Source organism: Palaemon carinicauda, chromosome 2, assembly GCF_036898095.1.
Source record: "Palaemon carinicauda isolate YSFRI2023 chromosome 2, ASM3689809v2, whole genome shotgun sequence".
Taxonomy (NCBI): domain Eukaryota; kingdom Metazoa; phylum Arthropoda; class Malacostraca; order Decapoda; family Palaemonidae; genus Palaemon; species Palaemon carinicauda.
The window spans coordinates 149,717,112-149,861,290 of record NC_090726.1 but is presented as its reverse complement, the minus strand read 5'-3'; the positions used below and the strand labels follow the sequence as shown (position 1 = coordinate 149,861,290).

The 144,179-nt window shown below is 41.6% G+C and overlaps 1 protein-coding gene across 2 annotated transcripts; it reads left to right on the top strand.

Moving 5' to 3' along the window:
- The first annotated feature begins 39,992 nt into the window (after positions 1-39,992).
- On the top strand, positions 39,993-122,407 carry ppl (pumpless). 2 transcript variants are annotated; one of them, XM_068359146.1, is made up of 5 exons: positions 39,993-40,161; positions 65,126-65,205; positions 95,533-95,596; positions 112,144-112,275; positions 113,605-113,667. In XM_068359146.1, the coding sequence occupies exons 1-5, from the start codon at positions 40,032-40,034 to the stop codon at positions 113,661-113,663; spliced, it is 465 nt and encodes a 154-aa protein (XP_068215247.1). In that variant the 5' UTR covers positions 39,993-40,031; the 3' UTR covers positions 113,664-113,667. The 2 variants fall into 2 exon arrangements, with proteins under 2 accessions (XP_068215247.1, XP_068215237.1); XM_068359136.1 differs by lacking the exon at positions 113,605-113,667 and adding an exon at positions 120,478-122,407 and having other exon boundaries at positions 39,995-40,161.
- Positions 122,408-144,179: the final 21,772 nt, after the last annotated feature.

The window sequence follows — 144,179 nt, the reverse complement described above, 5'->3', positions numbered from 1 at the left end:
CTTCCCCACCCCTTGCATTAGAAGTTCTTTGACATCTTTTTAGCTTCCCCACCCCTTGCATTAGAAGTTCTTTGACCTCTTTTTAGCTTCCCCACCCCTTGCATTAGAAGTTCTTTGACATCTTTTTAGCTTCCCCACCCCTTGCATTAGAAGTTCTTTGACCTCTTTTTGGCTGCCAAACCCCTTGCATTAGAAGTTCTTTGGCCTCTTTTTAGCTTCCACACCCCTTGCATTAGAAGTTCTTTGACCTCTTTTTGGCTCCCACACCCTTTGCATTAGAAGTTCTTTGACCTCTTTTTAGCTTCCCCACCCCTTGCATTAGAAGTTCTTTGGCCTCTTTTTAGCTTCCCCACCCCTTGCATTAGAAGTTTTTTGGCCTCTTTTTAGCTTCCACACCCCTTGCATTAGAAGTTCTTTGACCTGTTTTTAGCTTCCCCACCCCTTGCATTAGAAGTTCTTTGACCTCTTTTCAGCTTCCCCACCCCTTGCATTAGAAGTTCTTTGACCTCTTTTTAGCTTCCCCACCCCTTGCATTAGAAGTTCTTTGACCTCTTTTAAGCTTCCCCATCCCTTGCATTAGAGGTTCTTTGGCCTCTTTTTAGCTTCCACACCCCTTGCATTAGAAGTTCTTTGGCCTCTTTTTGGCTCCCACCCCTTGCATTAGAAGTTCTTTGGCCTCTTTTTAGCTTCCCCACCCATTGCATTAGAAGTTCTTTGGCCTCTTTTTAGCTTCCACACCCCTTGCATTAGAAGTTCTTTGGCCTCTTTTTAGCTTCCACACCCCTTGCATTAGAAGTTCTTTGGCCTCTTTTTAGCTTCCCCACCCCTTGCATTAGAAGTTCTTTGACCTCTTTTTAGCTTCCCTACCCCTTGCATTAGAAGTTCTTTGGCCTCTTTTTAGCTTCCACAACCCTTGCATTAGAAGTTCTTTGACCTCTTTTTGGCTCCCACACCCCTTGCATTAGAAGTTCTTTGGCCTCTTTTTAGCTTCCCCACCCCTTGCATTAGAAGTTCTTTGACCTCTTTTTGTCTCCCACACCCCTTGCATTAGAAGTTCTTTGACCTCTTTTTAGCTTCCCAACCCCTTGCATTAGAAGTTCTTTGGCCTCTTTTTAGCTTCCCCACCCCTTGCATTAGAAGTTCTTTGGCCTCTTTTTAGCTTCCACACCCCTTGCATTAGAAGTTCTTTGACCTCTTTTTAGCTTCCCCACCCCTTGCATTAGAAGTTCTTTGACCTCTTTTTAGCTTCCCCACCCCTTGCATTAGAAGTTCTTTGACCTCTTTTTAGCTTCCACACCCCTTGCATTAGAAGTCTTTGACCTCTTTTTAGCTTCCCCACCCCTTGCATTGAAGTTCTTTGACCTCTTTTTAGCTTTCCCACCCCTTGCATTAGAAGTTCTTTGACCTCTTTTTAGCTTCCACACCCCTTGCATTAGAAGTTCTTTGACCTCTTTTTAGCCCCCCACCCCTTGCATTAGAAGTTCTTTGACCTCTTTTTAGCTTCCCCACCCCTTGCATTAGAAGTTCTTTGGCCTCTTTTTAGCTTCCCCACCCCTTGCATTAGAAGTTCTTTGACCTCTTTTTGCTCCCACACCCTTGCATTAGAAGTTCTTTGACCTCTTTTTAGCTTCCCCACCCCTTGCATTAGAAGTTCTTTGACCTCTTTTTAGCTCCCACACCCCTTGCATTAGAAGTTCTTTGGCCTCTTTTTAGCTTCCACACCCCTTGCATTAGAAGTTCTTTGACCTCTTTTTGGCTCCCACACACCCTTGCATTAGAAGTTCTTTGGCCTCTTTTTAGCTTCCCCACCCCTTGCATTAGAAGTTTTTGACCTCTTTTTGCTCCCACACCCCTTGCATTAGAAGTTCTTTGACCTCTTTTTAGCTTCCACACCCCTTGCATTAGAAGTTCTTTGACCTCTTTTTAGCTCCCACACCCCTTGCATTAGAAGTTCTTTGGCCTCTTTTTAGATTCCACACCCCTTGCATTAGAAGTTCTTTGACCTCTTTTTGGCTCCCACACCCCTTGCATTAGAAGTTCTTTGGCCTCTTTTTAGCTTCCACACCCCTTGCATTAGAAGTTCTTTGACCTCTTTTTGGCTCCCACACCCCTTGCATTAGAAGTTCTTTGGCCTCTTTTTAGCTTCCACACCCCTTGCATTAGAAGTTCTTTGACCTCTTTTTGGCTCCCACACCCTTGCATTAGAAGTTCTTTGGCCTCTTTTTAGCTTCCACACACCTTGCATTAGAAGTTCTTTGACCTCTTTTTAGCTCCCCCGCCCCTTGCATTAGAAGTTCTTTGGCCTCTTTTTAGCTTCCCCACCCTTGCATTAGAAGTTCTTTGACCTCTTTTTAGCTCCCACCCCCTTGCATTAGAAGTTCTTTGACCTCTTTTTAGCTTCCACACCCCTTGCATTAGAAGTTCTTTGACCTCTTTTTAGCTCCCCCACCCCTTGCATTAGAAGTTCTTTGACCTCTTTTTAGCTTCCCCACCCCTTGCATTAGAAGTTCTTTGACCTCTTTTTAGCTCCCCACCCCTTGCATTAGAAGTTCTTTGACCTCTTTTTAGCTCCCCACCCCTTGCATTTGAAGTTCTTTGACCTCTTTTTAGCTCCCACACCCCTTGCATTAGAAGTTCTTTGACCTCTTTTTAGCTCCTACACCCCTTGCATTAGAAGTTCTTTGACCTCTTTTTAGCTCCCCACCCCTTGCATTAGAAGTTTTTTACCTCTTTTTAGCTCCCCCACCCCTTGCATTAAAAGTTCTTTGACCTCTTTTTAGCTCCTACACCCCTTGCATTAGAAGTTCTTTGACCTCTTTTTAGCTCCCACACCCCTTGCATTAGAAGTTCTTTGACATCTTTTTAGCTTCCCCACCCCTTGCATTAGAAGTTCTTTGACATCTTTTTAGCTTCCCCACCCCTTGCATTAGAAGTTCTTTGACATCTTTTTAGCTTCCCCACCCCTTGCATTAGAAGTTCTTTGACATCTTTTTAGCTTCCCCACCCCTTGCATTAGAAGTTCTTTGACCTCTTTTTAGCTTCCCCACCCCTTGCATTAGAAGTTCTTTGACCTCTTTTTAGCTCCCCCACCCCTTGCATTAGAAGTTCTTTGACCTCTTTTTAGCTTCCCCACCCCTTGCATTAGAAGTTCTTTGACCTCTTTTTAGCTTCCCCACCTCTTGCATTAGAAGTTCTTTGACCTCTTTTTAGCTTCCCCACCTCTTGCTTTAGAAGTTCTTTGACTTCTTTTTAGCTTCCCCCCCCCTTGCATTAGAAGTTCTTTGACCTCTTTTTAGCTCCCCCACCCCTTGCATTAGAAGTTCTTTGACCTCTTTTTAGCTCTCCACCCCTTGCATTAGAAGTTCTTTGACCTCTTTTTAGCTTCCCCACCTCTTGCATTAGAAGTTCTTTGACCTCTTTTTAGCTCCCCCACCCCTTGCATTAGAAGTTCTTTGGTCTCTTTTTAGGTTCCCCTCCTCTTGCATTAGAAGTTCTTTGACCTCTTTTTAGCTTCCCCACCCCTTGCATTAGAAGTTCTTTTACCTCTTTTTAGCTCCCCCACCCCTTGCATTAGAAGTTCTTTGACCTCTTTTTATCTCCTACACCCCTTGCATTAGAAGTTCTTTGGCCTCTTTTTAGCTTCCCCACCCCCTGCATTAGAAGTTTTTTTTACCTCTTTTTAGCTCCTACACCCCTTGCATTAGAAGTTCATTGACCTCTTTTTAGCTCCCCCACCCCTTGCATTAGAAGTTCTTTGACCTCTTTTTAGCTCCCCCACCCCTTGCATTAGAAGTTCTTTGACCTCTTTTTAGCTCTTACACCCCTTGCATTAGAAGTTCTTTGGCCTCTTTTTAGCTTCCCCACCCCTTGCATTAGAAGTTTTTTTTTACCTCTTTTTAGCTCCTACACCACTTGTATTAGAAGTTCTTTGACCTCTTTTTAGCTCCTACACCCCTTGCATTAGAAGTTCTTTGGCCTCTTTTTAGCTTCCCCACCCCTTGCATTAGAAGTTTTTTTTACCTCTTTTTAGCTCCTACACCCCTTGCATTAGAAGTTCTTTGACCTCTTTTTAGCTCCCCCACCCCTTGCATTAGAAGTTCTTTGACCTCTTTTTGGCTCCCACACCCCTTGCATTAGAAGTTCTTTGACCTCTTTTTAGCTCCTACACCCCTTGCATTAGAAGTTCTTTGGCCTCTTTTTAGCTTCCCCACCCCTTGCATTAGAAGTTCTTTGACCTCTTTTTAGCTCCTACACCTCTTGCATTAGAAGTTCTTTGACCTCTTTTTAGCTCCCCCACCCCTTGCATTAGAAGTTCTTTGACCTCTTTTTGGCTCCCACACCCCTTGCATTAGAAGTTCTTTGACCTCTTTTTAGCCCCCACACCCCTTGCATTAGAAGTTCTTTGACCTCTTTTTAGATCCTACACCCCTTGCATTAGAAGTTCTTTGACCTCTTTTTAGCTCCCCCACCCCTTGCATTAGAAGTTCTTTGACTTCTTTTTAGCTCCCACACCCCTTGCATTAGAAGTTCTTTGACCTCTTTTTAGCTCCCCCACCTCTTGCATTAGAAGTTTTTTTACCTCTTTTTAGCTCCCATACCCCTTGCAATAGAAGTTCTTTGACCTCTTTTTAGCTCTTACACCCCTTGCATTAGAAGTTCTTTGACCTCTTTTTAGCTCCCACACCTCTAGCATTAGAAGTTCTTTGACTTCTTTTTAGCTCCCACACCTCTAGCATTAGAAGTTCTTTGACCTCTTTTTAGCTCCCACACCTCTAGCATTAGAAGTTCTTTGACTTCTTTTTAGCTCCCACACCTCTAGCATTAGAAGTTGTTTGACCTCTTTTTAGCTCCCACACCTCTAGCATTAGAAGTTCTTTGACCTCTTTTTAGCTTCCACACCTCTAGCATTAGAAGTTCTTTGACCTCTTTTCAGCTCCCTTACCTCAAGCATTAGAAGTTCTTTGACCTCGCTTTATAGCTCCCACACCTCTAACATTAGAAGTTGTTTGACCTCTCTCTTTAGCTCCCACACTTCTAGCATTAGAAGTTCTTTTACATATATTTCTTGGTTCCATACTTTTAGCATTAGAGGGTCTTCAATGTATATTTTGAGGTGCCTTACTTCTAGCATTAGAGGCTCTATATTTTTAGGTGTCTTACCTCTGGCATTAGAGGCTCCTCTTTGCTGTTCTCTCCTGTCTTCTAGTTTTCAAGATCTTCTTTCATTAGATTATCTGTTTCTTTCGAGATTTCATTGTCTCTTTTCCTTAGTTCGTCAGTGTCCTTCTAGATTTCAAAAGAGACTTCAGTGCCGCGAGTCCTCACTTCGTCAGAATCCTCAGGGAAATCGAAGGCATTTTTTCTTTACCTATCTGGGCAATGAGTAAAGAGATGAATACTATCGATTTCTCCGCATACACTATCATGCCAAAGTAAATGACGAGCAACATTATATATTTACCAATGTCGTCTGGATATGTCCTTACTTCAATGGCAAATTTTGGGACAATCCTGTTGAAGAACTACACGTCACTCACCGTTCAGTTGAACCATTCTGCCTCCATCCTCATTCCCCGCAATCCGTTTTTGCACCGATACAAAGCCTCGTACTTTTTCCAAGAGTCTCCTTCGACAAGACATCGTCGCAAAAGCCCAAGCAAAGGATCCTTCAAGGCGCATACATTATGATCTTCAAAGCTCAGCTGCCAACGGAAGATCCCGTGTCTTTCTATAGGTCGGGCGATATAAAACGAACGATCGGCAACTTCGGCAGCAACCAAAACCATCTGTAGTTGATGGTGTTCCGAAGACGTAACACATAATTCTTACCGGCAGCTTCCTATTTCGCCAAAACGCGATCTCTGTGAGTTAAGTGAAATCCTTCTCCCAGTCATCGACTCATTTCCTCTCACTCCTATTGACGCGCAATTCCTTGGTTAGATTTCGCCAGCTACATACAGATCATGTGAGGTGTTGCAGGCTACGTTTGAAAAAATGAAGATCAGGTTTTCAGAAGTCATTTGAAGCTCGTTGAGGAGTTGTTCAGGACTGCTCCTGGAAATTTCAGTTCTGGATTCATTCAGAAATCCATGTTAAGTATACGGCTATGTCCTTTGAAGACTTTTGGAAATTCGGGAAAGTTTTCTTCCGAAACCGTTCTGAGATTCCGTTCTGGAGGCATTCACAATTCCATGCTAAGTCTATGGCTATTTTTTCTGAAGCCATTTGGATATCCGGGAAAGTTTTCTTCCGATGCCGTTCTGAGATTCCGTTCTGGACTCATTCAGAATTCCATGCTAAGTGTATGGCTATTTCTTCTGAAGCCATTTGGAAATCCGAGAAGATTTTCTTCCGAATTCTTTTAGGACTCGCGAAAAATTCCATTCTTGTTTCACAACAACAACAACAACAACAACAACAACAACAACAACAACAACAACAACAACAACAATAATAATAATGATAATGAAATAATAATAATAATAATAATAATAATAATAATAATAATAATAATAATAATAATAATAATAATAATAATAAACTACGTGATCTGATTAAACGTTCAACTTTGCAGTTTGAAGGAAACTTTAAGATACCCGGACGAAGGGCGAAGGGTAATTGAGGTTTAAAGCAAACTGAATTGAAATAGTTGATTTCAGCTAAATTATTTCAGGTTTGGGATTTAGAACAATCTATTTCTGGTACGAATCGATACACACACACACACACACACACACACACACACACACACATATATATATATATATATATATATATAATTTATATATGTGTATATACATGCATGTATATAAGTTTTTGCAGTATATGAATATTCTGTGTATATATGTATATTTATACGATGTATATATATACATATATATACACAGACATATATATACATACATATACATATATATAATATATACATACATATACATATATATATATATATATATATATATATATATATATATATATATACATACATACATATATATATATATATATATATGTATATATATATAACTATATTTATATATTATATGAATACAGTATATTTGCATGTACTGTACACACACACATATATACACACATACATACATACATACATACATACATACATACTGTTTGTACATACATGCATCCCTAAATACAGCAGCCTTCGTATTCTCCTAACTGTTTATACATGCAAAAGCAAATGTAAAATGCATATCACCAAGTTACGGCTTAACCTTGATATTTCATCGAGATTCCAGGTGTGGACAAGATATCTGTCCGCAAGCCACTGTACATTTTGTTCTTCAAAACGGAATAACATCTTGAAATCACGATCAAGTGTAGGTAAACGGGGCATGTATTGTTTAACATGCCTCACATCCACAAAATCTGCCATCGTGCTGAGAATCGGACAGAACAACCTTTCTCTTCGAACTGCAGTCTGCTACTGACCAGACTCAGCTTTTTCGAAGCATATGGTCTTTATATGAAGTAAAGGGTCTTCTTTATGTATAACCATTTACTTTTATGTGATTATAAGGATATGCTTTTGCTCTAAAAGTAGAAGCTTTTGCTTGAAATGTTTATGAATACAAGTAGAAGGATTTCCTTCATATTTTGCAAGTATAAGCATATCCTTTTCTTTATGAATACCGCTCACTAACGAAGTAGGGTAAAAGTTACGGTCGCCAATATTTCACAGAAATACGGCTGAGAACAGTATATTTTTACTAAGAATTTCCGATCAAAATTACGGTTTTTTTTTAACATTGTAGAATATAATTGTCTGTATGCTGTCTGGCTTTCTAACAATGCTTCGATTCTTTCTGAATGATTATAGCAAGTTCTTGAAGAGTTACACATCCTATCACTTTTGACATAAAGGTTAGATTTGGAAGAGGTCTAATTGAATTTAAGTCCTAATAGGCAGAGCACCTTTCAGTACTAGTGCTACGATTGCCAGTTTTATTATCTATTTCCCTATTTCCTTTCCTCACTGGGCTATTCTTCCTTGTTGGAACCCTTGGGGTTATAGCATCCTGCTTTTCCAACTAGGGTTATAGCTTAAATAATAATAATAATAATAATAATAATAATAATAATAATAATAATAATAATAATAATAATGATAATAATAATAATAATAATAATAATAATAATAATAATAATGATGATGATAATAATAATAATGATAATAATAATAATAATAATAATAATAATAGGAAACTTACACCGGCTAATATTATTAATAGTTTAAAAGTTTGTTTGTGTTCTTTGCCCCTTAATAATCCTGCTGACTTCATCTTTTGTTATGTTACTAAATCTCGATAATCTTATTTTTGCATATGGTTCAGCACTGATTTTATTCAAAATCATCATAAAAGATAAAATCATATTGATTATTCAGTTTTTAAAGAATTAGAAAAAAAATGTATCAGCTAGTTCTTGGTTACTATACCCTTCTAAACCTTTTCTCATCTACATTTCCAATTAGACCATTTAGAAGACGATGTAATCTAGTCCTGTCTATTGCAGCCTCCCGGAGTTTTTTTTTTTTTTTTTTTTTTTCTTATAAAATTGAGTTTTATTCTTCCTTAACAAATGATTGTATATATATTATATTCCTTCCATGCATTTTAAGTTTTTAACCAACGCCATTTTCCTTTATTTTATTTTTTCTCTCTTCTTCTCTCGGATCTCTCAATTGAACCATGAAGGCATGGCCTTAACGATCATAGACTAGTCTTTTCTACCAATGGGCACATGCTACCGAATTCATTTTCTTTCCCTCGCTGTATTGGTTACAGATAGAAGGCACTCAACACAGACACGGTCTATTAGCCTAAAGTTTCCTTGGTCACAGCCCACAGGCAATATTGATATCATCATTTATTTTCTTAGTCACTTCATCATTAAACAAATAGCGAGAGAAATTTGATACATACCCGAAACTTATTTTCTTCATGACTCTACTTTTCAGTAAAATTAATCTAAAAGTGCGCTGGAAAAGTAGTACACTTCTCCTCCCCATTAATATCCGATACACTGTTATTCATTCCATCGATCAAAACTAAATCAAAAGTATGCCCAATCAGAATTGTTTCATAATCAACATTATCAACCAACTGATAATATGATCATGGCAGTTCACTAACGCCATTTGATGTGTCATCCATCTAAAGATGGGAATCTCTACAGATAACCAATTTCGTGGTTGTCCTGTCAATCAGCTGGATAAGCATAACAAATCCCTCATTAAAATATTTATATTTATTCTCGGAGGTTTGTAAACTTCTCCAAGAGATTTTATATCAATATTGTTGAGTAAGGGTTACTTCAATACATTCAAAACTTATTATCATATACTTCTTTTTACTATCTTGTGATACGAATAGACTGAGAGAACGAAAAGCTCCTATCCCATCGCACCTCCAACATGCCCTCACTCAGCTACCTTAGCCATATCAAAATCGCTAAGCCATGTTTCAGCTACCGATATCATATCTATCATAATCTCATTTGGTCTTCCAAAAGCTCTCCATACCATGAGTATCCTTCTTTTAATTTCGGCCTCATGTCCTAGGGAAGCACTTACTGTCTGTCCTAAGCATAGATATCCAAATATAGATGCTGTATGAACCGAGCCAGAACACGTATGGACAACCGCCATCTTACAACGGGAACTTATCAAAGTCGCTTGGTAGAAATCCAGTTCTCACCATTGTTTATTGTTAGTTTGCACCAGTTTTATGCTTCAAGACAACTAGTGATATATAAAAGATTAAACACATAAAAAAAAAACTCACACAAACTTTGTATATATATATATATTGTATATACTGTATATATATATATATATATATATATATATATATACTGTATATATACACACACATATATATATACATATATATATATCTATCAATCTATATATATAAACATATACATATACATATTCAAATATATATGCACACACACACACACACACACATATATATATATATATATATATATATATATATATATACAAATATATATGCATATATACGTATACATGTGTGACTGTGCATATATATATATATATATATATATATATATATATATATATATATATATATATATATATATATATATATATATATGTGTGTGTGTGTGTGTGTGTGTGTGTGTGTGTATGTAGTATGCTTATTTTACAGAGGGCAGAGAGAAAGATTGATGAAAAGCTGAGAGATGAACAAACTGGATTTCGAGAATTTAGAAGTTGTACTGATCAAATTTTCATTTTAAGACATGTTGATGGCATTTGTGAACTATGAAAAAGCCTTTGATAGTGTGCACCGGCCAATTTTGTGGAGAGTCCTGCATTATTATGGAGTTCCTCTTAGATAGGTAAATTTGATTATGTTCATGAATATAGTAAGTACAAAGTTAATGTTAGTGGAATCGTATCAAATGAGTTTCCAGTGAACAGTGGAGTACTCCAAGGGAATATGTTGTCACCTATGTTGTTTATCCTAGAAAAGTTGGAGATGGTGGAGAAGGATTGGACTGGATTGGTAATAGGAAATTAGCTGACCTAGAGTATGCTGATGATGCTGTCTTTATTAGCAAAACACCACAGGACTTGCAAAGCTTGCTTACCAGGATGCATGAAATATCAGAGGTTGGGCTGAAGATAAATAAAAGATAGACAGATATTATAAAAACAAAATATGCTATGAAAGATGAAATGTCATTAAAAGGAGAGATGATTGATGAAGTAGAATCATTTAGATTTTTAGGAACTATGATCTCTAGTAAAACGTCTTTCAGGTTCTTTGACCTCTATTTAGAGGTACTATACGTCTAGGATTAGAGGTTCTTTGACCTCTATTTAGATGTCCCATACGTGAAGCATTAGAGGTTCTCTGACCTCTATTAAGAGGTGTCATACTTCCAGCATTAGAGGTTCTTTGATCTCTATTTAGAGGTCCCATACGTCTAGCATTAGAGGTTCTCTGACCTCTATCATGAGGTGTCATACTTACAACATTAACGGTTCTCTGACCTCTATTTAGAGGTCCCATACCTCTAGCATTACAGGCTCTCTGACCTCTATTTAGAGGTCCCATAAGTCAAGCATTGGAGGTTCTTTGACCTCTATTTAGAGGTCCCATACGTCTAGCATTTGAGGATCTTTGGCCTCTATTTAGAGGTCCCTTACGTCTAGCATGAGAAGTTATTTGACCTCTATTTAGATGTTAGATACGTCTAGTATTATAGGTTATTTAACCTCTATTTAGAGGTCCCATACGTCTAGCATGAGAGGTTCCATACGTCTAGCATTAGAGGTTCTTTGACCTCTATTTAGAGGTCCCATACGTCTAGCATTAGAGGTTCTTTGGCCTCTATTTAGAGGTCCCATACATCCAGCATCAGAGGTTCTTTGACCTCTATTTAGATGTTAGATACGTCTAGCATTAGAGGTTCTTTGACCTCTATCTAGAGGTCCCATACGTCTAGCATGAGAGGTTCTTTGACCTCTATTTAGATGTTAGATATGTCTAGCATTAGAGGTTATTTGACCTCTATCTAGAGGTCCCATACGTCTAGCATGAGAGGTTCTTTGACCTCTATTTGGATGTTAGATATGTCTAGCATTAAAGGTTCTCTGACCTCTATTTAGAGGTTAGATACGTCTAGTATTAGAGGTATTTTGACCTCTATTTAGAGGTTAGATACCTCTAGCATTAGAGGTTCTTTGACCTCTATTTAGAGGTCACATACGTCTTGCATTGAAGGTTCTCTGACCTCTATTTAGAGGTTAGATACGTCTAGTATTAGAGGTATTTTGACCTCTATTTAGAGGTTAGATACGTCTAGCATTAGAGGTTCTTTGACCTCTATTTAGAGTTTAGATACGTCTAGCATTATAGGTTATTTGACCTCTATTTAGAGGTCCCATACGTCTAGCATTAAAGGTTATATAACCTCTATTTTGAGGTCCATACGTCTAGCACTAGAGGTTCTTTGACCTCTATTTAGAGGTCCCATACGTCTAGCATTAGAGGTTATTTAACCTCTATTTAGAAGTCCCATACGTCTGGAATTAGAGGTTCTCTGACCTCTATTTAGAGGTTAGATACGTCTACTATTAGAGGCTCTTTGGCCTCTATTTAGAGGTCTCATACGTATAGCATTAGAGGTTCTTTGACCTCTATTTGAGGTCCCATGCATCTAGCATGAGAGGTTCTCTAACCTCTATTTTGAGGTACCATACGTCTAGCATTAGATGTTCTTTGGCCTCTATTTAGAGGTCCCATACGTCTAGCATTAGAGGTTGTTAGACCTCTATTTAGAGCTCCCATACGTCTAGCATTAGAGGTTCTCTAACCTCTATTTAGAGGTACCATACGTCTAGCATTAGATGTTCTTTGGCCTCTATTCAGAGGTCCCATACGTCTAGCATTAGAGGTTATTGACCTCTATTTAGAGCTCCCATACGTCTAGCATTAGAGGCTCTCTGACCTCTATTTTGAGGTCCCATACGTCTAGCATTAGAGGTTCTTTGACCTCTATTTAGAGGACCCATATGTCTAGCATTAGAGGTTCTCTGACATCTATTTAGAGGTCCCATACGTCTAGCATTAGAGGTTCTTTGACCTCTATTTAGAGGTCCCATACCTCTAGTATTAGGGGTTATTTGACCTCTATTTAGAGATCCCATACATCTAGCATTAGAGGTTCTATAACCTCTATTTTGAGGTGTCATGCTTCCAGCATTAGATTTTAGTTGACCTCTATCTAGAGGTCCCATACGTCTAACATTAGAGGTTCTCTGACCTCTATTTAGAGGACCCACACGTCTAGCATTGGAGGTTCCTTGAACTCTACTTAGAGGTCCCATAGGTCTAGCATTATAGGTTCTCTGACCTCTATTTAGAGGACCCATACGTCTAGCATTAGAGGTTCTTTGAACTCTATTTAGAAGACCCATACGTCTAGCATTAGAGGTTCTCTGGCATCTATTTAGAGGACCCATACGTCTAGCATTAGAGGTTCTTTGAACTCTATTTAGAGGTCCCATAGGTCTAGCATTAGAAGTTCTTTGACCTTTATTTAAAGGTCCCATACGTCTAGCATTAGATGATCTTTGACCTCTATTTAAAGGTCACATACGTCTAGTTTAGAGGTATTTTGACCTCTATTTTGAGGTCCCATACGTCTATAATTAGAGGTTATTTGACCTATATTAGAGGTCCCATACGTGTAGCATTAGAGGTTCTCTGACCTCTTTTTGAGGTCCCATATATATAGCATTAGATGTTCTTTGACCTCTATTTTGAGGTTCTCTGACCTCTATTTTGAGGTCCCATATGTCTAGCATAGACATTCTTTGACCTATATTTAGAGGTCACATATGTCTAGCATTAGAGGTTCTTTGACCTCTATTTCGAGGTACCATATGTCTAGCATTATAGGTTCTCTGATCTCTATTTTGAGGTCCACTACGTCTAGCATTAGAGGTCATTTTACCTCTATTTAGAGGTCCCATAAGTTTAGCAATAGAGGTTCTTTAACCTCTATTTAAGGGCCCATATTGCTAGCATTAGAGGTTCTTTGACCTCTATTTAAAGGCCCCATACGTCTAGCATTAGAGGTTCTTTGACCTCTATTTTAAGGTCCCATACGTCTAGCATTAGAGGTTCTTTGACCTCTATTTAAAGGTCCCATACGTCTAGCATTAGAGGTTCTCTGACCTCTATTTAGAGGTCCCATACGTCTAACATTAGAGGTTCTTTGACCTCTATTTAGAGGTCCATACTTCTAGCATTAGAGGTTCTTTGACCTCTATTTAGAGGTCCCATACGTCTAGCATTAGATGTTCTTGACCTCTATTTAGAGGTTAGATACGTCTAGTGTTAGAGGTTCTCTGACCTCTTTATATAGAGGTCCCATACGTCTAGCATTAGAGGTTCTTTGACCTCTATTTAGAGGTCCCATACTTCTAGCATTAGAGGTTCTTTAACCTCTATTTAGAGGTCCCATACGTCTAGCATTAGAGGTTCTCTGACCTCTATTTTGATGTCCCATACGTTTAGCATTAGAGGTTCTTTGACCTCTATTTAGAGGACTCATATGTCTAGCATTAGAGGTTCTCTGACATCTATTTAGAGGTCCCATACGTCTAGCATTAGAGGTTCTTTGACCTCTATCTAAAGGTCCCATACCTCTAGTATTAGGGGTTATTTGACCTCTATTTAGATATCCCATACATCTAGCATTAGAAGTTCTATGACCTCTATTATGAGGTGTCATGCTTCCAGCATTAGCAGTTCTTTGATCTCTATCTAGAGGTCCCATACGTCTAACATTAGAGGTTCTTTGAACTCTATTTAGAGGTCCCATAGGTCTAGCATTATAGGTTCTCTGACCTCTATTTTGAGGTCCCATACGTCTAGCATTAGAAGTTCTCTGACCTCTATTTAGATGTTCCATATGTCTAACATTAAAGGTTCTCTGACCTCTATTTAGAGGTCCCAAACGTCTAGCAATAGAGGTTCTTTGACCTTTATTTAAAGGTCCCATACGTCTAGCATTAGAGGTTCTCTTGACCTCTATTCAAAGGTCACATATATCTAGCATTAGAGGTTCTTTGACCGCTATTTTGAGGTTCCATACGTCTATAATTAGAGGTTCTTTGACCTCTACTTAGAAGCCCCATACATCCAGCATTAGAGGTTCTCTGACCTCTTTTTGAGGTCCCATATACATAGCATTAGATGTTCTTTGACTTCTATTTTGAGGTTCCATAAGTTTAGCATCTGAGGTTCTCTGACCTTTATTTTGAGTCCCATATGTCTAGCATTAGAGGTTCTTTGACCTATATTTAGAGGTCCCATGTGTCTAGCATTAGAGGTTCTTTGACCTCTATTTATAGGTCCCATACGTCTAGCATTAGAGGTTCTTTGACCTCTATTTCGAGGTCCCATATGTATAGCATTATAGGTTCTCTGACCTCTATTTTGAGGTCCCATACGTCTAGCATTAGAGGTTCTTTGACCTCTATTTAGAGGTCCCATAAGTTTAGCATAATAGAGGTTTGTTGACCTCTATTTAAGGGCCCATATGTCTAGCATTAGAGGTTCTTTGGCCTCTATTTAAAGGTCCCACACGTCTAGCATTAGAGGTTCTTTGACCTCTATTTTGAGGTCCCATACGTCTAGCATTAGAGGTTCTTAGACCTCTATTTAAAGGTCCCATACGTCTAGCACTAGAGGTTCTCTGACCTCTATTTTGAGGTCCCATACGTCAAGCATTAGAGGTTATTTGACCTCTATTTAGAGGTCCCATACGTCTAGCATTAGAGGTTATTTGACCTCTATTAGAGCTCCCATACGTCTAGCATTAGAGGTTCTCTGACCTCTATTTTGATGTCCCATACGTTTAGCATTAGAGGTTCTTTGACCTCTATTTAGAGGACCCATATGTCTAGCATTAGAGGTTCTCTGACATCTATTTAGAGGTCCCATACGTCTAGCATTAGAGGTTCTTTGACCTCTATTAAAGGTCCCATACCTCTAGTATTAGGGGTTATTTGACCTCTATTTAGAAGATCCCATACGTCTAGCATTAGAAGTTCTATGACCTCTATTATGAGGTCCCATACGCTTCCAGCATTAGAGTTCTTTGATCTCTATTAGAGGTCCCATACGTCTAACATTAGAGGTTCTTTGAACTCTATTTAGAGGTCCCATAGGTCTAGCATTAGAGGTTCTCTGACCTCTATTTTGAGGTCCCATACGTCTAGCATTAGAAGTTCTCTGACCTCTATTTAGAGTCCCATATGTCTAACATTAGAAGGTTCTTGACCTCTATTTAGAGGTCCCAAACGTCTAGCATTAGAGGTTCTTTGACCTTTATTTAAAGGTCCCATACGTCTAGCATTAGAGGATCTTTGACCTCTATTCAAAGGTCCATATATCTAGCATTAGAGGTTATTTGACCGCTATTTTGAGGTCCCATACGTCTATAATTAGAGGTTATTTGACCTCTATTAGAGCCCCATACATCCAGCATTAGAGGTTCTCTGACCTCTATTTTGAGGTCCCATATACATAGCATTAGATGTTCTTTGACTTCTATTTTGAGGTTCCATATGTTTAGCATCTGAGGTTCTCTGACCTCTATTTTGAGGTCCCATATGTCTAGCATTAGACATTCTTTGACCTATATTTAGAGGTCCCATGTGTCTAGCATTAGAGGTTCTTTGACCTCTATTTAGAGGTCCCATACGTCTAGCATTAGAGTTCTTTGACCTCTATTTCGAGGTCCCATATGTCTAGCATTATAGGTTCTCTGACCTCTATTTTGAGGTCCCATATGTCTAGCATTAGAGGTTCTTTGACCTCTATTTAGAGGTCCCATAAGTTTAGCATTAGAGGTTTGTTGACCTCTATTTTAAGGGCCCATATGTCTAGCATTAGAGGTTCTTTGACCTCTATTTAAAGGTCCCACACGTCTAGCATTAGAGGTTCTTTGACCTCTATTTTGAGGTCCCATACGTCTAGCATTAGAGGTTCTTAGACCTCTATTTAAAGGTCCCATACGTCTAGCATTAGAGGTTCTTGACCTCTATTTTGAGGTCCCATACGTCAGCATTAGAGGTTCTTTGACCTCTATTTAGAGGTCCCATAAGTTTAGCATTAGAGGTTCTTTGACCTCTATTTAAGGGCCCATATGTTAGCATTAGAGTTCTTTGACCTCTATTTAGAGGTCCCATACGTCTAGCATTAGAGGTTCTTTGACCTCTATTTAAAGGTCCCATATGTCTAGCATTAGAGGTTCTCTGACCTCTATTTAGAGGTCTCATATGTCTAGTATAGAGGTTCTCTGACCTCTATTTAGAGGTCCATATTTTTGGCATTAGAGGTTCTTTGACCTCTATTTTGAGGTGTCCCATACTTCCAGCATTAGAGGTTCTTTGACCTCTATTCAGAGGTCCCACACGTTTAGCATTAGAGGTTCTTTGACCTCTATTATGAGGTCCCATACTTCCAGCATTAGAGGGTTCTTTGACCTCTATTTAGAGGTCCCATACGTGTAGCATTAGTGGTTTTTTACCTCTATTTAGAGGTCCCATACGTCTAGTATTAGAGGTTCTTTGACCTCTATTTTGAGGTCTGATAAGTGTAGCATTAGAGGTTCTTTTACCTCTATTTTGAGGTCCCATACGTCTAGCATTAGATGTTCTTTACCTCTATTTCGAGGTCCCATACGTCTAGCATTAGAGGTTCTTTAATATCTATTTAGAGGTCCCATACGTCTAGCATTAGAGGATTCTTTCACCTCTATTTAGAGGTCCCATGTCTAGCATTAGAGGTTCTTTGACCTCTATTTAGAGGTCCCATACGTTTAGCATTAGACGTTCTTTAACCTCTATTTACAAATCTCATACATTTAGCATTAGAGGTTTTTTTACCTCTATTTAAAGGTCCCATATGTCTAGCATTAGAGGTTATTCACCTCTATTCAGAGGTCCCATACATCTAGCATTAGAGGTTCTTTGACATCTATTTGTAGGTCATATATCTAGCATTAGAGGTTCTTTGACCTCTATTTAGAGGTCCCATATGTCTAGCATTAGAGGTTCTTGACCTCTATTTAGAGGTCCCATACTGTCTAGCATTAGAGGTTCTTTGACCTCTATTTAAAGGTCCCATACGTCTCTCGTTAGAGGTTCTTTGACCTCTATTTAGGTCCCATACGTCTAGCATTAGAGGTTCTTCGACCTCTATTTAGAGGTCCCATATGTGTGGCATTAGAGGTTCTTTGACCTCTATTTAGAGGTCCCATATGTCTAGCATTAGAAGTTATTTGACCTTCTATTAGAGGTCCAATACGTCTAGCATTAGAGGTTCTTTGACCTCTATTTTGAGGTCCCATATGACTAGCATTAGAGGTTTTTGACCTCTATTTACAAGTCCTATATGTCTAGCATTAGAGGTTCTTTGACCTCTATTTTAAGGTCCCATACGTCTAGCATTAGAGGTTCTTCGACCCTATTTAGAGGTACCATATGTCTAATATTAGAGGTTCTTTGACCTCTATTTAGAGGTCCCATACGTCTAGCATTAGAGGTTCTTCGACCTCTATTTTGTGGTCCCATACGTCTAGCATTAGAGGCTCTTTGACCTCTATTTAGAGGTCCCATACAACCAGCATCAGAGGTTCTTTGACCTCTATTTAGAGGTCCCATACGTCTAGCATTAGAGGTTCTTTGACCTCTATTTTGAGGTCCCATACGTCTAGCATTAGAGGTTCTTTGACCTCTATTTTGAGGTCCCATACGTCTAGTATTAGAGGTTTTTCGACCTCTATTTTAGAGGTCCCATACATCCAGCATCAGAGGTTCTTTGACCTCTATTTAGAGGTCCCTTACGTCTAGCATTAGAGGTTCATCGACTTCTATTAGAGGTCCAATACATCCAGCATCAGAGGTTCTTTGACCTCTATTTTGAGGTCCCATACGTCTAGCATTAGAGGTTCTTCGACCTCTATTTAGAGGTCCCATATGTCTAACATTAGAGGTTCTTTGACCTCTATTTAGAGGTCCCATATGTCTAGCATTAGAAGTTATTTGACCTCTATTTAGAGGTCCAATACGTCTAGCATTAGAGGTTCTTTGACCTCTATTTTGAGGTCCCATATGTCTAGGATTAGAGGTTCTTTGACCTCTATTTAGAGGTCCCATATGTCTAGCATTAGAGTTATTTGACCTCTATTTAGAGGTCCAATACGTCTAGCATTAGAGGTTCTTCGACCTCTATTTAGAGGTCCCATATGTCTAACATTAGAGGTTCTTTGACCTCTATTTAGAGGTCCCATATGTCTAGCATTAGAAGTTATTTGACCTCTATTTAGAGGTCCAATACGTCTAGCATTAGAGGTTCTTCGACCTCTATTTAGAGGTCCCATATGTCTAACATTAGAGGTTCTTTGACCTCTATTTAGAGGTCCCATATGTCTAGCATTAGAAGTTATTTGACCTCTATTTAGAGGTCCAATACGTCTAGCATTAGAGGTTCTTTGACCTCTATTTAGAGGTCCCATATGTCTAACATTAGAGGTTCTTTGACCTCTATTTAGAGGTCCCATATGTCTAGCATTAGAAGTTATTTGACCTCTATTTAGAGGTCCAATACGTCTAGCATTAGATGTTCTTTGACCTATATTTAGAGGTCTCATATGTCTAGCATCAGAGGTTTTCTGACCTCTATTTACAAGTCCTAATGTCTAGCATTTGAGGTTCTTTGACCTTTATTTAGAGGTCCCATACATCTAGCATTAGGGGTTCTTTGACCTCTATTTAGAGGTTCTATACGTCTAGCATTAGAGCTTCTTTGACCTCTATCTAGAGGTCCCATACGTCTAGGATTAGAGGTTCTTTGGCCTCTATTTATAGGTCCCATACGTCAAGCATTAGAGGTTCTCTGACCTCTCTTTTGAGGTGTCATAATTCTAGCATTAGAGATTCTTTGACCTCTGTATAGAGGTCCTATACATCTAGCATTAGAGGTTAGTTGACCTCTATTTAGAGGTCCCATACTTCTAGCATTAGAGGTTCTTTGACCTCTATTTAAAGGTCCCATACGTCTAGCATTAGAGGTTCTCTGACCTCTCTCACGAGGTGTCATAATTCTAGCATTAGAGATTCTTTGACCTCTGTATAGAGGTCCCATACATCTAGCATTAGAGGTTAGTTGACCTCTATTTAGAGATCCCATACATCTAGCATTAGAGGTGTTTTGACCTCTATTATAAGGTGTCATACTTCTAGCATTAGAGGTTCTTTGACCTCTATTTTGAGGTCCCATATGTCTAGCATTAAAGGTTTTCTGACCTCTATTATGAGGTGTCATACTTCTAGCATTACAGGTTCTCTTTCCTCCTTTTAGAGGTCCCATATGTCTAGCATTAGAAGTTATTTGACCTCTATTTAGAGGTCCAATACGTCTAGCATTAGAGGTTCTTTGACCTCTATTTAGAGGTCCCATATGTCTAACATTAGAGGTTCTTTGACCTCTATTTAGAGGTCCCATATGTCTAGCATTAGAAGTTATTTGACCTCTATTTAGAGGTCCAATACGTCTAGCATTAGATGTTCTTTGACCTATATTTAGAGGTCTCATATGTCTAGCATCAGAGGTTTTCTGACCTCTATTTACAAGTCCTAATGTCTAGCATTTGAGGTTCTTTGACCTTTATTTAGAGGTCCCATACATCTAGCATTAGGGGTTCTTTGACCTCTATTTAGAGGTTCTATACGTCTAGCATTAGAGCTTCTTTGACCTCTATCTAGAGGTCCCATACGTCTAGGATTAGAGGTTCTTTGGCCTCTATTTATAGGTCCCATACGTCAAGCATTAGAGGTTCTCTGACCTCTCTTTTGAGGTGTCATAATTCTAGCATTAGAGATTCTTTGACCTCTGTATAGAGGTCCTATACATCTAGCATTAGAGGTTAGTTGACCTCTATTTAGAGGTCCCATACTTCTAGCATTAGAGGTTCTTTGACCTCTATTTAAAGGTCCCATACGTCTAGCATTAGAGGTTCTCTGACCTCTCTCACGAGGTGTCATAATTCTAGCATTAGAGATTCTTTGACCTCTGTATAGAGGTCCCATACATCTAGCATTAGAGGTTAGTTGACCTCTATTTAGAGATCCCATACATCTAGCATTAGAGGTGTTTTGACCTCTATTATAAGGTGTCATACTTCTAGCATTAGAGGTTCTTTGACCTCTATTTTGAGGTCCCATATGTCTAGCATTAAAGGTTTTCTGACCTCTTTTAGGAGGTGTCATACTTCTAGCATTAGAGATTGTTAGGCCTCTATTTAGAGGTCCCATACGTCTAATATTAGAGGTTCTTTGGCCTCTATTTTGAGGTCCCATATGTCTAGCATTATAGGTTCTCTGACCTCTATTATGAGGTGTCATACTTCTAGCATTACAGGTTCTCTTTCCTCCTTTTAGAGGTCCCATATGTCTAGCATTAGATGTTCTTTGACCTCTATTATAAGGTGTCATACTTTTAGCATTATAGGTTGTTTGACCTCTATCTAGAGGTCCCATACGTGTAGCATTAGAGGTTCTTTGACCTCTGTTTAGAGGTCCCTTACGTCTAGCATTAGAGGTTCTGTGGCCTCTATTTTGAGGTCCCATATGTCTAGCATTAGAGGTTCTCTGACCTCTATTATGAGGTGTCATACTCCTAGTATTAGAGGTTCTCGGGCCTTCTTTTAGAGGTCCGATACGTCTAGCATTAGAGGTTCTTTGACCTCTATTTAGAGCTCCCATACGGGTAGCATTAGAGGTTCTTTTATCTCTATTTTGAGGTCCCATATGTCTAACATTAGAGGTTCTTTGACCTCTATTTTGAGGTCCCATACGTCTAGTATTAGAGGTTTTTCGACCTCTATTTTGAGGTCCCATATGTCTAACATTAGAGGTTGTTTGGCCTCTATTTAGAGGTCCCTTACGTCTAGCATTAGAGGTTCTCTGACATCTATTTTGTGGCCCAATATGTGTGGCATTAGAGGTTCTTTGACATCTATTTAGAGGTGTCATACTTCCAGCATTAGAGGTTCTTTGACCTCTATTTAGAGGTCCCATACGTCTAGCATTAGAAGTTCTTTGACATCTATTTTGAAGTGTCATACTTCCAGCATTAGAGGTTATTTGACCTCTATTTAGAGGTCCCATACGTCTATCATTAGAGGTTCTTTGACCTCTCCTTTGCGGTGTCATATTTCCAGCGTTAGAGGATCTTTGACCTCTATTTAGAGGTCACATACGTCTAACATTAGAGGTTATTTGACCTCTATTTGGAGGTATCATACTTCCAGCATTAGTGGTTCTTTGACCTCTATTTAGAGGTCCCATACGTCTAGCATTAGAGGATCCTTTGACCTTTATTATGAGGTGCCATACTTCCGGTATTAGAGGTTCCTTGACCTCTATTTCTAGGTGCATTATTCTAGCACTAGAGGTTCTTTACCTCTATTTTCAGGCCCCTTATTTCTAGCCCCAGTGGGTCTTTGACCTCTGTTGGAAGTACCTTACCTCTAGCATTAAAAGCCCTTTGACCTTTATTTTTAGGTGCTTTACTTCTAGCATTAGAGGCTCCTTGACCTCTATTTTATTTGACCTCTATTTTATTTGACCTCTATTTTGAGGTGGATTACCTCTATCACTAGAGGCTATTTGACCTTTTCGTTTAAAGGCTGTCGTGGTTTTTTGTATCTTCTGGTTTTTTCAGTTTGTCAGATTCCTTATGAGAAATCGGTAGCATTCATGTCTTCACCCATCGCCTTGTACACCACATACGCCCTTATACCAAAGTAAACGACGAGCAACGCAATATATGTATCAATTCCGTCAGGAAAGGTCCTTTCTTCAATGTTGTATTTTGGGATAATCTTGGTGAAGAACCACATGTCACTCACCTGTTGAACAATTGTCTCTCCGTTCTCATTTCCCACAATCTCTGCACCATTACAAAGCACAACTACATCTCCGATACGTTATATTAAATGCATAACTATGGTGGTTAAAAAGCAAAGGATCCTTCAAGGTGCATACAATATGATCTTCAAAGCTTGGCAACTTTGGCAGCAACCCCCAAAACTATTCTAGATGACGGTGTTCCGAAGAGTTTCCTGTTGATCCCGTGGTTGTATAATTCCCACAGTCAGCTCCTGTTCTGCCAGAACGCAAGCTCTGTGAGTAATGTGAAATCCTCTTGGTTAAATAACAACAACACAATGTTCACTGCGTAACCTTGCATAGCTTACATACAGATCAAGAGAGGTGTTGCAAGCTTCATTTGAAAAAAAGGAGATTAGGTCTTCTGAAGCCTTTTGGAGATGGGAATGGAGCCGTTCAGAACTGCACCGGGAAGATTCTGTTCTGGAGTCATTCAGACTTTCATGCTAAGTCACCAGCTATTTCTTCCGAAGCCACATGGACCTACGGGAAAGTTTTCTTCCGAAGACCTTCAGAAATTCTGTTCTGGAGTCATTCAGAACTCCATGGTAAGTGTATGGATATTTCTTCTGAAGCCATTTAGAGACCAGAGAAGAATTCTTCAATTGGCCTTAGTAACTCATCATTATCATCATCATCATCATCATCATTATAATAATAATAATAATAATAATAATAATAATAATAATAATAATAATAATAATAATAATAATAATAATAATAAATTACGTGACCTGATTTATGAATTTGAGTCAGATAGTTCTGAAGTCATTCAACGCTCGGCTGGGTCTGGCTCTGGTTCAGGGGTGAGGCATTGCAGTTGAAGTTTTCCTTCAACTGCAAAGCCGAGCGTTTATGACTTCAGAACTATCTGACTCAAATTCATGAATCAAATCACGTAATTTATTATTATTATTGTTATTATTATTGTTATTATTATTATTATTATTATTATTATTATTATTATTATTATTATTATTATTATTATTATTATTATTATTATAATGACGACGACGATGATGATGATGAAGATAATGATGAGTTACTAAGGCCGATTGGAACGAGAGAAGAAGATAATTTTTCGCAAGTTCTAAATGTCTTCGGAAGAATTCTTGCCTGATCTCCAAATGGCTGCAGAAGAAATAACCATACACTTAGCATGGAGTTCTGAATGACTCCAGAACAGAATCTCTCTGTACGTCTACGAAAGAAAATTTTCCCGGCTCTCCATATGGCTTCAGAAGAAAGCCTACAGCACACTCGGCGATCGAACTCGTGCGAAGGTTTGGAATTTAAAAATTCCATTTCAGGTAGGAATCGATATCAGACTCATTCGAAACAGAAGATGCTTCTCGGAAATCCATATTTCACCAGTACTTTTTCGGAAGAATTCCTTCAAAACTTTAATCAATAATGATGTATACTATGTGTATATGTTATATTGTTTCTATAAATGGTTTATTTATTCATTCATTCATATATATATATATATATATATATATATATATATATATATATATATATATGTGTGTGTGTGTGTGTGTGTGTGTATATATATATGTGTGTGTGTGTATATATATATATATATACATATATATATATATATATATATGTAAGCCACAAATACTTCTTAATTAATATCATTTTCGCTCTGCCTCGGAGTCATACACCCAAGAGGAAATTAATATTTTGGTAATAGCTTCTGGTCGGCATTGTTTCGACTGGTCTGAGTTGGAATCCTTAGCCGACCAGAGGTTAATATTATATAGTTAATGCTATTATATATATATATATATATATATATATATATATATATATATATATATATATATATTTATCCATATGTACAGTATATATGTGTATAAATATACGTATATATATATGTGTATATATAATATATATATATACAGGTATATATGTATATATATATATATATATATATATATTATCCATATGTATATATGTGTATAAATATACATATATATATATATACATATATATATATACATATATACATATATATATATATATATATATATATATATATATATATACAGATATATATATGTATATATATACACACACACACATATATATATATATATATATATATATATATATATATATATATATATATTTATATTCAACTAAGCTTTTAGAAGAAGAACACAGAGAAACGTTTCCAATTGAATGCAGAAATCGTTTTGCTGTCTCAGAAACTTTAAGCGACGAAGAACAGACAATTAATGAAGAATAGTGTAATATTAAGAACATATATCAGTCAGTTGGTGGTAAAGTCTTGGGACACGCAATTACAATGAGAAAGCCATGGATATCAAATGATACTTGGGATACTATAAAAAGGAGACAAAGACAGAAATTGATTGTTGAAGGTTTTCGAGGAAGTAATGAAAAGTACAAGGAAGAGCACGCTAAGTAATCTAGTATTGACAGTGAGGTCAAAAGAAAATCCAGGAATGATTGGAGAAAATATTTAGACAGTAAAGAAAATGGGGCTGACAAAGCTATGAATTCAGTAAGTGGCTATGTTGTAAGAATTGTTCATGGAATTATCAGTAAACTCTCGACTGGGGCAAAGAAGAAGAAGCATATACCCATCAAAAAGAGAGATGGTTCTGTTATAGCAACAAAAGATGAAGAAACACAACGTTAGATGGAACACTTTAGTGAGGTTATGAATAGGAGATATGAAGGGAATAATTTGATTGATATACCTGAAGCTGGTGAAGACCTTGATGTGCCCATGAATAAATTCAGTGTGTTTGAAGTAAAAAATATCCTAAAAAAAAGCCCCTGGCTACAAAAAACTGCAGAGATGATACTAGCCGAAAATGAAGTGACTCCCAGAATACTTATAAGATTATTTTGTAGAATGTGGTATGGAGAGGCAAAACTTGATGAATGGGAGTTAGGAGTGCTGGTGAAAATATAAAAAAAGGAAACCTGACTGACTGCAATAATTACAGAGGCATAACATATGCGTCAGTTGTTATGAAAATATATAGTATGCTTATTCTACAGAGACTGGAGAGAAAGATTGATGAAAAGCTGAGAGATGAATCAGCAGGATTTAGAAAAGGTAGAAGTTGCACTGACCAAATTTTCATCTGCTGTTGTACAGTAATGCGTAGAATATAGAAATCCCCTTTTAATGGCATTAGTTGACTATGAAAAAGTCTATGATAGTGTGCACCGGCCAATTTTGTGGAGAGTCCTGCGCTATTATGGAATTCCTCTTAAATATGTAAATTTGATTGTCTATTCATGAGCATATAAAATGCAAAGTTAATGTTAATGGAGTCTTATCAAATGAATTTCCAGTGAACAGCCGCTGTTCACTGATTGCTGCGGAGTACTCCAAGAGAATATGTTGTCACCTATGTTGTTTATTCCCCTCATGAATTTTGTAATGCGTAGAACAGTCAGAGATGGTGGAGAAGGATTGGACTGGATTAGTGATAGGAATTTAGCAGACCTAGAGTATGCTGATGATGCTCTCCTTATTAGCAGAATACCACAAGATTTAAAATGCTTGCTCACCAGAACGCATGAAATATTGCACGAGGTTGGGCTGAAGATAAATAGAAGAAAGACAGATTATGAGAACGGAGTATGCAATGGAAGATGAAATATCATTGCATTGGAAGGAGAAAAGATTAATGAAGTTGAATCATTTAATTATTTAGGAACTATGATCTCCAATATAAGGTCTTTAGAATTACAGTTTAGTGGAAGATTAAAAAAAAACAGACAATGGCTAGGTTAAGTAAAATTTGGAAATCAAATCGCCTAAAATTACATATAAAAATCAAACTATATATCAATTTAGTGAGATCGGTATTACTCTATGGACATTAAGTCATCGTTTGAAAATGAAACAATCTCCAATAGATTTAGTAGATTTGAGAACAAAGCCCTCAGAAGGATATTGGGAGTTAAATGGCAGGACAGGATTAGAAATGAAACTATAAGAGAGATTACTCGAGTGTCATATGTGGATGAGATCATGATGAGGGGTAGATGGAGATGGTTTGGGCATGCTCTTCGCACTCCCCAAGAGAGATTAGTTCAACAAACGTTCAGCTGGGCTCCACAAGGCCCTAGAAGAGTTGTAAGACCCAGGCCTACATGGCTGAGGACTTTGAAGCGTGAAGTAAGAGATGATGACTGGAGAAGTAATGAATTAAAAGCTCAAGATAGAGACGACTGGTGAAATCTAACCGAGGCCCTTTGCGTCAATAGGCGCAGGAGGAGATGATGATGATGATGATGTTTATATATATATATATATATATATATATATATATATATATATATATATATATATATATATATATATATATATATATATATATATATATATATACTCATCTTCATCAGCATCCGTTACTAGTCCACTGCGGAACTAAGGACTCAGAAATGTTCTTCCAATTGCGTCAGTTTATAGTTTTTCTTTGTCAGTCTACACATGCAAACTTTCTTAGTTGGTCCATTCATCGCCTTCTTTTCCTACCACTGCTTTGTTTGCAATCTCTAGGGACCCATCCTGTTATTCTCAATGTCCATCTGTTATCTGTCATTCTCATTATATGTCCTTTATATGAATAGATAATATTTTAGTGGTGTCCAAGAATTGAAGACAGCTTCAAATTCCAACACAGAAGTGTATTAAAGTTGATCAGGATGCCAAGAATAGAATTGATAAGAAATCAGACATTCCGCTGTTGAAAGCGTTAGAAGAATTCCTGGAATGTCCTTTGTCATCGCTCCCACTGGACTCGTAGCTGTCACACGTTCTCTGAACTAAACAAATTTAATCGTTAACAATAACAAATGATGTTGTCAGGTAGTAGGTTGGCCAAGGCACCAGCCACCTGTTGCGATACTACCACGAGAGAGTTATTGGGCCCTTTGACTGGCCAGATGGGATATTGGATCCCTCTATGGTTACGGCTTATTTTTTCTTTGCCTACATATACACCGAATAGTCTGGCCTATTCTTTACACATTCTCATATTTCCTCATACATCTGAAAACATTTAGATATACGAAAATTTCTTCTTCACTCAAGGGGTTAACTACTGCACTACAATTGTTCAGTGATTACTTTCCTCTTGATAAGGGTAGAGGAGACTTTTTAACTAAGAGAAGCAGCTCTTCTAGGAGAAAAACCCTCCAAAATCAAACCATTGTTCTCTAGTCTCGAGTAGTGCCATATCCTCTGTAACATGGTCTCCCACTGTCTAGGGTTAGAGTTATATTGCTTGAAAACTCGGCCACACTGTTTTATGTTTCCTTATTTCCTTTCTTCACTGGGTTATTTTCCCTGTTACAGCCCTTTGAGTTATAGCATGCTGCTTTTCCAACTAGGGTTGTAGCTTACCAAGTAATAATAATAATAATAATAATAACAATAATAATAATAATAATAATAATAATAATAATAATAATAATAATAATAACAGTGTGCCTATGTCCTCGTGATTCTTAACGCTTTGACTGGATTGGATTTGCGAGTTTGTGCTTTATAGACCAACGCTGGGGTTTGTGAGTCCATTCATCGGCCGTAACTGCTAAACTTTCGGTTTTTTCAGTTTTCTTGTAACGATTAAATTGCCTCTCATTGTTTATTTTTTCATACGAATTTAGACCAGAACCTCTTATAAAAATATGTTTTTTACTAAATAATATACGAGTTTTTATTTTCGTACACTCCTGTCCTGGTTTACTTCCTCTTATTTCTTTATTTCCTTTGGTCTTCTTTTCTATATTGGTAATAACAAGAAAATTATATAAGTTTGCACTTACATTTCTTTAGTATTTGAGTTATGAGTATCATTCACTGACACTTGCTTCCACTTTCTCTTTTCATGAGCTTCAGAAATACCATAATTGGTCGTGACTGAGGATTTTGAGCTTCGAATCACTTACAAACTCAACTCCGTAAGTTTTCTGAAAGTTAGCTTAGTCTGGGTACGATGTTTTGGTAACCTGTTTATCGTGATATTACCAGCCTACAGTGATTTCATGATCTGGTAAGTTCAAGTTTCTTTATCCTCTATTTTCTAAATATAGCCTCTCCAAATCATAAAATTCAGTTCATTACCTGGCTAACAAATAAAAATTAAAGGTAGGGTGAGTTTTGATTATTCATTATTCCTAAGGAAGTAAAAAGTAAGCGGGTATAGTGTTTGAAATTTAACAAGGAAATTTAGGTATAGTGTATTTTTGAGACATCTGTGGCCTATTAACGATTTATATATGAAAGATCTGTTTTAATGTTATTACTGTTCTTAGACTATGTTATTCTAATTGTTCATTACTTCTCTTGTAGTTTATTTGTTTCATTTCCTTACTGTACTATTTTTTTTCCTATTGGAGCCCCTGGGCTTATAGCATCCTGCTTTTCCAACTAGGGTTGTAGCTTAGCTAATAAAAGAAATAATAGTAATTTCAGAAAACATAAGTGGCAATCTCTGCAAGACAATAGCGCCAAAGTTTCCATAATTGGTTATGTGCTTAAAGCGTGTTTCCTGGATCAAGAAACCTTGCAAAGACTAAGCAGTCGATTTGTTTTCTTTCTCCTGTCAATTGCGTAGCTTAGAATTTGGAGGTGACTTGAGAAGAAGAATCTTTTTTCTTTTTCGGTTTGTTTGAAGGCGTAGGCACCAACAAGATTGAGACACTGAATCCAAAAATTATAATCTGAAATGTATATAGTGAAGATAACGCAGAGTTAAATACATCATTTAACATATATAGTTCCTTACTGTAATGTAAAAGAGATGATAAGGTGGATATTTCAGAGGCCAGCCTCTGGTTGGGCTTCTCATATTATGAAATACGTTCCAGAAAATCGAAAAGTTGTTCATGATTATAGTGATATAGTTATATTACAATGGGGAGCGTATGACTTATGCGACAGGTACCATGTGTTAACTTGCTTCTGCTCTCAAAGATGTGATCACATTGAAAAGGAATGGAGAGTTCAAGGAGCAGAGCAAAGTCTGGGGTATTGAGCTTGTCGCGACACTGGCAATTCATTTAAACATTAGTATTCAAGAGGTGGGGTACACAAAGTTGAATTTGTATTGAGCAATATATTTTCACAATAAATCATACACAGGTCTGAGCACTTTTAATTAAGTCTAAGAATTTCAATCTTGCAATGATTTTAAATAAAATATGTGCTCTTCATTTCATGGTAGCGATTTACAAATACAACTTGGGAGAAGAACGGTCAGGGGACGAAGACTTAACATTTACGTTAGTACAGTTTTCAAAGGCAATATAAAAGTCCAAGATTAAGTCTAAAAATGAGGGTTTTGGTTATGACGAGCAAAGGGGCAATAATTGTGACAACTTATCAGTTTGTTGCGTTAGGCCCGACTGATCCATGTCGGCATGTCCTGCGGGCATCGTAAGGCTTCACCGGCATTGTAGGGCGTGACCTCATGACGAAAGAAGAGAATGACCAATCATAGTCACCTTCGTCACAGTAATCCAGATACAACCGGTAGGCCTACGCCCTCCTGAGCCGTTGTTCCCTCAAGTCCCGCCTTTCGACTCCCCCACAAAATCTGCAAGATAAGGAGGGAGGCAGAAAACCATTCGTTGGCAGTTTGGCATGGAGACAACCTCTTCTCTAGTGGATGCTGATAAATCACCCCCCCCCCCCCAAGCTAGCCGGTGACCAGGGGTCATTCACATGACCACAAACAGAGATTCACCTTGAAACGGAAGAAAGTTCTTCGGATTTCGTCAAGTGTAGAATCTTTTATGACTAAAAACATAAGATATTAATCATAGGGTGAATTCGAGATGCTGCGAAACTTTGGGTATGGAATTAGAGAGAGTATAATAATACTGGTTATTGACACAACTGTTAATGTTTGAAATCATCAAAAACATAAAGCTGCGGTTAGAGTTTGGAAATAAGAAACCATAATAATATTACTCTGTGTGTTATAATAGCATAGAACTAGTATGCTAATGGGACTGATTATCTTGTGGCTACAAGGACTTTATATCAGAACCAGCATTCAAGGAGATAATTTCTTTTTATAACTCAAAAAGAATATTGGTATTCAGTGGACGTGCATGTATATACAAGAGAGGGCACCACAGGGCGCCGAACTTTTTTGTGTGAGGCTGCACCAGATATGCAGATCGCAAACTAAACAAATGTCGTCACATACAGCTGAATCTATAGACATTTTTGTATGATGTTCCCGAAAGCTTTGCTCATTACATTGTTATGCTCCACAAAATGGCCATGATACGGGTACCACGTAAATACACAAAGTCATTTTTTAACCTTTCAGATCAGTCCTTCAAGCATTCAGGTGGATATATTCTATGACCCCGTTTTAATTACTGATGCACTAACTAATCCCATTTTAAAAGACCGGTTTGCTGAACTGGTGAGATTAGACATGCCCAGTCAATAAGCAAAATTGGGAATGGCAAACACTAAGATACAGTCTAATACAAATTCATGTTCTTTATTTAATGAGATATAAAAAAAACAGTATTAATTGCTGTTTTTCCAGATTCCCACGAATGAAAATTACTGAATTAAGGATCTAAAATCTAAATTCTAAATGACTTTCATCTTCACGTACTCTTGAAATCTAAGGATCGAAATGCCTCATCTTCACTTACTCTTGAAATCTTGTATTCAGCGCCCGTAGAGTTTCGTGCGAGACTCTTCTTCTATTTAAAATTTATGTCCACACTGGATTATTAGCGATAATTCTTTTTTTTTTCTTTTTTTTTTTTTTGAAGATTGGCATTCGTCTGTAGATTAATTGACTGAAGTATATGTGGCAACTATTTCAAATAGGATGTGTGGGAAGCTTTATTCCATGTGGTCATATCACTCATGTTCTCAAAATCTTACACAGTAAACTTTGACATTGCCTTTGCGCTATCTACAGTCATATGATTAAATTTCTTGCCACTTGTATAATATATATATATATATATATATATATATATATATATATATATATATATATATGTGTGTGTGTGTATATATATATATATATATATATATATATATATATATATATATATATATATATGAGTGGAGATACCTTACCGTGGTAAAAGGATTTGTGTTTCGCTATGACCAACAAAGCTGTACTAGTGAAGGTTACCCATACAAGATTGGTTTGCTGTGAGCAACCAGACTAAAGTCTTCCACCATCACCAATCTGCAATGGTAAGTGTAGTGATGATATGGCCAAACCCCAGACATGAATAACGACATATCTGAGGCCTTTGTCCTGCAGTGGACTAGAAACGGCTGCATTCGTTGTATATATATATATATATATATATGTGTGTGTGTGTGTGTGTGTGTATATATATATATATATATGTGTGTGTGTGTGTGTGTGTGTGTGTGTGTGTGCGTTTATGTGTGTGTGTATAATCGTATGGTTTCCTATTTACACTTATCTTTGTTTGTGATGCCTATACGAAGTACAGACATATATAAGGTATGCATACGCTCACCATAATTCTGTTATTATAATTTGAAAAGGCAATAAGGAAATTTTTGGTTTTAGGTATTTGGCAAAAAGCCTATGGCCCTAGATCTTGCATTTGCTTTACTTGAAACGATCAAACACTGAACGTAAGTTGGCCATTACATAGTATTTTTGTTTATACTTATGATTCTTTATTTGACTCACCTTTTATTTTGGGAAGCTTCAGATGCTTTCACAGGGAGCTGCACTGCAACCGGGACAGCGTGTAGAGATATAAGTGAATCTGGTAGAGTGAACTCTTACATATTGTCAGAACATATGGTTTTATATGATGAAATATGTGTAATGTTTCATTTTTTCTTCTTGAATAGCTGTCAAATGAATGCAGGAAAGTCTGCTGGGAATTACAAGAGTAGACGTAGAGAATTAGTGCGCTGACCATTGTGATGTGATTTATTCCTTGTCAATAATAAATCCAGTATAATAAAGATTTTCTAGTTACGTGAAATACAGTCTCATTTTGTTATCTTTATATTTTTGTGTATGGTGTCATATTACCTGCTATGATTACCTACATATCCAGCTTAGTATTAGGTTCAATGGATTGATGTTTGTATGTATCAAGTAGTTTTATTTATTTAGATAGATATTAAGTTGTGTTTGAGTTTGAACAATACTTTCATCTTATGTGAGTCGTTGCTGTAATTTCTGTTGTATAAGATTAGTGCTAAGGTTAGTTAATCGATTAATATTGTATGCGAAACTGTGAGTTTATGCCATTGAATATTTATGTGATTGTATGTAGTGTGTAAATAGATAAATACAGCAGAAAACGAGATAAAAGCGTGAATTATTCTGGTTCCTAGAGCCCCTATGTCCCCCATATTCAGTTGTCTCTTGTGCTTCTGGGTAAGGGATCTTTCGTAAGGCTTGCTACATCTATCCTTCTAAAGTAACATCTCAAGCCTTGGGAGTAATGAAGGCTACCCATAATGTCGTTGACTGGTACTGTCTATGACTTGCCCATACCATCAAAGGAATTTGGAGTGAGAGATGGCTACGAGCATTGACAACCTCGGCAATTGAATACAAACTTCATTCCGTTTACCACCTTTGTCCAGTTACTTTAACAAGAATCCTCAAAATACGAGTAAGATATAGGATAAAAATAACATCTTTTTAAAAGGGTGATAAACCAATCGATGGGGAGAAATATAGAAAAAGGGTTGCCAAAGGACATTGCTTTTCTGGTCCCGCTTGTCTCGAAAAAGCATCTGCACTCCAAGACCAACGAACTTTGTTTGCAACGTAATTCATTCAAGTATTTGGAGAGTCGTGTCAAATCCACGCTATCATAACAATAGTCAAATAAGAATGTATAGTAATGTAATCTGAATAGCAGATGGCAGGTCTGTCATGAAGGTTTATAATCGAGTCTTATAACGTTGGAGGAGAAGGAAATGACAAACTTTTAGATTAAAGGTTACCAGAAGGTCTAGAAGGAACTACTTTAATATCTAGGAAGTGAGAGAAAGCGTACAAAATATGTTGAAATGTTAAAGAGTTGATATTGATATCTGCGCAGTAATTGCAAGGTTGGCGATTCCATCAATTAGAAGAAGAATATTCTAATGACTGTTTTTTTTTTTGGGGGGGGGGGGGGGGGCGCTGTTGACTCCCTATCCCGCAGAGGAAAGACTTATAAGTGAGAAAATATAATTGATAATTTTTATTATTGTTATGATTAACGGTTTTAAGCCTTTAGGAAAGCAAATTCCTGTTAATAACCTAATTTACTGAAGATCACAACTAATACAGTGATGCATTAATGTTAGGTTGGATCTGTAACACACTTTAGACAAATGAATTTCAGTCACTTGTAGAGAGAAGTAGTCACATTTTGAATAAGATTTTTTATTTTATTTTATTTCATAGGCAGATTTAGCGACAAAGAAACAGTCAGAAGAACGACAGAAGTATCGTCAAGAATTTTTGACTACTATTTTGAAGATGTTATTTTGGCTATTCATGAAATCAGGTAAAAATCAAATTAACCTTTGAGAGTACACCATAGAATCAATATACGTTATTTCTATTTACATTTTTAGGCTTTTTCCACTAAATGCTATAAATAATTAGTAAATGACAAGAGTTGGTGGCAACATTGAGAATACAAATTTTCACGGGTAGACTTCACTTTCCATTATGAAAGTAAGACCAAATAAGCGTTGTCTCGTCATCATATATTTTACCCCGTGCGTGAAGCATGAAAGGGGCATTACATGTAATGCCATTACATTTAGAATATTAAACTATGGGGTATTTTGTTAGGATATTTCTTTACTGTAATCTATGAATGTTGCAGTTTAGGCTACGCTGTTGAAAACTAAGGATGCATTTGTTAGAAGGTACATCACGGTACTTACTGCTTATGATGAGGTATCGTAACAAATAAATATGCGGTTCAAGCAAACTAATATATATAGTTATGATTATAGCAACATATTTTATAAAAAAGAATAGTCATTGAAAAAGTCGAACATTATTCGAAGGAAAGGTTTTAGATAATTACATCTTTATCTTGTTGGTGAAACATTAGAATTTTTTTCTGATAATTAAAGTAAAGAATTTTTATCATCTTCAATAAATGAATTAAAAGATGCATTTAGTGAAATTTGGAAGGCCATTTCCTTTTACATTTTAACAGTCTTCTATTTTTTTCTTGAAACATAATGTAAATAGCCATCGTGAATTTGCTAACAATTTACCTTTTATTGTTCCATATGCAAAATCTAACTTTACTAGCATAATTTCTCAACACTCTTCTGTACAAGTGAAGAGCCCATGGAGAAGAACAGACAATCGAATGGTACCAGGGTTTACTCATCAACTCTAATCATCTTGGAAGCTATCAGTCTTGAGTTGCTGCTATATACCCTGTGTCATATATGAATATAACATGTGCTTTCACAACAATCCTTCTTCTTCTTCCTATCTCTAAATGCCAGTTTTACTGAAACAATTACAGCAAACGGAATTGATGCCACTTTACAAGGTTATGTTTAAGGAAATAACCAAATATCCATCTATTATGATCAGAATCCATTATAATTTATGATATGTGTTGCTAGAATCCTTAGAACATACTGTCACTTGTTCAACACTAAAATTTTATAATGAAGGCTATCTCCGGGTTAACAGTATAGGCATAGTTTGCTTGGCCATACCATTAATAGTTTTGAAAAAAAAAATTTCTTGGTTTCGTCTGGACTCTAGGAGAGAGAGAGAGAGAGAGAGAGAGAGAGAGAGAGAGATCTACGCCTCGGTAAGGTCACTTATCTCTATGAGAGGGGGGCGAGTGGATAAAAGGCAAGTAATGCAACCTACAGTATAACAACCAGTTTGCGAGAGAGAGAGAGAGAGAGAGAGAGAGAGAGAGAGAGAGAGAGAATACCGGTTTCTTGATATTTTTACAGAAGGAATGTTGCTGAACTGGTACTAGTGGTTAAATGGTCGTCCGTAACTTTATTCTATTTTCTATTTAGAGTTCATGGAAGTACGCAGAAGGTCTCTCTCTCTCTCTCTCTCTCTCTCTCTCTCTCTCTCTCTATATATATATATATATATATATACTGAAGTTTGCTCTCTATGCTGCTTTTTCTGTCTCTTATTATTATCGCCATCATTATTCTTTCCATAGCTCTTTGAGTTGTAACTAACTTATGTTCTATGGCTTTAGTAAAACTCCAAGATTTTTTTATGCATAAGTTGTTAATACTAGTAGGACCACTTGAATAAATACCTTTCTTTTCAGAGAAAGTGTCATTTTACATTTCATAATCTCGTTTTGTTTAGCAAAAGCTCTCCATCCCATGCTTTTCATTTTAATTTAGGTCTCATGTCCTGGGGGAAACGCGTACCGTCTTGTAATGCTTGTAACTAAATTGAAGATACCTGCTGTAATTGACTGTTATCAAATAAATCTATGAAGAGAACTTAGCTTAAGCCTCAGACGACATCGTTGCCAAAATCGTGTACACGTAATCCAAGGTTTTTTTTTTTTTATAAGTGAATTTAAACTTTGTTAGTGAAAGAAAAACAAATGGTCAACGCAAAGCTCTATCGCAAAACTATCTTGATGAAAATAGTTCTAATCTATTTTTCAAGAGTGCAAAATGGCAAAGCGTAAAAGAATAGATTTCTTGGCCTAATTACCGATCTTCATACGACTACCAACTGAACATCCTAAGCTCAACACCGCTTCAAACACTTCGTTTAATATCATATTGTGTAAATTATCTATGATCATGAGTAGCGAGAGGTCGACACAAGCTTCTTATGTAACCGGCCCAGGATTGTGAGAAAGTTGCCAATTAGCTTGAATCGAATGTTGATAATGTGGAGAAATAAAAAGAGGATAAAGGAAAAAAAGAAAAACTGAAATACTTAAGATCTGAAAAAAATAATTACATAAGCAAATTAATGATAACCGTGTATGTCTGTGGAGTAAAATTTTACCGGCCTTGAAGATAAGTTTAGAGTATGCCATGGTACCGTTATCTTTGTTGGCTATATTATTGAAACAAGTGTCTAAAAATGTTTATCAGAGAGAGAGAGAGAGAGAGAGAGAGAGAGAGAGAGAGAGAGAGAGAGAGAGAGAGAGAGAGAGTCAAAACATTATGTGCTCATCACACGGTTATTGTTTTCATTAACCTTGAGGGAGATCCGAATAGATGATACCACAAATATGGAGCCCGTTTGGCCGTTATATAAACCTGAACAGTATTAGACAATTAGCTTAGGGCACTAAATTTTTTGAGATGGTCATAGTAATCTAAGGTCATACTAAATCACCGAACCCATCGTAAACTGCTGTAGCCTACGTGGGATTCCCTGGCATTTTAGGACTCAATAATAATGATAAATCTATGGACCGCGTAACAGCTGTTTTAGATTTCAAATATTTTAGTGTTTATTGTGTATCTTGTGCCTTTGTCGAAATAAGTTTTGTCTATAAAACCTGAAAAATGTAAGAATCTAAACTAATTTTTTAGACGTACTTTGTATTATATGAAACTAGAAGAGGGATGAACTTACCTTTTTTCATACCGACTATAGAAATAGCTACTTGACATATCACATCATTGCACCTCAAACATACATTATATATAAATAAATACACACACACACACACACACACACACACATATATATATATATATATATATATATATATATATATATATACACACACACACACACACACACACACACACATATATATATATATATATATATATATATATATATATATATATATATATATATATATATATATATATATATATATATTTATATACACACACACTAGTGTACGCAACCCGCCAAATTGACAGCCACATATCTGAATAGATATGCACACACGCAACCCCCCTCTCACCAGGGTATAGCTACTCCTCCTCCTTGCCCAAGAGACAGACAGACTAACGTGACCGGGAATATATATATATATATATATATATATATATATATATATATATATACAGGCCTATTATATATATATATATATATATATATATATACATATATCCAGATACTTGCTCTATTATATAGGAAGATATATCAAATGGTCTATCTGTGTTAGCTTGTTGAATGCAAGTAGGCTATCCCTGATTTAAGATCCAAAATATTACGTAGGAACCCTAAGGTTTTGACATTGACCCAATTAGTATCACCATAACATTTGACAGCATGGGAATATAAGTAGTAACAAAATCCATTTCAAAATGCATTTGTGTCATAGTCTAGGCTTCTTTTGAAAGGGAGATCGTTGAAGCGCTGCCTAATCATATTCAGAGTAGACATCGAAGTGTTTAAAATGATATTCGTGGTAGAAACTGCCAATAGCCTGTCTACCATGGTTCTTCAGAAACCTCGCATGTCATTCTGTCCAGTAGACCGACATAGTGGCTAATAAAAACGCATAGCCTCCGTTTGTACGTGGGATAACTTATTAGTACACACACACACACACACACACACACACACACACACACACACACACACACATATATATATATATATATATATATATATATATATATATATATATATATATATATATGTGTGTGTGTGTGTGTGTGTGTGTATAGGCCTATATAACCGTATCCTACGCCTTTTGACGCAAAGGGCCTCGGTTAGATTTCGCCAATCGTTTCTATCTTGAGTTTTTAATTCAATACCTCTCCACTCATCATCTCCCACTTCACGTTTCATGTTTCTCAGCCATGTAGGGCTTGGGCTTCCAACTCCTCTAGTGCCTTGTAGAACCCAGTTAAACACTTGGTGAACTAATCTCTCTTGGGGAGTACCAAGGGCATGCCCAAACCATATCCATCTACCCTTCACCATGATCTCATTCACATATAACACTCAAGTAATCTCTCTTATAGTTGCATTTATAATCCTGTCCTGCCACTTAACTCCCAATATTCTTCTGAGGGCTTTGTTCTCAAATCTGCTAAATCTGTTGGGGATTGTTTCATTGTCATACAACGACTTATGTCCTTACAGTAACGCAGATCGCACTAAACAGATATATAGTCTGATTTTTTTCATATGTAATTTCAGGCGATTAGATTGTCAAATCTTACTTAACCTAGCCATTGTCTGGTTTACTGTTTTTCAATCTTTCACTAAACTCCAATTCTAATGACCCTGTATTGAAGATCATAGTTCCTAAATACTTGAATGATTCTACCTCATTAATCCTCCTTCCAATGATATTTCATCTTTCATTGCATATCTATCTATCTATCTATCTATCTATCTATATATATATATATATATATATATATATATATATATATATATATATATATGTATATATATATATATATATATATACTAATGACTACGTGTGTGATATTTTGTCCCAGGTAGCGAACAAACTTCAGTTTTATGTTTGATTCTGTTACTATGCAAAGCGTGACCAACTAGCGAAATATCCACAGGGTACTGTTGTGGATAAGTAGACTTTATTAACTGAAATTTTAGTCAATGTGATTATGTGAATGCCATTATTGTCAAATAATCCATCAACTAAATGCCAAATAATTATTAGATACTTTTATTGTTGCGTTTTTCCCTGCAATCAAAATCTCTAGGAACGTTTTATTCCAAGTAGCGACGACTTTATTAATAGCAAGACCAAGCAGTTCACACAGTAGCATGGGGCGGCACCGGTTATGCCACAATTTAGTGCAGCGCAAAAGCTACTTCTATTGTTGCTGATAAAGAAAATGAATGATGACCCCGAATTTTACTTAAAGCTCTCAAGAAAAAGAAAAAAAACAACCAATAATGCATACACTGTCTAAAAACATGCAAATAATGTTCTACAATTAGTCCGTATACTTATTATGTAAGTAGTCAGCATCATGGCGAATTACAGCCTCTTACAGAATTAATCTTCCACGTCAGATGTCTTAGGCTTTATCAGCACAACTCAAAATATTTGCCATATTTGGGAAACAAAAGTATGCCCGGTCGAACTGCATGGTTCACAGTGGGTGATGAAATGGTATAACTTGAATTGAATAGTAATGAGTCTCATTGTGTGAAGTAGAATAGATCAACATTTATTCATGTGTATAGTATGTGGTTTATAACTGTCAAAAAGAAATATAATATTTAAACATATTTATATTCGATGTGAAATAAACACATTTAATGTCATTAAATTTTATGAATACAGACACCTGATATCGTCATATAATATCACAACTTTAATTCTCTGGTTTTGAGAGTTCACATAAGCTTCTCACATTATATTAGATTCCTTAATATAGAGATCGAATTTATCAGTATATATAATTTACCTCTAAAATTATTGAGAAACAATATATATTTTCGGAGCGAACATATTGGAATGCCCGATGTATCGACAACTTTCTTCATTTGTCGTCTACGTCTTCAGTTAGCTCAACATGGCCTTAACCCTGCGTTTGGTTTCTCGGTGTATTCGACCAAATTTCTGTCTTCAGAGACTACCCCAAATTACTCCATCCTGGCAAAATGTGGCCAGACACCTGAGCACGACAGAATGTGTCTTGGGAGGTAAGGTCAATATTCCATGAAGAAATTTATCGTATTTCACTACTTTTCTTCACTACGGTGATCAATCAGCTGATTGCTGTAGAGCTCATCGGCAAAGTTCACTTGTCGAAGTTTCCTGGATTCATTTTATATTTTGTTGTAATGACAGTTACTGGACTTTCAAGAAGCTAGTCCCTTATGGTCATAGGTAGTTGAAAATCTAATTGTAAAATGTAGTTCATGTTATTAAAAGGGTAATGCCAACTTTTATTGTTGCATTCCAAACTGGTGACTGAATGACTGCCCAACCTTCTGAATGCTACTAGGTAGCTTAGTAGATTTTAGACTAGAATAAAGCTTATCCATCTGTAGACTAGCTTATTGGTCTGTATACGAGTATGTCCGTCTGTAGATTAACCTGTATGTCTATAGACTAACCTAATTTCAACTTGAAAATATATACGGTAGTGTTATGGATTTACACCAACCACCAAAAGTTATGGATTTGCTCATTCAAACCTAATTATTCAGGTTTTATTATAGAACGGTCCAATATTAGTGAGGACATTGGAAATTATATAATTGAATAGATCTTTGTAAATACGCTATTTTGAATTCTATATACTACTGGTGGAAACCTCTGTTAATGAAGTCACACGTTTTAATAAAACAAATCCCGTTTTGCTCCTTTTGTCTACTAGGCATAGGCCAAAGGAGCCTCCTTCCACCCAGAAGTTCAGAAAAAGTGAAAGGTGGTACTTATGTCGAATAGTTACTTATTTGAACAGAATGAATGGCAAAACAATTTATATTCAAAATGTCTTTATTTGATTTCAATATTGGAATGTACAATATACTGTAATTATAGCTCTTATTTTATTTATCATGATGATAATGAAAAGTTAAGGTACAAACATGTGGTTGATATATTCAGTCTGATACTGGGGAAATGAAAGCTAAGTCTGTGTTTAAACAGAGGCTGGAATTACAACTCGCCCATATGTTAAGGTTTCAAGATTTTTGGTGATCAATCTATACTGAAGAAATTTTTTAATTCTTTCATTCTATCTTGTTTCGAGTATTGTTCTGTCTGGTCTTCAGCTGCTGATTCTCATCTTAATTTGTTGGACTGGAACTTGCGGTCTATTAAATTGCTTATTCCTGATCTAGATATTAATCTCTGGCACAGTCGTTAAATTGGTTCGTTATACATGTTGCATAAGATTTTTCATAATTCTGATCATCCATAACATTCAGGTCTTCAAGGACAGTTCCATCCTGTTCTTAATACTAGGTATGCGGTTGATTCTAATAGTCAAGCCTTTTCCATCATGAGGCTCAATATTACATGATATTCGAGAAGTTTTATTCTATCTGTGACCAAGTTGTGGAATGATCTTCCTAATCAGGTAGTTGAATCAGATCTCCAAAAGTTCGAAGTTGCAGCAAATGTTTTTATGTTGAACAGGCTGGCACAAGTTTTTTTATAGTTTATATATGAAATTTCTGTTTTGATGTTATACAGTTTTAAAATATTTTATTAATTGTTAATTATTTCTCATTTATTTATTTCCTTATTTCCTTTCCTCACTAGCCTATTTTTCACTGTCGGAGCACTTGGGCTTATAGCATCTTGCTTTTCCAAATAGAGTTGTAGCTTAGCTAATGATAATAATTGATAATGCTGAAATACTAGCCCACGAGGTTAGTGAGCATAGCGAAATATGTTCCGCTTGCCTGAACATAGGAGTTTTGATTGATTATCAATTATCTGGCATCCTGACATCTATGGTCATTGACGTTGAGAAGATAATGTTTAATCGTGAGGGAAGCATATTTTGGCAGAGCAAAAACCAATAAATCATGAGCTCAATAAAGTAAGGAGGCATCTGTAATATGACGAACGACTCCATTATAAAATGTGTTGAAAACTCACGTTTTCTGTGTGTCCGGAAGTTCAGGCAAATAAAAGCTCTTGTGCTTTGACTGTTTCAATACTATTCATTGATTTTGATTATAACTGTATATTTATTACGCTAACTTGCTTTTTATGATGATGACTAGCGGAAACAACAAAAGTTTTAAAAATGTCAATTTAGACATATACAGTAATTAGACTGGTACACGGTATATTTGAAGGTGTTTTGAATGTAATTGATGATGATACCTAGCACAAAGCCATAGCTTTTCAGTTATGATAATCGGCCCACCATAACTCAAAAACTGGATTTCCACTTGCAATTATTATCAAAATCACTCAAAATACATTAAAAAAGTATTGTTTTAAAGAAACCATTTACTGCACTCTTCTATGATTTTACAGTTAGGTAATTCTATACAATAGCTCTGCCACTAATAATTAGTGCTTTTTCTAAAGCTGACTTTTTGAGGAGGAGGAGGAACAGTTTTTTTACCGTATTTGTTAACCTTAGCAATCTTGGGGGGTCTTCAGTGGGAAACAGTGGTTTTTGGGTGGGGAATGAATGAAAGATCCATTTCAACATGAGAATAATGGCACATGTAGAATTAGCAGTAAACAAGACCACCAGTTAACTTAATCAAATGTCTACCTAACCTAACCTAGTAGCCGTATTTTTACCTTGCAGTGGGGACCCCCCTTTACACAGCCTTATTAAATATGACTGCCTAAAACCCTGTGTACTAACTTAGGTTGGAGGGTAAAGGTGAGCTGCACCTTTCCGACTCAATACCCTATCATTTATGGTTTTGAGAGAAATTCTTAATTCCTTTTCAACAAATTTATAACTAGATTTAACTCCAGTATAATTATACATAAGTAACAAATTAGATTCTATATCTAAATGAGATTTTTCAAACCAAGTTCCCTTAAAAATGGATACGTAAAAACTACACCTTTTTTTTCACTTTGTTGTTTTTCAATATAACATGGCTTCTGTCACACCAAAATGCTTTTTTTTATTTGTTAATATCAAGTCGACACTTAGAACCACAGGTAGGGCAAATAGTGTCACTTTCATTGTTAATAACACCGTAATCTTGGCAGTAGTTTTTTATTCTTTCGATGTTACCACTATAATGCAAAACAAAATCTTTATAATTTAGATAATAATTGAGACAAGAACTTGGGAGAAAATCCACAGAAATGGATGTCAGACTAAATGGTAAATGAGAAACCGCACCAGACGTTAAAGGTTCACACTCCTCCGTGGCTCTCAAAAGACTGAAAAATTAGCAGTGGAAATTATGTGAAAAGTGTCAAAGTGTTCAGTTTCCTAGTAAAACTGTCACTTGATTGGGTGTTCAAGTCACGTGATTCTAGTTTTGTTAAAATGCTAGTCCTAAATAAAGTGTGGGTAATCATCATTGGTTAAAAACTATGATGTTTGGGTGACGTCTTGCTACATAGAATACAGTCGATGATGTAATAATGTCAAAATCTATGTTTTTAACATGGAAACGAACAAACGAGAGCTCAGTCTGAAGAGGAATTTGAGAGATATGAAGTGGAGGGACCTAGTTTTTTCAGGTGGGTCGAATTTAATTTTGATTTTTAAACCACTTCTAGACCAGCACTGCTTAGATTTATATATCAAACAAAACATTGGACTTCCCTCTTTTTAATGAAAGTACTTAAATTTGACAAATTGCTGGTTGAGCTATTGTATAGAATTACCTTACAATTATTCATATTTGGTTAGGATTGGTGGTGTTGAGTAAATTAGGTGTCTGATGTCATAGCCTTTGCTTGTATAGAGGTGGAGGATGACAGCTACTGGTGGAAAGAAACTGCTTGGTGCAGGAGCGAATCTTGACAGTCTTTCCTCACCTTCTTGGTCATTCCTTCTACTTCCTCCATGGGGAAGCAATAGTCCCTTGATTGAAGCATTTCGTAAGTAAAGACTCCCGCCCCTTGTATTACGCCTCATAAGGCCCCAGTTGGTCCACTGCTTGGCTGCTTGATTAGTAAGAAATTCGATTCTCCGTACTACAGTCAGGACTACATCCCATATGGCTATCCTCTTCTCCGGGTTGTCCACGGTGTTAGCCAAGAAACCAACTGTTCCTGATGAGTGGTCCATCTAACTAGGAAGCTGCCTGAAGAGTTGTCATAGGTGTAGCTTCTGTCATCAAGGAGGAGACTGAGGCCATAGCCAGCCGACTTGGCAGGACTTCCGGGGTTGAGGTTGCTACCAGGGAAAGAAGGAAAGGAAATGCCCCTATGTGTCTGGTAGTATTTCCTCAGTTATTCCTTTTAAATCTTCGGAATCCTTGTCAAGCTCTGTCCCCTCTCTCGGAGACTGTACCCAGTGCTGTGAGAGAGGTCTTTATCATCATTTTCTTGTTCTCCCACCCTAAGGCTGCCCATTCATGAGTGATCTGATCGAGAAATTGGATCGTAGTGGGTGGAGCTTTGATATTGTATGGGTGATCAGATCTTCATAAACATATCATTTCAGTCTCGGCCGCAGAGCAGTTAACATCTATGTTGGAACCTCTCCATAATAAAGACCTTTATAGCATTGCTTGTTTACTTGTAGATATATGATTTAGGAAAGAGGAAGGAAATAAGAAGAGATGTTGTTCTAAACTATGGCTAGAGAAAAGGGCGGTTTTCTCACTTGAATTTACTGGAGAAGTTGAAATTGCACCCCTGTGATTGGTAAATTATCTGCTCATGGATATGGTCACATTATGAATTGCTAATTAGAGTAGTGCTTTATGTAAATAAACAAAACACATGCATGAGGATCGCCATAACACCCTATGAAAGCCTTTCTGCCACAATACGATATTTAGCAACATGACGATTATATCAAGATATCAAATTCCGTGTGGCAATATCTACTTAGCACTTAGGTCTAATTATTCCAGAAACCTGTTAAGCCATATGGACTTTGCTAAAAATAGAATTCCAGAAGGTAAACAACTAGGTTTTTATCTCTATTAATCACACATAATAGCAACATGCTCTCAAATGACATGGTATACATGTTTAAAGTAAAACTGCACTGTATTGTTTTAAGTCTGTATAAATTAATGATAGCTGTCGTCAATGCAAAAGGTGAATTTATCATGTGGGATTTTTGAACAAATGGAAGAATTTCTGATGGGGTATTATTGAAAACAAAAAATTTTAAACACAAGACTTACCCGGTGGTTATATAAATATAGCTTTCGTCTCTGACGTCCCGGCAGAAATTCAAAACTCGCGGCAATCGCAGATTGAGTAGCCAGGTGTAACACCAGCGCCCTCTGTCGCGAGGTACAGAACCATTCCATGATTCCTCAGATTTTTTCTGCCGGTTACGCCGGCAACATCGTTGGATATTCACTCGTTATTAACCTGAATTTTGGCAGTTATCTTGGTGATGTACTACTAATTTGGGTATTGGCATTCGCTTGTTTTGGTTTTGTTTGATATTTGATCGCTATGTTCATAGCTTAAAAGGTAGGATTAGAAGTTTTTTCAACCTACTGTAAAACTAACAAAAAACATGATGGCGGTAGGTAAACACTCTGCCTACTTTATGACGTCACAGTCATAGGACGTAAGCTACGTAGACTACTTAGTATGACATGCAATTTCTTTCTTTTTCTACAAAGAATGATAAGTGAATACTATCTTACAAACCAAAGTATTTAAGTTTTATAAGATAAAAGGAATATGTTATTTTAAGAAAATATTTGTCCTTTTAGTATGCTTTTTGTAGATAATCTAAAATCTATTTTCAAAGATTAAATAAATTGGCGTACAGTTTAATTTACGCTACGTAGTATTCATGACAACCGATATAGTCCCACAATTCTGTGTATCGTTTGCTTTTTCGATATTGGTATAAGATAAAAGGAATATGTTATTTTGAGAAAATATTTGTCCTTTTAGTATAATTTCTTTAGATAATTTATTTCAGAGATTAAATAAAACTAGCGCACAGTTAATTTTACGCTACGTAGTATTCATGACAATCGATATAGTCCCACAATTCTTTGTATCGTTTACTTTTTCGATACTGGGAATACTAATATTTATCGTATAATACATATAGATGTTCCAATTGTAAAGTGTGGCAAATCATCTTTTATTGGAAACCCTTAAGTAATAAATGTTGTTTACATATGTATGTACATTATTCCTATATCTGTTCATTTAATATTTTATATAAAATATTTTGTTACAATTTATATAGGATTCAGAAAAAACTTATTGCATTCTCATTCAAGCCCTTGACAGAATAGTAAGATCTCTCACAATGGACAGGAGTTTAAAAGTGTAAGTTTTCAGTGCTAAATTAGTGCAGTGAATTTATTCAGTACAGTGGAGGGTGCGTCTGCTCGGACCTGTCGTTATCCTATCCTCAGACCTCTTCCAAGCTCCCCAACCCTTGGGAGAAGGAATGTCGATCGGCGAAAGGAAACGAGAGGCATTAGCGCCCTAGCAGACGTCCCCTCGAGCGTTCCTGTTGACGCCTCCTAGAACGCTCGCCCTCGCCGTGGGTAAGGCGAGGTAAAAGTGTTATCTAACGCCGAGCGTCAGAGCTATGGACAGCAAGCTACTAACGCTGCTGTAAGAGTTTGACATGATTTTTGTAACTGAGTGCAACTTCTTTGTCTCTTTTGTTCGATGAGCGAACGGCTTAGTTCCGAGTGTCTGAATCGCGAGCGTCATTGTTCCGAAAGTCACGTGGCGCCGAGCGTTAAGCAGTTGCATGACGTCAAGCCTCCAGTGAGCATGGAAAACAGTTGGACTTGACGTCGAGTGTCGAGCAGTTAGACATGACGCCGAGCGTCAAACAGTTACGTGATGTCAAGCAGTTGGACGTGACGCCGCATGTCAAGCATAGCTCCGAGGGTCTAGATCGCGAGCGTCTAAATCGTGAACGGCATTGTTCCGAGAGTCACGTGACGCAGAGCGTCGCACAGTTGCATGGCGTCAAGAGTCCAGCAGTTGGACTTGACGTCGAGTGTCAGGCAGTTAGACGTGACGCCAAGCGTCGCACAGTTGCATGGCGTCAAGAGTCCAGCAGTTGGACTTGACTTCGAGTGTCAAGCATGACGCCGAGCATCAAGCAGTTACGTGACGTCGAGCGTCAAGCAGTTGGACGTGACACCGAGTGTCAAGCATAGTTCCCAGCGTCTATCGCGTCTAATCGCGGACGTCATTATTCCGAGAGTCACGTGGCACCGAGCGTCAAGCAGTTGCATGGCGTCTAGCTCCAGCAGTTGGACTTGACGTCGAGTGTCAGGCAGTTAGACGTGACGCCGAGCGTCGCACAGTTGCATGGCGTCAAGAGTCCAGCAGTTGGACTTGACTTCGAGTGTCAAGCATGACGCCGAGCATCAAGCAGTTACGTGACGTCGAGCGTCAAGCAGTTGGACGTGACACCGAGTGTCAAGCATAGTTCCCAGCGTCTATCGCGTCTAATCGCGAACGTCATTATTCCGAGAGTCACGTGGCACCGAGCGTCAAGCAGTTGCATGGCGTCTAGCTCCAGCAGTTGGACTTGACGTCGAGTGTCAGGCAGTTAGACGTGACGCCGAGCGTCGCACAGTTGCATGGCGTCAAGAGTCCAGCAGTTGGACTTGACTTCGAGTGTCAAGCATGACGCCGAGCATCAAGCAGTTAGACGTGACGTCGAGCATCGAGACTCGGACATCGTGGTTACACCAGTTGGGCCAAACGTCGAGATCGCGAACATCTTAGTTCCAATCGTAATGACCGTGAGGGTCTAGCGTTGGAACATTGTTACGCCAGGTGCTATATTAAAAGATACAGAAATAAATATTTACTGGAAAGATATTATTTTCTCAGACCAAGGCCCGCTTGAACTAACTCTTGGTGTCTGTTGGAGGACGAGAATTAAACCCCTAAAAGCTTGAGGCCAGTATTCAGGACCTTAAGGAGTTGACTCTTAGGAAACAAGACATCTCTACCTCGGTTAGAGACTTGTAGGAGGAAGGGATTGACGATCTTTTTTCCCCTCTTTATCTTTTAGAGGAAGTCTCTTAGGAGAGGTTCCTAAGATTCTTCTTTAGGAAACTCATGAGAGTTTTTCTGAAGAGTTTACGATTCATTTTGTGCCTGCTGCTCCTCGTCCCGCCCTCAGAGTTTTCGCTAAGGAAGGTGTCGAAGGAGTCTCTGTTTACTAAGATGGTGCTGTCTCGATCATCTAATAGAGCTTTGAGGATGATGGGAGACTGGATGCAATCCAAGTATTCCAGGATAACAAGGGTGGAGGTCTAGCCACATTAAGGTCGAGGACCTTATGGCAGCCCCACAGAGACTTTTACAGCCCCCTGGGTGGATCGCTGAGTCTCTCAAGGAATGCAGGTAAATGAGGCATAAAAACCTATGAAGCCAGTTTCCTTATCAGTTATGCCAGGATAGCAAGCGGGGAGGTCTAGCCACGTTAAGGTCTAGGACCTTGTGGCAGCCCCACAGAGACTTTTACAGCCTGAGTCTCTTAAGGAATGCAGGCAATGAGGCAGGATAACTTTGAATCAGTAGTCAAAATTGAGGTACGCACCACCCTTTTTTTTTCCTCTCTTCTCCCTCAAGAGTTGGTCAAAGACGCAGGTTTTGGTGTCTAAATCAGCAAGAAAGTTTCTGCATACTTTTTCTCGAAACCACACAGACAACGGTAGGAGCCAGACTTAACTACTTCTGGCGAGTCTGGGAGAGGAGAGGAGCAGATCTTTGGTCTGTGCTATTACTAAAGGATGGATGCGAAATCTTTTTCTCTAATGAAACCTCCTTTATTAGTTACTCCGATAGACCTCTGCCAAATACAGAGAGGAGCCAAAGGGACAGGCTATGCAACATCAAATGTCTCTCTTTTTGGAGGAGGCGGCTATTGTCCAGTCCTGAATGTAACTGCTCTCAACGCCTTCGTTCAGAAGTCAAAGTTCTCCATGGAGACATCAAAATCAGTCCTTACAGTAGTAGGAAAGGTCCACTGGATGGTCTCTTTAGACCTCCAGCATGCTTACTTCCACATCCTCATCCATCTGAACTTCAAGCAATTCCTGAAGGTTTGTGTATAGGACTAAGTTATCCAGTTTTGGGCTCTTTGTTTCGGCCTAAGCACCACCTTTCAAATAGGTGGTGCGTCTGCTAGGACCTGTTGTTCTTCTAACCATAGACCTCTTCCAAGCTCCCTAAACCCTGGGAGAAGGAATGTCGAACGTTCTAACCATAGACCTCTTCCAAGGAATGCCGACCATAGACCTCTTCCAAGCTCCCCAACTCCTGGGAGAAGTAATGTCGAACGACAAAAGGAAACGAGAGGCTTTAGCTCCCGAGCAGATGCCTCCTCGACCATACCTTTTGACGCTTCCCAGGACACTCGCTTTCATCACAGGATAGATGAGGTAAAAGTTTTTTCGTCATCTTCAGATGACGCAGCACCCAGACGAGGCTGGCGTCAATCTTCCAGTCCTCTGAAGAGGAAGGTGGACACGGTCAATCAGCGTCCTATCATGACACCACAAGCTTCTGGTTGTAGTCTTTTGAGCAATCCTGAGTGTTTTTTCATTTTACCAAAGAAAGCTCTTCTACCGAACCTCCTTTTAGGATGTCGGCAACTGTCATGAAACGTCCAACTCACCCAGTTGCAGGACTGCTGTCTGAGCCTGTCATGACCTCGGTTCATGCTCCTCCTCCACCGTCAGACGGGTTATCGTCCTCTGGACGCTCTGCATGTTCTTTAAACGGTGTAGAAAGAGAGCTTGTGGTAGACGTGACGTCTCCTGTACCACAACAGGTTGATCCTAATTTTAATAGGCTGCAAGATATGCAACAGAAACTCTCTCTTTGCTCATGCTGGTTTATCAATTAGAGAATAGCAGGCCTGGACCCTGAGCGTCGGGTAACTTCGCACCTGGACGCCAAGCGTCATAAGGCTACTAGTCGAGAGGTTCTTGTTAACGAACGTCTTTACAACTCCCCCGTTAAATGTCTTGTTTTAGCCACCTTAACCCATGGAGTCGAGCAGACAGACGTGACGTCGAACGTCCACCTAACGTGACGTCGAACGTCCACCTAACGTGACGTCGAGCGTCCTGCCGGACGTGACGTTGAGCGTCCAGCAAGACGTGACGTCGAGCATCTAACAGGACGCGACGTCAAGCTTCAAGCAGAATGCGACGTCGAGCGTCAAACAGCTTGTGACATGGACATGTACGCATTTCCACCGTTCAAATTCATTACAAAGTGATGCAAAAATTTGTGTCACATGAAAGGACGGATTGACTCTAGTGGCCCTCTTTTGGCCCTCAGAGAGTGGTTCACAGAGGTACTGGAATGGATGGTAGACACTCCCAGAAGTCTTTCATTAAGAGGAGATCTACTCAAACAACCCCACTTGGAAAGGTACCATCAAAATCTCCAAGCTCTACATCTAACTGTCTTCAGATTATCGAAAAACTCACAAGAACTTGAGGTTTTTTGAAGGAAGCAACTAGAGCTTTTGCAAGAGCAAGGAGGACTTCTACCATCAAGGTTTGCTAATCCAAGTATGAGGTTTTTAGAGAGTGGTGCAGAGTCAACTCTCTTTCCTCGTCCAGTACTTCTATAACTCAGATTGCTGACTTCCTGTTATATCTTCGAAGGAAGCGCAATTTTGTCATCCTCTACCATCAAAGGATACAAGAGTATGTTAGCAACCGTATTCATGGCACAAATACTTGGACCTTTCTAATGTTAAAGACCTACAAAAACTTCTCAAATCATTTGAAACATCAAAGCAACAGCTCCAGGATTCACCAGCTTGGAATCTGAATATTGTCCTGAAGTTCTTTATGAGTGACAGGTTTGAGCCTTTGCATTCATCTTCATTTAAGGACCTCACAATGAAGACACTTTTTTTTGGTCAGTCTGGCGACAGCTCAAAGAGTCCGTGGGATTCATGTTTTTAGCTAAAACATTGATTTTGTCAAGATAACAAAGCTATCTGCTCATTGCAGTTAGGCTTTCTCGTCAAGAATGAACGCCCTTCTCAACCTCGGCACAAGACTTTTGAGATTCCGAACCTTTCGGATGTGATTGGCGAGGAGTTGAAGAGAGTCCTGTGCACAGTAAGAACCCTGAAGTTCTATCTGGACTGTACGGAAGAGTTGCGAGGCAAGTCGGAAGTTCTTTGGTGTTAGGTCTAGAAGTCCTCGTGACAGATGTCGAAGAATGCACTTTAATTTTTCATCAGGCTCTTAATAAGAGAGGCTCATGCACATTGCAGTGAGGCAGACCTCAAGTTTTTAAAAAGCCAAATCGCATGAAGTTAGAGCTGTAACAACTTCGGTGGCCTTCAAGCAGAATAGATTGTTGCAAAGCATTAAGGACATAACCTTTTGGAGGAGTAAATCTGTGTTCGCTTCACATTATTTTAAAACTTGTCCAGACTCGTTATGAGGACTGCTTCACTCTGGGACCATTCGTAGCAGCGAGTGCAGTAGGGGGGAAGGATCCACCACTACGTTCCCATAATCCTAATACCCTTTTCTTCTCTTGAACTTTAGTATTTTTATGGTTGTTTGTGGAGATTGTGACAGTCTTCCACAATCATTGATTTTAGTCAGGTGGTCAATTTGTTCCTTGAGAGCTCCAGGAACAAGGGTATTGGAGGAGGTATTTACACCGGTTTGACAGCTCCTAGAGGTCTTCAGCCCCCTGGGTGGATCGCTGGATCTCATAAGGAAAGCGGACATAATGAAAGTATTCATTGAAGTCAGCATCCTTATCAGGTACGAACCCTTAAGGTTTATTAACTCTTAAGTGAAATTCCAACAATGTTGGCTGTCTCTGACCCTCCACCAAGGGTGTCAATCAGCTATACTGTATTTAAAATGATATTTTCATAAAATAAATTTTGGTTATATAAATTTGATTCCCTCCTCCTCCCCTCTAGAGAGACAGTCTATGGGCATGGAAAATCTGAGGAATCATGGAATGGTTCTGTACCTCGCGACAGAGGGCGCTGGTGTTACACCTGGCTACTCAATCTGCGATTTCCACGAGTTTTGAATTTCTGCCGGGACGTCAGAGACTGAAGCTATATTTATATAACCACCGGGTAAGTATGTTCAAAAATTTATTTTATTATGAAAATATCATTCTAGTGAAAAATTAGCCAAATAGTCTTCCAATAGCCTATGCTGCCCCTCCATCATCCTCGTCGGAACCTTTTACCTTTTTTGTTTCCAAGAGATGTTTTTCAATGAAAGATTACAAAACAGAACTTATGTTCAAAATCAGCTTAATAAATAGATAAGAGTTTTTAACTGTAGATTGCCCAGAGCTCAGAGATTAGTCGAGATTGCATTCGTATGATTGCTAGCAGTTTTTCGAATATTTTCTGCTCCAATTTGAAATTAGAAAAGGCCGTGTTGTTTGTGGCACAATTATATATGACGTCATGTTAAAATTCCTGGTAACAGTATTATCCATTATTATTACGTGATGGAAATATACACAACATTCAAGATGGAGAAAAGATTGAGAACTGTTTTACTATTTCATTGGTGATGGTGCAGTACACTGGAAATCAGAAATGGTTTGAAATATATTTTGTATCTGAACATTATGATTTTTTTTTTTTTATTAATATTAATTATCAAATATTTCATGATAACTTTTGTGTACTATTATATTTCACATTGCTATTGCCTTTAAACATTTGGTTCTGTTAATTAAAGTTAATGCTACAATGTATATTAATTTCCCTTACCTCATGCAACAGACACAGAAGGAAGGTGGTGGTGTTTCTGAATCCTTTATAAATGATAGATCATAATATCATAGAGGTGGGTCATACACCTCATCAGTTCCTGTACCAGATTTCTTAAGAGGCATCAACCCTTTTTAGTTCCTTTTGGAACACACTGGGCATATTGTAGAATTTAGAAGGCTTTTCTTCAAGTTTTTATTGGAACTTTGTAAGCCTTAATTCCTTGTCACAAGTCATTCTGAAGGATAGAAGATCATCAGATCTGTTTAGTAGTTCGTTACCAGGACCTAGAGGCCAGCGTTAATGACTTCTAGACCTGCTTCATCACTTCCCTGCGTGAAGTGATTAGCAGGGACCAGGATTACATGCCTTCCAATCCTGGGAGGATACTATGATGAAGGGAAGGAATAAGAGAAGTGATTGCAGAGCAGTTTCTTTCAAGCTATGTTGGACAATCAGAAGTGCTTTTCCAGTAAAAGAATAACCAATTTTACTATCAACATTTCATTTTTTTCTTAACTATACAAACCTGGGTTCTTAAATTACACTTCCTGCCTTAACCACCCTACCAGTTGTAGGTTTAAGTTTAAAGTGGAAGTTCTGTGACCTGCAGGTGGGTGGGCTTACCTGCCACCATCCAGCTAACTACTGACAGCTTGTTTAGTTTTAACAGCTGTATTCAGTTTTACTGAAACTACTGTACATATTAAATGACTCAGGTTTGTTTACTATAATTATAAAACAAAACAAATGACTTTAGAAATTTGATATCAAACCACTTGTTAAAATACTCTGGTTATCCAACCCATGCTGTATGACTTCCACATCTTGGGAACTGAGTTTTCTGAATTTTATTTAAAAACGTTTCGCTTTTCAGAGAGGTAGATTAGTAGATGGTTAAGTTTGATATCCCCACTTGTATTGCCACAGGGCAAGTCTTGTTAGTCTATCCTTCATTATGTCATGGAAATGCATTCTCCTCTGGAGTGATATAGGTCCTGTTTGGCATTTTCTTCTAAAAAAAGCATATCTCATAATTAAAAACTTGTTGGGGAACATAACACTCAACCTCTACGAGTTCTATAAACTTAGTAACAAAGTCCTTGGCAGCAACTTTGTTGATACTGGCTACCTCTTCATGCCTCACAACACTGTATGTCATTCCTTCTCTTAAAATGATCAAACCACCTACGGCTGGATTTATATACCACACACTGGCATTCCTGCAATTCTTTTAAGGTTTTCATGCAACTCCTTTTGCCTTTTCACAAATCATAGCCTCTGAATCACTATTACTGGCACACTGTTTCCCTCTTGTTCATGTCAACAGCAATTTTTTAATTTTCAGAAAATAATGTCCTTTTGTTCCGTAACCGAAATACAAACCACGCTATTTACTTTGGGTTTACCTTTTAGCGTAGCTGAAATGGCGAGCCATTAGAATTTAACGAGGGTGTATTACCCCCGCGCTAGTTAGCGGGGGGATAGGGGAGTGGTAGCTAGCTACCCCTCCCCCCCTCACACACCGGTGAAGCTCACTTTCACTTTTGGCTCGGACTGGGACAGACGTCTCTGTCTTTGTCCTCGCTTGGCAGCCATTGTTTGTTTTGTCTTTACTTAATCACTTACTTTTCTTTTACTCAATATATATGTAAAAATTTTTTCATGTTTGTATATATATTTGAGTATAGAAATCAGTAAGTTTCCTTTTCAGAGTTGTGTGTGTAGTGTACGATATCTCCGTGGAGCCCTCGGCAGTTTAGGCCACCACGGTGTAATTTTATGGGTTGCGATCGAGTTTGACTTCGGTCTTTCTCTCTCTCTCTCTTGAGGTCGCTCACCCTTTTACTACGTTACTACGCCTTTTGTATCTTCCTTCCCGTGTGGGGGGTTGCTACACCGTACGTTTTGTCTCAATTAGTTTATGAATCTAATTGTATTTGTTAATTTTTCAGCTTTGTAGAACGATTCCTTTCGGGGTTTTCGTTCTTTCTTTAGTGTTCATTCATTTTTAAATTACATAATTACATAGTTACATAATTATAATTGTTATAATATCTGTTTTGGTTACAGCTCTCCTTCCGTGAGTGTAAGTGGTTGTGAGGGCACGTGCCTGTTGTGTAATTCTTGTTTTCCTTTCCCTCGGGATTCCTCTTCGGAGCCTTCCCGGGGGAATGAATGTGTACTAATGATTTTTGTTTTATGTTTTTACAGTTACCGATCTAGTTCGTTTCTGTAATATGGCAACGGTGTGAGCTGTCTTGTTGAGGCCTGGGGATTCGGCTGTTGCTGCCTCCCCTTTGGATTTTCGTCAGGGCCGTGTCTCCCTCTACTGGAAGTACTCCCGTGACGATTGACAGCTCTCCAGTTCATTTTAGAATTCTCAGGAGGCTCGCCTCCTTGGGTGGGTAACTTTCCTTCCGAGGGAAGTTTTTCCTGTCCAGGCTTGAGTTTTTCCCCTTTTGGGGGTTCTTCTCTTGCCTTTTTTTCGTGCGACTATGCTCTTGGTGCTGAGCGGTCGCACCTGCAGTTTCGCTCAAGGGGCTGGGCAACTGCAGGAGCCCCTCTTCGGAGGATTGCTCCTTTTAGGTCACTGGCTGACCAGTCTCTTCTACGAAGTGTTTCTCTTTCGTTCGCGAGAGAGTACACTCATAGAGACTCCTCTTCGGAGGATTCTTCTGCTGCTGTTGCTGTTGGCCTCCTTCGCCGTAAGGCTCACCGTCCGCCTCGTCGTAAGGGCCTCCCATCTCCCTATAAGGGTGCTAAGAGGCGCCTTTTTGAATCTCCGTATGCAGCCTACAACTCCTTCTTGATCTTCCGCCCCTGGTGCAGATGGACAGCAGTCTGACCTCGTCTTCCGACGGGAAACGGTCTTCCCGACGGACAATGGTCTTCCGACGGACATCAGTCTCCCTGCGGACAGACAACGGTCTTCCGATGGACATCAGTCTCCCGACGGACAACGATCCCTTCGGGGCAAAGGGTTGCCTCCCACGGGGGTTCTTCCCTTGTGTGTCAGGGTTCCCCTGCGCGCCCTTCTGCTGTGTTCTCCTGCTCAGTGTTAGCGCACAGGCGCTCTCCTGCTCCTGCTCAGTGTTAGCGCACAGGCGCTTTCCTGCTCATCAGCGCTTTCCTGTTCGCTAGCGCTCTCCTGTTCGCCAGCGCTCTCCTGTTCGTCAGCGCTCTCATGATGATCATCTCTGCTGTTCCTGTTGGTTCCTGTTACGCGCCCTGTGCGCCCACGTTCGCCTTCGCGATCTAGAACTTCGGTTCAGGTCTGGGTCAAGGACTCATCTTCTACGCGCAGGCTTCCACGCGTTGCCTTCTGCTCGCCAGCGATCACCAGCTCGCCAGCGACCTTAGGCGCGTCAACGTTCACCTGCTCGTCAGCGATCTCCTACGCGTCAACGATCGCCATCGATCTGCCACGCGTGTCAGTTCCCCTGAACACCATCAGTAGCGATCTAGCGCTCGCCTGCTGTGGACCACGATCTCCGGTAGCTGAGTCTTGCCGTAGAACTTCCTCCTGCTCGCCAGCGCTCACCTTTACTTCTGTCCTTCTGTGCGCCAGCTTTCTTCAATCGCCAGCGCACATCTGCGCGCCCTTCTTTGCCACGCACCAATGGTTTTCTGACCGTCTAGGATCGCCTGATTAACAGCTTGCTTCAGCGCTCACCTTCCTGATGCACCTGCGCGCCTTCTGTTAGCGCGATGCGCGCTAACCATCACTAGTCTCTCTCGCGTTGGCAATCACCTACGCGCCCGCGCGATTCTTCACCTGCGCGCTAGCGTTTTTGTTAATGCACCACCGCTCGCCAACGCGCCATCGCTTGCCAACGCGCCTTCACTCTCCTACGGGCTATCGCTCGCCAGAACGCGCCATCGCCCGCCTACGCTCATGCGCGACCGCGCACATGCTCTCCAATGTTCGCCCGCGCGCGGACGGGCGGTGCCCCGTCGCGCGGACGGGCGGTGCCCCGTCGCGCGGACGGGCGGTGCCCCGTCGCGCGGACGGGCGGTGCCCCGTCGCGCGGACCGGCGGTGCCCCGTCGCGCGGACCGGCGGTGCCCCGTCGCGCGGACCGGCGGTGCCCCGTCGCTCGGACCGGCGGTGCCCCGTCGCGCGCAAACGTCGGGTTAATTCTTGCAGTATCCATTGCTCGCCTATGGGTTATCGCTCGCCGACCACCGGCTCTCGCCCTTCCTACCACGCTCGCCGACCACCGGCTCTCGCCCTTCCTACCACGCTCGCCGACCACCGGCTCTCGCCCTTCCTACCACGCTCGCCGACCACCGGCTCTCGCCCTTCCTACCACGCTCGCCCTCCTGCGCTCCTTCGCTCACCTTCGTTTGCGTTCCTGCGTGCCCGCGCATGGGGGCTTCCACGTTCGCCCACGCGCAAATCATTGATTTACCATCGCGCGAGCGCCAGGGCGATTACGACCGTGATTCCCATTGGGGTTTCGCAGCATGGCCAGCCTGGCGAGTCTTCTGGAGCGTATTTCTAGAACACGGCCTCACCCCGTAAACGCAGAGCATGGCACATGCAAGAATAAGAAGAATCTTCAGGGAGGTCTGAGCAACATTCTTCTTTCCAGAACCTGGGTTAGCCCTTCCCCGTCATTCCCTGGAAGGGTTTTTTGGCGGGGGGCTTTCCGTTCGAGATTTCTCCATCGGCCAAGGGGTGACTTTTTACCCCTTCCTCTTCTCCATCTCGTGAAAGAGGCTTATCAGGTCCTTTCCCTCCTGGGTTACGACCCGAGGTTTTGTTCAAGGAAGCTACAGGAAGGTAATGGGTACTTTCCTCCTCTCGGTCTCAAGCACCTTGGCGTTTCGTCGTCAAGTATCGAACTTGCGGGCAAGCTCGATGTTAGACCATCTGGACGCAATGACCGAGGGCTTCCTTTCGGGTGTCTCATCCGTGGATGTCGACAACCTCAGACAGCCTTCCATCCTTGAGAAGAGTTTGTTTGTGCCCAAGGACAGAGACATAGACAGCGGCTGTGCGGAGGAAGTCGACTTCCGTTTTCACTCCTCCAAGGCGCTTTCTTCCAGACCCTGCAGGGCTCCAGCGTCTCTTTCTTTCAGCCACGTCGGCCTAAGTTATCGGACCGGCTACGACAACTGAGACAAGGTGTCCAATTGCTGTTCCTTCCTGTCAGGAACAGATGGCACGGGAGGCTCTCCCGGGGGCGGCATAGTCCTAGAGGGAGCGGCAGAGTTCACGAACTCTAGGATTGGCACCCCCCCCATGCAGGTTTCACACTGGGAGGATGCCTAAGGTTACTCATCCGGATGGCAGCTTCCCGATGCCCATTCCTGCACGATCTCTGTGATCAGCCAAGGATATCGCGCCTGCCATCTCTGTCAGCGAATTCAGTGTCTCTGAACCTCTATGCCATAGGGTCGGCAAGAGTTTGCCCGTTTGGGCAAAATGATCCATGCCTTAGGAGAAGGTCCTCCATAGGATCGTCGACGGCTTCACCCCCGGCTTCTTCAGTCGATCCTTTCTTGTAAGGAAGTATCTGAGACGGGAGTTCCGTAGTCGACCTCTCAGCCCTGATCAAGTTTGTCGAACAAACTTCGTCCAGCGTGGAACAGCAGAATCAATCAGACTGGTAACGAGGCGACAGGACTCCTTAGGCCCTGGATCGGAAGGACGGGTACTTTCAGTTTCCATTCCATCCATCTTCCAGGAAGCTCGTGGAATTCAGCCTAGACTACAGGTATTCCTGCTTAAGATGCAGTGTGGCGATCCCGCCGTGGCATCGCAGGTTTTTTTCCCCAGAGAACTCTCCCTGCTTTCCTCATGGCCGCTCAGGTGCAGGCTTCCGCCTCCTTCGCCTTTTGGAGGTCTGGTCAACTCCGGTAGGCTCGGGTTCGACCTTCTTCAGCGTCGGGACAAGCTTCAGGATGCTTACCATGAGTGGGGGTTCATGGTATTTTGCTAGGAGCCTTCTCTTCTTCTGCCTCAATATCTGGAGTATCTAGCCATGATATTGAGTCTACGGCCTTACCACGTTGGAAACCCCGCTTCTCGTCCGTCCAGCGAGGTTAAGCAACGTCGGTTCTGGTCGGTTCTTGGATGGGTGACCGCCTGGGGACGCCAGATTCTGTTGCCACCGCCTCCGAGCCTTCCCTTCAGTTGACTGTGGCAAGGCTGAGGAGAGTCGCAGTACCTGTTCTCAGTCAAGCAGAGCTTTCAGCCCTACCTTGGAATGTTTCCTAGTTCTCTTTTCCTCATTGACCCGTCTATAGTTCCGAACGGTCGCCTCAGGATAAGTTCCATGTGGGGCGGCCCAAGTTCCGGTGGTTTCAAAGCAACGATTAACCGGACTTTCTGGCCCCTATGGGACCAGCGGAACGATTAGACCTGCAATGGGTGTTGACCTATGGAACCTCTTGATGGGAGTGGATATTCTTGTCCTTTCCCCACATTTTTTATGCTGTTCTCGGACTCGTCAAAGAAAAGGGGGGGGGGGGGCATGTTCCGGTCCAGGCGTATGGTCAGGACCTGAAGGATACCTCTCCATCATTCAAGAAGGCTTAGGGCCCGTAGTCTGGCCCCTCTACAGATCCTACAGCCCCTGCCGAGTCGCTCCGTGCGCGTCGACTTCATGGTTCTGGCGTGTTCTAACCAGCAGGGGACGCATTTTCACACCTTCGCATCTTGCAGTAGGGATACCGAGATGATTTGAGATACTCTCAATACCACCATCGGCTCTCTCATTCCGGGCAGAGGAATGTTCTCTCCGACTATCCGAGCAGAGCCTCGTAGAGAGAGTGTACCTGGGGGTCTTTGGCCTTGAGTAACCAGCAAGTCCTGGTCTGGGGGACCTGATCGCGACAGCTTGGAACCTCAAGCTTCCGCTGTTCTTCCCCCCAGTCTCAGACCCCGAGACTCTGGCAAGATGCATTCCAGTGATGGTGGGACAACATCGACGCCTGCGTCTTCCCTCCTTTGTTGTCTGTGGAGAATGGGTCTCAACAAGACCAGGTTGTCTGTCAACCTTTCAATGGCCCTGAGAGCTCCACTGGGACTATGCGCAGAACGGTTTCCGGACCCTCTGCTCCCCCTGACGGAACTCCCGGGAGAGCTTCTCCCACGGCACAGGCTACTCAAACAACCACACTGCAACATCTTTCACAAGCTCGGGCATCGCTTCGGCTTCATGCCTGGAGACACTACGCCTCCTCCTCAAGAGGAGACAACCCGCTACAGTCGCGGGATGGAGGTCGCGTCATCTGCGATAGTCATCCGCAGGGGTCTTCCAGGCGAAGTGGAGAGTCTTCGGTGGTTGTTGTCGTGGGAGATATACCTCTTCCCTTGAGGCCTCTTCTCCAGCAATAACGATCTTATTGCCTTTCGGCGGGATGAAACTCCTTTCCGCTCTCGGCAATGAAGCCTGTCGCTCAGCCTTTCCCTGACCTTCAGGCTTAAAGGAATAACTTTTTCCTTCCCGCTGGACCTTTCCTCGCTCATGCGAAGCTGCGAACGTCCCTGCCCTAGTCGGAGTGAGACCTCCAACTTGGAGCATGGCTCGGACTTTTTAGTCCCTTTAGAGATCTTCTCAAGACCCTTTACGTGAGGCCTCTGATCGTATTCCGTCTTGGGTCTCCTGCTCACTCTGGCCGTGGCCAGTGTGTAAGCAATCTTCTTGGTCTCGTACGACTCCGCCCTTTCTAAGGAATGGGGGAAGGCAACATTCAGGTTCGCTCCTGAGTTGTTGGCTAGACTCAGAATCTTGGGGTCCCGGCCCTTCGGTCCAATTCCTTCAAGATTTCGAGTCACCATTCTGTATCTGATGTCCCAAAACCTTCTCCTTCTTGCCAGTAAAGGAATCGAGAGGTTAGTTTTGGGAACAGCTGCAGTTTGTCCTCAGTTGCAGCCAGTTTAGGAGCACAAGAAGGACACGGGGGAGAGTCACCAGTATACCTCTTCAGCTCGGACTCAAGGACATTCATCTCAACCTGACTCCAGGCCCTCCCCCATCACGTCGCCCTACAGCACGATGTCGGATACATCGCAACGTCCCTCGCCTTCGAGTAATACTACTCTGTGATGCAGGTGCTACAAGCTGGAGTCTGGAAGCGTCTAATGACCTTCGCAACCCGCTTCCTGCAGGGCGTGACCCACAGGAGTTTCGATACGTTTTCTATCGCTCTGTGGTGGCTACACAACAGCTGGTCTAACCTCAGGCTCCTTTTTGGACAGGTAGCAGAAGGTTGAGGGCATTGTTATCAGGTTTTAGTCTGCATGAATGAAAGAAGTATGTCTGGCCCTTACTTCTTTCTTCATCATCCCCTCTACTGGGAAGCAGCATCCTGGTCTCTGCATAGCTGACCTCGAACCTCTGCAGGTAAACCATGCTTCCTTGTGTTCCGAGTATTGAGTCATTACTGTCGCGTCCCCCATACCCTGACGAGGTGGTATTGGGAACGTCCTAACCCAGAGTTCCTTCTGGAACTCCAGGTCAACTGCCTAGGACGGGTCACACTTCTTCCTTCCCACACACAAGCTTATGTAGGCCACACGGTTCCTTGCGGAGCAAGGAACTTGTGAGGTGCAGGGACTCCTTTTCTCGAGTGCGACTCACTCGGATTCTGAGTCCCCGGGTAAAGCCAAAGCCAGTATGGCTGGGGACTTTCCACCCTTCCTAAGGGGTAAGTCACCCAATGTAAATAGCGTGGTGTGTATTTCGGTTATGGAACAAATGACAAATTCGAAGATAATTTGTATTTTTCCTAACCATACAAACCTTAGCTATTTACACATATTTGCCTGCCAGCCATGTCCCCCAGGACAAGTCCTACCTCTAAGTGAAAGTGAGCTTCACCGGTGTGTGAGGGGGGGTAGGGGTAGCTCCTTCAGGTCATCCGTCGTAAGTTCCTCTTGGTGCTCCTGGATAAGCTCATTGATGTTGGCCTCATCAACTACCAGAGCCAAGGACTTCCTGAGTGTAACGATCTCGGCAACTTCAGATTGAGTATCAGGTTCAGGATCGTCAACATTTTCAGAATAGTCTTCAATTTGGTCTGCGTGGAAGCCCTCGAAATCTCGTGTGCAGAGATGGCATCAGGTTCCATGGGCTGGAGGAGAGGGGTGGTGTTTGGTAGAAGGTAGAGAATCTTGATGAAGGAATATTGTGCTGCAATATCTTTATGGAGGGAAGGAGGGTGAGCAGGGGCATTGTCCAGCACCAGCAGGCATTTCATAGGGAGGCGCTTCTCTTCCAAATACTTTTTCATAGTCGGGCCAAAACAAATATCGATCCACTCGATAAACAATTGCCTTGTTACCCAGGCTTTTCCATTAGCCCTCCACAACATGTTTAGATGTACCTTAGTGGCTTTGTGGGTCTTGAAGGCTCGAGGAGTATCTGAGTGATACACCAGCAGGGGTTTCACCTTGCAATCCCCTCTGGCATTTGCACAGAGTGGAAGGGTAAGTCTGTCCTTCATAGGCTTATGCCCAGGTAGCCTCTTTTCTTCTGCCGTGATGTACGTTAGATGAGGCATTTTTTTCCCAAAAAGCTGTCGCGTCGCAATTGAAGACTTGCTGGAGACTGTAGCCTTCCCGGACAGTCAACTCGTCGAACGTCTTAACAAAGGCTTCAGCCGCTTTTGTGTCCGAGCTTGCAGCCTCCCCATGACGTACCACCGAATGAATACCAGAGCGTCTTAAATTTTTCCAACCACCCACGAGAAGCCTTGAACTCTGGGGGTTCCTGCTTCGATGTTACTTCTCCTGTGTCAGCTTCGGCCTGAGCATGCACAAGATCACCGAAAATGGCGCTGGCTTTCTGGTAGAGCATTGCTTCGGTGATAGTGTCTCCAGACATTTATTTGTCCTTTATCCAGACAAGCAGCAGTCTCTCCATCTCATTGTGGAGGTGGCTCCTCTTGGTGAAGAAAACAGTCACGTCCTTAGAAGGTATTGCTGCTTTTATAGCTTCCTTCTGCTTTAGGATCATTCCTATCGTAGACGGATTTCTGCCATATTTCTTCGCGAGCACACACAACCGCATGCCAGCCTCGTATGTCTTGATTATTTCAATCTTCTTCTCCATGGAAAGCATCATCCTCTTCTTTCCCTTGACATCAGCAACTTTCTTGGGACCCATGGCTAAGGATGTACTGTATTGTAAGTATCACACACGATAACAGTACGTACAGTAAAATTGTTACGAAAGCGAAATCACAAACACTGAGTCAATGCGTACGATACAGCTGCCGGAACGAAAAGACAGGAACGCCAATGCGTAGATGCACGATGGGATACAGTACAGTAGATGCCGACCAATAGGAGAGCAGGATCTCATGGTGATAACTAGCATCCGAGTCGGGAGATAACCAATTGGAACGCAGAAGGATGGTAGCGAGTTTACGGGCTGGCAGCGCGCAAATTATAAAATCCGTTTCTGATGCGGTTGGTCTCCTGCTCCGTACCGCCTTTCGTTGTCCGAAAAATTTTTTGTGATCAGAGTCGTAAGACACTTCGCATCTCCTTTCGTAAAGTGAAAATTTCGTAAGCCGATTCTTTCGTAGCTAGAGGTTTGACTGTATTGTGTCAATACTGTTACGTTCCCATACCATGGCAAAGTAGTACAGTATTGGGAATGTCTTGGTCAACTCGGTTAATTCCTATGTACTCGGAATAACATATACCTTGACAGTCGCATTGCTAGCATTTCAACACTCGGCTTGTGTAGGCCGCAGACCATGCTTAGCAAGGTTTAGCGAGGTGTTAGGGTTTCCTTAATATTCGTAGTAACCTACGTAAGATACGGAATCCCCTAGTAAAGCCAAAAAGCGAGATTGGCAGAGACATCCATCCTCCTAATGGGCGAGTCAACCCCTGTAAATAGTGTCGGTTTGTGTTCCAGTTACGGAACAAATAAATTTGGAAGTAATCTATATTTTTCCTAACAATACAAACCTGTAGCTATTCATATAGACTTGCCTGTGAACCCTGTTGCCCTTGAAGTCCTACCTCCATGCAAAGTGAAGCACAGTCACAAGTGTGTGAGTGAGAGGGGTAGCAAGACAACACCCCCCCCGCGCACGCGCTAACTAGTGGTTGGGTAGTTGACCCTCGTTAAATTCCAATGGCTCGTCCTTTCAGCTTTGCTGAAACTAATAACCCTATAAATAGTTATAGGTTTGTATCGCTATAAAAAATACAAATTACTTATAAATTTGTCATTTTTCATGTTGGTAGAGCTTGTTGTTCTTGTCATATATACTGCTATCAAGTCCCGGACATGCATATCATCTTCATACATTTCAGCTGTCGTTAGTACCATTCTCAGTGATCCCAAGCAATTTTTTTTTATGCTTGGCTTTTCTCACTAACTTTTTTATGCCCCATGATTAATGAATCATAAAGTTTTCATGAAAATGTAAAAAAAATGTGAAAATTCAGAGCTATAGCCAGAGTTGTGTACTGAATTAGAACAGCAGGCATACTGACACTTGTTTTGTTTCAAGCATTAACAGAAGATTCAACAAACTATGCTGAATGCCTTTTGTCATGTTTACAAAGGAGTAGAGAACTGTCATCTTTTTTGTACATTATTGATGTTGACAGAATGGAGGCTTACAGTGCAGTAGTAAAGGTGACTGGATCTCTCATAACCATACTAAGGATGTTGGAAAATCCTGGCTTTCATCTTTACATTATTGTTAATGATTTACTTTATGTAATTTGTAATTACATCAAAGTAATAATTCTTTATTAGGGATAAGGATTATAGAATTGAAGTGACATTTTTTGTTTTTTTGGTAAGTATTAAGAAAGTATGTATTGGTAATATATTAGGAGTTAAAGAAATCTGTAATGTGTTCAAGGTAGATTGATATTTAGTGAGATTAAACTGTTATGTCACTGAGTATTGCATTAAGTACTGGATATTGTTTCACTTCCTTATCTATTCATTCAGATATGATACTCAACAAAGTTTGTAACATGGACAGTAGAACTTATGGTTTGCAAGCAGTGGCTTAAGCTGTCTTGATTTAAACATCATCTAAATGAGGGTTTTATTAGCACAAGATGAAATATTTACTCAGATTGGTCTTTTTTTTTTACTTTTTTTTATTAAGGAAATTAAATAAAAAGTAAGAGGAAACTTTTTGGTTTTTAGAGTAACGCCTTTAGAATGTTTTGTTTGTGATTGATTGCACACTCCATGTGTTAAAAATGGAACAGTGATGTCTTGTATGTTTTGAAGTATATTTTGATAAATCTTAATATGCATTGCATATTTACATGTTCTTTTCCAGATCGTAAATTTACTGAAAAGCATGAATGGGTGGATGTTACGGGGAACATTGGGACCATAGGTATCACGAACTATGCTCAGGTTAGTTTTATATTTTTTTTTCAATCTAATTGATTAAATCTTGTTTCTTTTGGTTTTTTTTACAGGAGTGTGCAGTATGTGTTGTTTAGAAAATTGTTTGTTCTGACACTAAATACAAACCCTTCGCTATTTATAGGGATTATACTTTTGCAGAAGCTGGAAGACGAACCATAAGACTTTTAGCGAGGTATAATCACCCGCCCTCTAGTTAGCGGGTGGGTAGGAGGGATTAGCCCGCTACTCCGCTCACTCACACACTAGTGTTGTGTTATACTTTTGCATTTGGCTCGGTAGAGAACGGACATTGTCGCCTCCCAACTTAACTTGCCATTTGACTTTATTCTTTTTTGCTTTTCTTTATAGGTGTGATTTTCTTCTTTTCCTGTCCATTATGTAGACGTGTCCAGGATCTGAGGGACACTCCTGCGGGATCTTCATGTCCTCCGTTGAGACGGGCCCACATTTTTTATGTCCGTCCAGCCGAAGGTGGCGTTGTGACCAGGACAACACCTGTCCTAAATGTCGGGAGTGCTCTGCCTCCCAGTGGGAGAGATTTAGCAGACCACAAAAAGTAGTCTGAGAGATTCTCCTCCTTTGGGGTCCTCTTTGAAGTTAAAGAAACCTCAGACTTTCTTCCTTGACCACCCTGATCTCTTCCCGAAGCTCCTGCTCGATCAATCTTCTCAGGGGAACGATTGAACAGAAGCATAGACCAATCAACACCAGGTCAACCCCCGGGTTCAAGGGACAGGACAGGGCAGCTCTGCCCTTTACCTCAGACGAAATTCTTTCATTTTTTGATGTTTTACAAGTTTGGCCATCGCTGGGAATGACTGTTTCCCCGTTGAAGGAGGCGTTGTTAGAACTTCTTCTACTTGGCTCTGAAATGGAGCAGACATCGACTTCCTCCGAAGTACAGTAGAAGCCTCTACACCAATGAGTATTGTATGGAACTCCAAGACCCTGGAGTGTCTTCCACTCCTGCCGCTGAAGGGACTCGCTCTTCACAGTCGCTTGCAGCTGCTGCCATTGCCAAAGACTGCACTTTCCCCCATGCTGAACCGACCCTTCCGTCTACGGAGGAACAAAGTTTGGGGCAGGTTTCTCCTGAGGGTGGTCACCTCTCTCATTCATGAGTGAGGCCCTCCACAGAAATTCCGTTCCTGAGACCTAGATGTCACCTTGCCACTCTGCTGACCCCCTTCCCTTCGGAGGAACCTCGCCGCCGTCGCCGAATCATCTCTCCTCCTCGCCGGCATGCCGTTGTCGACAGAAGGATTTACCGTCACCAGGAACGTCACTCCTCGTCAAGGGAGTGTAGTCCTCGACGCCCCTCCAAACGTTCTCCTTCTCCATCTTTCACGAGATGTCTATTCAACTCTCCTAAGGACTGACGATCTCGACACTCTCCTTTTGGACTTTCGCCATCGACGTCTCGTCACTCGTCACCTTGTGATTGTCACTCTTCTCGTGATCATCACTCGTGGCCTTACTGTTTGCCGACTTCTCGTCATTCGCAAGCTTACAGGTGTTTGCCCCCTTGTCGTTCGCCAGCTTTACTATGTTTGCTTTCTCGTTGTTTGCCAACTCGTCGTTCACCAGCTCCTCGGTATTCGCCATCGCCTCATCACCTGCCGGCTCACAAGTGCTGATCGCCAGCTCTGGATCGTCACTCACCATTTCATGACCTTCACTCCCCTTTCTCGTGATCGTCTCTCTCCTGTTCTAAATCCTCATAGGTCAGCTCGTGATCGTCCCTCGCCAGCTCGGGATCGTCACCTTCCCGCATGGGAACATCTCTCACCAGCTAGAGTTCGTTACTTGCATTCTCGTGACCTTCGCTCTCCAGCTAGGGCTCTCCATTTCATGACCTTCACTCCCCTTCTCGTGATCGTCACTCTCCTGTTCTAAATCCTCATAGGTCAGCTCGTGATCGTCCCTCGCCAGCTAGGGATCGTCACCTTCCCGCATGGGAACATCTCGCACCAGCTAGGGTTCGTTACTTGCATTCTCGTGACCTTCGCTCTCCAGCTAGGGCTCTCCATTGTTCTTCCAGGGACTCCTTTCCAGTCCATGATCATCGATCAACTCACGATCAACGAAGAGACAACACCTGTCGTCCTTCCTACGAGAGATTGCCTATTTTCTGGTCGACAATCTCCGCTCCAATAAACTGAGCCTTCTAAACATTCCAGGTACAGTCCTGAGCACACACATCCTTGGGAACTCTTTTTCCCAGGACTAGACCAGTTTCTATCCCATCTCTTTCAGGTTAAGCCAGAGCCTCTTCTCACTTGCGAGAGCCTCCTCGTCCCCACAGGTATCATCTTTCTTCGTCCGAGTCCCAACAGCGAACACCCGGTCCCCTTCCTGACCAAGAGTGAATCTCCCAGAATCCAACTATCTTCCTACTCAAAGAAATCTCGCTTTTTCAAGCCAGAATTAGAGGCCATGGTTGTGCCTATCTTACCAGATAATAGACTTTACTCCCCTTCATTTCAGGCTCCAAGACTGCAAACTCCTAGGAGGTGATCTCCATCGTCTAGCCTACCTAAGGAGCTTCCGGTCTTCTTTGTCGAGGAAAGAACCCTTATGGTTCAACATTTTGGTTAAAGCAGTATGTCAAGCTGTCTTGGGCATGCTTCCTGCGGACCAATCAGTAGCCAGCAACTCAAGGATCCCACTGGATAAGTCAGTTCCCCACTTATCCCAAAGCTCAGCCTCCTTTCCCCTCTCTGACCCCAGATGAAAAGCCTCGGGGCCAGCCCCGCGCAGACCTCCACCTCTGAAGACGATTATCTCGCCCCTAAAGAGTCAGTGAGTAGGAGATTTGGAGGTGGAATTCCAGCAAGACTTCTCTCGGGTGCCGTTGACACCGGCGATGACAGTGAAGACATTCATCACCCTTGAACTAGCCGAGGCTCTTGATTTCCACAATAGATCTCCCTGCTGTCCTTGTTTCGTATCTCTCTAGACATTCGTCGCCCTCGAACTAGCCGAGGCTCTCGGTCTCCACGGGAGATCTCACTGACGTCCTTGTTTAGTCTCTTATAAAGATAGCCCCTCTGGAACTACTTCCCATCTACAAAGGGCTACACAGAAGGGTTCAAGATGCCAAAGATCCAATCTTCGAAGGCGGACCCACCGCGTCAACCATCAGTCAAGAATCCTCAGAGGGAACCTTTGGTCCCTTTTTCTTCAGGAGGTCTTTCTGATTGTGCCGCCATCAGCAAACAGCCCTGGTTCAGTGCCATAGTCAGAACAGTTGTGCAAGCCTTCGGGCCTGCTTTTTCATCTCGCTCTTACGAGACCAGTCACTCAGGGATGTTCACGACCCACCCAGAGATGAGCTCTCTGGAGTGGAAGAAGGAAACTTTGCTGTCAGTCCCACTTCAGAGGGAAAGTAGAAAGACGGAACATGCCTTCTGACAAGTCTTGACTCTCATCAGGGTGCTCAATGGGTTTACCAACCCGGAGGTACCCCCACGAGAGGGCAGACACGGGATTAGATTGTGTCTTCGGCACTCGGAAGCCCTCAGAGACAAGTGCAGCCTTGCCCTGGTCTCAGGGGCTAAAGAGTGCCTGGGTAAAGATTGCCTAACAGCTCTCCGACCTCTCCTCCTCTCAATGTTTGGTGTCTACTGCCAAGCTCCTCCTACCTTCTCGCGTCCAGCAGAGGAGGTACGTTGAGGTCTTGGATGAGCCTTATGCAGCTCTTCCACTCCGCTACTCTTTGTAAGAGCTTACCAAGGGGGTTTCTCTTGAGAGGCTTTCCAGCCGGCAGGTTTCTTTCTCGGCAGCTGTGATCCTCAACCAGGCAAAGTTCATGAAATATGCCATGCAGGCTACTTCATGGCTTGACCTTTGGTTGGGGACCCTGGAAATCCTGGTACGGACTGAGGATTTTTCCTAGGAAGGTACCAGAAAAGATATGGAAACTTTCCTTCTCTCAGGCACTCGCACCATTGAGTTTCTCACCCATCAAGTCTCGAACTTATGGGTGAACATCATCCTGGAACGTCAAGATGCGGTGTCTGAGAGATTCCATCAGCAGGTCCCGAATGGTGAGATCGCAAGGCTCAGAAACTCCTCTCTAGAGGGATCCTCTTTTTTTTGAGTCAAAAGACGTGGAACACACTGCTGAGAGATGGAGGAAGTTTCACCAGAATTCCCTCCTCCATAGGGCTTTGACATCCAAGCCCTATAAACCAAAAGCTCCTCAACAGTCCCGTCCAGCCAATACCTCGACGAACGAGAGCAGTGAAGCCAGCAGTGTCTATAAAGCCCTTTCCGACCAAGGACAGGAAAGGCACAAAGTCCTCCAGGGGAGGAAAACAAACGCTATGATAGGGACTTGCCCCGCTTGTCCACTAATGGGGGTTTGCCTGCAAAGTTGCTGGGACAGGCGGAGGCAACTCTCGGCCGAACCGTGGAGTCATTTTGTTTCGTTCAGGGTATCGCGTCCCGTTCACATCTCTCCTTCCCCTGATCAGGAATCCAGTGTCAATAGACTCCTTTGCAAAAGGGATCAGCAAAGGGGCTAGCTCTCCAGGCAGAAGTCCAGACCCTGTTGAAGAAGGGCGCTCTCCAGGAGGTCTTCTATGGGTCTCCAGGCTTCTTCAGTCAACTCTTTCTTGTGAAAAAGGTATCTCGAGGCTGGAGACCAGTCATCGACCTCTCAGCTCTGAACAAGTGTATCAAGCAAACTCCAACACGGTCAGACAAGCAGTAAGACAACTTCATGTGCACTCTGGACCTAAAGGACATGTACTTCCAGATCCCAATCCATCCGTCTTCAAGGAAGTACTTACGGTTCAGCCTAGACAACAGGAAATACCAGTTCAATGTGCTGTGCTTCGGTCATTCCACAGCACCTAGCGGACTCAGTGTTAACCCTTCTTCAACACTGAGACAGATTTCTGAGGTTGTGCCAAGATCTGGGATCATGGTAAAGCTCAAGAAGTCCTCCCTGCTTCTACATAGAGACTGGTATACCTAGGCATGATAATAAGACACCAATCTCCACAAAGCCTTCCCATCAGACGACAGGATAATGAGGCTGATAAAGGTCGCGAAACCCTTTCTCAGACAAGAAGAACTTCCAGCCCAGACCAGACTACGTCTCCTCAGGCACCTTTCATCTCTGGCCCGTCTAGTTCCCAACGGTCGCCTCAGGATTCGATCTCTCCAGTGGCGACTCAAGTCCAGGTGGAATCAGGCCTTCAACTCCCCTGACATCCTGATCCCCATGGAACCAGCGGAACAGATGAACCTCGAATGGTGGGTATCAGACGAGAATCTACGAGAGAGTTGATCTTCTTTTCCTCCCCCCAGATTTGATGCTCTTCTCAGACGCTTCTGGTTGGAGTCAGAAGAATACTTATAATCACTGCCAGATCTTTGTTCTGACCGCATCTATAACGTTTAATGTGCTTCCAGAAGACTAGAATTACTGCCAGATCTCTGGCCGACAAAATCTTTAATGTTTAAATGCTTTTAGAAGACTAAAATTGTGACTGGCTTCTTCTATCCTTCATCTTCTTCCCCTCTTTTGGGGTACAGCACCTATGGTACGCTGCAAGCTGACCTCATCCATCTCCAGGTATGAACCTGATATATGATTATTCAGTATATTTATTACGTCCTCACTCTCCCAGGGAGGTGAGAGTCGGGTAATATCTAAAGGTTAAGTCGGAGCAGTTTTCTTACTCCAATAATTCCTACCTGGACAAGTCTCATTGCTTATTTGTCACACAATCACACTGATTGCCCAAGCCGCTAACTCTCGCATTTTCACAAGAGGGACTCCTAGGGTGGAAAGCCAGCCAATAGGTTAAGACTTCCACCCACCTAAGGGCAAGTCTTTTTCTATAAAAAACAAAAGGGTTTGTTTGGAGTGTTGGAACAAATAACAAATTTTGATGTAAATTGTATTTTTAGATATGTAACTTCCTTGGTAGTTACATATATATAGCTTAAATCCCGCGTTTCGTCGCTCGCACGGCAGAAATTAAAATTTCGCGGCAATCGCTGCCATGACAGTAGGTGGTCATACATGAGTGCCATCTCTCATAGGTTACTAGAACCATTCCCAACATTCTTCAGAAATTCCCTGCCGTTGATCGAGTCAACACCTAGGAAATTCGTTTCGCTGATATATTACTTTATTCTACAATTTGGTGAAGTACCTTTTGTCTGATCATTGTTAATGGCTTTCGCTGCCTTTCAACTATCGAAGATATTTCACACGAAATAAGATAGTTTTTTTTTTTTGGTCCAACTTGGACATTTTAATGTACAGTAACTTGATTTTCAAGATGGCTCCTCTGTGGGTAAACTTTGTGTGTAGGGATAGACCGGCTTTCAAGCTGCTCTTGATTCCTACACAGTATGTAGCAGAGGGCATGGGTGTATTTGATTTCTTTTCTATGTTCGTAAGATTAAAATGGATAGGATCAAGGAATTTTTTCCCCTACTTTATTAACTAACGAACAACTCTTAATGATATAATGGAAGGAAAAACATTTAAACAATTATGACGTCACAATTATGTGACGTAAACTCTTAGCAGGGCGAGATCTGGATGCCTTGAAGGAGATCAGTCCGCCATTGCGATGACGTCACAATCCTGTGATGTAATCTACTTAGTATGACTTGCAAATATGTGAACTATTTTCTTTTTCTTGCAAGAAATGTTTAAAATATTAACTTACTAAGCATAAGTTTTTTAACTTTTATAATTTAGGGAAATATATTATTTTTAAGTATATATTTGTCCTATTAGTATATTTCCTTTAGTTAATTTTCGATTTATATAGAGATTTCACGAGCGTACAGTCAATTTACGTTACGTAGTACTCTTGACGATCGATATTGTTTCACAATACTTGTATCTTTATATAATATTTTGATTTTGAGAATACTAATATTAATCATATACAGTGAACCCTCGCTACTTCGCGGATTCACCACTTCGCGGATTTTTTTCATAACCCATATATATATACATATCGCGGATTTTCCGGAAATTTCGAAAATACCGCGATATCTGAAGACCCCAAATACGATATTTCATTACCTGTACTTCCATTAATACTGTAATTAGTAATATCTGCTCTTACTGATTGTTCATTGCATTACATATGACATATAATTAAGCACAGAAAGAAATAAAACACGAAAAGAGAATGTGATCATACGATAATTCAGTACTGTATACAGTACGTAGTAAAATTAAATCGAACATGAAACGCAAATCAGATGCAGTCATACCATATTAGAATGGTGTAAGGCTGCTGTTGGCTACTACTGTACTGTACTACAAATGTAATGGATGTGCTTCTTTTCCATGAATCTTTTGTATGTATACGTACATAGTACTGCATCCAATAATATTCTTTGTTGCAAAAATCACATTTCGAATAAGCGTACGAGAGAGAGAGAGAGGGAGAGAGAGAGAGAGAGAGAGAGAGAGAGAGAGAGAGAGAGAGAGAGAGAGAGAGAGAGAGAGAGAGAGAGACATCCTACAACAAAAGCGTAAAATAGCGTACGTAAAGCTGTATTATTATTAGTGTTATTATTATTATTGTTGTTGTTGTTATTAAAATTATTATTTTTATTATTATTATCATTATTATTATCATTATTATTATCATTATTATTATTACAGTATCATTATTTATTATTATTATTATTATTATTATTATTACTGTACAGTATACTGTACGCAGGGTATCTTGTACTTTGAATTGGTAACCTACGTAGCATATAAGACGGGTTGTGATTGGTTCAAGCGCTGATAGATGACGAATCAGAACTCAAGTTTTGTTATCTAGCCTGTGATTTGTGTTTTGCCCGCATCTCCAACTTCCAGCATCTACGTATTCGCGGTCACATTCTCTCCCGCCGTATCGCTGTGTAGACGTTGTTAAGTTTGTGAACTTTAATCTGTGCTGTGTGTGACTGTTTTAAGTTGAACTTTTTGTTGAACTTTCTGTTAAACCCTACTGTACAATGCCTCCCAAGCGTTCTGCTTCTACTAAGGCTGGTAGTGAGCCTAAACGCCACCGAAGAATGATGACGATTGCTGAGAAGGTGACGCTTCTCGATATGTTAAAAGACGGTAGAAGTTATGCGTCCGCAGCCCGCCATTTTGGAATCAATGAATCCACCGTTCGCTATATCAAGAAGGACGAGGCGAACATTAGAAAGATGGCTGCAATCACCTTTAGCAGATCAGCGAAGCGAGTCGTTACCACGTGTAATAAAACGATCGTACGCATGGAAGGTGCTTTAGCTGTGTGGATTGCCGACTGCCAGAAGAAGAACATAGCCTTGGATACGAACACCATCCGAACAAAGGCTTTGAGCTTGTATGAGAATTTTGCGGCAAAGGAACCTCAAGACGACGATGGCGACCATGCTGAAGAAGATGATGATGTAGATGAACCTCAACCAGGGACATCCACTGATTTCCAGCGTCAGAAACAACGTTTTTTCCGCCAGCAAAGGATGGTTCGCGAAGTTTCAGAAACGCTTCGGCCTGAAAAGCGTTTCCCTGCATGGCGAGGCTGCTTCCGCTGACACTGCCGCTGCTGAAACTTACGTGAACCAGACGTTCAAGAATATTATCGCCGAAGGTGGATACAAGCCGGAAAAAGTCTTTAATATGGATGAGACCGGCTTGTTTTGGAAGAGAATGCCGTCGCGAACTTTCCTGTTCAAAGAAGAAGCCAAAGCCTCTGGCTTTAAAGCATTCAAGGATCGCTTTACCCTCGTGATGTGTGGCAATGCTGCTGGATTTTTGCTAAAGCCGGGGCTTATTTATAAGTCGAAAAGTCCTCGCGCTTTGAAAAACAAAAACAAGAATCTCCTTCCCGTGTACTGGATGCATAATCCAAAAGCATGGATTACGAAGATGCTGACCTCCAACTGGTTCCACCAGTGTTTCATCCCGCAAGTCAGCAAAGGGCTTGCCATTCAAGATCCTTCTCCTTATGGATAACGCTGGTGGACACGCATCTGATCTGTCGCATGAGGGCATTCAGGTTGAGTTCCTGCCACCCAACACCACGTCATTAATTCAACCGATGGACCAGGGGGTTATCAGGGCGTTCAAGGCCCTCTACACGAAGAATACCTTGGCGGACCTCGTTGCGTGTGTGGATGCTGCCCAAGATGATGAGGATGAAGATTTTAACTTGAAGGCGTACTGGCGGCAGTACACCATAGCCACGTGCCTGCAGAATATTCAGAAGGCACTGCAAGAGATGAAACCTGCAACCGTGAATGCGAGCTGGAAGAAGTTGTGGCCCCAGATTGTTTACAACGACGAGGGATTTACACCTGCTGAGATTCAACACTCTGCAATACGGAAATCTGTGCAGTTGGCTGCCATAATTGGAGGTGACGGGTTTGCCGACATAACGACTGAAGACGTCTACGAGTTGTTGGACTGCCATTCCCAGCCGCTAACTGACGCAGACCTAGAAGACCTGACGAAATCGGCAAGTGAAGAAGAGAGTGAAACGCAGGAAGAGACCCAAGAAAATGTCGAAGAAACGGGCTTAACATTAGAACGGCTTGCCAAGGCCTGCTACCATGCGAAGGAGTTGAAAGAAATGTTGCAAGAGTGGGACGAGGATATGGTTCGGTCTATGCAATTCTCCAACAAGGTCGATGACATCATGACTCCCTACAGGATGCTCTTAGAGTGAAAAAAAAAGCAGCGGCAGCAACTTCCGATCACAATGTTCTTCCAGCCTCGCAAAAAAGAGCCAGTTCCTCCTGCTAGTACGCCTTCGGAAGAAATTGAAGAAGTTTCCCAGGAAGAAGTTGAAGAGGTGTCCCAGGAAAAGACACCTCCGTCTGAAGAGACGTAAAATACTACTATCATTGGCTGCACAGTAGAAGACATCATCAGCTTCATCATCATCATTTCTACTGTGCAGCAAATTCATCGCCATCATCATTCAAGTTTTTCTTCAACTTCTTTCATGGTGAGTACAGTAACAATCTTTATTTTTTACTTTAATATCCTAACATTATAATATTTGTGCCTGTTTTAGTTTAGTACTGTATGCATTAAGTTAAAGGGAAGGTTTTAAAAGTCTGAAGAGTATAAATGTTGTAACCTATCATATTTTTTTTTTTTTAAATTTACATTTACGTACGTAAAACAATCTCTCTCTCTCTCTCTCTCTCTCTCTCTCTCTCTCTCTCTCTCTCTCTCTCTCTCTCTCTCTCTCTCTCATTGTTTTCCTGCTTTGCTACGTACAGTATGTACTGTATGATTTTATATAGATACGGTAAATAATATTTGTAATAACATATTTTCTAAAAGCTTTTACTGTAAATATCATTATTTATCACTTTCATCATGCGCGTTAAATGCCTTCTTTGTTCTGAGTGTGGTTGTTTACTGAGCGTACTTTATGACGCCGTCGTTTCAGGCGGCGTCATAAAGAAAAACATTTCATTTGGAAGTCCTAAGAAAAATGAAGTAAAACATTGGTAATAACAAAATCAACATACTGTACTGAATAATCAATATAATCGATGCAAAAATATACATGTTAAATAAATAGGTAAATATGGTGTCACTACTTCGCGGATTTTCACCTATCGCGGCCGGGTCTGGAACCTATCTACCGCGATAAACGAGGGTTCACTGTAACCTATTGTATTTTCTTTCTAGCCCTTGGCGAAAGAGTATAATCCTTCACAACGGGCAAGTCTATTATGATCTAATGTGAAATAGTTAAAAGTCCTAGTGTTCAGTGGCACGTAAAATGACGCAGTGCAGTGGAGGGTGCGTTCGTTCGTGTCTGTCATACTCCTAGCCCGGGACCTCTTCCATGCTCCCAACCCCTGGGCGAAGGAAAATTGAAAGGCGAAGGGAGATGTTAGACCTTGATCAGCGAACGAACCTCCCCTCGAGCGATCCTGTTGACGTATCCCAGTACGCTCACCCTCGCCATTGGAAAGGTGAGGTAAAAGTGTTATCCTCGCCGTCGATTGATGCGAGGCTGGCATTTTAGGACGCATGCACCCGCATGCTGGGAGCATACAGCATGCTGGACTTATGCAGCTTGCTGGATGCATGCGAGCGGGCCGCTTCCCCGCGTCAGGTTCGCGAACGTCATAGTTCCAAGTGCGCTCTCGCGGCAAGAACGCACGCGAGCTGCAGCGCTCATGGACGCTCCCTCGCAGCGATCTGGACGCGTTACGGGAGGCGGCAAAGATTTTGACGCTCCCTCACAGCATGCTGGATGCACGCGAGCTGAACGCATACTGTACACGCGAGCAGAACGCTCCTCCGCATCAGAATCGTGTACGTCATAGTTCCGAGCGCGCTCTCGCGGCAAGAATGCACACGAGCTGCAGCGCTCATGGACGCTCCCTCGCAGCGATCTGGACGCGTTACGGGAGGCGGCAGGTTCTCCTTCGCAGCACGCTGGAAGCTTACAGCAACCTGGATGCATGCAGCAGTCTGGCCGTATGCTGGACGCGTGCAGTCAGGATTTGTCCCCACAGCATGATAGACAAGCAGTTGTCTCTCCTTCCCGACTTGCTGGACGCGCTACTAACGCTTCTTTGCGTCACGCTGTAAACATACAACATGCGGGACACATGCAGCACGCTGGAACCTCACGGCAACATGGACTCATGCAGCAATCTGGACGCATGCAGTCAGGACTTGTCCTCGCAGCATGATAGACAAGTGGTTGTCTCTCCTTCGCGACTCTGGACGCGCAGCTAACGCTTCCTCGCTTCACGTTGTTAACAGACAGCATGCGGGACGCACGCGAGCAGGACTTACCCTCGCAGCATGCGGGTCGCTATGTTGACGCTTCCTTGCAGCATGATAGACTTATGCTGGAAGCACTTGAACATGACTCTCCCTCGAGACATGCTGGACGCAGCATGACTCTTTGCAGCATGCTGAACGCATGCGGGACACAAGCATGAAAGGCGAGGCATGTGTTTTCTCCCACTCGTTCTCCTTCGGAGATCGGTAACCCTTTAGAGGATGTGGCTGCCCCGCAAAGACTTTTACAGCCCCCTGGGTGGATCGCTGAGTCTCTCAAGGAATGCTAGCAATTGAGGCATTAAAACCTATGAAGCCAGCTTCCTTATCAGGTATGCCAGGATAGATCTCAGAGGAGGAAACGCAGGAAACTCTTCATGCAGCAGATCTTAAAAATTACTTGCAGTTCTGGCGGACTTATATCCGGAGGACTTTTTAGCAGGCTGTACCTCGGAGCCTGCCCTCACAGTTTTTGAAGGGTAGACCCCAGGAATCTTCCTCTTTCAAGGAAACAGTGTTAGCCAGATCGGTCTAGAGGTCTCTTTTGACTCTGAACGATTGAATTCTCAAGAGAAAGAACAAGGAAGGACAACCTTTTCCTTTCCCCCTACGAGATTGGTTTCTAGATCCTGTGTGTGGTACAGGCTTGGGGAGGTTCTCGGTTTGGAAGTTCCTACCTTCTCCCAAGGACGCTTCTCCTTTTCGTTGACGCCTCACGTAGTTCAGCCATGACTAAGGCTAAGGTGATACGGCCCATGTCGGAAATGGTTCACTTGCTGGAGGACATCTTCAGAACAATCGAGGTCTTCAACTTGATGGACTGGACTCTAGGAGTCCTCGCAGACGTCACATGATTTTTGCCTGTCTAAATAAGCCTTGAGGAATGGGTCAGTCGAATTCACAAACCTTTTTTCACAACATGTTTTATTGAGAAAGAGCTATGCTGTTTTTCTTTTCCTGTCATCAGGATTGACTCTCGCTGAGAGAGCAGACCTCTTGTATGCTCCCTTGACCAAATTCCTCTTCCCTTCAGAGCTAGTGAAGGACTTATCGGCAGCTATTACGCACAAGCAACGTAAGATCTGCTTTCTAGGACTCCGAGGAAGTGCTTCCGACTAACCTTTTAGCCAGGAAGAAGGAAGCTCCTCCCACGCGTCAGCCCTTTCGTGGGAGAGTTTGTCTAGAAGAGACCAGAGAATGGCTGCTGGAGGTCAACCTCTTAACCCCAAATAGCAACCAAAACCCAAAAGTGATCTCAATCTCCAGATAAAAGTATTCCACTACTGACAACAGCTCTTGCAAGAGCAGGTTAACCAGATGCTGTCAAAAGCAGCAATAGAAGTGGTAGAAGGAATGGTCAGAGGTATTTTACAACACTTTTTCTTGTTCCGTAGAACTCGGGGGGTTGGAGACCTGTTCTGGACGTAAGTCCTTTGAACAAGTTCATAAGCAAGTCAAGTTTTCCTTGGAGTCTTCTGCGTCAGTCCTAGCAGGCACCAGACAGGGAGACTGGATGGTTTCGTTAGATCTGCAGGACGCGTATTTGCACGTTCCGATACACCCGAACTACAGAAATTTTCTGAGATTCGTGTTCCAAGAAACTACTTATCAGTTCAAAGCACTCTGTTTTGGACTGAGCACGGCTCCCTATGTTTTCACCCGAGTGGTTGTCAACGTGGCTCACTGGCTACATTTGAAGGGAGTACGGATATCAATGTACCTCAGAGCCAGGTCGCAAGAAAGTGTCTGGAGGGTCTTCAATTACAATATCCTTGACGCTATAAACGGCTAGGTCTAATGGTGAACCTAGAAAAATCTCAACTGACTCCCTCGCAAACATCATCTTCCTGGGGATGAGGATTCAGTCAGTGGTTTCTTGGGCTTTTCCAGCCCCGAAACGCATTCTAGATTGCCTAGAAAAGGTGCGACATTTCCTGACATACGGTCCTACTCGGTAGGAGAATGGGTACCCTCTCATCGATCGAGCAGTTCGTATCCCTGGGAAGACTTCATTTACGGCCTCTTCAATTCCATCTTGCAAATTTTGGACGAGAGGTCAAGGTCTAGAAAAGTGGTTGCCAATTCCTCTGGGGATCAGGAATCATTTGAGTTGGTGGCACAATGCCAACAAACTCTTGGACCTCGAATTTTATCAGAGGAACCCCGACCTAGTGTTGTATTCCGACGCCTCAGACATGGGGTGAGGTGCAACACTGGGGAAGGCCGAGATATCGAGTCTGTGGGAAGAGTCTCAGAAGGGATGGCACATAAACTTCAAGGAGCTAGTGGCCATTCACCTAGCACTAATACCCTTTCAGGAGGAAGTCCAAGGAAACTTAGTTCAGGTCAACGCAGACAACACCACAGCATTGGCCTACATCAAGAAGCAGGGAGGCACTCGTTCAGACTCATTTTACGAAGCTGCGAGAGATCATCTACTGTGGGCAAAAGCGAGGGACATAACCCTGATAACTCGCTTCATAGAAGGCGAAAAGAACGTCAGGGCGGACCTTCTCAGCAGAGGAAGACAAGTTCTAATTACAGAGTGGACCCTACATCACGAGGTGTACACCAGCCTCTACACAGTTGACAAAGAGGTTGCCAGTGTATTGCTCTCCAGTCCCAGACCAGAAAGCAGCAGCAGTGGACGTTTTTTCTCTTGGACTGGGGGGACCTAAACGTGTACGCTTTTCTACCATTCAAGATCCTGGACAGAGTCCTGAAAAAGTTCAAGGAATCGCATTTTAATTTTAATTAATCCGTTTTGGCCCATGAGACCTTGGGTTGCAGAGGTGATGGAGTGGCTGGTAGATACCCCCAGAACGTTACAAAGTCGGAGCGATCTACTCAAACAGCCACACGAGAGGTACCATCAGAATCCCCCCGCTCTCATTCTGACTACTTTTTTACTACCAAAAAGCTGGCAAGAGCGAAGGGCTTTTCAAGGAAGCTGCACGAGCTATCGCGAGAGCTAGAAGGATATACACTCTTAGAGTTTATCAATCTATGTGGGACGTGTTTAGAGAATGGTGCAGGACTAACAAACTTTCCTCTACCAGTACCTCTATAGCCCAGATAGCAGACTTTCTGTTGCATCTGCGAACAAAAGAGAAGCTGGCTGTACCTACCATCAAGGGTTACCACAGCATGTTAGCCTCCATCTTTCGTCACAGACACATTGATGGGTTAGGTAACAAGGATCTCTCGGATCTCAGAACTTTTGAGACCGCTAAGAGAAAGGACAATCCAACCCCCTCTTGGAATCTGGATGTAGTCCTGGCCTTTTTGACGTTGAGTAGGTTTGAACCCCTTGACAAGGCTTCTTGGAAGGATCTTACCCAAAAGACTCTATTCTTAATTGCATTGGCTACAGCCAAAAGAATAGGAGAGTTACAAGCCGTCGGCAAGAAGGTGGGCTTTAATGGAAACAATGCAGTTTGCTCCCTTCAGCTAGGCTTTCTCGCCAAAAACGAGAATCCTTATCGACCTTGGCCAAGATCTTTTACCATCCCATAGCTATCTCACTTAATTGGACAGAAAAGGAGAGAGGCCTTTGTCCAGTGAGAGCTCTAGAATTTTTATCTGCACGTGTCCAAACACCTTAGAGGACAAGCAGACAACCTCTGATGCTCAGTTAAAAAGTCATCTTTGCCTTTATCAAAGAATACCCTGGCTTTTTTCATTAAGGATTTGATAAGGGAAGCTCACCAGAATTGTGAAGTAAGAAGTTTTCCCTATCCTTAACCCTGGATAGGTACGCTCCTCGGACACCCATTTAAGGGTATACTCGGACGCGCGCGACCCCGACGCCAAAAAAAATTCTTGAAAAATCAGTTTTTGCAGTAACCTCCTTTTTTCTTTTGCCAAAAAAAACTTCAATGAATGCTTAAAACAACTGTAAAGATAAATACTACTCATCTGCAGAAAAACTATTTATTATAAATATTTTAAAAAATTAAGTAGAAAAAAAAAGACCTTACATAAAAATTCATAAAAAAAAATTTATACATATATACACAAATCCTTTTAGGAATTGATTCTTGAATGTGTAGGACACATCTTGATGTATTTTGGATGAAGTCAGACCCATGGAGGTGAAGATCTGAAATGAGAAAAAAAGGGTAACTTTTTTTGGCTAAAAATATTTGTCCAAATTTCATGAATTTTTTTGGGTACCCAAATGAAATAGGAAGTGGCTAATTTTTTTAGGGAATAAACATATGTTATCCTAAAATAGAAATATGTAGAAAAATCTTCATTATTTTGTAAATTACATTTATATCAGGGGCCATATCTAAAGGTAATTTTTTGAGTACTTAGAAATTTTGTAAAAAAATACATATATTTAATATATAATATGATATTTATGCAGGTAAAAATATACCAAAATATCACAAATTCTATAGGGAACAAGAATATATATAGATAGGGCAACTTACGCTTCGGATATGTCCACAAAATGGCCGCCAACCACACTGACTCAGACTCCCTAATCTGCCACTTGAAATGTAGGAAGGGTATGTCAATTTCAAGGTGTTATTTACTAATCTAATTATTTTTGGATATGCATAAAAATTGTATGGTGGGTTGCTGGATAATTGTCGATTATTTTACGACTATAAAATTAAAATTCTGACCCAAAAAAAATTTTTCGAAGGGAAATAAAATCGAAAAAAAAAAAAAATGTAAAAATATATAATATTTTAGCTAAAAAAATTTGATGATATTCAATCAAAAAAGAAGTAAACAAAATTTTCCGACAAATAAACATCTAGAGGAATCATTACTCTGTGATAGTTCCTTAGTACGTAGTAATTTTGAAAGAAATGGGAAAAAACGAAAAAGTGGCAATCGCAGGAAAATCGAACACATACCTATATATACGCCATATCTGGCTAAAAATAAAGATAGGCATGGGTAGCCAGATCATCTAGAAACTCTTTCCAACACTATAAAAATACAAGTTTTGCGACACTACTTGCCAATTCCTTACGGTAACATGACTAAGCAAAAAAATGCAAAACAAATAAAAAGGGGCACTCGCGGAAAAATGGCCAACATTCTAATATACGGCATTTCAGAAAAAAAAAATTTCGGCCACGTACTAGGCAAACCATCAAGGCACATTTTCCGACAAATAAACATCTAAATGAATCATTACTCTGTGATAGTTCCTTAGTATGTAGTAATTTTGAAAGAAATGGGAAAAAATGGCAATCACAGGAAAATCGAACACATACCTATATATACGCCATATCTGGCTAAAAAAAAGATAGGCATGGGTAGCCAGATCATCTAGAAACACTTTCCAACACTATAAAAATATAAGTTTTGCGACACTACTTGCCAATTCCTTACGGTAACATGACTAAGCAAAAAAATGCAAAACAAATAAAAAGGGGCACTCGCGGAAAAATGGCTAACATTCTAATATACGGCATTTCAGAAAAAAAAATTCAACCACGTGCTAGGCAAACCATCAAGGCACATTTTCCAACAAATAAACATCAAAATGAATCATTACTCTGTGATAGTTCCTTAGTACGTAGTAATTTTGAAAGAAATGGGAAAAAACGAAAAAATGGCAATCACAGGAAAATCGAACACATACCTATATATACGCCATATCTGGCTAAAAAAAAAGATAGGCATGGGTAGCCAGATCATCTAGAAACACTTTCCAACACTATAAAATTATAATTTTTGCGACACTACTTGCCAATTCCTTACGGTAACATGACTAAGCAAAAAAATGCAAAACAAATAAAAAGGGGCACTCGCGGAAAAATGGCCATTCTAATATACGGCATTTCAGAAAAAAAAAATTTCAGCCACGTGCTAGGCAAACCATCTAGGCACATTTTCCGACAAATAAACATATAAATGAATCATTACTCTGTGATAGTTCCTTAGTACGTAGTAATTTTGAAAGAAATGGGAAAAAACGAAAAAATGGCAATCACAGGAAAATCGAACACATACCTATATATACGCCATATCTGGCTAAAAAAAAAGATAGGCATGGGTAGCCAGATCATCTAGAAACACTTTCCAACACTATAAAAATATAAGTTTTGTGACACTTCTTGCCAATTCCTTACGGTAACATGACTAAGTAAAAAAAATGAAAAACAAATAAAAAGGGGCACTCGCGGAAAAATGGCCAACATTTTATTATACGCATTTCAGAAAAAAAAAATTTCAGCCACGTGCTAGGCAAACCATCAAGGCACATTTTCCGACAAATAAACATCTAAATGAATCATTACTCTGTGATAGTTCCTTAGTACGTAGTAATTTTGAAAATGGGAAAAAACGAATAAATGGCAATCACAGGAAAATCGAACACATATCTATATATACGCTATATCTGGCTAAAAAAAAATAGGCATGGGTAGCCAGATCATCTAGAAACACTTTCCAACACTATAAAAATATAAGTTTTGCGACACTACTTGCCAATTCCTTACGGTAACATGACTAAGCAAAAAAATGCAAAACAAATAAAAAGGGGCACTCGCGGAAAAATGCCCAACGTTCTAATATACGGCATCTCAGATAAAAAAAAAAAAAAGACATGCACGTGTTAGTCCAACCATCAATGCACACTTTCTAACACATAAACATGAAAAAAAAATCAATAATATACGGCAATTCCTTACTACGTAGTAAATTTTTACAAATATTGAAAAAAAAACAAATTGGCAACCGCAGTTAAATACCCAATATACCAATAACTACGTCGTATCTGACAAAAACAGTCACGCATGGGTAGCCAGATCGTCTAGACACACTTTCCAACACTAAAAAAGCAAAAGTTTTACGACACTATTTGGCAATATCTTACGGAAAAATGACTTGGCAAAAAAATGAAAAAGGGGCACTCGCGGTAAAATGCCCAACATTCTAATATACGGCATCTCAGATAAAAAAAAAGACATGCACGTGTTAGCCCAACCATCAAGGCACACTTTCTAACACATAAACATGAAAAAAAAATCAATAATATACGGCAATTCCTTACTACGTAGTAAATTTTTACAAATATTGAAAAAAAAACAGAAATTGGCAACCGCAGTTAAATACCCAATATACCAATAACTACGTCGTATCTGACAAAAACAAAGTTACGCATGGGTAGCCAGATCATCTAGACACTTTCCAACACTAAAAAAGCAAAAGTTTTTCGACACTATTTGGCAATATCTTACGGAAAAATGACTTGGCAAAAAAATGAAAAAAAATGAAAAAGGAGCACTCGCGGTAAAATGGTCCTCGTGGTGATGAACGACATTTTAACTAAAAAAAAAATGATGCACATGTTAGCCAAACAATCCACCAAGACTTTCCACAACTGATAACCTATACAAGTTGCACCATTCTACGACAATTTCATAATACGTAATAACTTTGATAATTATGCAAATTACCTTAGAAGGGTAAACTCGGTCGCGCTCGACCCCGACGCGTCTCAGAAATCGGGGAAGGAGTACAGCTACAGCAATGCACATCTGGACACTACTAGAGCGTGTAGGCGAGACACCTACTGCAGGTCGATCACCCACAAATTCAGTCACGGGGGTGAGTCACGTGAGAAAAACCTCTTTTTTTTTTATGCTCGGGGTCGCGGACGACCCACCGTACCGTTCCAGGGTTAAGGTAAAACCACTTGAGGTTAGAGCTGTAGCAACTTCTATGGCTTACAAGCACAATAGGTCAGTGAAATCAATTTTGGAGGCTACTTTCTGACGAAGTAAATCAATCTTCACAGACTGTTATCTCAAGGATGTCCAGACATATGAAGATTGTTGTTCCCTGGGTCCTCATGTTACCTCCAGCGTTGTAGTTAGAGAAGGGTCTACTGCCTCTTCCCTATAACCTTTTTTATTATATACCCTTGCCTTTTTTCTTGTACTTGTGTTCACAGGCTGTCTGTGAAGGTCGTTGCAGCCTTCCAAGTCAAGTTAGTTTTTTATGATGTGTGTTTTTAACTTTGGAGTAGGTGGTCAGGGTAGCAAGGGTGGAGGTCTAGCCACGCTGAGGTCGAGGACCTTGTGGCAGTCCCACAGAGACTTTTACAGCCCCTGGGTGGATCGCTGAGTCTCTTAAGGAATGCAGGCAAATGAGGCAGAATAACTATGAAGCCAGCTTCCTTATCAGGTAAGAACCAGATTATTGGTACAGTACTACTAATTGTAGCTATTAATAATTATACGAATTCCCGATGGGATGAGGTTTTCTACCCGCCACCAATGGTGTCAATCAGCTACAGTATATATATGTAACTATCAGGGAAGTTACATATTTAAAAATGGTATTTGGGAGGAGAGATGGCGAGGAAGGGATGAGCGGAATGTTTTGAGAGTTTGCTGAATGTTGAGGATAATAGGTAGGCAGATATAATTGCTGTTGCAGGTGTTGAGGTGCCAGTGATGGGAGATGGGAATGAGAGAGATTACAATAGATGAAGTGAAGAGAGCACTAGATGAAACGAGAGTAGGAAAAGCGTCTGGTATGGATGGTGTGAGAGCTGAGATGTTGAAGGAAGGGGGTGTGACTGTACTTGAGTGGTTGGTGAGATTGTTTAATATGTGTTTTGTGTTGTCAATGGTACCAGTAGATTAGGTTTGTGCATGTGTTGTACCACTATATAAGGGTAAGGGAGATGTGCATGAGTGTTGTAATTCAAGAGGTATTAGTTTGTTAAACGTAGTTGGGAAAGTGTATGGTAGAGAAATGATTAATAGGATCAAGGATAAAACAGAGAATGCAATCTTAGAAATACAGGGTGGTTTAAGAAGAGGTAGGGGTTGTATGAATCAGATTTTTACAGTAAGGCAGATATGCGAGAAATATTTAGCAAAAGGTAAGGAAGTATATGTTGCGTTTATGGATCTGGAGAAAGCGTATGATAGAGTTGATAGGGAAGCAATGTGGAATGTGATGAGGTTATATGGAGTTGGTGGAAAGTTGTTGCAAGCAGTGAAAAGTTTCTACAAAGGTAGTAAAGCATGTGTTAGGATGGGAAATGAAGTGAGTGATTGGTTTCCGGTGAGAGTGGAGCTGAGACAGGGATGTGTGATGTCACCGTGGTTGTTCAACTTGTTTGTTGATGGAGTGGTGAGAGAGGTGAATGCTCGAGTGCTTGGACGAGGATTAAAACTGGTAGACGAGAATGACCATGAATGGGAGGTAAATCAGTTGTTGTTTGCGGATGATACTGTATTGGTTGCAGACACAGAAGAGAAGCTTGGCCGATTAGTGACAGAATTTGGAAGTGTGTGTGAGAGAAGGAAGTTGAGAGTTAATGTGGGTAAGAGTAAGGTTATGAGATGTACGAGAAGGGAAGGTGGTGCAAGGTTGAATGTCATGTTGAATGGAGAGTTACTTGAGGAAGTGGATCAGTTTAAGTACTTGGGGTCTGTTGTTGCAGAAAATGGTGGAGTGGAAGCAGATGTACATCAGATAGTGAATGAAGGTTGCAAAGTGTTGGGGGCAGTTAAGGGAGTAGTAAAAAATAGAGGGTTGGGCATGAATGTAAAGAGAGTTCTATATGAGAAAGTGATTGTACCAACTGTGATGTATGGATCGGAGTTGTGGGGAACGAAAGTGACGGAGAGACAGAAATTGAATGTGTTTGAGATGAAGTGTCTAAGGAGTATGGCTGGTGTATCTCGAGTAGATAGGGTTAGGAACAAAGTGGTGAGAGTGAGAACGGGTGTAAGAAATGAGTTAGCAGGTAGAATGGATATGAATGTGTTGAGGTGGTTTGGCCATGTTGGGAGAATGGAAAATGGCTGTCTGCTAAAGAAGGTGATGAATGCAAGAGTTGATGGGAGAAGTACAAGAGGAAGGCCAAGGTTTGGGTGGATGGATGGAGTGAAGAAAGCTCTGGGTGATAGAAGGATAGATGTGAGAGAAGCAAGAGAGCGTGCTAGAAATAGGAATAAATGGCGAGCGATTGTGACGCAGTTCCGGTAGGCCCTGCTGCTGCCTCCGATGCCTTAGATGACCGCGGAGGTAGCAGCAGTAGGGGATTCAGCATTATGAAGCTTCATCTGTGGTGGATAATGTGGGAGGGTGGGCTGTGGCACCCTAGCAGTACCAGCTGAACTCAGTTGAGTCCCTTGTTAGGCTGGAGGAACGTAGAGAGTAGAGGTCCCCTTTTTTGTTTTGTTTCATTTGTTGATGTCGGCTATCCCCCAAAATTGGGGGAAGTGCCTTGGTATATGTATGTATGTATGTATTTGTTCCAACACAGAGTACTTACCTCGAACTACTTTCTTAGGCGAGTCTGGGATCTCTCAATCACTGACCAAGAATTTTGCGTAGTTGCCCCCCTCTCCGCTGCCTCTCAAGGGCGTTCCAGGGCGTAAGGATACTCGCCCAGGTGCGTCCCAGGTCAAGCGCGTGGCCATGCTTGATATCCAGTAAGCTTCTTTTCGCGGCGTAGATAACATCTCGCCACTCTCTCTCTCGCTTATCCCGGCCGTTCACCTTGTGTTCCCACGTGTTACTGTGTGTTCTCATCCCTTGTCCCATGTGTTCCCGTGTGTTCCTTTCCCTTGTGTCTCACAGTTCCCGTGTGTTCCTTTCCCCCTTGTGTCTCACAGTTCCCGTGTGTTCCTTTCCCCCTTGTGTCTCACGTGTTCCCGTTGTGTTCCTCACCTTTCCCTTGTGTCCTTGTGTCGTTTGTGTTTGCTTTTGCCATGGAACCTCAGCGTCGCTGTCCTGGGCCTCAAGCTGGTAAGTCTTGCGGGGCATGCCTCTCGCCGCCTGGGGTCGACCTGCACACCCTGTGCTGCTCGTGTCGGGGGAAGAGGTGTTCCCCGGAGTCCAAGTGCCCGGAGTGTGAGTCTTGGCCGGAGCTCCAATGGGCTCTTTTCGCCAAGAAAAAGAAGAAGGCTTCTAAGAGGTCACCTAAGAAGTCAGGCCTTACGTCGCCCTCCATCCTGTCGGAGAGAGGTTCTCCTTCGCCTTCACATACCCAGGGTAGGGGTCTAGGTAAGTCTGTTTCGGGGAAGCGGCCCATTGCCGTTCCCCATGAGTCTATTGTGGGGGGGATTCTGTGTTGAAGGGGTCTATGCAGACAAGTGAGGGGTCTGCTAAAGTGGTGGGAGTGTGTGCTTTAGACAAAGGCCTGGTGTCTGCAGGACCTGTCATAAGTGTGGATCCGGGGTGGGGGGTCCGTTTCAGCGCCCATCCCCACACCCGTAAAGTGCTTTTCAGGTACAGCATCTTCCGGGGGTGGCCAGGGCATTAGTAAGGTACCCATGGGTGTTTCGGACCCTGACTCCATAGTTTGGAGGGCCCCGGGGATGCCCTTCAGGTCCCCCTTGAGGTTGGAGGAGGACATCGAAGGTTGGTTCGACGATCGTCCCATCACCTGTTCACCCCCGGCACCATCGGCCATGCTCCTGCCGGACTTGATGGAGCCGGTAACCCCGAGTTCCAGACCCAGGAGGCTCGTGGCAGAGTCGGAAGTTTCAGACTCCTCGTACTCCGATGACGACTTCTCCTACGACTCCTATTCGTCGGATGGTTACAGCGATCGAGAGACTAGGAGGAGGAGATCGAGCCCACACGACAGTCCGCCCAGGAAGAGGGCGAGGTCCTCGAGGAGGGACTACCGAAGGAGGTCATCGCCGAGGAAGAGGTATGTCACGGTGGTACGACATCGTAGGGAATCCAGCAGGTCGGTTGCTGCTCCATTGCCTGCCTCGGTGGCTGCTGGAGCCGCTCCCGTTGCCCTGTACAGTGTCTCTTCGGCTCTGCCCGCTCGTCGGGGGCAGCCGTTGGCGCGCACGTTGCTGCCCCGGCCTAGTAAGTCGGCGGCTCCACCCGTGTGCGGAGAAATCCCGCGGGTTCGGCATAGTAACGTTACTCAAGACTCTTTGGTCACAGCCGTACCGGCCAAGTTTCGAGATTCGCCGCTGCCACGACCATCATCGAGCGCCATCCGGGTGAGCCCGGGATGGGGTAGACCCATGACCGCTACCTCCGCCCCGACGGTTCTACCCGTGAAGGAGGCTCCCGCTCCATCATCCTACCAGGAGGAATGGGATGCCTCCATGCCCACGGATCCCTCCGCGTTCGAGGAACCTGCTGACGCGGAGGTACGGGTAGTGGACGGTTTAATCGACATGGGCGAATGTTCGGTGGAGGTCTCGTCTTACCGTAAGGTGCTTGCTCTCATCCGACGGCACCATAGGTTGGACGAACCTCAACCAACGGCTGTGCGAACTTGGCTCTCGGGTCTGGGCAGGTTGGTGGAGGATCCTGTGCAGAAGAAGCCTTCCTTGACCCTGCCTTTAGCCCCATATGTTGCCATGGGAATGGAACACGTGGACCTGTACGTCTCAGCCCTGGAGAATTCCTTGAGATCACAGGGCTCAGGCAAAGTTCTACCGGGTCTCGAGACCCAGAGGAAGTTCTACGTGCCGGACGGTCACCATTCAGGGCCCCGCGCGGTAGAAGAAGTGGTCGTTACACTGAACCAAGGCAACTCGGACGAACGTAGCCTTAGCGCGCCGGTGGTCTTCTCTCCAGCGGAGGTCATCGCTCAGGACGTCGTGAACGTCACCTCTTGGCTGGATTGGTGGGCCTGTACACTGGCGGACTTTCAGATCTCATACGACCTCGCAGTGCCAGACAATCAGGCCCTTCTGAAAGAATTGATCTGCTCGGGGGGTAAAGCCATGAAATTTCTGACACACCAGTCCCTTACCCAGACAGCCAACTGTGTTCTGAGGAGAAGGGACACTATCCTAAACAGACTTTCCCGCAGGCTCCCCGAGCGAGAGGCAAAGTTCCTCTCAGACGGTAGCAGAGACGATGGAGAGAGTCAGCAGATTGAAGGTGCCAGCCGAGCCCAGGCAGCAGTTGCCAAGGCGGCCCGTTGCGAGAAGACCTCCGGCAGACGGGGCCTACCCGCCTCCGCCCCCAGCTAGGCAAGGAGTATCCACCTCTTCATGGCACCAGCCTCCGCGGCCCTCCAGGGGGAGTGGTGCTCAACCCCAAACCTCATATAGACCTAAGTTCTCCGGGTCAAGGAGAAGCCAGTCAAACCGTCTTCCTAGAAGGAGATAGGGAGAGAGGCCCCCTACACCTTCCCACACCCATGGTGAGGGGATGCCTCAAACAGTTTTGGCAAGCATGGCGGGACAACGGGGCGGACCCATGGATGGTTACTGTTCGCAGGAGGGATACAGGATTCCCTTCCTGTCAGAGCCACCTCCGCTGATCCCCGATCACCGAGGGGTATGGTTAGCTCCCAACGACTCGGAGAAGAAGGCAGCTCTACAGGCAGAGGTGGAAGTTAAGCTGGAGAAAAGAGCCCTACAGCCCGTGCACGAGCCGTAGCCGGGATTCTACAGCAGACTCTTCCTTGTGGAGGAGCGACAGGAGGTTGGAGACCAGTAATCGATCTGTCGGCATTGAACAAATTCATCAAGAAGACACCCTTCAAGATGGACACGCCGAAGTCGGTTCTGGCAGCCTTGAGAGAAGGGGATTTCATGATGTCCCTGGATCTCAAGGATGCCTACTTCCAGGTTCCTGTTCACCCCTCCAGCAGGAAGTTTCTCAGGGTAAAGTGGGGCCCCCAGACTCTTCAATTCAGGACCCTCTGCTTCGGTCTGTCGACAGCACCTCAAGTCTTCACGAGAGTCTTCGCCCTGGTCTCGACCTGGGCACACAAGCAATGCATCAGACTGATAAGGTACCTCGACGACTGGTTGTTGCTTTCAGCCTCAGAGGTAATCTTGAAAGAACAAGGGAGTCAACTAATCAATTTCTGCAAAGAACTCTGGATAACCATCAATCTCGGGAAATCCCATCTGGTTCCCACCTCCAGGATGACTTACCTGGGGATGGTGTTAGATTTCCGGCTGGTGAGAGCCTTCCCGTCCCAGGAGAGACTAGACAACCTGGACCAGGTGATCCGCCCGTTCCTGGCCGGTGCCCCAAGGAAGGCCAAGGATTGGCAGAGATTAGTAGGTCACCTGGTCTCGTTGGAGAAGTTGGTTCCGCAGGGCGGGCTCAAACTCAGACCGGTTGAGTGGCACCTGAAGGATCTCTGGTCAATGAGAAGCTCCCCACAGAAGATAATGCCGGTGTCACTTCCCTCCAAAGAAGCTCTCCTCTGGTGGTCTGACATGAGGAATACATTGAAAGGGATTCCGTACAGCTCCCCTCCCTCGGAGATGCTGCTCTTCACGGATGCATCGAAGGAAGGGTGGGGAGCGCATCTCCTCAAGGAAACAGCAGAGGGGAAATGGTCAGTGGAGGAAAAGGCCCGGCACATCAATCTTCTGGAGCTCGTGGCATTCCACCTCATTCAGGGGAACTCGGTAGCCCTCATGTGTGACAACACCACGGTAGAAGCGTACATCAAGAAACAAGGAGGGCTAAGATCAAGGGATTTGTGCGATATCACAGCTCGAGTCCTAGGAGGGGCCGAAAGGAACGACATTCTCCTATCGGCCAGATTCATCCCCGGAAAGAGGAACGTTCTGGCGGACGGGCTAAGCAGGAAAGGCTAAATAGGGGCACAGGATGTCCTCCGTCGTTGGGGCTCCCCAGTGATAGACTTGTTCGCCACAAGACTAAACGCAAAGCTCCCTGTGTTCTGCTCCCCGATACCGGATCCGAGAGCAGCCTTCGAAGACGCCTTCCAGCACCCTTGGGACAACCTTGGCGTATACTGTACGCCTTTCCCTCCTTCGGGATGATCAGACAGGTGCTCAATAGGTTAAGGCAGTCAAAGTCCACAGAGATGACTTTGGTAGCACCCTGGTGGCCGGAAAGGGAGTGGTTTGTGGATCTGCAGGACCTAGCCATTCTCCCGCCGTGGCCCTTACCAGTAAGAGGAGACCTGCTAAGTCGACCACACTTCCAAAAGGTGCACGAAAACCCTCAGGGGCTGAGGCTTCACGCGTGGAGGTTATCAAGCGGTTGCTAAGGAAGGAAGGGTTCTCAGACAAAACAGCGGATAGGATGTCGGGGTACCTGTGGAGATATTCTTGTGTTGTGTACCAAGCTAAATGGGCAACCTTTGTCAAATGGTGTGCCACTCAGAACCTTAGGCCCTTGGACGTTTCGGTTCACAACATCGCAGACTTCCTGGTACACTTGAGGGATGATCTAGGGGTCTCCATCCCAGCCATCAAAGGGGTTCGAGCAGCGTTAGGACAGGTGTTCCAGCTTAAGGGCATCAATCTAGGGACCTCGCGTCACATCTCGATGCTCATCAGGAGTTTTGAGCAAACTTGTGATCCCCTCACCTCGAGGGTTCCCCTGTGGGACGTGGCCAAAGTCCTCAAGGTCCTTTCATGGCCTCCCTATGAACCTCTAAAGGATGCTTTAGACAAAGATCTCACCCTCAAAGCCATCTTCCTACTAGCCCTGGCATCAGCGAAACGAGTGAGCGAGCTCCACGGCCTGTCTTTCGAGGTATCCCACTTGAAAGGGTGGAAGGACATGACTTTTAAGTTCTTGCCAGAGTTCGTAGCAAAGACCCAGAACCCAGAAATTGCGGACCCGAGGTTCGAAAAGTTCTCAATTCCGGCTATTTCGCGCTCGGACAACCCTAGTGACCTGCTCTTGTGTCCCGTAAGGACCATCAGGAAGTACCTTAGTAGGACGGCCAAACTCAAACCGGTGGTGAAGAGTTTGTTTGTGTCCACAGACTTGGTCAAGAAGGCAGTTTCCAAAAACTCCATATCCTTCTGGCTGAGACAGGTTATAAAGAGGGCCTATGAGAGTGAGGGCTCCACGGTGCCTGGTACCCCAAGACCTCATGATATTATAGGTCTTAGCACGTCCTTAGCGTTTGGCACCAACATGGCGGTAGGCCAAATCTTACGGGCGGGCACTTGGGCTAGGCAGTCCACCTTTACAGCCCACTACCTCAAGGACTATATGAGGAAGTCCTTGGATGCCTTCTCCAGTGGGCCAGTCATTGCGGCCATGCAACAAGTTTAGTAGTTTGGGCCCCGGGTTAGCCGTGGGAAGTAATCGTAAGTGACACAAGTTCCTCCTTACTTCCTTGCTAATCTCTATCCTTTTCCCGAGACCTCACCCTTTTTTCCCCATCCCTACATGAGAGATGGGACATTAGAACACATCAAGTATGGATTTTGAATAAAAGGCGAGTTGTATATAAGGTAGACTTTTGCGTGCTTTCCCCTACTCTCCTGCCTCTCCCTGGGAGTCCCAGAACTAGCCCCCTATCTAGTTCAAGGGCCCCAGCGAGTCTCGAACATTTCAATCTGTAAGCTACTCCCTCCTCCTAAAGTATGTCTCCTAAGAAAGTAGTTCGAGGTAAGTACTCTGTGTTGGAACAAATCACAAATTTTAAGTAATTTGTATTTTTCCTAACAGTACTTACCTCGAAGTACTTTCGGGTAATGGCCCTCCCATCCTGCCCCGAGTATCTTCTGGAGTTCAAGGAGGACTTAAAACATAAGCTTACTGGATATCAAGCATGGCCACGCGCGTGACCTGGGGCGCACCTGGGCGAGTATCCTTACACCCTGGAACGCCCTTGAGAGGCAGCGGGAAGGGGGGGGCAACTGCGCAAAATTCTTGGTCGGTGATTGAGAGATCCCAGACTCTCCTAAGAAAGTAGTTTGAGGTAAGTACTGTTAGGAAAAATACAAATTAAGTAGTTTGAGGTAAGTACTGTTAGGAAAAATACAAATTACTTAAAATTTGTGATTTTTATTATAAAATTAATTCTTAAATATACTTACCTGGTAGTTACATATATAAAAGGGCCCTCCCTCCTCTCTGAAAACAGGGGCATGGAATTTCTGAGGAATGTTGGGAATGGTTCTAGTAACCTATGAGAGATGGCGCTCATGTATGACCACCTACTGTCATCTGTCATGGCGGCGATTGCCGGGAAATTTGAATTTCTGCCGTGCGTGCGACCAAACGCGGGATTTAAGCTATATATATGTAACTACCAGGTAAGTATATTTAAAGATTAATTTTATAATAAAAATACCATTTTCCTAACAATACAAACCTTGAGGTCTACTGTATACATATAGATTTGTCTGGCCATCACCTATCCCTGCAATCAGTAGTGACAATATAGCATAGATGTGTGTGAGTGGGGTAGCCAGTACTACCACCACTACCCCTCCCCGATGAATATCGGTGGTTAGTTACACCTCGCTATAAGTCTTAAGGCCTGTTTCCAGCTTTGCCGAAAGCACATTCCCTATAAAGAGCTCAAGGTTTGTAATATTAGGAAAAATACAAATTACTTCCAAATTTGTTAAATTTCATCTCACCATTAATACTCCTATAGACAGTTTATCTAACTTAGACACCCCAAGTTTACAATCAATTTCAACTACTGTACTGCGTATATTTCTGAATCTGCTGGATCTCTCCAAGTGTGCTTGCTCTGTTACTGGAGTTTAGGACCCAGAGTGACATGGATGGATCATAGGACCTAATTTAATTTGTCATCGTATTCCAAAACAATGACAAACTGCAATAGAAATCTTATAGAAAATGCTCTTTGCCCATAATTAGCATCTTTAATTCTATACCTTCAGCCCAGATCTGTAATGTAAACTGTGAAGGTATCCAGGACTTGCTATACAGTATATGGTTTTACACAACTCTATCCCATTAGACAATCCATGTAGAGGTTTCTACTTCCTTTATTCCTGTCCAAAGTTTTAGCTTATACTTTATAGTGCAATTGCAGGGTTTTTCCTCATTTGGGCATGGGTGCTGAATGGCCTCCCAGGCTTTATGGCCCAAACACATAACTAAATTTCAATTCAGTTGATGATTTTCCAGTCATTATATAGGCTCGGTGCTTTCTGACACAACAAAGCAGGGTCACTTTTCAAAGTAGCACATTTTCTGTTCACATCTCACCACAAATTAAAAAAGAAAAAAAAAAATGTTATCATGGACAATACTTGATTTATTGAAGTGGCAGAAAAATTAGCATTATGAAATTTTCTTTAGCATTATTTTTTTTCTCTGGAATAACTTCTTTCCCCGGGGTAATTTTTCATTCTCTTTCTTGCTTTATTAGATCGATAACTTTTATGCGTTGACTTGGGGAAGGGAATTAATAGACTTTCTTAGGGTTGGAAAAATGGCCAATATCACTACTCTTGTGTTTTGGATCCATTTTAATCAATCATTTTGACCAAGGTTGTTTCTGTGCTAAAAATTTTAAATGAAACATTGTAAATATTGTGATCTTTTTATTTCAATATTTATAAGAGCAGGTCACTGAAAGTAGATTATGATGAACCGCTTTAAATTACCAATACAGTACTTGTATTCATAAACTGATATGCTTCTGCACACATCTAGTAATAAGAGCACACGTGAAGCTCTCTCTTATAATGGAAATTGCTAATTGAGACTTCTCACATCCCAGTGTCTGCTTTTAATTCTTTTGTGCTGAGATTTGTTATTTTAAGGGGTTGTTTACTGTGATAACTTTTCAGATCTAAATATTTGTTACTCTGTTATAGGAATCCCTTGGAGACATAGTGTATGCACAGCTACCTGAAGTTGGTGGAGAATTTGAACAGATGGGTAAGTTTGACAAAGTAGAATTATTTCAATTTAGGAATAAATTAATTTCTATAAAGCATTCATTTCAAAACAAGTTACATTTAGCATGTATGAAATTGGGATTTGTTTGTTTGAGTGTAATATTTTATTATCCAGTCAGTAGCTTACATTTTATGTGAATGTTTAATGTAAAATAGTTATAGTATATAAATGTCTGCTCTCTTGAGCCATTTCTTGATACCTGAGGCTCACTAAAAGATTTGTTTTATATCGGTGTTTATAATTGAAACCGGGTAAGACCAATACTGTTTATTTTGAGATAAAAGGAACCATTGGAAAGTTAAAGGCAGGAAGCATTCCAGCTGGAGCTGAAGAAACTGCCAAAAATGTTTGACTGCCTACACTGTGCCAGGCTCGGGAAATTTGAATCAGAACCCTTGTACAGTACAAGGTATGAGAGCAGTAAAATCTACCCCCAAAAAATGCACAGTCTTCAAGTTAGTTCTAAGGGAAAGTACTGTATAATGTAGTTTATCAGTGCTTTAGTGCAGACCATTAACAATAGGCTATTGGTATCATAATTTAAGGACAAATATATTTGGAAAGTCCCAAGCACTTTGGTGCACTTTCTCAAGCCCAGTATAGCAGTTTATTTTATATACTGTATCTCTACCAAAAAAAAATCGGGAGGTGGTAATACAGGTACACCATTGTTAGTTAGGCACCTTTGGTTATAGAAACTTGACAGATTAGTGATTTTCCTGAACTATGAGAGGTATTCTGTAACACATCTCTTTGCTTTCTAATAATTCACATAATTATACAGTACCTCTAACTCATTAATTTTTCATATCCTGCATCTCTTACAAATATGAGAGTATTAAAAACTTACAAACAGTAACCCTCCACCATACGAACGAACTAACAAACTTTTTGATTACTGAATGGGAGACATGTTAATATTTATAACAGTTCATTGTACTGTATTACATTGTACTATCATTCTTTCTTTCTCTTTCTCTTTCTTTCTTACTGTACCTTACATTTCATTCACATTCTATTTATTGCTGTATATATTGTACATGACAAGAAAGTTTATTAATGTAGGATATAAATTTTTGTGGATATACTTTCGGCGGAGCTGGAAGGCAGTCATTCGATTTAAAGTGTGAGGTGGCAAGACTACCTAACCACTAATAGTGGGTAGGTAGGCAGTGGCTGAAAGGTTCAATGAACCACGTCATTTTTTGCTTTTGGCTGGAAGAGAGCGTAGGTCTCCGCTGTTTCTTTTCAAGGCATAGCCATTTAGACTATTGCTTTATGCTCATCCTTTTTCTTTTGCAGATGTGACTGTGTTTTTCTCTCTTGATGGTCCATTACAGAGTAATACTGCTGTTTTCAGATCATGTTTGTCTCCGCAAGTTTATCGGTAGGAAAGCTCTTCGCTGACAGCGCTTCTTGGAGGTAACCTCTCCTGTCCACAGAGGGTGACGTCATTCGTCCCAGCAACTTTATTGGAAGAAAACCTCCTCGCTGACAGCTCCTCTTGGGGGTAACCTCTCCCGTCCACGGGTTGGGTTTTTTTCCTGTAGGGTAAGAATTTTTATTCTCTTATTTCCTTTTTTGCGCTTACAGATGACATCGGAGTGCGAAGTCAGCTGCTGCAACTGCGGCTGACGTCTTAGCTGTCTACGAGATCTGCCTGCTGTTTGCCTTTCCGTCGGCCTCGTGCTGACAATGAGTCATCTCGCCATTTGCTGATCTTGTCGTCACTCAGCGATCTGTAATATCTCTCTCTCCCTACAAGCAACATTCCAGCCCTTGTATACAACCTCCGCCTGTTGAGGATTCTGAGACTATGGACGATCGTCAACCCATGGCCTGCTCCCCAATCACCAGAACGACTGATTATTTTCTCTTCCTTAATGATAGCAGGGGTGAGACTAATTACCTCATCTTCCTGGTCGGTCAGGATTTCGTTCGCGACAATCCAGTGACGAGATCAGAATTTGTTCTGTTCAACGATAGCAGGGGCAAGACTCATCGCCTCGTCTTTCTGGTCGGTCAGGATGTCGTTCGCGACAATCTGATGTTGTTCCGACACCCATCAGACCGTCAATCTTGACGATCAGATGATCGCCATATGTTTACTCACGATCTCGACGCTCTTTTTCTGGAAGACGTTCACGATTACGAGATCGAAGGTTATCATGATCCCAATGCTCTTCTTGAAGACTATCACATTCACGAGTTAAATGCTCTCAATTACGAGATTGTAACTCATTCACAACCTCAGTGCTTTTTTTGAAGACGAACACTTGTTCGGTCTACCCTTTGGGGTATTCCTCGGGCAAGATTTCCGTCCTTTGTTCAGGAACTCCTTTGGTGAAAAATCCAGAAAAAGCCTTGGCTTCGTTCTCAAGCAATACTTTACGTTAACCTTCAATTTGAGATTGAGCTCGGTGAAGGGAGGCAGAGAGTTCTGCTTGGAGGTTCGCTTCCAGGTGTAAGAACTTCCCTTTCCTAGGGAGAGTCTCTACATAACCCTTGAGGACTCTCCCGATCACGAGCTAGATGCTCACGATTACGAGCGAGATGCTCACAATCGCGAATTACATGCTCACGGTCATGAGCTACACGCTAATGATTACGAGTTACGTGGTCATGGTCATGAGCGAGATGCTCAATGATCACTATCATGAGGTACACTCATGATCACGAACAAGACGCTCACGATCATGAGGTACACTCATGATCACGAACAAGACGCTCACGATCATGAGTTATAAGCCCCTGTTCCGGGGCTAGACGCTCGTTATCAAGAGGTACACGGTCACAAGCAAGATGCTCACGATCAAGAGCTAGATGCTCACGACCTATAAGCTCACGATCAACTGCTATAAGCTCACGATCACGAGCATGAGCCAGACGATCATGGTCACGAACTAGACATTGATGATCACATGCTAGGCGCTATAATCATAGGCTAGACACTCACGTTCAAATGCTAAACACCAAATACCATGAGCTGACTATTACGAGCTAAACGCTCACAATCATGAGCTAAACACTAACGTCACGAGCTACATGCTGACGATCACGAGCTAAACAAATCACGAGCTAGACGCTCACGATAACGAGCTAGACGCTCACGATAACGAGCTAGACGCTCACGATCAGGAGCCAGATGCTCACAATCACAAACTAAACGCTCACGCTCATGAGCGAGATGGTCACGCTTTCGTGTGTGATGCTCACACTTACGTGCGAGAGGCTCGTGCTCACGCTTTTGTGGGAGACCCTCACGTTCTCGTGCGAGGTGCTCACGCTCACGATGTAGTGGTTTGCTGAGTGTGGCCAGATGTAGCATGCACACTGCCTAATGTCCAAATGCTGACCACACACCAATGTTCACTACACAAAAAGATCAAATGGTTGTATACCCAGAAATCTGGGCAACAGGTAAACAGTCAAGGGAACTGAGTACTGGGCACCTCCCCTACATTCTATACTGGGCAAGGGGACCCAGCTAGAACTGAAGTTGGTTAATATTATTCAGAAGTAAGCTTTCTCACTTGTTACTAGCATGACTGGAATCCAATTTAAATGGTGGCAGCATGCTTTCGAGATAGGATGTTTTTCTAATTTTTTAGGTAATTTAACATTTAGAGGAAAAATGACATTAAAATCATATATAAAAAAATCTAAATTGGGGCCTGAGAAGGGAACATCTACAGGGGAAGGAAACACTTACAATGGTTATTGAAAATCAAAGAGTGTATATTTCAAATTGAAATCAAATAAAGATAATTATAAACAAACTCAGAAAAAATATCATGGTTGGATAAAAACATGATTCCACATAGTTATAATAGCCAACTTAAGTGTAGATACTTGGGCTAAATTCAAATGTAATTTGACAGGTCACTTCGGATAAAAACATGATTCCACATAGTTATAATAGCCAACTTAAGTGTAGATACTTGGGCTAAATTCAAATGTAATTTGACAGGTCACTTCAAATAGGATCAAAGGGATTGTAAAACAATATTACCTATCTCTACATTCTCACTTTAACACCAGAAAGACGTCCGTCCTCTAGATTGCAGTCACACAAGGAAAAAAAAATAAGATTCAGTATAAGTCATTTCTTTAACATCAAGGATGCTATTCACAATTTATGCAGAAAACTAGTCCAACTTGGTGAGTACCAGTTCTTTAAACATCAATAAGAATTGTCTAAATTGTTTCACTGCATCATTGTTGAGAATCTATTCATTGCTGGATCACTATACCAATTTCACAGTGTGTTTATAAGGTAGAGGAATGTTTACGACACTCCAACAATTCTCTGGGATAACATCGTGCGAGGCACTCGCGTTTTCGGGCGAGGCACTCTTGCTCACGAGCGAGAGGCTCACGCTCACGTGCAAGGCGCTCACGCTCTCGTGTGAGGCGCTCACGCTCTCGTGTGAGGCGTTGGAGACGCTCACAATAGAGCGAGGCGCTTGTGATCATGATCACAATCACGACCGAGACTATCCCAATCGCGCCGATCGTCACCATACTGATCACTGATTCTAGTTCAGCGATTGTCAGATCACCGAGCATAATTTCTTCGGTCATTTAACCCCCGATCACTGATCGCTAGCTCGTTAGTTAGAGATTGCCAATGACAATTGCTGATTGTCAACCACTGCAAGATCACTGATCTTCAAGGTCCTGAATCTGATTCCCAAGTACAGTACAGTGGTACCTCTACATACGAATTTAATTCGTTCCACAACCTACTTCGGATGTAGAAAATGTTCGGATGTAGAAACGAATTTTCCCATAAGAATAAATGGTAATTCATTTAATTCGTTCCTCAGCCTAAAAACCCATAATAAATCCTTAATAAATGGCTACACATAATTACACATAACAATAACATAACTGCATAAAATGAAAGAAGCATGTAAAAAAGATAATTATAAAGTAATAATGAATAAAAAATGTGTTTTATTGCCACTTTACCTTAGAGACAGGCCAACGCAGGTGTAGGATTTGCTACGCCAGGAGACGGAGGATCGGCGAGAAGGTAGACATGGTGTTAACATGTTCTTTAAATAAATACTCTCTCTCTCTCTCTCTCTCTCTCTCTCTCCTCTCTCTCTCTCTCTCTCTCGTGTTAGTGTTACAGACGTCTAATATTTTTTTTTCTGAGAGAGAGAGAGAGAGATTAAACAAAAATGTGTTGTGTACATATGATTTTTAACAGCGTTAACGAGTTGAAAGACAGTTAAATGTAACTAAAAAAACAATATCAGCCAATCTGAATTCCTTTATTAACTAAAACAAATATTGATACAAACACACTCGTGTGCGTATGCGCAAACACACACACACGCACGAGGAGACACGATCGGCGAGGAGGTAGAGATGGTGACTGCGATAACATACCGTAACTTACACTACGGAAATTTTAATCTAACTTAGCTTATTTATTTTTTTTAATTTTTATATTTCATATTTTTTACATTTTTTTTCTTTTGATCTTTTTATTTTCATGACTTTCAGTGACGAGTTACGGTATGTTATCGCAGTTACCATCTCTACCTCCACCCCGACCGTCTCTCTTATTGCGTAGCAATTCTTGCACCTGTGTGTGTGTGTTTGTGCATACGCACACGAGTGTGTTTGTATCAATATTTGTTTTAGTTGATAAAGGAATTCAGATTAGCTGTTATTACTTTCTTAGTTTCATTTAATTGTTTTTCAACTCGTTGACGCTGTTAAAAAGCATATGTACTCTAAACACACTTTTGTTTAATCTCTCTCTCTCTCTCTCTCTCTCTCTCTCTCTCTCTCTCTCTCTCTCTCTCTCAGTTTTGTATCTGTGTGCCGGTTAGTGATTACACTTTTGCGATCCTATAAATATCATGATTTAACGCGGATAACAAAAGGCTATCGAGTGCAATATAGCTACAAGTTTTCGTGAATAGTCAGTGATTAGTTTGAGGTCGGAGAAGTGGGATAAAACGTCGGCATAGAATAGTTATCTTGTGAATTACTAAAAATCTAATCAAGATGGCTATGTACAACACGGGCAAGGCTTGGAGAGACATCGCTGGACTCAGCAAAAATAAATTCCATGAGTTGGCGAAACAGGAGCTCGACCGTCTGATAACAGAGGTCACTAGTAACGTCAACCAATGTGACGGAAAAATATTCGCAGACATATTGAAACAATATGATCCAATAAACTGGAGCAAATCTGCGGAAAACATCAGCAAAATAATTGAAGAAATTCCAAAGAAAATCCAAGTGATAAAGAGACTTATAAAGAAAGTCTACATCAATCAACACATTCCATCAAAGAACAATAAGAAGTCCAATATGGTGAATATGCTGATTGATGCAATGGGAAAAAGAATGCCAAAATGGTGTAATACATGTAAGATATGGTATTCCATTAATAATCCTCAACAATTGATTAGAAAATGTGATGCCTGTCATGTCCCAACACATCCCACATGTGCTGAAATACAGCAAAAAATAAAAAATAAAGACACAAAGGTATTCTGCTCAACATGCTTAGTCTGGATAGAAAATATAATTAAGTCGAGACTAAATCTGCAAATAGTTGAAGATAAAGAAGAGGAAGAAGAAGAAACAGAAGAAGAAGAAGAAGAAAAAGAAGAAGAAGAGAACAATGAACAGGATATGTGTAAGGATGCAGAAGAAATCATTGATATAACCTATGATGCCATCCAACAACATACTTATGAAGAAATAAATTACCAGATGGAAACAAATAATAGACCCAAGAGACTCTACCCGGACCTACATAATTTTAGGGAAGAGCAAGAACAAGAAAAAATAGAAAAGAAGGATATAGTCTGCAATATGCTGAAAAGAGGGAATTGCAGATTTGGCGAAAGATGCTACTACAAGCATCCAAAGATATGCCATAATTATGAAATATATGGTAAATGTGCGTATTTAGACGGATATGGAGACGAATGCAGAGATCTCCATCCAAAAATATGCAAAAACCTAAAAGAAGGAAAAGGATGCATTTACAACAAAAAATGTCGATATATGCATCCTGCAACCATGAATGAAAGTAAGAAAACTCAGCAAACTGAAAAGAAAAATGAAAGCAAAAAAGAAACAAAAAAAGAAACAAAAAAGCAGGCCGTGTATATACCGCGCTTTGAACCAAGAGCCCCAAGATATGACGCCTTTCAACCCAAATCGGCACATTTAGAGCCCAACTACAAAGAATGCATCTATAATGCCAGGGGTTGGTGCAGATATGGGGACAGTTGCAGGTATACACACACAAATAAATATGAAGGCGAAAGAGCAAATATAATAGAAAAGTTGGATTTTTTAATGGCAGAATTCCGGGAAATGAAGAAAAGAACATCATATCAGAACAGGAAGGAAGCATGGGAGAATCCATATTATTACCAATATTAAATAATGGGGATGAAACACAAACCATAATAGTAATGAATGCACAGGGTTTAGTCACGAGTAACTCTAAAAGGAAAATAGAGTTCTTAGAAGAACTAACCCAAATTGAAAAAATAGATATATTAAATATAAGTGAAACATGGTATTCCCAAGAGACTGGCAGTGATGACCAGATAAAGGGTTTCCAAACTTATAGATCAGACAGAAAAAATAGGAATCAAGGGGGAACCGCAATATATGGAAGAGACATAAATCAAGGAAAAGTATGTGAAAAATACAGCAACACAGAATGTGAATTGATTGCGGTAGAATTTGAATTTGAAAAACTAATGAATATTGTAGTTTACAGACCCCCAAACACTAAGGAGTTTGACATAATAATAGAAAAAATAGATGATATATGTAGAAACCATAAAGACTGGAATATACTCCTATCCGGAGATTTTAACTTTCCTTTCGTGGATTGGAAAGAACGGATAGAAGAAAGTGGTTGTATGTATACATATAAAAAAGATAGTAATAGTAGCGCAGAAGATAAGAGGCAATTTGAAAAGCTTCAAGATATGCTATTAGAACATAATATGCAACAAATAAACCACATTCCAACAAGAAAGGAAAATGTCCTAGATCTAGTATTTGTGAATGAGGTGAATTATGTTAAAGAAATAATAGTGTATAACACGGGAATTTCAGACCACAATGTCATAGAATTGATAGTTCATTCCAAAGCAAGTGATCACAGAATTAATAAAAGCACAAAACTTTGGGAAGGATATGGAAAATATAACTTTTACAGTAAGAATATAAAATGGTCAGAAATAAATGAAGAACTGAATAAAGAATGGAAAAATGTATTTATAAGTGATAATATACAGGTAAATACGGATATACTGTACAAAATACTGGAGAAAATTGTTGAAAAATATGTACCGAAAAAAAACAATAAACAAAAGACGTGCATACCAAGAGACAGAAGGATCTTATTTCAGAAAATTAAAAAGTGGAAGAAAAATCTTGCAAAAGAAAAAAATGTGTGGAAAATGAGGGAAATAAAATGTAAGATAGAAAATGCAGAACAAAAGATTATACAGTCGAAAGAAAATGAAAAAAGGGACTTAGAAGAAAGGACACTTCAAAATATAAAAAGAAACCCCAAAGTACTTTACTCCTATGCAAAAAAGATGAATAAAAGGAGAATAGAAATAGGCCCTCTAAGAATTGAAGGACGGCTAACGAATGAAAAAAAGGAAATATGCAACATATTAGCAGAAAAATATAAGAGTGAGTTCACGCCAAGAATTGCGAATGAGAATAATGAAACAGAAATGAGAGAAGAAAATGTTGAATATCTAACGGATATAGATATTAATGAAGCAGATATTGTCACGGCTATAAACGAAATTAAAAATGGATCGGCAGCCGGACCAGATGGAGTTCCAGCGATTTTGTTAAAAAAAACTGCAAACACTATCGCGAAGCCACTTGCAATACTGCTAAGACAGAGTATAGATATGAGCGAGATATATGTTAAACATAAATTAGCTTATATAACCCCTATCTTCAAAAGTGGATCAAGACTAGAGGCAAGCAATTATAGACCTGTTAGTCTAACATCACATATTATGAAAGTGTATGAGAGGGTAATAAAAAAGAAAATAATGAACCATTTGGTCAAAAATAATTTGTTTAATATGGGTCAACACGGTTTCGTACCTGGAAAAAGTACACAGACCCAACTGATAGCTCACTATGAAAACATATACAATAATATGATAAATGAAAAAGACACAGATGTGATCTATCTAGATTTTGCAAAAGCCTTTGACAAGGTAGACCATAACATATTGGAGAAAAAAATGAGAAAGCATAATATTGTGGGAAAGATAGGAAAATGGGGTAAAAGAATTCCTGCAAAACAGAAAACAGATAGTGGTTGCAAATGACGAGAAATCAGATGAAGCCCAGGTAATATCTGGTGTGCCCCAAGGTACGGTATTAGCTGCACTGCTATTTGTTATTATGATCTCAGACATAGACTGTGATGTTGAAAACTCCGTAGTGAGAAGTTTCGCCGATGACACAAGAATAAGTAGAGAAATTACTTGTGATGAAGATAGGAACTCACTACAAAGAGATCTAAACAAAATATATGAATGGGCGGAGATAAATAGGATGGTATTTAACTCCGATAAATTCGAATCAATAAATTATGGAAACAGAGAAGGAATGGTGTATGCATACAAGGGACCTAATAATGAGACAATCACAAACAAGGAAGCAATTAAAGACCTTGGTGTAATTTTAAATAGGAATATGTTATGCAACGACCAAATAGCAACACTGTTGGCTAAATGTAAAGCAAAAATGGGAATGTTATTCAGACACTTTAAAACAAGAAAAGCTGAACACATGATTATGCTTTACAAAACTTATGTGCGTAGTACACTCGAGTACTGCAATGTGATATGGTACCCACACTACCAAAAGGATATTGCGCAAATAGAGAGTGTACAAAGGTCCTATACTGCTAGAATAGAAGAAGTTAAGGACCTTGATTACTGGGAAAGACTGCAATTTTTAAAACTATACAGTCTAGAAAGGAGAAGAGAACGCTACATGATAATACAAGCATGGAAGCAAATAGAAGGAATTGCTGAAAACATCATGGAGCTTAAAGTATCAGAAAGAGCAAGCCGAGGTAGATTAATAGTGCCAAAAAGCATTCCAGGTAAACTGAGAAAGGCGCACAGGACATTAATCCACTACGCACCAGCATCGATAATGCAGCGACTATTTAATGTGCTGCCAGCTCATCTAAGAAACATATCAGGAGGTGAGCGTAGATGCGTTTAAAAATCAGCTCGATAAATACCTAAGATGCATCCCAGACCATCCAAGACTGGAAGATGCAAAATACACCGGAAGATGTATTAGCAACTCTCTGGTGGATATACGAGGTGCCTCACACTGAGGGACCTGGGGGAACCCAAACAAAAAATAAGGCAATAAGGTAAGGCGCTCTCTCTCTCTCTCTCTCTCTCTCTCTCTCTCTCTCTCTCTCTCTCTCTCTCAAAAAAAAATAATAGACGTAGACGTATCTAACACTATAACAGCGAAGAAGAATGAGAGAGAGAGAATTTTATTTAAAGCACATGTTAATGCTATGTTTAGAGAGAAACAGAAAAAGAGAGAAGTCTTATTTAGAAGAGCTTGTTAATGCTATCTTGGTTTTCTTTGCTTCACTTTTTTCTTTCTTTCTGTTCATCACGCTGGCCCTTCTCACAAATGATCGTTGCCAACAATCTCTTTGTCCTTTATCCCTATCAACAAAAGGCGATCTATCTCTTCCAGGGTATTGCTACGATGTCTTGTAATAATGGTGATCCCCTTCGATGGTTATTTGCTTTAATGGCTGCCTTCAGCTTGATGATCCTCGAGATCATAGGCCTATTCCGGCCATATTGTTTAGCCATACAGTATCACTCACATGCACACTGCTCTCATGTTTTTCTATAATTTCTTGCTTCAATTCTAGTGAAAGAATTGCCTTCTTCCTGTACTGATACTTAGCTTCTTAGGCACCATGATTATAGGTAAAATCGAAAAGGAAATGTAAGAAAAGGAAGAAAATAAGCACTGTTAATAACAGACCAAACAGAGGACAACCACACGATACACACAAGAATAGAGAACTGAGCACTCGACGCTCAATGGCGTAATGTTTACTTCGTGTGTCGAAATAAAATTCGGGTGTAGAGTAAAAAATTTGCTCGAATTTTACTTCGGATGTTGGAAAATTCGGATGTAGATACGTTCGGATGTAGAGGTTCCACTGTACCTACTTACAGCTCCGATCGCCAGCTCACATAGCCTCAGCTCAAAGCTTGCTGATAGCCATGCCGATCGCCGACCCCCCTGCTCGCAGGTTACCAGTGCTCCGATTCGTTAGATCTCTTTATTTACCAGATCTTCTATTCGTCAGCTGTCAATCGCCGATTTTCAATGGCTAGACGATCTCCGGTTGCTTATCAGTAGCACTTTTCGCTGTTTTAATGTTCAACAGCTAGTTGTTTGTTTCTCATACGATGGTAGCTTGACGTTCGCTTGCTTGCCGTTTTGCTTGCTTGATGTTCACTGGTCGGAGGCTAGTGATCACAAATAAGCCTGCTCCCCTCTAGGCTTCCAAATCAGCTGCCACTAACATGAGAGGGAGCTGCTCAAGAGAGCACTCTCGCCTTGATGTCATAGATCATCTCTCTTCTTGCTCTTGGGCTTACACTACTTAGACCTTGTGGAGTTGAAGGAGTTTTAACACATTTTATTTCTTGTGCGAACCTAAAACTACTTCCTTCTTCGATGACGGGGATAATACGCTTGTGAAAAGCTCAGTGACCCTGGCTCCCGTGGGTTCTTATTTGTGTATCACAACAGGACCTCTTGGGTTCCCAAAGTTTTCTATCTCCTGCGAGGTCAGAGGGATCCGCATCAAGGTGGCCAGGTTTATGCATTAAATCCGGCACACTCACAGGAATTCATCCCTCATGATCGTACGTGTTTTCACTTACACTTCGTTTATACTACAGAAAGGTTTATGAGTCGGTTGTCACAAAACCCATGTTGCTGCTTCGGTTGTTACCTTCTCACTAGTTATCCCGTTTAGTATAGGGCTGCTCACGAGCCGACTTTGCTTGAATAGGAATTACGCTAGTTAGGTAGTCACCTGCAGCAAATTGGATCTCGGATGTGGTATGGGTGACAGATCCCTTGAATCTGTTCTTCGCCCCTCCATCGGGAGAGACAACCACAGGGGGTTACTGCCATTCTTTCCCTCTTAGAGAATTAAATTCAGTGGTGTCTAAGCAATGGCTATAGCAGTTTACTTGCTACGATTTGGGTCGACCCTAGATGGGTGACTGACGAGAATAAGAGGTTGTCGGGGTTTTGTGTACTCCCAATCTCCATCGGCCCTTAATGGGAACACATTCAACTTCCATTTGCAAAATCCGTTCCGGGGAAACATTTTTTGCCTACACTAAATGCCGATGACTTTCTCTTATAACTAGAGCTCTTCCTTAGGCTGGAGTGGTTATAAAAGAATATCTTCCTTCCTCGTGGGAGAAAACCTCTCATGAGCTCGAAATAATCCTCTCGTGTTTTTTAGCCAAGGAAAGAGAGTCCATATTATTATTATTATTATTTTTATTATTATTATTATTATTATTGTTATTATTATTACTTGCCAAGCTACAACCCTAGTTGGAAAAGCAAGATGCTATAAGCCCAAGGGCTCCAATAGGGAAAAATAGCCCAGTTAGGAAAGGAAATAAATAAATGATGAGAAAGTAACAAAAAATCATTCTAAAAACATTAACAACGTCAAAACAGATATGTCATACATAAACTATAAAAACTCATGTCAGCCTGGTCAACATAAAAACATTTGTTCCAACTTTGAACTTTTGAAGTTTTACCGATTCAACTACCCGATTAGGAAGATCATTCCACAACTTGTTAACAGCTGGAATAAAACTTCTAGAATACTGTGTAGTATTGATCTGAATGGAAAGGATGGTCAGAGTTATGAAAAATCGTATGTAACATGCTTAATGAACTAATTGAACGACGGTGCCGAAGATTAATATCTAGATCAGGAATAAGAAATTTAATAGACCGTAAGTTTCTGTCCAACAAATGAAGATGAGAATCAGCAGCTGAAGACCAGACAGGAGAACAATACTCAAAACAAGGTAGAATGAAAGAATTAAAACACCTCTTCAGAATAGATTGATCACCGAAAATCTTGAAAGACTTTCTCAATAAGCTACTAAAGATACTCTCTTGTATCTTTCATTGTCCTTTAGGAAATGGGAAGCAGTCTCTCTCTTTTTCCTCATGATTGGAACATCCAATCTCGAGGGAACATGCGGTACGTCAGGATACCGCCAAACTTCGGCTGTCAGAAGTCTCCACTTTTAGTCTCTTTTCGTGAGACGAGCTTAACCTTCAAACGTTGTCATGCGAAGGAAGGTTTTGTGATCAATCAGTTAGCCCATAATGTCCTGTACAGGATCGGCTGTTGTCTCAAAGACCTCAGACTACTGACTGATCCTAAAAGTCTCTTAACTCCTGCGAGACATCTCCTTCAGTTTACCTTGATCTGAAAATTGAGAGAGGTTCGACAAGACTGCATCAGACCTCGTTGAATGTGACCTTGTCAGTACTAGCCAGGTCCCAGATCCTTCGGCACTAGGGATCATCCTTCCCTTGGTTCTCTACAAGATCTGAGTAAGAGACAGTCCTGGTAAAAGGACTGCCAGACCAGAATCTCTCCGAGGGAGCCAAACTCATCATTCTTCTTAGATTTGACGCTTCCTATAGAGGCATCAAAGAAGAGGGGGGGGAGAGGCCATATACAGTACCACACGTCCTTTAAATTATGATCAGAGAGCACGAATGATAACCTCTCTTAATCCATTAGTAGGCATCCTCTTCCCTTGGAAACATGCCTGGGGAATGGCAGTGATTTGTCGGTTTCCCGTCCACAGGAAACACTTCCTGCTCCTACGTGGTCTCCCCTTTAAGATATCCTGTCCACTGGTTTGGATTTTATAGAATCCACCTCTTTGGCAGGAGTCTTCCCCCTGTTTTAGAGGTCTTCGTTCGGGAAGCGGAATGAATATCAATGACAGGCGTTGATCTTGTTCTTTCTGTGGTGGAAGGACTGTGGTTACTTGTTGGGTTCCCTTATGTGAGCAATTTCTCGGAGAAAGGAAAAGATGGCTTCTCCCCACTTCTGTGCAAACTCGTAGTCGGACTTGTCTCATTAAGAGAGACGACCAGCGCATGGGTCTAGCTTCGTCGGCAAGACTCGTCTTGCTGAAAAGACAGTTCACATCCAGTGGCACATCTACGATTTCGGAGAACCAATTACGGACTTCCTTTACAACTAGATGCTCTGTGGTGAGGGTCGAGTGAAGTCTCTTCTCTTCTCAAGGGTGCTATTCCAGTTATGCACTCAAAATTGCCATCGAAGGGAATCGCGCTCTTAGGCTTAGGCAACGGAAAACCTTTGCTCGTCTACTGAGCATCTCCTCCAGTTGTTGCTCTTCACAGAGTTTGAACCTATTTACCTGTAGTGGAGTAATACAACCCTCTACATGATAGGTGGCTTCCTTTAGTCCCGGGGTTCCTCCCTCGAAGATTTAGGATGCCTAAAATAGCAGATCTTCTACTGATCTCTTAGACAGGTTTCTCCTTGTGTGGCCCTATGGGCTGCCCTCAACTTCTCTCATTCACAGCGAGAAACCAAGCAACATTCAATTTCATTCTGGACAGCTTAAACCTCAGGTTCAAGCCCTCCAAACCAGAAACCCGCCGCTTTGTAATTAAGGCTGTTACACCTGTAATTAATTTGAGGACATACCTTGAGAAAGATGCTTACCTAGCCCAAAGGGTACAGCACGTTTTGCCAACCGGGAATGGCCCAAATGAGTGCATTAGACTCCCGTTCCTGACTGGGACCCTCTGGGTCATATACCCGTCAATATTAATCACCATTCACTTGTACTTGACTTGAGATGATCTATTATGCACATAGGGATTAATGGAAGATATTAATTTGATAATTCTATCCTTTTCGCACCAGGGATTATATTGAGGCCATATCTTGGAAAAACAATAAAAGAGCTCACTCCATAGGTTCAGCACACTTCGCTAACCCTGCGAAGGTCAAAGGAGGCTTATAAGGATCTCATTCATGACTGGGAGACACAGGTCATATACCTATACCAATCACGGAATCCCTCTCCTTCTCATAAAGGTGACCCAGAGCTCAGTGTTTTAGGTCAAAATCCATCTATAATATTTAGAAGCACTTCCTTTGTGACGAAGGCCATGTAATTGGTAAGGTGAAAGCGTGTCTGATCTTCACCTCGCCCTGCCTGCAGGACATGACCCATAGAAGACCAGATACGGTTTCTCTATCACTCCTGTGGTGGTAACACGACAAGTGGTTTAAGAATACCTCGGGCTCCTTATTGGCCAAGTAGAAAAAGGTTGAGGGCATTTGTTACCCGGGGTAAGGCTGGGATGAATGAAAGTATGTCTAGCTCTTTTACTTTCTTCATCTTACCCTCTTTTGGGGAACAGCACCATGGGTCCCATTGCAAGCGGGCTTCAACCTCTGCAGGTAATAACTACTTCCTTTGTGTAACCTAGTATAGTTTATTGTTACATACTGTACTTGCACACATCCTCAATGCCTCCAGCTAGGTAGGCCTTGGGAAACTTCTGTTTATATGTATGTAGGGTTCCTATTTAAACTAGGAACATTGTTACCTAGATGGTCATTTGATATCTCTCACTACTACTTGTGTTGCTCAGGTTGATGTCATTCTCACGTGTATTGATAAGCGAGGTGGCAAGCTTTCCCTCGATTACAGTCTAATACTGTACTAGGTAAACCTGGGTCAATGACCAAACCAGTAGTCAAACTTATCACTCGTCTAAGGGTGTCATCCACAATAAATAATGTAGTTTGTTAATTTATGAACAGATGACAAATTCGGAGATAATTTGTATTTTTCCCTAACTGATACAAACCTGTAATTATTCATAAAAATTGTCCCCCAATAAGTCCTGCCTGCAATCAAAAAGTGATGGTTCATTGATCCGTGAGTAGATATAGGTGGCTGGGTGCCCCCCAGCCACCCCCTATCTATCCACTATAAGGGGTTAGGTAGTGTTGCCACCTCGCACTTTAAATCTAATGGCTGCCTTCCAGCTCTGCCAAAAGTATATCCACAATAAATAATTACAGAGTTGTATTAGTTAGGAAAAATACAAATTATCTCCAAATTTGTCATTTTAAGTACTGTATGTATGTACATATTTTTTTGTGTGTAAAGGTCGTAAGGTGTAAATCCGATATAAGTAAAAATTTGCTTTTCATTTGGTGCAGTCAGAAGGGTATTGTTAAACTTTCCTTTTATGAGTAGTATTAACTAAGAAATTGATTAAATTTTCAGTTTCATGCTGAATCTTAAAATAACAAAAAATATTTATACTTACTACAAATTAACTATAATAAAGGATTTTAATTACAGATGAATGTGGTGCTCTGGAAAGTGTCAAAGCAGCAAGTGAATTATACAGCCCTGTGTCTGGCAAAGTAACAGAAGTAAATACAGGAGTGGAAGAGCAGCCAGCTTTAATCAATCAGAGCTGTTATGATGAAGGTTTGTTTACGTTACTTTATTAAACTTTGATGTAACTAACATTTATAGTTCACTTACTTTAGGATGATTGTTTTGGTTGAATTTTGAGAGAATATACATGATTAAGATAAAACTTTGAATGATTTTTTTTAGTGTAAAGAATGTTGGCTTTATCAAGATTTGATGATAATTGATTAATAAAAATTACTTCATTTAAAGCCTACAAGTATCCAAGTTGCATTGTAGCAATTGTGAAATCTGATAATATTCATGAAGTAGGTTGACTATGAGGGCCAGGAATTTGCAGTCATTTATTTTTTCCATCCAATGAAAAACAGATTGATTTCCAATATCTAGACAGTATTAATAATGTTACCATAAGGCATCCACATAGGATCTCTCTAGTAAGAAGGTGTTTCATGTTCTGTTTGATTTCATTACTCACTTAAAGGGTTGGACATTGGTGGGCCTGTCCTTTGAGGCCAAGAATTAAAGATCAGTACCTAGAGACGTAATGATTTTCCTTCCATCCTGGGCCTGATGACGAGAGGAAAAGGCCTACTTGTTACTGTGCTCTGGCAGGTCCTTGAGGGTATACCTCCTTTCAGATTAAAGCTTCATGAACCTGTTCTTTCAGACTAAGCCCAACTGAAAGTTAAAATACTGTACAAAATATCCATGTCATATGGGCCACAGCAAGAGATTCTGTGTTGAAGTACAGTCTGGATTCTTCTTCACAATTTTTACTACAAAGTTCAAATGAGGAGAGGTTGAACAGCAAGTAAAGTATGAGGCTAGAAAGTGGGTGCAGCTAGAGGTCAGAAGGGATGCTGCAAGACAAATTTCAATCTCAGGGCATGAATGTTTAGACAGCAATGTATCTTAGTCAGTTTTCCCCTAAAGATCTACCACAAAGGGTGTAATGCCATATTGCACTGTAAGCATTAACCCCTATGTTCGATGAGCATCAAAACATGCCAGATACAACACATGTTGACGTACTGGCCGTTTCATTTACAAATATACAGGTAGTTGTTCACAAATATACAGGTAATTGTCGACTTACGACTGAGATAGGGACCGAGAGACGAGTCGTAAGTCCATCTGGACATAAGTCGAACTTGAAAAAAGTGAAGTTTCCGTAGATTTATTATGTTGCATCATAATTCAATAATAATCTAAGTCATATTTTATCAATATTTTCTTACTGTGTACCATTATATCATTTCTTGTTTCATAGGATATCATATGCTTTATTAGTGTATTTTTGTTTATTTTCAATTTTGGAAGCAGTGTAACAGTCAACAAATACAAACTTTCTTTTTTTCTTTTTTTACCTCTTGTGATTAGCTGATCTCCAGGTCCCGCTACCATATCGAGAGAATGCACACATACGAGTAACAACTTAACAAGGTTGTATCTCTTATATAATTCCTTAACTTAGTTGAAATATCTTCTTGATAAATATTACGTCAGCACCAATATGTTACAGGATATCATAGTTTTCATACAGTTCGTTTATAGCCATTATTATTAGTTATATGAATACGTTCTCTCTTTCTGTATGCGTAGGGGTAGTTTATTTTTAAAGCTTCATATAGTATTTAATTTTTAGTTCACTTATTAGCCTACATAATTCGTTAGACATTATTTTGTTTGATTTATCCATTTTTCAATTTCAGGAGCATTTCAGTATTCAACAATTACTTTTGGTGGTCATCAGCTGATCCCAAAGTCACGCTACTGTATTGAAATTATGCGCACATATGAATAACAAACAATGCGTATTGTTTATATGATTTAGCTTATTCAAAATATCTTTGTAATAAATATTACATCAGCACCAATATGTTATATCATATCACAGTTTCCGTACATTTCGTTTATAGCAATTATTATTACTTATCATACTAATACGTTCGTTCTCTCTCGTGTATGTGTACATGATTTTTCTTTAGACATTATTAGAATTACTTGGTATTGTTACTTGATGTTTCATTAATGATAATACTAATATTAATCGATAACATATTGAATGGAAATCACTCAATTTAGCACTTGACTTTCGCTAGAAACGTCACCAGATATACAGTACTTCTTTCCTTAAATTTATGGTAAACAGTACTGTAGGCTATTCATAACCACTAATACAGATCACTGAAATACTTGGTATTGTTACTTGATGTTTTGATGGTGGGAATAAGATGATTACTCAGTAACACATCGAAAGGAAATCATTTGGTTTGCCACTCGCCTTCCGCCAGATTTATGACATCACAAGACTTGTGAGGTGAACTCAACAAAGCATGACTTGCAAAATATGTAAAACCTTTTTCTATTTTCCTGCAAGAAATAAAAGAAAATAGTAACTTACCAAGCAAAAGCATTTGATTTTTATAATATGAAAGAAAATATTTGTCCTATTAATGTACTTTCATTAGGTAAATATCTATTTACTATCATAGGAAAAATAAAACTAGAGTAGAGTCAGATTTCTGCTAAGTTTGTAGTAGAGTACTCATAACAACCGATGTAAACCTACTAAATACTTTGTATGCTTGCTTGATATTTCGATAACGGGAATACTAATATTAATCGTTAGCCCTTTGGAAGGAAATCACTATTTGCCTGTTCGCTTTCCGCTAGAAATATGACTTCACCAGGCATATATGAACTTGACAAATACTAAAACTTATAATATATTTGTTATTTAAAACGGGTATTGTATATTATCAATAAACAAAAATACTAACTCACCAACTTAGTATAGAGAAGTATGAGAAATATAAAGAGAAAAATGTGGAAGTAAAGCGCAAGGTACGTGAGGCAAAGAGGGCAGCTGACCTGAGGTGGGGTCAGGGATTGGGTCATTCATATGAAGAGAATAAGAAGTTTTGGAAAGAAGTGAAGAGAGTAAGGAAGGCTGGCTCAAGAATTGAAGAGACAGTGAAAGATAGAAATGGAAGGTTGTTAAAAGGAGAGGAGGCAAGGAAAAGATGGGCGGAATATTTTGAAAGTTTACTGAATGTTGAGGATAATAGGGAGGCAGATATAATTGCTGTTGCAGGTGTTGAGGTGCCAGTGATGGGAGATGAGAATGAGAGAGAGATTACAATAGATAAAGTGAGGAGAGCACTAGATGAAACGAGAGTATGAAAAGCATCTGGTATGGATGGTGTGAGAGCTGAGATGTTGAAGGAGGGGGGTGTGACTGTACTTGAATGGTTGGTGAAATTGTTTAATGTGTGTTTTGTGTTGTCAATGGTACCAGTAGATTGGGTTTGTGCATGTATTGTACCACTATATAAGGGTAAGGGAGATGTGCATGAGTGTTGTAATTCAAGAGGTATTAGTTTGTTGAGTGTAGTTGGAAAAGTGTATGGTAGAGTAATGATTAATAGGATCAAGGATAAAACAGAGAGTGCAATCTTAGAAATACAGGGTGGTTTTAGAAGAGGTAGGGGTTGTATGAATCAGATTTTTACAGTTAGGCAGATATGCGAGAAATATTTAGCAAAAGGTAAGGTGGTGTATGTTGCGTTTATGGATCTGGAGAAAGCGTATGATAGAGTTGATAGGGAAGCAATGTGGAATGTGATGAGGTTATATGGAGTTGGTGGAAGGTTGTTGCAAGCAGTGAAAAGTTTCTACAAAGGTAGTAAAGCATGTGTTAGGATAGGAAATGAAATGAGTGATTGGTTTCCGGTGAGAGTGGGGCTGAGACAGGGATGTGTGATGTCGCCGTGGTCGTTTAACTTGTATGTTGATGGAGTGGTGAGAGAGGTGAATGCTCGAGTGCTTGGACGAGGATTAAAACTGGTAGATGAGAATGACCATGAATGGGAGGTAAATCAGTTGTTGTTTGCGGATGATACTGTACTGGTTGCAGACACAGAAGAGAAGCTTGACCGACTAGTGATAGAATTTGGAAGGGTGTGTGAGAGAAGGAAGTTGAGAGTTAATGTGGGTAAGAGTAAGATTATGAGATGTACGAGAAGGGAAGGTGGTGCAAGGTTGAATGTCATGTTGAATGGAGAGTTACTTGAGGAGGTGGATCAGTTTAAGTACTTGGGGTCTGTTGCAGCAAATGGTGGAGTGGAAGCAGATGTACGTCAGAGAGTAAATGAAGGTTGCAAAGTGTTGGGGGCAGTTAAGGGAGTAGTAAAAATAGAGGGTGGGCATGAATGTAAAGAGAGTTCTATATGAGAAAGTGATTGTACCAACTGTGATGTATGGATCGGAGTTGTGGGGAACGAAAGTGACGGAGAGACAGAAATTGAATGTGTTTGTAGAAACTTTTCACTGCTTGCAACAACCTTCCACCAACTCCATATAACCTCCTCACATTCCACATTGCTTCCCTATCAACTCTATCATACGCTTTCTCCTGATCCATAAACGCAACATACACCTCCTTACCTTTTGCTAAATATTTCTCGCATATCTGCATAACTGTAAAAATCTGATTCATACAACCCCTACCTCTTCTAAAACCACCCTGTACTTCTAAGATTGCATTCTCTGTTTTATCCTTAATCCTATTAATCAGTACTCTACCATACACTTTTCCAACTACACTCAACAAACTAATACCTCTTGAATTACAACACTCATGCACATCTCCCTTACCCTTATATAGTGGTACAATACATGCACAAACCCAATCTACTGGTACCATTGACAACACAAAACACATATTAAACAATCTCACCAACCATTCAAGTACAGTCACACCCCCTTCCTTCAACATCTCAGCTCTCACACCATCCATACCAGATGCTTTTCCAACTATCGTTTCATCTAGTGCTCTCCTCACTTTATCTATTGTAATCTCTCTCTCATTCTCATCTCCCATCACTGGCACCTCAACACCTGCAACAGCAATTATATCTGCCTCCCTATTATCCTCAACATTCAGTAAACTTTCAAAATATTCCGCCCACCTTTTCCTTGCCTCCTCTCCTTTTAACAACCTTCCATTTCTATCTTTCACTGTCTCTTCAATTCTTGAGCCAGCCTTCCTTACTCTCTTCACTTCTTTCCAAAACTTCTTCTTATTCTCTTCATATGACTGACCCAATCCCTGACCCCACCTCAGGTCAGCTGCCCTCTTTGCCTCACGTACCTTGCGCTTTACTTCCACATTTTTCTCTCTTATATTTTTCATACTTCTCTATACTATTACTCTGCAGCCATTCTTCAAAAGCCCTCTTTCTCTTCCACTTTTACCTACCATTCACTGCCCTTCCTCATGCTGCCTCCAACAACCTTCTTGCCACACACATCACTTGCAATCGCAACAAAATTTTCTTTTACTAACTTCCACTCCTCCTCTAAATTACCAGTTTCTCTTAAGTCTCACTTCGTTATATGCCATTTTCAACCTTTCCTGATATTTACTTTTTACCCCCCGGTTTTATTAGCTCTTCAACCCTCACTAGCTCCCTTTTACATCCACCTACTCTATTCCCCCACTCTTTTGCTACAACTAATTTTCCTTCCACTTTAGCCATACCCCTAAACACGTGCACGTCTTTCAATCTTCCAAACATTCTTTTAGTTATCAACACATAATCCATTAATGCCCTTTCTACTATAAATAAATAAATATGGAAATGTAGGTTATCAATGAGTAAATGTGCATGAATATCTGATGGTGACAAATCTTGTATAAAGCCAATGAGGGCAGATCCACTTCTTCGTTGTTAAGGGGTTAGTGTAGGATCTTTACTGCATACCTTTGTCTCCTAGCTGTACCCACAGTTTAGCCTTCTACTGTACCTGTTCCCACTTCCTTACTTTACCTTTTGGTGCTCAACCTCTTAACATTAAATTTGCTGTGGAATTGTTCTGTTTTCTATCAGTGCCACTTTGATACTAGGTGACTTCTCCAGTCGTAGTTCTGCACCATATTCAAAATACAAATCCCTAGAGAAAATTAAGTGAGGACTAGTGGCTGTACTGTTTTTTTTTTTTTTTTTTTTTTTTTGTGGCACCTAAAATTTTTGGTAACAATCCTCAGATGGGATTACAGGTATACTTCGGGTTGCATTTCGATTATACATCATTTGTCAAAAGTAATGTGTGGAAATATAAGAATAAGGTTTAAACCATTATATTTGACACTGTCAGTCTACCACAGATAGAAAAGCATTAAAGCACATAAATCATGTTAGTGTACAGTAAATAAGAAAAAAAATTGTATAAAGTCATAGGAAAATACATAAATTTACAGTAAGTGTTATTAGTATAATCATCATAAGCTTAATATGGAAACAGCAGACTGTGTGTTGTTGTCATCATATTTAGTGGCCTTTAAGAGCTTAAGAAATTTATAAAAAAAAAAAAAAAAAACGTTTAAAAAGTTTATTGTGCTTTTTGTATTCTACTTTTCAATTTCAAGTGCATTTTAACAATCAACGACTACTACTACTATTTATTTTTGGTTGTGATCAGGGGATCTCAAGACTTTATTTAGAATGTTCCCATGTACATATAACAAAGAATACTGTATCATTGATATAATTTCTTGACTCAATAAAAATTCCTAATGAAAATTACATTGTCACCAATTTGTTGTAGAATATCAGTATTCATACATTTTGTTTATAGCTATTATTATTACTGTAGTTATCATTCATATATATATCTCTCTGTGTGTGTGTGTGTGTGTGTGTGTGTGTGTGTGTGTGTGTGTGTCAGGGGTACCTTACAATACACACATATACCAAAATTAACAGAAATCGTTGTTCCTTAAAAGAAGTCGGTTAAATACTACACACAAAATAAACTTATACTTTGCTTAAATGTATGTTGGATCATAGGCTGGGCTTGAAACCTGTCATTCAATTTCTTCAGCTGATCTGTAGCTTTAGCAGACAACATAACGTATATGTTTTTAAAGGTTTTAAAGGTCGCTCATGAATGGCAGAGGCAAGGGACAGTGATATTGCCCTAGCAATCAGGACAATGCCCTAGAGACTGATCATATATTATATGATCAGTGCCCAAGCCTCCTCTTTACCCAAGCTAGGACCAGGAAGGGGCCAGGCAGTGGCTGCTGATGACTCAGCAGATAGACCTATAGGCTCCCCCAAACCCCCCAACCTTAGCTCACAAGGATGGTAAGGTTGCAGACACTAATGGCATTAACGAGTCTGAGCGAGACTCGAACCCCCGACTGGGAAACACCAGGCAGAGACGTTACCAATCAGGCCACAGCAACCCTTACTGAAAGATGTCTAAAATAATCCTGATTTTTGATGAGAGTATGTTGCTGAAGTCTGTACTAGAACGCACTCCACAGGCTATCATTGCCTGTCAGTCAGTGTCTCTCTTTGATCATGTTGCCTATGTTATTTAAGCTAGTGATGTTTCACTTATAGTTTCGAAAAATTTATATAACTTTAGTGGAAATGAGCTAGTGAGTAATGGCATAACAATGCGATATGATTTTAATTCTCGCAAGATGGGTTAATGGAAAAACTCTGAGTGGTGGAAGGTCTTCCGGTGAGAAGTTGGAATCAGATCTAAGACTAATCACAGGGCTAGTGAAAAGGGGGTGGGGGTAAACTTTAGCATTTGCATTATTTATTTTAGATACATTGCATTCTGGCTTTAAATTTAAAGTAACATAGAAAGTGCCTTATAGGGAGGTGGTTATTGCTATTAGCATTGTGAACATTAGTTTCAACTCCTAGCCAACCAACCCACATTTGAGCCATCTACTTAACCTACACACCTTCCTTTCTTTTATCTTGTTGTCCAACCTTTTAACGTACATTACTTAGCATTTTATTCACTTTAAACCTCAATACTGAATGGCCCTTAGTCCAAGTAGCAAGAATATGGGCCAAATTATATTAATTCAATCCAGCATTGAAAGTAAGACATTGGCTGATACACCTTACTGGACTGAGTAATTGCAGCAGGAATATTTTCATCTTTTGAGGGTTATGTTTTGATGAGATTTGAAATTTTACTTCTAGAGAAGTCTGGCAATGTGCAGTATATGGAAAATAAGTTTGTATAAAAAATATGCTTATATGATAAAAGTCTTTTAAGTCTTAAAATTGTGGGCTTAGTGATTCAAGGGAACAGTGCGACATGTGATTAGGAGATTTATACGATTGTTTGGTGTGTTTTCATAAGTATTGTCAACAATGATTTTAATATGTCACATGCCAAAGAATTTCAAGATTATAGTTGTCATTTGATTTTCAGGCTGGTTGTTTAAAATGGAACTGACTGCCCCTGCTGAGCTAGATGAACTCATGGATGAAGATGCGTATGACAAATTCTTAAAAGACAGTGAAGCTTAGAAGTTGACTTATTTTCATTGTCATTTTCTACTGATTAACTGTAGGTGACATGTTGGGTATCTGGATTTTATTTTTCTTTGTTCTCTTCAGAGAAACTTGATCATTTAGCAGTTACGTTTGTGCTTTTATAGACAATCATTCCCCATACAGTCATGTCTAGGATTCAATTTTTTTTTTTCATATATTTCTACACCTATGAAAGGAAGTGTTTCTTAACTCCTAAAAGGCTAAGTCAGAGAACATTTAACATTACTTTGAGCACAAAAAAAAATATATATATAAAAGCTATGTAGATCTCTTAGGGAAAAGTCTGACATTAATAAGCATTTTTTAGTTTAGAAGATTTCTGCCTTTTTACAATTAAAATACCTATACAGTATTTAATGGTTGTCTGAAGATGTTTTTTCTAAATGACTGTAGGATTCTATTTTTTTGTATATACTGAATTAAATTAAGGTTATATGTCCAGTAGTGGATTTTTAAAGTTTGAAAGAAATAGAGTTCTATCGTGTTTAATTCATTGTTCTGTATGTAATTCTAGCCATTATTCCTTGAGGAATATTATGCACTTTTCCTAAGTGTAGGCTGTGAACCAGCTGAAGTGGTCAAGTTTTGAAATGGGAGTCATAAAATGTATGTTTGTGTTCACTTACCTGTGATGTAATGTATAAAGTGGCATATTAAAATTCAGTATACATTTGTAAAAAGAAATTTTTTTGCCACCATAGGATGGTCTGTGAAGATCTACAATAAAAAAATGTGTGCTGCCTGTCTTATCCCAGTTCACCATATAGCACTGTCTAATATTTTCTTTTAACAAAAAAAAGTATTACAAGGGTAAAAGATGAGGTTTTAATACATTAATAATTTTTGACAATATGTAAATTTAAGAATATATTTTCACCAGATTTCCCCACTCAAAATGTTCTTTATTTTATAATAAACTGCTCTCAAAAGGACTTATGAAACTTGAATACTTATACAGTACTTAAAGTTGTAGTTTTAGGTTTTCTTTGTGGTCAAGATTGATGCGAATTGAAACATTGATATATTTGGTAGAATTTACTCTTAATTCTTTGCAATGTTTATGAATATTTTCATCTTGTAGCAAATGGTAATAATGCACAGCTTGCATATTTTTTTTTAGATTATTTTTTCAGTAATTGTCATGCTCTTTTAGCTAGTTTGTTTTAATCTGGTCCATCCTTATTGTGCAATCTTTGTTTCAACTGCTTTTTTTTTCAATTTGCTAAAACCTATAAAATTCAGTTTTCAGCTTGTAACATACTTGCGTATTATTTTATCCATACTGTCGTAGGGATATAGCAAGTTAATAGCTGTAAGTTTTATAACATTATCAATTGCCATAGTAACAGCTTCATTATTACTGTTGCTGTCATATTTTCAAGAGTTCTCTTTTTCATAAAGATTTTCCCCAGTTGTTTTGATATCACGGCTGCTGTTTAAATTGACCTGTAGTCATATTGTACAGTATATGCAAGCTTGGTAGTATGGCATGACAATAGTAGGTTTTTGTTAGCTGTCACTTGAATTTTTAAATCCGTATTTCTCTCTTACTGCTTTGTGCAATAAAACCTTACATAGAAGAAAATTTCATTCTTATTTGCAACTCAATGTAATTACTGGAGAAAATGCCTTCCCTTTTTTTCCTGCTTTGCTTTTGAAAGCTTTTTTTTTGGTAATGCTGTAGAATTGTAATAGATGATTGTGATTTGAAGGTTAGTTTGGACTGTAGAAACATTGTAACTTTCAAGATATTTATTAGAATGAGAAAATATTTGGAGCTCATGAAATAAATGGACTCACTTGAGCTTTCTTAGTTTGAAAATGGAAGCTTTTATGAGAAATATGCAAGTGTTGAGGGATATTCTCTTCACGAAAAGGAAGCCTATTAATTATATCTTAGATGTACCTTATAAAATTTATAGCTGTGGGCAGGTTAAGATATTTGATATAAAGTTCAAAATTAGACATCGGCCAAATTATACTGGGGAGGCTACAATGAAAAAACACATTCATTATCATATTCATCCTTTTTCACTGAATCATGGTGAACCAGTGATGCAGTGAAACAAATATAAGGGGCTTCATACATTGATTCGGATCATTCATCAGCTATTTATTCGAACCCCCGCCCCCAACCATTTACCCCTATTGCCTTTTCGTAACTCGTAATACTGAATTACTTGTTTCCTCTTAAAAACTAATTGTTCATCTATTCTTTGATCTTCCTATCCAATCTTTTATTTGCTGGTTTTTACCATCAGTTGTACTATACCATAGTCTTCCCTGTCCCTCTCCCAGGCTATTTGGCCCAAATTCTGTAAATTCTTTAAACATGGTTGGACCACTTCAAATTACCCATACCTAATTTCACCTTTGCTAAATAATTTCTATGAAGCTCCTCTGATGCTTATATCACTTACCTTTATAGATGTAGAAAAGAACAAAAAATTCTCAACTTCACCTCCAAAAAGAGGGAGATAGTACTTACAAAGAGAGACATTGACTCTGGCCTATCATCAAGCGGTAGTACAGTCCCAGGCCCAGAAAAAATTCCTTGAATAATGGTAACATGTATAACACCAAAATTTCTATAAAGAAAAAAAACATTTAAGGAAAGTAGATGAGCTCCTAATATCATATACAGTGATGCCTCAGGATACGAAAGTAATCCGTTCAGGATACGGTTTCGTATCCTGAGTCGCGTTTTACATGTAAATAGCCTAATCCGTTCCAAGCCTTACGAGAAGACACCTTTTCTTCCATAAACACGATAAACTGTAGTAATAAACATGCAATGCAGCCATTTCTATCATTCAATAATTAACCCAACCGTTAAAAACAGCCTAATCCATTCCACGAGATCACCGAAAATGGCGGAGGCCTTCTGGCAAATTGTAGTCTCAGTGATGGTGTCTCCTGAGATCTCTTTGTCCTTGATCCACACAAGAAGCAGCCTCTCCATCTCGTCATGCACGTGGGTTCTCTTGTTGGAGAAAATAGTGACGCCCTTAGAAGGTGTCGCTGCTTTGATGGCCGCCTTCTGCTTCAGGATGGTGCCTATCGTAGATGGATTCCGGCCATACTCCTTGGCGATCGCACTTAAACGCATGCCAGACTCGTACTTTTTTACGATTTCAAGTTTCGTCTCCATCGAGAGCATCGTCTTCTTCTTCTTTCCTTCGGCAACATTCTTGGGACCCATGGCTACAGTAATACGTAATATAATACACTACGTACGTTATATACAGTACTATGTATAGTAAACACTAATACAGTACAGTGCACAGTAACGAATGTTTAATAACGATAACACGTGGCGCACGAATGTACTGTATATTAACACTACGTCAAACAAGCGAAAGCACACAATGTCTGTTAACTATACCGCGGTCGGAACGAAAAGAGAGAGAGAGAGATGAACGCCCGTGCATAAGCAAGCTGGGATAGTTGCCGACCAATAGGAAAGCAGGATCTTATGGCGTCAGCTAGCATCTGAGTAGGGAGATAACCAATGAGTGAGCGGGAGGCTGTGAGTGAGTCTACCCAAGTTCAAAGTCTGGCGGCGCGCGCTTTTTAAAATTACTCTCGGCGAAGAGTTGGGATCTCGTAAGGTTTTCGTATCCTGAAATTTTATTCGTATACTGGGGCATAAAAATCTTCGAATCACTTTTCGTATCCTGAATTTTTCGTAAGCAGAAACTTTTGTATCCAGAGGTATCACTGTATCTTCAATTTCAAAAATTTTATGTCTTGGAAAAGGTTTTAGCAACAGCTTAATCGAGTACCAAGTCATGGGTTCCTTATGAAGTTCATTGGGTCTAGGGCTCATATTAGTGATATTCAGTTAATTTCTTACTCGCTTATCTAAAAGTATGGGGTTTTATTTGTTATTAAATTTAAAATATTGCAATTATCAACTAGATCAAAAGTACAGTAACATTCTACAGTACAGTATTTTCAATTACTACGGTATATCCAAAAGATTACAAAGAACTTGGTATCTAGATTGGTATAAATTTCGCAAGTTCTAATGCCATCCCTTTACCTCCAAAACAAAGAAATTTCATCATAAATTTTTTTAAATCCTTTCCTTTGATGGGGTTAGACAAATGAATTCGATCTATTATAATATAGGACTTGTGGAAAGGCTCATTTTTCATATTAAATCTTAATGAAAAGATAAAAACATTTTAATGATTTGTAACTCATCTTAGATGCTCAGCCTTTTCTGACCTGTATTTGAAACTATATTTAAACCATTTACCTTAGTCACGTAACCTAATCCAAGATAGAAATGCTTAACCTCATTGCATTACTGTACTTGTTCTTAAATTTACCCCTCTTTCCTTCAATGCACCCCACCTCCAACAGTGTGTGGGAGTCAGCAATATGTAAATCGGGGAAGACTTTAGAAATAAACAATTTGTTCCGGCACTAAATACAAACCTTACGCTCTACATAGGAGCATTATTTCTGCACTAGCTGAAAATCAGATGTTAAAACTTTTATGAGGTGTAACTAGTTGGCAGAGGGGGTAGTGGGGGTAACTCACCACCCCGCTCACATCAGCACTAGCAAGCAACCGTCACTTTTTATTTCGATTCGGTGGAGTACAGATGATGTCTTGTTACTCCGCTAAAACTCTTAAGATAAAAAGATTTCTATTCTGAACTGGCTTACAACTTAAAAAATTTTCCTTCATTCTTTTTCTTTTCAGCTGTAACTGCCCATGAGATCATATTTATAGAATGCGGATTTGTCCTATTCTTGAAGGATGCTGGTGTGGCACCTTCATATCTACTGAGGAGACAGATTCCTGTAGTCTCTGAGCTACGTGTAGGGTTCACTCATGTATGCAGCGGTCTCCTTATCAAGTATGTAGGGAGTGGTTGCTCTCCCAATGGCTGAGGTTTAGTAGGCAAAGGATTCTTCACCCCTGAGGTTAGCCTTGAAGGGGAAAAAACCTTGCCATTGTTCTCTGTCAACTCGACCTCTCCATGACGACTCTGCCCGTTTAACTTCCTCTGGGAGTCAGATGATTACGAGTGGCGTTCTTCTGACCCTGGGACAACCCTGTGTGTTGGAAGCCTCTGTTGTTTCCCCTAGAGAGGCGGTGCTGGCCGCTGTCGTAGGGAAGTCTTTCTGACGAAGCAGTTTGTCTCCTGCGGCCTTCCTTGGAGCTCATGGGTTCTCCGTACAAGGAAAGGTTGATTGAGGTCATGTGGTTGGGCACGCAATTGGAGCAGACGTCCTCCCCACGGGTTGATTCCAATCTTCCCCCCAAAGCTCCATAGGTCGACGACCAAGAGAGTTGCGTGAGTGCTCAGTTGCTACCTATGCTCCTGCTCATCCAGACGTTCGCTTTGCTACAGCAGGCAGCCGTGAGCAGTTGTTGATAAGCACTCCTTGGCGTGAATTGTCGGGGGAATCCAAGGACTAGCTTCAGCTACATGCCAAGGACTGTTCATGGAATTGATCTTTTGGCTGATTTCACTCAGCCGGAAGGGCGATGAAGTGAGCTGTCCGGCGGTCTGTCTCCAGGCGTTGGACAACCTTCCCTTCTGAAGGAGGGTCATTCTCCAGCAGGTCTTGGATGATCTTCCCTCTCGAGGGATAGATCCTCTTCTTCAGCTTCTGCTTAGCAAGCTCCTCGCCCATGAGGAGATTTGCCATCAGGAGCAAAAGGAGTTGAGCGTCCTTTCCGACTCGTCCATGTCCCGCTCTGGAAACCATTCCGCGTGATGCCATAGCGGAGCTATAAGGGTCATCGAGAGATTGACCGATATTCTGGTCTTGTTGAGTACCCTCCACATCAGACAGAACGGGGGAAAGGTGTAAACGTCGATGTTGTCCCACCGTTGTTGGAAGGCATCTTGCCAGAGTGCCTTGGGGTCCAGGACTGGGGAGCAGTACAGCGGGAGCTTGAAGTTCAACGCTGTAGCGAACAGATCCACAGTCGGGGAACCCCACAAAGTCAGGACTTTGTTGGCTACTAGACGATCCAAAGACCACTCGGTACTCACTATCTGAGACGCCCTGCTCAGACTGTCGGCGAGCACATTCCTCTTGCCTGGAATGAAGCGAGCTGATAGTGGAATCGAGTGGACTTCGGTCCATCTCAGTATCTCTACTGCAAGATGGGATAGCTGCTCCGAAAAGGTGCCTCCCTGCTTGTTGATGTAAGCCACTACTGTGGTGTCGCTCATCACCACCGCAGAGTGACCCGCCAGGTATTGTTGGAACTGTTGAAGGGCCAGGAATACGGCCTTCATTTCTAGCAGATTTATATGGAGGCACTTTTCTGATTCTGACTACAGGCCTGAGGTCCTGTGGTTCAGAACATGGGCCCCCCACCCTTTCTTTGAGGCGTCCGAGAACAGCATCAAATCCGGGGGGAGGACGAGAAGATCCACTCCCTTTCGTAGGTTCTCGTCTGTCACCCACCACTGAAGGTACGTCCGTTCCGCAGGACCCATAGGGACCATGACGTCCGGGGAATTGTGTCCTTGATTCCACCGAGACTTGAGTCGCCATTGCAGAGATCTCATTCTGAGGCGACCATTGGGAACTAGACGGGCCAAGGATGAGAGGTGACCGAGGAGACGTAACCACGATTGGGCTGGGAGTTTGTCTCGTCTGAGGAAAGGATTCGCGACCCTCCTCAGCCTTGCTATCCTGTCGTCTGATGGGAAGGCTTTGTGGAGATTGGTGTCCAAGATCATGCATAGATATACCAGTCTTTGAGTAGGAAGCAGAGAGGACTTCTCGAGATTTACCATGATCCCCAGATCTTGGCAAAGTCCGAGAAGTTTGTCTCGGTGTCGAAGAAGGGCTGACTCCGAGTCTGCTAGGATCAGCAAATCGTCCAGATAACGTAGGAGACGGATGCCGATCCTGTGTGCCCACGATGATATCAGGGTGAACACTGGTGAAAACCTGAGGTGCTGTGGAGAGACTGAAACTCAACACCTTGAACTGGTAGATCTTGTTAGCTAGGCTGAATCTTAAGTACTTCCTTAAAGACGGATGGACTGGGATCTGGAAGTACGCGTCCTTCAGGTCCAGTGTACTCATGAAGTCTTGAGGTCTCACTGCGAGTCTGACCGTGTCTGCCGTCTCCATGCTGAATGGGGTCTGCTTGACAAACCTGTTTAGAGCTGAGAGGTCGATGACTGGTCTCCAGCCTCCAGACGCCTTCCTTACAAGAAAGAGTCGACTGAAGAAGCCTGGGGACCCGTCGACGACCTCCTGGAGAGCGCCCTTCTTCAACATGGTCTCGACTTCTGCCTGAAGGGCTTGCCCCCTTGCCGATCCCATGGCAAGGGAGCTCAACGACACTGGATTCGCTGTCAGGGGAGGTAGAGATGTTGTGAACGGGACGCGATATCCCAGACTGATTACGGAAATCGTCCAGGAATTGGCCCCGAGTTGCTGCCACCTGATCGCGCAACTTTGTAGGCATCCCCCCAATGGTGGACATGCAGGGGGACTGCCAATCCTAGCGTTTGCGGCCTCGGCCACTCACTCTAGGATTTTCCCTTCCCTGGAAGACTTTTTGCCTTTCCTGTCTTTGACAGGCAAGGGCTTCGACACCGTTGTCTTTGCTGCCACTGCCGGTTTCGTTGTCTTGGACGGGCGAGGTTGTTGAGGTGCTGGAGGTTTATAGGGCTTTGATGTAAGAGCCTTATGTAGGAGAGAGTCCTGGTTGGACTTCCTCCACCTCTCGGCTGCCTGTTCCACATCTTTAGGCTCAAACAAATTCCTACCCAAGATGGAGGAATGTCTGAGCCTGCTGACCTCGGTGCTGGGGACCTTCGTGTGAAATCTCTGACACCGCATCTCGACGCTTCAAGATGGAATTAGCCCACAAGTTCGAGAATTGGTGGGCTAGAAACTCGATGGTATGAGTGCCTTAAAGAAGGAAGGTCTCCAAGGCCTTCCTGGTACTCTCCTTGGACAGGTCCTCGGATCGTAACAGGATGCCGAGAGACCCTAGCCAGATATCCAGCCACGAAGTTGCCTGCATGGCACACTTCGCCACCTTCTCCTGACTGAGGATCTCTGAGGCCGAGAAATACACTTGCCGGTTGGAGAGTCCCTCTAGAGGGACTCCCCTGGTAAGCTCTTCCACAGAGTGTAAGGGAAGAGCTAAACAAGACTCCTCCATGATCTCAAAGTACCTCCTCTGATGGACACGAGGAGGCGGGAGGAGTTTGTTGCCGGAGCTGGAACGGCTGGAGGAGGCAAGCTCGGAGAGCTGGCCCTCAACCTTATCTCTGGCACTCTTGACCCTTTGGGACCAAGGCAAAGCCACGCTGGCCTTAGAGGGTTTTTGAGTGCCGAAGACTCGGTCCAGGACCGTGTCCTTGCCCTCTCAAGAGGGAATCTCAGGATCCGAGAACCCATTGAGATTCCTCATCAGAGTCAGAACCTGCCAGAACGCATGTTCTGACTCCTGTAGCTCTCCTCCTGTAGGGCTGGCAGCAAAGTCTCCTGTCCCCAAAGGCTCTTCTTGGGGGGACTCGTGGACGTTCTCGCGGGTTTGGCTGGCTCTGGTCTTATCCTTGAGGACGACTTTGGGACAGTCTTAGAGTCCTTCGACTCCCTCCTGGGAGGGATACAGGACTCCAACAGCGATGGCGGGAGGCTCTTCTCCACCCTTACCCGAGAAGACTTCTCTACGCGAGGTGGGGTTTCTCCCATTGGTGCGATGGGAGAACGCCTCACCTCATGAGAATCCCGAGGACGGGAAATCTTCGTCCGAAGGGGAAGGAGAGAAAGTCTGGGGGGGGAGGGAGCCTTCCTCAAAGACTTCTGAGGAGCCAGCTTAGCCCTTGGAGAAGTCACCACGTCATCTACTCCTCTCTTCCTCTTCAAGGGGGTCGAAACTGCCGCTGATTTGAGGCCCAACTCAGAGAAAGCAGGCTTAAAGGCCTGCCTGACAGCTCTGACAAGGGACCCAAACCATGGCTGCTTATTGACAGCGATGCTGTCAGAGACTCCTTCTGGAGGGAAGGGGATCGTTCGATCCCTAGGAGTAGAAACCACAACAGGGTCTTCCTGAAAAGAAGGGGAAGAAAGAAAGTTCCTGGACCTATCCGGTGTTCTCCCACCCTCCGGCAAGCGCGCTGGTCTGCACTTGTGGGGGAGGGAACGTGAAGACGAAGACCTGGTTGCACGCGGTCCTGCAGCCTCGCGCTGGCGGTCGCGCGATGGGATTTTACCTGGTTCGCGCGCGCGGGCGAGCGATGACGCGCAAGCAAGGGCACACGTTTGCGCGTGGGCGAGCGATGGCACGCAGGCGAGGGAGCGCGGGCGAGCGATGGCGTGCAGGAGATGGAGCGCGTGGGCGCGCAGGTGATCGATGGCGCGCAGGGGCACGTTCTGGAGAATGCCGAGGGCGCGCAGTAGGTTGGACAAGCGTTCGTGCGCACGGAGGAGATTGCGCGTGGACGCGCAGGATCTCGATGAGCCCGTGAGGGTGATAGCGTTGGGCGCGTGCGCGCAGGGGATATATTCCTTTTGCGCGGGCACGCAAGAGGGCGCACATCTGCAATGGGAGAACGCACAGGGCGCGTGATGGCGCGTAGGAGAAGGCTGGCGAGCAGGCGGGGTTTGATGGCGCGTCGGTGTTTGCTGGCGCGTAGGAGATCGCTGGCGAGCAGGGAAGAAGGTATCTTCCCTCCTGCGCCCAGGAGAACGTTGCCGCACAGGCGAGCGCTGGCGCGTAGGAGATCGTGGGCACGCAGGAGATCATGGGTGCGCATCAGGATACGGGCGCTCAGTGGTGCGCTGGCGAGCAGGAGAGCGCTGACACACAGGAGATCGATGACGCGCAGGTGAGCGCTGGCGCGAAGTCTCTGGAACAGGTGCTCGCTGGTGCGTTGTCTCCAGAACAGCAACTGTAGAGCGCTTGCGCGCAATAGCGCGCAGGAGAATGCTGGCGCGCAGGGGATACCTGGCGCTTAAGGGACTTTGCCACAATGTGAGAAAGTCCCTTTTGCCCCGAAGGGACCGTTGCCTGTTTGATCACAGGATGCGTGGGCGCCCACAGCGCATCGGCAGCTAGGAAGGGCGACGGCAGGTCAGCAGGTCTGGCAGGAGTAGGAGATCGCGAACGATCGGCGGACAGGTCCAGGGATGCAGCTGGAACGGTCGGTGAACGACGACGAGGTTCCTCTGCGGCGGACTGCGGCGAAGACGAGCCAAAGAGGCGCCTCCTAACACCCTTGTGAGGTGAAGGAAGGCCTCTACGGCGGAGGGGAAGGCGAGCCTTACGCCTTATACGCCCTCTGGGTGCAGCAGGTTGACCGTCAGCAGTCCTCCGAAGAGGAGTCTCTGTCAGTGAACTCCCCCGAGGGGGAGAATCACCTGCAGGAGAGACTGTTGGACTTAGTTCCTCCCTCGAAGGATGTTCGGAGGGGTAACTAAGCCTTCAGCTACATCAGCAACAGGAGCAGAAGTTTGAAATAACTCGTCAGAAGCCTCTGCCACAACAACGTCGACAATAGACAGAGGATCAACCTCTGCTAACGTCGGCGACTGTTTGACAGCTACCCCTAACCTGATTATGTCAAACAGGGCTTCCTTGGAGGGCGAGCCCTGAAGCCCCAAGGAAGCCCAAAGCTGTAACAGATCATTATTAGAAACATTTAAATCCTCCCCCGGGGGAGGAGGAGGAGCTGCCTCGCTATGGGAGGCAACTCCCTCTCCCAAACCCCGAGATCGGTCAACAGAAATGCGGCCTACGCTACCACTCGACGGCCTCTCGGAAGAAACCGATCGAGTGGGAGATTCAGAGGAGGTTTGGGCTACGGAGGAGAGTCTTTGGGACTTTCTCTCTTCAAGGAAGCCCTTGAAGGAGAAATATCCCGTTTAGACTTCTTCTTCCGGCGCCGGGAAAACCTCTCCCACTGGGAGGTAGACCACTCCCTGCACTCACCACATACGTTATCTATATCACACCGTTGGCCCCTACAGAAAGGACATAAGGTGTGTGGATCTGTGTCGACCGCCGACATATAAGTTCCACAAGGGCGGTTAGGTAAGCCGGGACACTTCCGCATCGCAGAGGCCAACTTCCAAACACCCTGTCAAAAAGAAAAAGCAAACAAAGATTAATGGCTGTCAGTGTAGGCGAGGGTGATAGGGGACACGTCCGTCTAGCACCCGAGCTGATAGCAAAGTGAGCTAGCTCAGCACAGGTGTGTGTTTGAGGGGGGGGTTTAGCAAGCTACCCCTCCCTATCCCCCGCTAACTAGCGGTGGGGTAGTAAACCCTCGTTAAATTCTAATGGCTCGTCATTTCAGCTACGCCGAAAGTAATTACCCATATTAAATAGCGTGGTTTGTATTTCAGTTACGGAACAAATGATGTTTACCACAGTTCTGATTCAGCCACAGACCTCACTATTCGCTCTTCATCTTTGAGGTTAGATTACCATTGGACAGTAAACCAAAATGATCATGGCAGTGATTATTGGGCCATTCACTTGAAGAATATAAAAAATATACCATCTCCATGTTTACCCAAATGGAAGGTGGGGGAGGCTGACTAGGGATTATTTAATAAATCCACTGAAATTTATCGAAAGAAAAATTAATTCCTGAGTTCAATACAAGCATACGAGTATTTAGTGAGCATATTGTTGTGTGGGGCCATGCTCTCCATACCTCAACCATCAGGTAAACCTCAGCATCCTGTAGTTCCTTGGTGGAATGATGCCTGTGCTTTGATGCGGAAGATAGCAAGAACTTGCTACTAGAGATATCGTAGATACCCTTGTTTAGCCAATAAAATAACATACAGAAGGGCTCTAGCTAATCAAAAGAAAACTTTTAAGCAGGCAAGGAGAGAATCATTTAATAAATACATAAGCGAATTGAAATATAATTCTCCTCTCATATTAGTCTGGAATAGAATCCGAAAGTTGCAAGGGAAATTTTGTCCATCTCCCTTGCCTATATTGAAAATTGATGCTCTCTTTATATCTGACCCTGGAGAAGTAGTCGAAGAGTTTGGTAGGCATTTTTCGATTATATCTAGTGCCCTACACTATCCAGCAGCATTCAGGGATATTAGAAACAGTACTACAGTTGTTCCTCCTGTTAGTACAAATTTTGAGTCTTACAATCTTCCTTTTACCATGGAAGAATTGGATAATGCAATTTCATTGTCTTCCCCATCTCCTGGGGAAGATGATATTTTATACTCCATGATTTTTAATCTACCAAAAAGTACAAAACTATTTCTTTTAGATATTTTAAATGGTTTTTGGGCTTCAGGAACTACCCCTAAGTCCTGGAAAATATCTTTAATAGTTCTTATTATAAAACCATTAAAGGATTCGTACCTCCTAAAAAATTATAGGCCAATTGCTCTTACTAGTTGTCGGCAAGATTTAACAGAGAATGGTCAATATTCGACTAGTGGGGTATTTGGAATCAAAGAATCTTTTATCAAACAGACAGTTTGGTTTTAGGAAAAATAGAAATACCAATGACCCTTTGATGTTCCTCACTCGAGAAGTTCAGAACGGCTTTGCCATGCAAAACCAGACCATTGCAGTGTTCTTTGACCTAGAAAAGGCCTACGATACTACCTGGTGAGGGGGTCTCCTTAAGCAACTCGTTGATTGGGGTATTGTAGGAAACATGTTTTATTGTATTCAAGATTTTTTGTCTAATAGGTACTTAAAAAGAGAATTAACTCGCTTATTACATCAGCTTATCCTCAAGAAGAAGGATTGCCTCAGGGAAGTGTTCTTAGTCCAATGCTTTTCAATGTAGCCATTAACGGTCTACTTGAACAAGTTCCTGTTGGGGTGCATGGTCTAGCTTTTGCTGAGGACTATGCAGTAGTGTGTAGTAAATCATCAACTGTTGAAGCATATCATAAAATCCAGACTGCTATCAATGCTGCTACATCTTGGGCCAGTGCTAGAGGGTTCAAATTTTCTCCAGAAAAAACTAGCCATACATTTTTGTCGACTGAGAAGAATGGAAGAGATTCCTACGTTGTTTTTAAACTATTCCATTTTACCATACGAAGATAGCATAAAGTACCTTGGTGTTTTATTTGATAAGAAATTAACTTTCTCTCAACATATTAACGAGGTGGTATATAACGTTAAACTTTGACTTAACATCCTTAAAGTTGTCTACTTTCAACTGGGGAGCTGATAGAACATGTCTGTTGAGGATATACCAGGCATTGTGCCTAAGTAAAATAGATTATGGATGTCAGATATATGGATCTGCATGCAAAACCACTTTAGAAAAACTTGATGTGGTTCATAACATGGCTTTAAAAATTTGCACAGGTGCATATAGGACATCACCTGTTGATAGTTTATAGTTTATACGTGGATTCAGGGATTCCTCCCCTTTTTATTCGTCAGGAAGAATTTGGTTTGAGGTATATGTCTCGTGTTCTTACCTCGAAACAACCCAAATTTTAAATTTGTAAAGCAACACGTTGATAGAGCACCAACTAGGACTAGGTTGCCCAAACCACTAGAAATAAGACTAGAAGCTTCAACTATTGACGTGGGATTACTTCCCCCTACAGTGGCTGAAATTACCCCTTCAAAATATCCTCCTTGGAATAGGCCTAAGATAGAGATTTGTCCAGTTATGGATAGTAAAAAGAACAGCTCAGATGAGCAGTTAAGGGCTAGTTTCCTATCTCATGCTTCCGAGCATGATGATGATTATCACATTTATACAGATGGTTCCAAGAGTTCTGATGGTGTGGGTTGCTCAATAGCAACAACTGAAAATATAATTAAAAATAGGCTTCCGTTAAGTTCCTCTATTTTTACGGCAGAACTGTTAGCAGTTTTGACTGCTTTGAAATTAATTTTTTATAATTATTTTTCTAATACAATTTTTACCAACTCATTGAGTGTTTTATTAGCATTAAGAAGTTTAGTCTCTTGCCATCATTTGGTGCAAGAGATACAAGATTGGTTTTATATTTTAGTGAATAGAAAGCATTTTACGATTAAGTTTTGCTGGGTTCCATCCCATGTTGAAATTGTAGGAAATGAGCGAGCCTACGTACTAGGCTTAATCACACTTAATCACACCCCGTCCCAGTATCAGATTTTAAAAGTAGTATTAGGATTTATTGTAGAGACAAGTGGCAGGCCCACTGGTCCAATTTAAATAATAATCTTAAAGTCAATTAGGCCTTCTGTCCAACCATGGTCGCATTTACAGGTGGACAGAAGATCTAGCATTGTTTCAACACGTTTGCGTATAGGGCACACACATTATACTCATAGGTATCTGATGGCAAATGGGGCGGATAGGCTGTCTCCTCGCTGACCTGCTTGCCAAGTAGATATAACCGTTGAACATATTTTAGTGTCCTGTACTGTTTTTAGATGTCAACGTAGGAAAAATCATTTAATCAATACAGTATGTCCCTTGGGGAAATTTTAGGTGAGACTGGAGCAGGTTGTAAATTTTTAAAAAAGAAATTGGTATTTTTTATGAGTTATAGATCTATGGTTTTATTGTGATTTTAAACTTTAACCTGTTGGTTTTATTGTGATTTTAAATTTTAATCTGTTGGTTTTATTGTGGTTTTAAATTTTAACCTGTTGTATAGATTTATTTTAATTATTTTACTTTTATTCATATAGTTATAATCCATTCTAAAAGATATATATGCGCTGAATGGCCTTGCGGCTCCGGCGTTTGGCTTCGGGTCATAAATTTCATAAATCAATCAATCAAGACAAGCACAAGGAGGGTTGTGAGCTGCCATCCTTTCTAGGGCACTCCTCCTAAGCCTAGGAAGCAGGTATGGGGGCTCGTTTAGGAATGGGTAAGCCGCCGTCTTTAGGATTGACCACCTGTTCCCCAAAAGTTCCTTTCCCTAGTGTTCCCACCATCCCGCTGGAGTGAAGGCCCATCTGACCCCAGATATAGCAGCAAGGCTAAGCAATCACCTCCTCTAGCTCCTTCCAAGCCTTGGGTGTCTTCGAGAAATCATGAGTACCTGAAGACCAAGGCACCTACTGACCAAGATCTGGTCTGCAAGAGGCTAGGATTGATTCCAATCGTGCCTAAGAGGAGGCAGAGGAATCAGAGTAAACACTACACCACAAGAGAATAACTTAACACCCTCGTACGAACAGAGGATCGAGGTCCCCGAAGGAGAACACATTTATAGATAACTATAGAGTTGAACCAGCCAGAACCCTCTACCAAGGTAACAGAGTTTCCTCCTCCTGCCCCTCCGAAGGAGCAAGGCCTAAGGAGTCGGAGAGGGAGAGTTCCTCTCTTCTTGAGGGCTTTAACATCTGCCAGAGGAAATGGAAGGACACCAAGATGCTTCCTAAGAATTGGCGCTCTATGGATGAAAATCAGTCTCTAGGGGAACGTCACTCGGCATCAAAACATCTGTTTCCTTAAGACCGGAGCATAGTGGCCTTCCTCTGAAGACTCGGTCCTCTGCCGAAAAGGAACTGACAACGACCTCAACCCTCCTCGGGCTGCTATGGGTGCTAGCTTAGAAAAAAAAGAACCTCTCAACAATGGGTGTGAACATTTCGACTGAGCGTTGCTAATGTCTGCCAGCTACATGATCTCGCCCCTAGAACAAAAGAATGCAGATCACCTCTTTTTGCAAGTTTTCCATAAGGAGGGTCAATAATCAAAGGAAGCCAGATCAGGTCCCAGATCTCACCCAAAAATAGATTTTTCGCTTCGCTCAAAATCTATTTTTTGGGCTCAAGCCATGTCGTCCTGATGGAAGTTTACCAGATAATTACTAGAAAGTACTGTATCTGTGGATTTTCATATGTGCCTTAACCTTAGGACAATTTTTCTATGGTCATCTGGACCATTGAGACAAATGACGTTACCGTTATCCGTCATTACCACTATTCATAGACAATGTTAGTGCTTCCTGGCCCCCGCAGGGAAGAGTCATACTAGACAGTAGAAAAGGGGCCTCAAGGTTAGCATATATTGTATGAACAAACATAAGTGTCCACCAGACATACAAACGGTCCAACGGTTTGTATATATTGTCGGAACAATGTAAGTGTCTACTATATCCATTGTTTGTAAGCATACAATGATATGAGGTTTATTTAAATAAATAAGTAAGAGAACTCTGGCATATTTAATGTGCAAATTGCAGGGCGAAATAGGACGCAATTACATTCTAATAGACATTCATTTCGAATAAATGACTAAATGGAATAACAAGTGTAACGAATGTAATGTGTTAAAGGAATTATACGTGCAACGTATACAGAAAATATTTTTCCTCCCTGAAAGGGAAATGACAAGTGCCACTCTAAAACTGAAAATTTTGATAAATTTTCCCAATATAAATTCTGTAAATGTTGTATGCCATCAACACTGTACTATGTACACACGGCATAAGTGTTATCTGTATTATTCCACACCTGAGATTTTGAACAGTCTTAATATCACCATGGTGAGACTCACTTAAAAGGTATTGCACTGGAAGTGTCAACACCTTTTCACCCTAATTGATAGTCCCAATCAATTAACTGTTCATCGCAGCACTAGACGACAGGTTTGAATACACTACCTGCCGCCACCACATAATGCTTCAGTTCATGGACTTGCTTAGCATAGTGTTTGAAGAACACTGGATGATTTCCATCCAGTATATGAGCGAAGACGCTCAAAGTCCATATACTGAAAAAAGTTCAGTGATGAAGCAATTTCCTCGGATCATGACCTGCGGGTGTACTGTCAGGATCCGCTCTGCGAATGAAGTAGGTAAGCTTCGCCCTCAGTTGTTTTAGGGATAAGTTTGATCCTGAGGTTTCTCCTTTGAAGAGCTGTCCTCCCCTGAAGTCTGAAGTTCTACGAAGATAGACTTTTAGACACTCTACTGGACATAGAGAGACATCTTCCTTCAGAGGGCAGATTCTCCAGGGACCCCATCTTTTAGTGGGTAACTCGTTCTTGGGGAGAAAAGCTGGATCAGGAAAGAGATTCAGTTCTCCCACTCCTGTGAACTGAATGTGGCCCTCATTTCTTGACAGAGCTACTATTTCACTAACTCTAGCCCCTGAGGCTATAGCGAACAGGAAAATAACCTTCTGGGTTAGATCCTTGAGAGAACAATCTTCATTGTTCACAGATGAAGCATAATGTAGGACCTTGTCCAAGGACCATGAAATGGGCTTCGGAGGAGCTGCAGGCCTAAGTCTAGCGCATGCCTTCTGGATCTTGTTAAAGATTTCGTTCGTCAGATCCACTTGAAAGGCATATAGAAGAGGTCTAGTCAAGGCTGACTTACACGTAGTTATCGTGTTAGCTACCAGACCTTGATTATGCTGGTGGATAAAGAAGGACAGACAGAAGTCTATTGAAATTTCTTTTGGTCCTTTTTCTTTAACAAAAGCAACCCACTTTTTCCAAGACGATTCATATTGTCTTCTAGTTGACTTAGACTTGTATTCTTCTAAGTCTATACTGCCTTTTGAGATCCCAAATCTTTTCTTAACCGCTAGGGCGAGAAAATCATGAAATGAAGGTTTTGGGTTCTATGTGATGAATCGAAGACAGTTAACTTCTGAACCCGTTGAGATAGTGCTGGGTTCAGTACAAGGGCCAGCCTCAGCCTCAGTTCCCTCACTAGAGGGAACCAGTTTTTCTTGGGCTATTTGGGATCCACTAGAGCTGCCATTCCTTGGAAGGATCTCAGCATGTTGAGGGCCTTCAGCAGGAGATTGGATGGAAGGAGCAGGAAATTCTGGATCCATCCGTTCCAAACTAGGGACATGGCGTCCGTTATCTCCTCTAGAGGGTCCTCGTATAGGGCTACATATCGAGGTAGTTTCTTGATGACTCTCGTCACGAAGAGGTCGATCTGCAGTTCCGGGACTTGTTCCAAAATGGAAGAGAATGAGTCTGCGTCTGTGGACCATTCTGGCTCTATCGGCTTAAGCCTGAGTAGAGCATCCGCTTTCACATTGCAGATCATTTGTAAGTAAACTGCTGATAGGTGCCATCTCTTTAGACAAGGGATGGCTAATATCACATGGATTATATGGGACGATCTCGAGCCTTGTCGTTTCAGACATCTCACTATCACTTTGCTGTCCAAGATCAGCCAGATGAGGGCTGATCTGCGTGGGGAGAGTTTTCCCAACGTCAAAAGGACTGCCATGGCTTCCAAAATATTGATGAGAAGGGCCTTGAACAGAGATGACCAAGTCCCTTGGATTTTCCTTTGATGGGAATGAAATTCCCATTCTTCCGTCGAGGCATCCATGTGGATGATCATCGATGGTAGAGGTGGTTGCAAGGGCATGGTCCTCATTAGGCTCTTGGCCTTTCACCATGGGTTGAGAAGTGATCAAAGTAAGGCCGATATCGGTCATTTTAGATCTCTTAGAGCGTTTGATGCGTCTCTTCTCCAGACTCCTGACACATCTTTCAGCTGTGCTCTTAGCACTGGGTCTGTCACTGCTGCGAACTGGAGAGAGTTCAGTACTCTTTCCTGTTAGCGTCTTGAAATCCTGTCGGATTACAGTAGTCTCTTGACCGACCCTGCGATCTCCTTTTTCTTCCCCAAGGGAAAGGAGAGACAATGTGACCTCAGTTTCCAATGGTTTTCCAGCCATTGAAACCTTTGAGCTGGAGAGAGTCGAGACTTCTTGAAGTTGATTTTGCATCCCAGATGTTCCAGGAACTGGGTTACTTCTTTGGATGCTTGGAGACCAGCTGCTTCGGGTGCTACCCGCACCAGCCAGTCGTCCAGGTACTTTGTTACCTGAACAGTTTCTAGGCCTGGTTGTTGCACGACTGCGTCTGCCAATTTCGTGAAGATATTTGGGACTATGTTTAGCCCGAAGAGTATGGCTCTTAGAACATACTTTATCTTCTGTAACTTGAATCTTAGGTAGGAGGAGAGGGGCGACTGACTAGAATATGCCAATAGGCATTTGTCAGATCTATCGAGACTGTGAACGCCCCTTTCTGTAATAGGGTCCTTATGTGTAGAAGGATTAACATCCTGAACTTGCTGTTTCTTATGAACTTGTTGAGTGGCGACAAGTCCAGAATGACTCTGAGTTTTCTTGAGTCCTTCTTGGGAACACAAAACAGCCTTCCCTGGAATTTGATGGACTTTGCTTTCCTTATAACCTGTATGCCCAAGAGCTATAGGGTATACTGTACTCTTCTAATACGGGGTTGGAGTGTTGGAAGAGTTGAGGAAATGATGGTGGAGACATGTCTAGTTTCCATTCTAATCCAATCTTGATTAGGCCTTGGGCCCAAAGATCGAAGGTCTAACAATCCTGAAATTGTTCGAGCCTCCCTCCTACCGGAAGAGTTTCCTTGCTTCGATTGATCGGAGGGTTTACCTCCTCGACTGCCTACCTGGGGCACCGCGGTCATAGAAACTGTGAGATGTTGTTGAGCAGGCCGAGGGAAAAGTCTAGACTTCTTCGTCTTCCTTTTAGGTTGGGGACCCACATCCGGGGAAGATTTCCTCTTTGAAGAGATGCCCCACTTCTGGAGAGGGTTCCTATTCTCCGTGATGGCTTTCTCAACTACCTCTTTGACTACTTTCTTTGGAAAGAGGTCTTTACCCCAGATGTTGGAAGATATCAGCTTCCTGGGTTCCTGTTTCACTGTTGCAGCGGCAATCACGAACTCTCTAAAGGCTCTCCTAGCCTTCATAAAAGCATATAGGTCTTTTACTAAGGTGGCCATATGCATTTTGGCCAGGACCATGAGCATGTCTGGGGTACTTCGTTGGCCTGCCCACATCTCTATGCAGTTTTGTAGGGATAAAGAGGCCGCAAGTCTCTCCTTCGTCTCTTGTTCCTTGCACAAGAGAAACTTAGAAAGTTTAGGGAGATTCTCGCTAAATTTTCGTCCAGCGATGTCCCCGTCCAGTTTCCCTACTGAGAAGATTGGGTGGACTTCCTTCCATTCCTTCTCCTGCATGGGCAAGGCTAGTGACAGAGGCCTGCACTCCTCAAGTGCAGGGCATGGTATGCCTGCCTCCACCGCCTTGGCAACAGATTTAAGTGCCTTCCACATAAAGGGGAATGCTATTGAAGCAGGGGCAAGAAAGGTAGGGTGTTTCTTGCTCAAGGCGGACACTTTCGACACCGAATAACCCGCCTTTCTCAGGTTACTTGACAAGAGAGCCTGTGCCTTATCGTGGTCGAAAACCATGACTTCCTTCGGTTCTGTCTCCTCTTTTGACATTGGTTCATGCTTCAGTCGAATGAAGCAATCAGGGAAAGCGTTAAAGCTTGGCCAAAACTGGATGTTGTCTAAGGGGACAGCTCCCATCTTCTCTGAGATGTAGAGTTTGCCGTTCAAAATCGGCATAAGCTCCGGATACCTCCAGGGATTGGTTTTGGAGCAGGTCGCGAGGTCTTGGTCTCTGGGTCGCTTGAATGACCCTCGGGAGGCGATAAGTGGAGCTTCACAGAGCTCTCTCTTGAATTTCGCTTCCCTTGTTTCGCCTCGTTTGTGAATGTTCTCCATTAAATCCGTAAGATGTGTCAGCGCCTGGCTCGTGTTGTCCAATGGAGGGGTAGAAGGTGAAGACGTCGAGGGTAACGGCTCTGGGGCTGGCACAGACGGAAGGAATTCTGACACAACATCGTCATCATCTTCCAGAGGTGCCTCCCTGCCATCGTCTCGATGGCAATCTGGATGCAGGGAGGTGCGAGTCGTGCTTGGGGCACAACCATTTCCGTACCCGTTTTCGGGAACAGTACGCTACGCATCCTATCGTTAGGTAGGTATGGTCCCGGAGAGTTCTTCTGGAACCCTCTTACCCACTTGCGTAGCTTTTTACGTGCCGCATCCCTAGACTCCATTGACTTGGGGTCATCAAAATCTTCGGTCACTAAAGTCCGGCAGATATTGCAGACTTGGGGGTCCCAATATTGCAGGGATTCGGTAATAATAGTGCAGGGGGCATGAGACCTGCATGCTTTATGACCGTAGAAGTATTTACTCCTAAGATTGCAGAAGATTGCATTGCATTTCATCTGGGGTTCTTCCTGTAAAGAAAGGAAAACAAAATGAGTATACGATTGTTTATCTCACGTGATAAACAGATATGCAATTATTCATATTTTAATCATTATAGTAAGCTAGAAAGAAATAATGAAAGACACATACTTGTGTATCCCTCCCAGCCAATTGCTGTAACCTCCCCCTAATATTAAAGATAGAGAGTTTCCTTTATCAGGGCAACTCGAAAGAGAAGGGTTCTAACCCCTAGGGATAGAAAAAGTGTACACTGCCACTGACCCTTCTAATTATTTAATATTGTGGGGTAAGTATTAACTGATTTCCAATCAGAGTATTGAAGGAATTCTATTCTTTCAATATAAGTTCGGTCTCAGCAAAAGCCTGTACAAGGGTACAAAAGATATGTTAGAAATTAACTAATGTATAATAATACTATAGTTTTCTGTTTGCAGTATATACTATATTGAAAATATACTGGCTACTGTATAATCATATACTGTAGTTCAGCCGGTGTGTTGCCAGCATGGCTAGCACCTGGTGGCATGGTCCGGCTGTCATGTCGCCAACTGGACTAGAAATTAGAAAAGACACATACTTGTGTGTCCCACCCAGCCAATTGCTGTGACCTTCCCTTCCAAAATCAAGACTATAGAGTTTCATGATCAGGGAAACTCAAAGATAAGGGTTCTAACCTTTAGGGATAGAAAAGTGTACTACCACTGACCCTTCTAAAATATTTAATATTGTAGGGTAAATTGTTAACTGATTTCTAATCAGAATATTGAAGGAATTCTATTCTTTCAATATAGGATTGGTCTCAGCAAAAGACTGGGCAAGGATACACAAAATATGTTGGAAATAACTACTGTATAATATATACTGTACAATAGTTTCCTATCTGCATTATATACTCTACTGCAAATATACTGGCTAGTGTATAATCATATACAGTACTGTAGTTCTTCCGGAATATTGCCGGCAGAGCTAGTACCTGGCGGCGCGGTCCGGCCGGCATATAACCGGCTAGTTAGTACCTGGTGGCACTGGTACAGTCGGCATGCCGCCGACTGAGTAAGTACCTGACGGCACCGGCCCAGCCGGCCGGGTTAGTACCTGGCAGCACTAGCTGATAGAGAGAGAGAAAGCATGGTGTGAAGGACTGCCTTATTACAATGTATGTTTACAGTAAATAAGGATGTAAGTATAAAATCTTACTGCCTTCCTCCAGAAAGATGGTTCAAATGGAAGGGGAGAATGCATCATTCAAGCTTCCATCCAACCGCAAAGTCCGTTGCTAGCATTACCGGTTACAGGACTGTGGATGGCAGTCCAAGGGAGGACTGAAGAACCTTCAGCAGCTGAGGGGTCTCCCACCGGCAGCCGCCATAGCAGGCACAACCTTCCCGGATCCCTATGTCCATAAGGGAAAGACTGAGTGGCTAAACAGCTGCTTATGTAGGAGCCTGGCCGGCCCCGCAATCCACCCAGCAAGCGGTGAGATTGCAGGACGACGGCCACAAGGAATGCGATGGCTAAGTCATCGCTAAAGGACAGAGGGGGCAGGGAAAAGGGTCCTGTATAAAGTGTGGAATAAGGCGGCAAGGTTGCCGCCCCTACTACACATGGAAGAAACTTTGTTTCGATATCGGCGCCATCCTAGGCGGCAGAAGAATATCTATTCTTCAGCCTAGGGTCTGCCGAAGTGGTGTTAAGAGGTAGCGGCAGAATCCTGCCGCCTCTCAACACAGGAGAAACATCGTTTCAGTGTTGGCGCCGTCCTAGGTGGCAGAAGAATGTCTATTCTTCAGCCTAGGGTCTGCCAACACAAGACTAATCATCTAGACCGCAGGGGAGAAGGTGGCGGCTTCATACTACCACTTCAGGTGCGGCCTAGGGAGGCTTAACCTCCTATGCCGGCGGCTATAAGCCGGCAGGGGAGTGACTACTCACCCTGTAGCTCTGCCGCCGGCAGAAAGACTGAATACTCTGAGGTTCTGTCGAAAACCAAAGCCGGGCTCTCGCCGGCAAAGGTTGGAGACAGTAAACCCTAGCCTGGTCAAGCCGGAGTGAACTACTCTATGGCAAGACCAGAAAGGGTTGCCGCCTGCGGCGGCACTCAGAGGGAAGGATGGATTACCCTTAAATCTCTACAAGAGACAAGTATCGAGTTATATAATTCTAGATGTACTATCTCTCATTGAATTAATAAAACGATACACGAGGGTAAACGTGTATAATTATGCCTAAAAATCTTTCATAAATTATTAATGCTATTTCAACCGGGAATCGTTCTGCTAACTAAATAATATATGCATAACGAACGATAGCGCCCATGGCACCTCCGGTAACAGGCCTAGGTCCTTAACACAAATAAATTACTCTAATTTCACTGTGAAGCAGGAGCTAAAAATTATACACTATAAAAAATCAATACTCAACTTTCCAGAAGCGAAAGAAGCTGGAGATTGCATAATAATCCTCACAATATCGATCAAAAACGTTAGATCAACAGGGAACACCACCGTGCGAATTCGCAACAAAAATAGGAATAACCGCCATCTTGGAT

Coding starts and splice junctions, on each gene's coding strand:
- ppl (XM_068359136.1), top strand. CDS start 40,032: ATGGCCTTAACCCTGCGTTTGGTTTCTCGGTGTATTCGACCAAATTTC. Junction 40,162..65,125: donor GACAGAATGTGTCTTGGGAG/GTAAGGTCAATA, acceptor GTTCTTTTCCAG/ATCGTAAATTTACTGAAAAG. Junction 112,276..120,477: donor TCAGAGCTGTTATGATGAAG/GTTTGTTTACGT, acceptor TTTGATTTTCAG/GCTGGTTGTTTAAAATGGAA.